This window comes from Rattus norvegicus, chromosome 2, assembly GCF_036323735.1.
Source record: "Rattus norvegicus strain BN/NHsdMcwi chromosome 2, GRCr8, whole genome shotgun sequence".
NCBI classification, from domain to species: Eukaryota; Metazoa; Chordata; class Mammalia; order Rodentia; family Muridae; genus Rattus; species Rattus norvegicus.
The window spans coordinates 159,774,108-159,918,286 of NC_086020.1; the positions used below are offsets into that span (position 1 = coordinate 159,774,108).

Sequence of the window (144,179 nt, forward strand, 5' to 3'; positions counted from 1 at the left end):
CAGAACAATTGGAACAGGGCCTATCCCAAAAGCTGTTGGCTATACTTGAGGTATGTTCTACTATTTGGTCTCAGTGAGAGAACAAATCTATCTTCTGCCTTTTCAGGGAGAGGAAGTGCCTAGCCTGTCAGAGATTTGAAGGTCCATGTGGGGTGGGAAATATCTAGGCGGTCCCCACCTGCTCAGAGGAGAAAAGGAGGAAGTATGAGGGAAGGACTGTGTGAAGGTGTGACCAGGAGAGGGGCAGTGAGCAGGATATACAGTGAACAAGTAAAAAATTAAATAAAATTAAAAAAATTGCAACCGTTGTTTCTGACATTTCTGTTGCCTAGAGTATTTATTAATACTTAAGTATAATGATGTCAATTGCTTTGCTCTTTCCACTAATTTTATTTATTTTCAGTCTAATTCCTTTCCTGTAAACACCTGACTTACAGTGCTCTATAAGTGTCACATAATTTGACATTTCAAAAGTACTACTTAATTATTTTACTTGTTAATTGAATGGACAAATATATTAAAGAGTTTTGCCTGTTATGAGTACTGGAAAATATAATTTGAATCTCAATATATAAAGTTTGCTAATATGTTAATAAAATATTTTTCTAGATGTTATTTACATATTTTAAGTAAAATTGATGCTATCATATTTAATTTTATGCTTATGTTCTATAAAGCATAAATAAGATGCCACAAGGATCAATCAATGCATAAAATAACTAGAAAATACACATATTTAATATACAAGTATTCAGAGATTTATGTCAATATTACACTTTATCTGTAAATAATTCACAGTGATAAACATATTTGCCAAATAACAGCAAAAACTCTAGATTTAAAATGCAGATAGATGAGTTTTATGCCTTGAATGTGATTCTTACAATGAATGCATAGCCCTGTGAGTATTTATGTCTTATCTTAAAAGTTATCTAGAACATATGAATTCAGTATCTCGCAAAGAAAGAACATTTTCTTGAATACATCTGAGTCATAACCATAAATACAGTGGGAAATCTACATTATACATTTATTTTTTTTGGAGTGGAATAAGAAGTATATAATTGTTTCTTAATTCTCAAATTGTTAAGGATTACATCAAATCCAAATTTAAAATAAACCTCACATTTTATTTTCGGAACTTTGTTTCACTTTAGTTATGGAATTTATAAACTCTTACAGGTTTAATTTATAGTTATTAATCCAGAATATAAATGAATTTATGTTACAAATAATTTTCACATGGAACAAGTCACACTCATGACACTTCAAACACAGCATTGAAGTCAAAATGCTTTTCTGTCATACTTTCCATTGTGAGAACTATAATCCAAATGCTTCCGAGAAATTACCCTGGCTAACTTCATGTAAGCTTAATTTCTTTTTTTCTCTTTTTCCCCCATTTTTTAATTGCGCTTTTTAATTTACATTTTAAATGTTATCCCATTTCCTGGTTTCCCCTCTGGAAACACACTATTAGCCCTAAACCCTGCTTCTATAAGGGTGCTCTCTTACCCACCCACATACTCCCTCCCAAATTCCTGCCCTGACATTCCCCTACACTGGGTCATTGAGCCCTGACAGAACCAAGGGCCTCTCCTCCCACTGATGCCCTACAAGGCCATCTTCTGCTACACATGCAGATGGCATTCCCCTACACTGGGTCATTGAGCCCTGACAGAACCAAGGGCCTCTCCTCCCACTGATGCCCTACAAGGCCATCTTCTGCTACACATGCAGATGGAGTCATAGATCCATTCATGTGTTATATGCTCTCTTGGAATGGTGGTTTAATCCCTGGGTGCTCTTGGGGGGGTCTGGTTGGTTGATAATGTCTTCTTCTTATGGGTTGCAAAGCCCTTCAAGCTACCTCAGTCCTTTCACTAACTCCTCCACTGGGGACCCTATTCTCAACAAGAAAACAATTAAAGATGCAAGCAAAGGGTTTCACAAGCACAACTAGAGGGTTGTTGAAAAATGTTATGTCTTAGCAGCAGTTGTCATTCAGTCAACTTTATTGTCATGACTGTCTATAATGAGACACCAGGGAAGTAATGATTCATTCAGTTAGTGCTAGCAGCATCCTCAACTGTTAACAGAGATGCCAGTCAAGGATCCACAAGGTTTGTATCCCTTGTCTCTTTTCATTATGCCAATTTCAAAATTTCACATGGAGCTTAATTTGGCTCATGAAAGCAAAATCTTCACTGACACACACACACACACACACACACACACACACACACACACACACACACACGCATAGGTTTGTTATGAAATTCAGCAGAAATTAGTGGGAGGATGAGAAACTCTGTTGGAAAGAAAGCCAGAGTTTAGAACTGCAGAAGTGTCTACTTGAAAATAAGTATTTTAAATGTCTGATCCTATATTATCACATCTAAAGTTTTTTTAAAAAATTTAATTATCTTTACAAGATAAAATGAGTATTAACTCCAATAATATTGTAAATGTTTACATGATATTTAGAACACACTGAATAATTATTGTCAATCAAAACACACTCATAAATTTCTTAAGCAGTTTTCTTATATTTTTTACCAGAATATATCTAAAAGCCAGTGTTAGTGCCAAATGAAAGAGGACATAACACAGCATTTGTTATCATAAAATATTCTACTGTATGCTTTGTGATTACACTGTGTCTTCTCTGACTCCTTCAAAAGAATATTGACATAAAAAATCATTGCCTCCTCAAACATGTATTTGAAGAATGAAGCAATAATTTAGAAATTTACTATCTTTACATGAATTGACTTTCATTAATTTTGTTTTACTCTTGAAATTAACCATCATTTCTTTAACATCAATAATAAAAACTACTCCTCTAGGGATCAAGTATTCTGCTTTGATACTTCATCTAGATGGCAGTGCCTAAAATCCTTTTCCCGCAGCAAGGTAAAATTCCATATACCCAGACTGATGTGTGTGTGTGTGTGTGTGTGTGTGTGTGTGTGTGTGTGTGTGTGTGTGTGTGAGAGAGAGAGAGAGAGAGAGAGAGAGAGAGAGAACTGTTCACAGAGTACATAATTTTGTACTGTGTGTTAGAAGTAAATATAAAGGAAGTGAATTCTTAAATCACTATAAGTTTTCAAAAGGAATCTTAGACATCTGAGTTTTCTGGGTTTCATGCCATCACAGTCCAAGAACCAATCAAGGACAGTATCTCAGAACAGGTCTCATTTATAGCTGGTAAATTCATTTCTTGATTTCATTACCTCCAAGCAAAATGAGCTATAAAACATTAAAGGGATCATTTTATCCATGTTCAGAAAACACCCCCTGCTTACATTTCATCTCTAAACTGGCTCTTTGTTGCAGGTTAACTGCAACCAAAACAATCTGTTTCAATTAATATTTGCTGTTAGTTGAGTATGTTTTAGAAAAAGGATCAAATAATTCTGAAATTATTGAAGAAAGAAAACTGTGTGTGCTGTTAACAGTTGACATGTTTTATAATGCTAACTGGTGCAGACTTTCAGTGAAATCATACAAGCCTGCACTTGTTTTAGATTCCATAATTAGAACAAGAGTAAAACTGCCCAGTGTTTTTTAAAATGTACTCCATGAGCCATCTGTATATGACATCTGGGAATTACTTTTTATAAACTTTGAGCTCAAACTGGCTTTAAATACTAAACTATAAACGTGTGAGAATAAAAACCAGAAAGTGAAATGTAAGCTTGTCTATATTGCTATGAAGCAAATACACTTAAATCCCCCGCCTGAATTTTCTTCTTGCTAATAGATCAGAAAGCTTTCAGAAAATGACAGACTATTGCCAGCTGCCTCACTTTTGGCAAAGTTTACCAACAGGGAAAAAACTTTACATATTTTTTCTAAAATTTATTTTTAAATTGTTTTCATTGTATTCAAAAGGGGCAGATATCGGTTCTACAGCTTTAAGTAACAACACTAACATAAAATTATAAATGAGATAAAGCCCTTGCCAATTAAACAAACTAACTAACAATTGTATATTAGTATCACTTTCAGAATGCAACCACAAATATTCTGAAAATTCAAGTTAGTAAAAATGTACAATGTTTTCAGGCATATATTTTTCCTAACATGCTTTATTAACATTTTAACAAGAAAAATAAAACTCACATTTACTAAAGTACACACAATTAAATTGTGAATTCGATTCTTGATTAGAATCAAGTGGAAGATAATGTCATTATCTGGAAACACAATAATTAGATTTCAAATAATAAGTTGTATAGTTCACATGCAGTATAGTAAACTCAATGACTGAAAGTCCTCCACAGCATTTGAGGGCTAACTACTTCTCTTTAAAAATTCATTCTCTGTTTAAGTACACACACACACACACACACACACACACACACACACACACACACACACACACGAGAGTGAGGAAGAAAGAGAAAGTGATAGAAGGAAGGAGGGAGGGTGGAAAGGAGGGAGGGAGGGAAAGAGATGAGGTAGAAATACACATAGTTAGGCTGGAGAGATGCTCAGTGGTTAGGAGCACTGACAGTTCCTCCAGAGGTCCTGAGTTCAATTCTCCACAACCACATGGTGACTCATAACCATCCATAATGGGATCTGATAACCTCTTCTAGTATGCCAGAAGACAGCTTCTGTGTTCTTATATATAATAAATCTTTCAAAAATAAGAAATACACATGGTGATAATTGAAAATTACTGGTAACTCTTCTATGTATTTATACCTGCCTCATTGCTACAACCTCAAAATATCTGCATGTGTAGAAGACACCCAGTTCCCAATTAATCATTAATGGACTTTATAAAAACTGTGACCTCAACATCTTTTCAATGTTGAATCATTACAGAATCTAAGTTATTAGGCATACTTCTTATACCAGGATAGTAAGAAATGTTAGAATTATTTGAAAATTGGTGAAACATCTCATCTTTACCAGGGATCTTCTATTTGACTCATAAATTTATTATCCTTTGGGTTAAATATATTTAATGGAATGAGGGTTTGGCCCAAAAGGTAAAATTGCTTACCTACTGCGTATGAAAAAGTATCTGCGTGAACCAAACAAAATAACAGCAACAGGAACAAAACATAACTTTTACCTCAAAGGAAATAAAGTTATTGTATAGCCAAATTTAGATGCCTGTTTCCTTGGAAGCATGGAGGTGGCTGAGGTTCCATGAACTTACAAGGATTGAGTTTCACTGAGATTTTACTGGAGCTGAACAAACAAGACAACAAATTAAGGCAATTTGTAAATAGATTGATGGGTAAATCAGAGAAGCAGGTCACAGCACACAGATAGGTACCAGCCTCCACCTCACCATATTCTTTCCTCTTTTATTGTTGAATAATCCGGGGATTTTAGGTATGACAGGTCAAGGACAAATGATGGCTCTTTTGAGGGCTACAAATTGTGTTGTGGAAATTCTGAGAAGGCCATCAGGAACAACCTCAACTCTCCAACTTTTGAAGGTTTAAGCAACCACCATTTTCATGTCAGGAATTCTTTATAACCACATGCTTGTTGGCCTGTTCAATTCTGAAACCCAAGGGTAGAAGGAGAGCACTGACTCTCTTATGGTTGTTCTGTTCTTCAAGCTACCCTCAACTCCACCTCTGTGCATATCTTAGTCTCGAATCATCCATATATACTTGCAACTCTGTGTGTGTGTGTGTGTGTGTGTGTGTGTATGTGTGTGTATGTGTGAGTATGTGTATGTGTGTGTTTTATGTGTGTGTTTTATGTGTGTTGTGCTTATATGTATGTGTGTGGTGTGTGCTGTGAGTGTGTACTGTGTTTCTATATGTACGTATAAAATGTAGTCAAAACTGTTCGGCCCCTCTTCCTTTCCTTAGGTTAATGCCTGGTATATTTTCATTTTATTTTATTTTTTGTGACCTGGAAAAGGATAACTTTGTTAAATGTCTCTGTTTTCACTGAGGTAAAAATATAACTGCTGGAAAAGTTACATATTTAGGAACAAAGACACTACTCCTGTGCCCCATAAAAATTAGACAATGAGAGGTAAAGAGGAAGACTCCTGCAGCTCTAGGAATAGAAACAGATATGTATGTAGCTCTTTTTCTCCATTATTGAGCTCCCTTTAGGCTACAAATATTCATCAAGGCAACTATGAGGAGAACTATTTTGAGGCAAGCATATACTTCCATTGAGGTCAGGAATGATGGAGGCAACATGGAAAAAAGAGAACCGATGTTCCAGAAACACATTCTGCTCAAGAGTCCAGTGAAGCGAATGGAGACTGTTCCCAGTTGCAGGTGCTTTGGGTGTTCTAGGGACAGAAAGAGGAACTAATGGGATGGAAGTTTTCATTTCCTTCACTTATGTCAGATGACCTTTATATATCTGTTATTCCTGTGTATCAACAGTACAGGGTTACAGAAGTTGTCTCTCTAGACCCTATATCCTCCTAGAGGACAAGATCACTGACGGTTGGAAACTATCACAACTGATATTACAAGTCAAATATGGTCTCTTCTAATGCACATGTAATGTTTTATTGACCAGCATTTTGGAATTATTGAGAACTCATAACTTAATAAATGGGTATTTCTGGAAGCTGACATTTGTGATCATTTGATTATACAGCCTAGAAAACTGATGCTCTAATTACATGTGTGAGTTTTATAATATAGAAAAATCATTTTTCTATTGTAACATTTCATCCCTCCTTTATTAGACTGATGATCTATAAAGTAGTTTTATCTGGAATGTTGAATGACTGTTCCATTGTTTTCAGCATGAATTGTGTAAGTTCTACTATACAATGTCAGCATGCTTTCTAAATTCTATTCTCTCTAATGACTCACTTATTTCCTCAAATTGATGTCTCTTTTCTGCTGCTTATTTTAAGTTCACATATTATAGTATATTTTACATTATAATAATACACTAAACTACTTTGTAAAACAAGGTGTTGTAGATCCCTCTTCCTTTCTTCTTTCTCTCTCCCTTCACACACACACTTCCTCTTATAAACATCTTCCTTTCTTATATAGAGAGACAAGAGATTGCTAAATAGTGAGTTGCATTTACATTATAATACCCTATAATACTGGTAGGCTTGAGTCTACTTGATGGCCATGACTAACCCTAATCAATTTCCTTTTGTTTTTCAAATACAATGAAGTGGCAGACCACTTTCAATAACAGAGCTCATGCCTGCTGACAGAAATCTATTAGCCATAGAGGCAGGTGTTGGCATGGCCTCAGGTGGTAAAGGACAAGCACATCATGCTGCTTTTTCAGTTACATCAGTATTAGAGTGCCATGGCCTAGTTTATGCCAGGCAAAATGAGTAAAGCTTTGGAGATACTGCAAAATTACTATTTAGACATATAAGCTATATTCAAAGAAGGCACACAATGGGCACAAACCTGCAGCACAATGAAATGTTCTATTTTTTATATAATGTCCAAAATTATTTGCTTTGTGAAAATATTTAATTGAAAGTAGTCCACTATAGCTACCATTTTATAAAGGATCTAATATAATAAGCCTTCCATCGGATAAATCATAAATAAAATCTATTTGAAACTTTTGCTTTTATAAAAAATTGTTTTCTGAACAAAGACACCTGAATGAGAATAAAATGTAGGGTCTAGGGTACTTTCACGATAAAATTATTTCTACAAATTACTTTTTTATATGTGACCTTGCCTTATTCTTTTACCCAGCTAACTTCCTACAGAGCTGTACTAAAAGGACCATATGAATTAAAAATAGTATTATCTACATAAAGAAATCGATGGAAAAAGTCATCATTTCAAGCCTGAAATATAATATTTAAAAATGAAAATACATAATACTAAAATTTAAAAACTGTGATAGCTGAATTTGTGCATCCAGGTACCTAGTCTATATTGTTTGGTTAAACCCTAGTCTAGATGTTGCTGTGAAGATATTTTGCAGGTACGATTAATGTTTGTTATTACTTCATATCAATATTTTCTGGATAATTAGTGATTCTATATGTTAATATATGTATATGTTCACGTATCAGTGTGCCAGCAGAGTTCATGGGAAAATTCAGTTCTTTCTTTTACTCTGTGGATCACAGTATGACTTAAATTTAAAATTTAGGTATACCTATGATTTTACCTCCTGAACAATCCACTAGCTCCTTCACATTAAATAAACATTAATGCTTTCAATGATCCAGTTAAAACTCATCCAATGCTATAAAGGTTTTAAATTCCAAAACTGAAGTCAACTGGGAAAGGCATTCTATCTTAGATTACCCATAGAAATTTTGCCTCACTTTCCAAATTCAATTATCTGCCACAGATTCTCAACTAGACCTCCAACTGAAAGGATTCTGGCTCTGTTTTGAATGAGACCTAGAGGAAACTCTCTTATTTTTTCCAGTGCTCTATCATAAAAGGAAAGAAACAAAATAACTCCTCAATCTTAGCACTCTCTAGAAGAGAATGAACAGAACTCAACAGACAGAGAGGCAAGTTACAGGCTCCTGGTGAGGTGCACCATTTCTACCCAAACTAGAGTGATGAGGATAGCAAAACCAGTGACCTAAGTGACAGATACTACATGTCACTATATGGATTTGCGGCTAGAAAATTTTATATTATAGAAGTTCAGTTACTTAGATACAGCATTTAAGGGCTGATTCTTAATCTGTTTGGAATATTTTAATAAGTTGATGGTCAAAACTACCATTGAAAACAGAAATTAAGCCGATTCAATGTTGTATTTATAAAGAATTTCCAGACTGGGCTTAAGAAAAAAAAATACGTGCTCCTTTCAATACTAAGTAATGATAAAAAATAGTCCACGAAAATAGTAAGATGTAGAAACAACTTAATCTAATAAAGTATAAGAATATAAAAAACTATTTTGGTGGAAATGAGATGCTTTCTAATTACATCAGAACATGAAAATGTCCTTTCTAATTCTTGATTAATTAATTTATTTTTACATTCCAGATTATACTCCACCCCACAAGGATGTCCCAACCCTATCCATCCCACCAGAACTCTAAACTTCCTGGGACCTCCAGTCTCTTGAGAATTAGGTGCATCTTCTCTTACTGAACCCCCTGTAGTCCTCTGCTCTATATGTGGTGAAAGCCTCATCCCAGCTCTTGTATACTACCTAGTTAGTGATCCAGATCTGAGAGATCGCAGAGGTCCAGGTTAATTCAGACTGCTGTCAGATGATCCTGGGCCAGAGGGGAGAAGACTGATGCTCCAAAGTTTTAAGGAATGAGAGACTGTTCAGGAAATCAGCTTTCTCATCTCTTTGTTAAGTTTTGGAAGCTATAATTTGTGCTTCCTATAGTTTCAGATAATATTTAAGTCATTCTTAGATTTTAATAGTGTTAAATACTACTTAGAGTATCATAGTCAAACTCAAGTTGTTTAGCACTGAGAGCAAAGATATAGATTTCAGAGAATGGTTTTCAGATAGTGATGCAAGCTAAAACCAGAACGTAATTCAGGTACAGAGTTGGAAGCTTTTTTTTTTTTTTTTTTTTTAAATGCTCCCTCATCACTCACAGTACCAGTTATCAACACCTGGGATAGCTAATTCTGCTCAGGGTCCACTCTTTTTTTTTCTTTTTTTTTTATTCATTTATTATATATGAGTACACTGTAGCTGTCTTCAGACACACATCAGATCTCTTTACAGATGGCCGTGAGCCACCATGTGGTTGCTGGGAATTGAACTCATGACCTCTGGAAGAGCAGTCGGGTGCTCCCAACCGCTGAGCCATCTCTCCAGCCCGAGTTGGAAGCTTTTTAAGTTAAGAGAGATGGCAGAGTGCTTTATTAAAATTGACAAATATGATGGATTCAGTTTTAAGTATAACTTATACTTTATGATTTACATAATTGTAATGGTTGTGCTCAATTTATATCTGAGAGAAAAGAGCATTTTAATTGGAAAAAAGGGGGAAATGCTGTGGATGATCTTGATACTGTTTGTATTCTGATGTTAATTCTGCTTCCTTAAGAGGTGCTACCCAGTAGAGGAGAAATGTGTAACATACTCAGGTGATTTTGTGTGAACGTTTCCCCTATTCTTATTGGTCAAATAAAGGCTAGAGCTTGTGATTCAGCAGTGAAAGGGAAAGTTGGAAGTGAGGTCTTGGAATGTGTGGAAAGGAAGAAGGTCAGAGGAAAAGGAGGTGGAAGCAAGATAGAGTGGAACCATATAACCTAGAGAAATTGCAAGTAGCAAAGGATCTCATAGCTAGGGAATAGATTAGTGCAGTGCTAGACAGGCCCAGTCTAGGTGTATTGCTTATAAATGTAATAATTGGGTTGTGTGTTTTTTACATGCGGTTATTGGGATTGGAGATTATTGCAACAAATGTAAACATATGTAGATCATTTTCTATCTGAATTTAGTGACAGAACATAATAAAAGAAACAAAAAAATAGTATTCTGGGTGATAGGTAGAGATCTATTTGCATTGTTTTATGTTGACATCCAAGTAGAGTAGCACAATTTGTTGAAGATGCTTTCTTTTTTCCATTTTCCATTTCTGGCTTTATCAAAAATCGGGTATCTATAGGTGCACAGATTTATTCTGGGTTTTCAGTTCCATTTCCTGATTAATTTGCATTTTTCATGTCAATACCATGCGAGTTTTAATACTACAGGTTGTAATGCAGCTTAAAATCAGAAATAGCGATGCCTCTAGAATTCTTTTATTGTTTGGGATCCTGTTAGCTATCCTAGACTTATGTTTTTTTCATATGAATTTGAATATCGTCCTCTTAAGGTTTGTAAAAATTGTCTTGGAATTATGATGGGTATCACATTGATTATCTAGATTGTGTTAGGTCACATGATCATTTTTCATTGATTCTACCAATCCATTTATAGAGGAGATTTTTCCATCTTCTGAAATCTTCTTCATTTTATTTCTTCAAAGACTTGATGTTTTTATCATACAAATATTTCACTTAACTTGGAGTAACTGAGAGTTAATTCAAGATATTTTACATTATTTATGGCTATTGTGAGGGAGGTTATTTCCTTTCTCAGTTCATCTGCCATTTGTGTATTGGAGGTCCAGTGATTTTATCCACTCACTTCACTGGATGTTTTTAACAGCTTTAGAATTTTTTTTGCTAGGGTTCTGGGGACTGTGTATTTATACTACCATATCATCTTCTAAGAGCATTGCTTTTACTTACTTCCAAATTTGTATCCAATGATGTCCTTCAGTTGTCTTATTGCTCTATCTAGATCTTCAGAGAGCTTTGTCTTGTTCTTGATTTTAATGGAATTTTTTGAGGATTTTTTTTCATTTAATTTGATGATGACTATGGGCTTACTGTAAATTTCCTTTCTTATGTTGACGTATTTTCCTTGTATCCTTATTCTGTTCAAAACTTTTATTATGAAAGCATATTGAACTTTGTCAAAGGCTTTTCTGCAACTATGAAATAATAACATTTTTTCAGTTTGCTTATATAATGGTTTATAGTGACTGGTTTAAATATGTGAAACTATGCCTGCATCTTTGCATTATGACATACTTGGTCATTTTTTAGAATTGTTTTTATGAGCTTTGGAATCAGTTTGTAGGTATTTTGATGAGTATCTGTGGATCTGTGTTTGTAACAGAAATTGTTGTTTGATTCTCCTTTTTTGAATCTGTGTGTAATTTCTGTGTCAAGGAGACCATGGCCTTATTAAATCAAGGTAATGGTGTTCTTTCTGTTTTTATTTTGTGGAATAGTTTGATGACTATTAGCATTAACTCTTCTTTCAAATTCTGGCACAATATTCAAATCCAGTTGGATCAAAAACCTCAACATAAAATCAGATACTTTGAACCTGATAGAAAAGAAAGTAAGGAAATAGCCTTGAAAGCATTGGAACAGAAGACAAATTCCTGAACAGAATACTGATAACATAGGTACTAAGATTAACAATTAATAAATGGAGCCTTATGAAATCGAAAATCTTCTATAAGGCAAAGGACACTGTTAATAGGACAAAATAGTTGCCTAAAGAATGGGAAAAGACTTTAACCAGCCCCATATTTAATACAGAGTCAATATCCAATATATATGAAGTACTCAAGAAACTACCCTTAAGCAAAACAAATAATCCAATAAAAATTAGATCTGAGGTCCAGCTCTAAACAGAATTCTCAATAAGAGTATCTCATATACCCAAGAAAATTTAAAGAAATGCTCAACATCTTTAGCCATCAGGGAAATGCAAGTCTGAACAATTCTGAGATTTCATCTTATACCAGTCAGAATGGCCAAGGTTAGTAACACAGTAAAAGTTGATGCTGGTAAGGATGTGAAGCAAGAGTGACACTCCTCCACTGCTGGTGGGATTGTAGATTCATACAGCCACCGTAGAAATAAATATGGCATTTCCTTAAGAAACTGAGTTAATCTATCTCAAGACCCAGCTATACTACTCTTTGGCATTTACCCAAAGGATGATTTATCCTTCCATAAAGATACTTGTTTAACTATTCCCATTGTGACTTTATTCATAATTCCCAGAAATTTCAAGCAACTTAAACATCTCTTAACAAAAGAATGGGTAAAAAAGGCAAAACAAAGCAAAACATGTGGTATGTTTACACAATGGAGTATTTATCAGCTGTTTTAAACTACTGAAATTTGAAGTGAAATGAATTTGAATGCATAGGTTTAGAAAAAGAAATCATCTTAACTGAGGTAACTCAGACCCAGAAAGACAAACATGGTAAACCCTGAGTAATAAGTAGATAATACCTGTTGAGTAAATTATAGTCATGCTTCAAGCCACAGACCAAGATAGACAATGTAGCAAGGAGAGCTCTAAGGGGAACAACTGGATCTGCCTGGGAAGGGGAAAAGTATAGATGTTGTGGGTGGGCTGGGAATGAGTGGGAATGGAAATAGGAGCAATAAGTTGAGAGGTGGTGGTGATTATGGAGGGACTGTGGAGAGATGACTGGAATTGGAGGACATTTGGTGGCAAAGTCAAAATCTAGTGCACTAGAAACTCATGGGACTCTAGTGAGGGCATTTAGTAATGAGGGATATGGAGCCTGAACTGGCCAACGTCTATAACCAAGCAACTTTCGAAACTGGCGTTGGAATACCAAGTCAGTCACAAACCCTTTGACCTAAAATTTATCCTGCCTGGAAGATGTGCTGGAGCAATTTAGGAGTGGCCAACCAATGACTGGTCTAAGTTGAGGCCCACATCATGTGAGGGATACCATCCCTGACACTGCATAGATGACTATAAGCCAGAGGCTAGATAGCACAGAGGCCCAGGATAGGAAAAAATCAAACTTTAAAAATGATCTCCAGTGAACGTGATTGTTGGGGAAAGGGCAGTAATTGGGGGAGGAAGGGGAGGAGAACACCCATACAGAAGGGGAGGGGGAGGGGTTAGGGGGATGTTGGCCTGGAAACCGGGAAAGGGAATAACAATCGAAATGTAAATAAGAAATACTCAAGTTAATAAAGAAAAAAAAATGAAATTAAAAAAAATGATTCCTAATGATATACTTATAGATTTGAGCCTGGCCCAATTGTCACCAGAAAGGCTCCTTCCAGCAGCTGACAGGAGAAGATGCAGAGTGCCACAGCCAAATATTAGGCAGAGAGCCTAAACTGGAGATCTTCATCAGGTCCCACCTTTTGGATCTCGGACAAACCTGTAAAGAAAGGGAAGAGAGAATTCTAAGAGCCAGAGAACAATCCGCAGAATGACTTAAGCAGGCTCATACGGGTCAGAGACTGAAGTAACAATCAGTAAGCCTGCATGAATCTTTGCTAGATTCTGTTCATATATGCTTGATGCTTTTGTAGGACTCCTAACAGTGGAAGTAGGTGTGTCTCTGACACTACTGCATGCTCTTGTGAAGATTTTCCTCCTACTGGGTTGCTTTGCCTAGCTCAGATATGAGGGTGTGTTCCTAGTCTTGTTACATAGTGTTTGGTCAATATCCCTGAGAGGCCTGTTTATTCTGAGGGAAGCAGAGAGGGAAAAAGTCTGGAAAAGAGGAGAGTTTGTGAGGAAATGTCTTGGAGGAGTAGAACATGGGGTAGGGTATAAAGCTGTGGTGAGGATGTGTTCTATGAGGGAAGAATATAAACTAACTTAAAATTGTGAGAAATTATTTAATAACTTAAAAATATAGAAACAATAGGTTAAACATATCAAAACTCTCATAACTTTATTTCTGGAGGATAAGGATAATACAATATCACTAATAAATATTGGAGGCAAATGAAAATTGTTGCAGCAATTGGATCCCTAAGATCCAAGAGGTGGGACCTGATAGAGATATCCAATTTGGGTTCTCTGACTAATTTTGGCTGTGGGACTCTACATATTTTCCCATCAGCTGCTGGAGGAAGCCTCTCTGGTGACAACTGGGTTAGGCTCAAATCTATAATCTCCAAGTGGATCAAGGACCTCCACATCATATCAGATACACTCAAACTAATAGAAGAAAAAGTGGGGAAGAATCTCAATCACTTGGGCACTAGGGAAATTTTTCTGAACAAAACACCAATGGCTTAGGCTCTAAGATTAAGAATCGATAAATGTGACCGCATAAAATTGTAAAGCTTCTGTAAGGCAAAGGATACTGTCAATAGAATAAACTGGCAACCAACAAATAGAGAAAAGGTCTTTACCAATCCTACATCCAACAGAGGGCTAATATCCAAAATATACAAAGAACTCAAGACGTTAGTCTCCAGAGAGCCAAATAACCCAATTAAGCAATGGAGCACAGAGCTAAACAAAAAATTATCAGCTGAGGAATATTGAATGGCTGAGAAACACCTAAAGAAATGTTCAACAGTCTTAGTCATCAGGGAAATGCAAATCAAAACAACCCTGAGATTCCTCCTCACACCAGTCAGAAAGCCTAACATAAAAACACAGGTGATAGAACATGCTGGCAAGGACATGGAGAAAGAGGAACACTTCTCCATTTTTGGTGGGATTACAAACTGGTACAACTACTCTTGAAATCACTCTAGAGCTTCCTCAGAAAATTGGACATCCCACTACCTGAGGACCCAGCTATACCTCTCCTAGACATATATTCCAAAATATATCTTGGGCATCCAAAAGATGCTCCAACATAGAACAAAGACATATGCTCCACTATGTTCATATCAGCCTTATTTATAATAGCCAGAAGCTGGAAAGAACCCAGATGCCCTTCAACAGTGGAATAGATACAAAAAAATGTGGTACATCTACACAATGGAGTACTACTCAGCTATCAAAAACAATGACTTCGTGAAATTCATAGGCAAATGGATGGAACTTGAAAATATCATTCTGAGTGAGGTAACTCAATCACAGAAAAACACACATGGTGTTCACTCACTGATAAGTGGATATTAGCCCAAATGCTTGAATTACCCAAGATGCAATCTATAGACCACATGAAGCTCAAGAAGAAGGATGACCAAAATTTGGATCCTTCCACTCCTTGTTAAAAACGGGAACAAAAATGTCCATAGGAGGGAATATGGAGGCAAAGTTTAGAGCAGAGAGTGAAGGAACAGCCATTCAAAGCCTGCCCCTCATGTGGTCCAGATATATACAACCACCAAAATTGGATAAGATTGATGAAACTAAGAAGTGCATACTGACAGGAACCGGATGTAGAGAACCTGAGAGACACAACCAGAGCATGGCAAAAACAGAGGCGAATGCTAGCAGCAAACCACTGAACTGATAACAAGACCCCCAGTTGGAGAAATTAGAAAAAGGATTGATAGAGCTGAAGGGACCTGCAACCCCAAAACAACAACAATGTCAACCAACCAGAGCTTCCAGGGGCTAAACCACTACCCAAAGACTATACATGAACTGCCAATGGATCCAACTGCATATGTACCAGAGGATGACTTTGTTCAGCACCAGTGGAAGGAGAAGTCCTTGGTCCTTCCAAGGTTGGACCCCCCAGTGCAGGGGAATATTGGGGTGGGGTATAAGGAGGGTAGATTGGGGGGAAACCCCCTTATAAAGGAGAGGGAGGGATAGGGGTCCTTATGGACAGTAAATCGGGAAAGGGAATAATATTTGAAATGTAAATAAGGAAATATATCCACTTAAAAAAAAAAGAAACAGGAAGAAAAACATAAGATTTTTCTCCCTTAATCCTTCCCATGTCCTTTACTCCCTCTTGGCCCATACAACATCATTTTCTTTCTGACTCTCAAAAGAGCAAAAAAAATGTAACCATAAATGTGTATGTACATGTGTGTGCATATCCCCCCAATGTAAATCAAGTAAAAAACCAAAAAGACAAATTTATGTTAATTGAAAATAATGCAAAGAACTATAGAAAAAGATTCATTATTATAGCAGCTGAAAAATGCATGAAAGAAGCCACTGTACAAATTTTACTGTAAAAAATTTTAAAAAAGGAAAACAGGGATAAAAGAAAAAAAAACAAATTTTACTGAAAATAGATTTGGAGAAAAATCAAGATTTACTTTTAATCTGATGTAAATCATACGCCCATAGGTTTTAAATCCAAAACTACATATTTGTTTGTTCTAAATAATTTTTAGGAACCAACAACAATCTGCTATTAACAGAATTTTCTTTTTTTATTTCAATATTTTATTTATTTATATTTCAAATATTATCCCCTTTCCTGGCTTCTTCTCCGCAAATCCCCTATCCTGTTTCCTTTTCCCCTGCTTCTGTTCCATGCCAGGAGATAAGATGGAAATGTAAAATGTATAATAACAAGTCAATACTTTGATGAAATTATATGTCTAGTTTTACATAGAGATAAGATGATTACTATGTGATGAACTATGTCTGTGAGTATTCACTCAGTACTCTGATTCCAGAAAGAGTATTGTACATTGCACTATTCATCTCAAATCTGGAGTAACTCCTGCATTTTGAACATATTATTAATACGCACACATTAATGTGATCTCTAAAATATTTTGTATAATATTGTCAACATATTAGACATTTTTATTTACTTACTGTATATTTATATTTTGTAATAAAGGATCTTAATATATCCCTGGCTGGCTTGAAACTGTGTATGCCAGAATAGCCTCAAAATGTGGATGAACTTATTGTCTGTTTCACACAAAGCTAGAATCCTAGATGTCTACTACTATGTACAACCTCATTCAGCTTTTGCCATTATGTTTATTATTTAAGAAAAATTCAATGCATTGCCACTAAAAGAAAAATGTGATAAGAAAACAATTTAAGATCACAGCTAAAACACTATACACTGAAATGTTCACCATTCTAGAGAATTCAATATTTATACATCCAGGGGACAAAAAATGTTATTCATATATTATTTAATTTCAGCCCCAGAATGGGACTATAAAATACCAATAACATTTATTTCAGTCTGTTCAGTTCCTTCGACAGCTACAACTAATAAAAAATACATTACTTTTGGTTTTTAAGTAACTGAACAGACTTGTAACAGTCAAGTCAAGTTTAATTTAAAATGGTCATTGAAAGTATTTATTTAGCTTGTTTCTTTTAGTTATGTTGTACAATATTATTAGGCCCTCATTGTTTCAGTAACAATACAAAATGAACCTCCACTCTAGTGTCAATCTGCCTTTGAAAATGAAAAAAAATAAATAAATAAAAGGAAAACATACCAAATCAAATGAAGACAACAACAATCCCCACCCCCATGTTTTTCCATCCCTGAACTCCACAAATTATGCTCAAAAGAGCTTATATAGCTTTTACCTTTAATAGTGAGTAAACTTCAGAAAAATCTATTTCAAGGGTTAGAATTTCATATATGCAAATTTGTATAAAAACATATTCTTCAAACTCACACTGAGATCACCAAGAGAGCAACTCTCATGGAGACACTTGTAGACTTGAAGTTGAGGTTGCTGTCCAAGTTAGCCTCTCTTCTGAAATAAATGTGCATTTTACTTCTCTAAAAGTACGTGTGGGATTGAAATTTATGCCACTGCAAAATGGAAAGTTATCATGAAAGAGATACTCCATGTCATTATTGAATTATCTAAACCAAGAATGCAGATGAAAGCTTTTATAACATTTCATTTTAGATATTTATATTTTCCCTTATGGTTTGAATTTCAAGGAGTTGCTCTGAATTATTTAAAGGCTATCATGCTATCATTTTAGATTCTGAAGAATTCAAGTCCCCTTTCTCACTTGGGAGAAAATATTCTGAAATTTTTGGTCAGTTTCCGGCATCATGTATTTAAAGAAGGTAGCAACTACTTGTAGGTAAATACTCAATTCTTTGATCTCTCTCTCTCTCTCTCTCTCTCTCTCTCTCTCTCTCCCCCCTCTCTCTCTCTTTCTCTCTCTCTCTCCTTTCTGTAGAGATACAAAAATCATTTATATTTAATGATAATAAGTACCAGATATAATATGAAATTATTAGCATTAGAGAAGGGAATTACTGTTTATCTTTTATCTTCAATAGTAAATGAACTTCAGAAAATCTATTCCTAGGATTCAAATACCAAATTTCATATATGCATTTTATTCTTCAAATCCATACTATGATTTCCAAAGGTGTAGATCATGTGGAGACACAGAAAACAGCCCCTGACAAAACATTCAGTCCTGAAATCATCCACATAAACATCAAATGATTCTTAAACAAATAAATGAAAGTGCAAACTTCTCTTTGTATATTATATATAATATTTAAAAAATTCTCTGAATCTCAATTTTTTTTAGTTGTCTGTAGTTCCTTGTCCACAGTTGGGGCCGTTTAGAGTTCTTCCTTTCATTTTAGTATGCCTGCTGAGGGCATGTTTATCAAGGCCTTGCTTAGGCATCTATGTTGTTGTAACTTCATGAGTGTATTCTGTTATGCACATGAGATGCACTCTTATGGGAGAGTCGCATTTATCTGTATGCTCAGTAGTCAATATTTGACTCCATGAGAGTTGATTTCTGTTCCTGACACTTAGAACATTATTTATATTAATAGACATAGGTTAAAAGCATGCAAGATAAAATTATGGTATGTTGCCATGCTGAAAATTGTGCACTGCCCTCGGTTGGGGGATGGGGCCACCTGCTCAGCACCAAATTTTTAGCCCACATTTGCTCCCATCTAAAGAAACTACAGGTACAAAATCTGGAGCAGAGAAAGGCCATACAGAGACTGCCACACATGGGTATACATATCATATATAGACACCAAACCTACACACTATTGTGGAGGCCATTAGCAGAGCCTGATATAGTCCTGAGAGCCTCTGCCAGAGCCTGACAAATACAGATGCAGATGTTCACAGCCAACCATTGAACTCCGCACAGGGTGCCTAGTAAAAGAGTTAGGGAAAGGACTGAAATAGCTGAAGGGGTTTGCAAACCCAAGGAAGAACAACAATATCAACCAACCAGAGCCCCCCCCCCGCACCCCAGAACTGCCAGGGACTAAACCACAAACCAAAGAATACACATGGAGGGACCCATGGCTCCAGTTGCATATGTAGCAGAGGATGGCCTTATCTGGCATCAATGGGAGGAGAGGCCCTTGGTCCTAAGAAAGCTCAATGGTCCCAGTGTACAGAAATGCCAGGGAGGAGAGTTAGGAATGTTTGGGTGATGAGAGGGGGAGCATCCTCATAGATACATGGGGAGGGAGATGGGAGAGGGTGTAACTGGGAAAGGGGATAATATTTGAAATGTAAATACTTAGAATATACAATAAAAGATGAATGGATAATGAAAACAGACCAATATAAATATTACAATTTCAATCAGCCAAAAAGAATAATAAAATGTGACATTTCAGGAAAATATATGGAACTGGAAAGTATCATACTAGGTGAACTACACGAATCTCAGAAAGAGCAGTAGTATATGAACCTTCTCATATGCAAGTCCTAGCTCCAATTTATACATGTATGTTGATGTAGAACTGAGAGTGGACAGAGATGGAAAGGGATCGATCATGATAGGGGGTAGGGTTTTCTGGAGACATAGGGTGCACAGTAGGTAATGGAGGCCAGCTATATTGAAAGAAGAACAAATTACTTGGAAAAAAGGATGAAATGGTTCAAAGAGGGAGCAGGGAGGAAGAAATAGGGAGAAACACAGGGATGAGAAATATCAACCTTGTAAAAATAACATGAGAAACTCTCTGACTCTGTATGCTAATATATTGTATACAATAATATATTGAAATCACACACACACATATATATGACTTTATGAAATTCATAAGCAAATGAATGGAACTGGAAAATATCATCCTGAGTGAGGTAACCCAATCACAGAAAAACACACATGGTAAGCATTCATTGATAAGTGGATATTAGCCCAAATGCTCGAATTACCCTAGATGCACAGAACACATGAAACTCAAGAAGGATGACCAAAATGTGAATGCTTCACTCCTTCTTTAAAAGGGGAACAAGAATACCCTTGGCAGGGAATAGGGAGGCAAAATTTAGAACAGAGGCTGAAGGAACGCCCACTCAGAGCCTGCCCCACGTGTGGCCCATACATATACAGCCACCAAACTAGATAAGATGGACGAAGCAAAGAAGTACAGGCCGACAGGAACTGGATGTAGATCTCTCCTGAGAGATACAGCCAGAATACAGCAAACACAGAGGCGAATGCCAGCAGCAAACCACTGAACTGAGAACAGGACCCCCGTTGAAGGAATCAGAGAAAGGACTGAAAGTGCTTGAAGGGGCTTGAGACCCCATATGAACAACAATGCCAACCAACCAGAGCTCCCAGGGATTAAGCCACTACCCAAAGACTATATACATGGACTGACCCTGGTCTCCAACCTCATAGGTAGCAATGAATAGCCTAGTAAGGGCACCACTGGAAGGGGAAGCCCTTGGCCCTGCCATGACTGAACCCCCAGTGAACGTGATTGTTGGGGGGAGGGCCGTAATGGGGTGAGGATGGGGAGGGGAACACCCATATAGAAGGGGAGGAGGAGGGGTTAGGGGGATGTTGGCCTGGAAACCAGGAAAGAGAATAACAATTGAAATGTAAATAAGAAATACCCAATTTAATAAAGATGGAGAAAAAGGCAAAAAAATATAAAAGTATATAAAATAAAGTGTCTTTTTAGTAAAGACACAAAGGACTTTTACAATGACAAGTACAAATAGTAAATGATAATTTATATCCATGAGGAAAAATTCTAAGACATTGCACAGTAGAATCAGAGTAGGGGTTCTGTACATCGCAATGAGGCACAGTTATGTTTCAAAATTTGAAAATATGTCCAAATATTTCCATAACAAATATATTAACAATTTATGTATATGTAGAGATTCTGCGACACAAACTTATCAAAATATGGTACTCTGTTAGCATGTTTAATGTTGTGTATTTGCAAATTTTGTAAATAAAAACACCATGCACAAAATATTAATTATACACATATGCAATCCAAACAGTAATGGTATGCATAAACAGCACATGCTTTGGCTTCAAATGAGAGAATTCTGAGATAAGTGTGAATAGTAAAACTCAAAGTGCAGAAGAACAGCATATTTTGGTACTGCAGCAGGAAATATATTTTTTGATATTTTCTGCTCCACGAAATATTTGGAGAGACAGAGAGAGGGAGAGAGAGAGAGAGAGAGAGAGAGAGAGAGAGAGAGAGAGAGAGAGAGAGAGAGATTGTGTTCTTTTTGATCTCCAAAGAACTACTTTTTATTTTTCTGCTCCTAAGGCCCTAAAATCCCTCTGATTATCTTCAAAAAATTCTCTCAATTTTTATCTCTCCATCTCGAGGTCTGTTTGATAGGAATTCTCCTCAACTTTGAGGATTTTTTTTACATGCTCATAAGTTGTAGGCTTTAGACATGTATATATTTACAGGGACATTTTTTCTGTTTATCACAACTATGCATTATAATGTAGCAAAAGGTAAGGCTTCAACACATAAAACTTCTAATTTTTGAGTCTTTTATTGATCTGTCTTGAATTTGTCTAAATTTACAAAGCTGTATTTCAAAGCATTAAAAATAAACAAATAAAAAACCAAACAAAACAATAAAAGTGTGCAGTGTTTGGATGTTTCAGGATATTGCATTCTTGAATAAAAAATTGGGCATGAGATGTGTAAGTTTTCAGTTTCAATTTTTCTTAGTAAATAAGAGCTTGCCATTTTAAGAAAAAGTCTACATTAATGATTAGCAATATTAAAGAAATGAAATTAAATTGTAAATCTAATTTTTTCTTTTTTCTTTTTCTTTTTTTTTATAAGGACAACATTTAATTAATGTTGGCTTACAGGTTCAGAGTTTTAGTCCATTATCATCAAGATGGGAACATGGCAGGACCCAGACAATCAAGATGCAGGAGGGTCTGAAAGTAAATCTTATTTTTCAAAACTTTACATGGATTAGCATATATTTAACCAATAGCAAGAAACATTATTTTCAATGTGTCAAATGTAAATGTTTTCTGTATTATAATAGTACAGGATTTAGAATACTCCCGTCAGCTAAAAATTATCACATAAACAATTGGGTGGAGAATTTCACCATTGGCAAGATAAACACTTTAAATTATTCAATATTTATCATTTTATTTTATTTTACTTTATTTTTAATTTAGAAACGTATGAAAGAATATGTTTTTTTTCTCCCTGTATGTATGTTTGGATACCAGGTGCATGGTGCATTCAGTGTCCACAGCAGCCAGAGAGAGGGCACTGGATTCCCAGGACCCGACATACAGATGGTGTGAGCCTCCAAATGAGTTCTGCGATTAGGACCTTGGTCTTTCTGGAAGAATATCAGTGCACTTTTACCAATGAAGTCATCTGTCCCAGTCAATATTTATCATTGAAAATGGAGGACAAGTGAGAAATAGAGTACCCCAGGAGTGTCTAAAAAAGTAGTTAAAGAAAATACTTTTGGTTTTGCGGTCCCCACATCAAAGAGATAGGAAACAATTTTGTCCTTTAGATTATTGTCTTTATTGAGAAACTTGGCTGTTTGAGTTTAATAACTTCTTCATGTGAATGGAGGCAATACAATATACTATTTAAAATTTAAAGTAAATTTTAAAAAATAGAGTAACATGCAATATCTCCAAATTTAATCTACATATCTCTAATCTTGTCATGGCATGTGTATTTCAAAGATAAACTTACTTTCAAGATTCAGAAGTTATATATCTATAAATATCATACATTGCAATATGGTTCTAGTTTGAACTAAAGAGTTCTTACAAGACTTTAAGGTAACTAAAAATGGACTCCTACTCATACATAAGTCTAAATATTTCTACAAATGATTATCAGATTCTGTGAATGTTATTTGCACTCATATGCTATAAAACTCATTATAGCATTGAATTTCAACTAAATTGGGTATTGCATTTCCTTTTTTTTATTGGATATTTTCTTTATTTACATTTCAAATATTATACCCTTCCTAGTTTCCTCCCAGAAACACCCTACCCCATCTTCTCACCCCATGCCTCCACGAGGGTGCTCCACCTACTATCCACTCCCTCCCTCCTACTTCCCGCCCTGGTATTCCCCTACACTGGGGCATCAAGCCTTCATAGGACCTAGGGCCTCTCCTCCCATGGATGCCTGACAAGGCCATCCTCTGCTACATATGCAGCTGGAGCCATGAGTCCCTCCATGTGTATTCTTTGGTTGGTGGTTTAGTCCCTGAGAGCTCTTGGGTGTCTGATTAGTTGATATTGTTGTTCTTCCTATGGGGTTGCAAATCCCCTCAGCTACCTCAGTCCTTTCTCCAACTTCTTCATTGGGGACCCTGTTCCCAGTTCAATGGTTGGCTGTGAGCATCTCCCTCTATATTTGTCAGGCTCTGGCAAATATTCTCAGGAGACAGCTATATCAGGCTCCTGTCAACATGCACCTCTTGACATCCCCAATAGTGACTGGGTTTGGTGACTGCACATGGAATGGATCCCCACATGTGGCAGCCTTTGGATGGACTTTCCTTTGATCTCTGAATGCTTCAGTACTTCTTAGAAGGGGAAACAAAATATGGAAATACAGAGACAAAGCGTGGAGTATTGTGTTCCTTAAACTACTAATAAGCAAGATAACAGTTGAAGGACAAAGTTCACAGTGATAATGTAATTAATGTAAAGCAGTATGTATCTATTCTCTAGTTATTTTATTAGTCTCTTCTTCAAAATAAAATAATTGTGATGGCTACATTGTATTCAACAAGCTGAGGAGGAGGGTGACCCCATAGGAAGACCAGCAGTCTCAACTAACCCAGACCCCTGAGATCTCTCAGACACTGAGCCACCAACCAGGCAGCATAAACTAGGCCCCCAACACATAAACAGCAGAGGACTGCCTGGTCTGGCCTCAGTGGAAAAAAAAAAGAAGCCTCAATCTTAAGAGACTTGTGGCCCCAGGGATTGGAGAGGCCTGGCTGTGCATGGAGATGGGAGGTGGGGACATCTTGGACATAGAGGGGTGGAGGAATAGTATGAGGAACTGTAGGCATGCAAACTTGGAGGTGGGTAAAGACTGTACTGTAAAAAAAAGGAGTAAAAAAATTAATGTGTGTCTTGATGTTGTATAAAACATTATGACAGAGTGTTAATATTTCTTGCAATGTCAGGAAAGAACATGAGGAATAAAGCATGTCTTGTAGACAGAATAAACTTTGTGTCAAAGCTTAAAAAAAATATCATCTTAACCAGGGCAATGACAGGATGAATTATAAAGAGTAAAAGATAATGTCCTGGTGAGTGGGGAGAAATTATGTGACAGAAAAGCTGGTGACAAATACTGGTTGGTATGTTATATCTCAATAAGATCCCTACAGTAATACCCAAATGTAATGGTTGGAATTAATTGTCAACTTGACGGGTTCCAGAAGAAATCAGAAGAAAATCCACTACACATGTGTATCCAAGGAGTTTGCAAGTTGCAGTAATTGAACCGTGAAGGCTAGAAACTCCATGTCACCTTCTTTTCCTCAGAAGACACTATCTAGAAGTGATTGGAACCAGAAATACTCCAGATTAACTGCATGTGACTTGTGACTGATTATAATGCTTAAATTGATGACCCCCATTAGAGATTGAGATTCTATTGGGACATGCAGTGGAGAAAATTATAGGCAGAACTACATTTAACTAATAGAGCCTGTGTGAAAAAGCTCGTCCTCTGCAAATGAGACATGGGTTTAGACAGGTTGGATAGAGACATTAATTTCCACAGGCTGTTTGGAAATGACAATACAGAAATCCCGTTTTCAACTATAACTCAAGTACTCCTTGTCTATCTTCATATCTTGAAATGAGTACCTGGAATCTTTCACATTTTTACTTGTGAAATGGAAAGTTGCAAATTGTCAAACAAATCTATGTTCATTGACTGTGAAGGGGAAGGAAACAAACTCTGGAATCACATGGTACCTCTGAAAGCAGTTTGGGGAGACTCTGAGAAGTGGAGTTGTGCTATGGAATTGGAGGTGATTAAGGAAGCAATACTTGCTCTGGGTGGCAGGGCTGTCTTAATAATTCAGTATAATTCTATTATTGGTTTTCCTAACTAAATTTTTTTTCAAGGAACAAAACAGGAAAAAAACTATAATTAGAAAAAAGGTCAGAGGTTTCCATTAGCAAAGAGAGAAGTTGATTAGCATTAGTGTAGCTTATCTTCTGGGTTAACTCATGAATAAGTAGGTGATGAACAGACGAAACAGCAGTTAGAAGTTCTTACTGCCTTAGCACAGGGCCTAATGCAGATGGTCTGTATGTGCTCCCAATCGTCTGAACTGCTGGCTTCAGACTATCCAATCTCTTCCGACCTTTCCAACAGCTGGACATACATACTATAAAATTATATATACATAAATAAAAATAATAAAAGGAATTTAAAAAACATGACACAGCCAGAATACAGCAAATACAGAGGCGTATGCCAGCAGCAAACCACTGAAATGAGAATAGGACCCCATTGAAGGAATCAGAGAAAGAACTGGAAGAGCTTGAAGGGGCTCAAGACCCCATATGTACAACAATGCCAAGCAACCAGAGCTTCCAGGGACTAAGCCACTACCTAAAGACTATACATGGACTGACCCTGGACTCTGACCTCATAGGTAGCAATGAATATCCTAGTAAGAGCACCAGTGGAAGGGGAAGCCCTGGGTCCTGCTAAGACTGAACCCCCAGTGAACTAGATTGTTGGGGGAAGGGCGGCAATGGGGGAGGATGGGAAGGGGAACACCCATAAAGAAGGGGATGGGGAGGGATTAGGGGGATGTTTGCCTGGAAACCAGGAAAGGGAATAACACTCGAAATGTATATAAGAAATACTCAAGTTAATAAAAAAAACAAAAAAACAAAAAAAAACAAAAAAATGACTTAGTAGTCTTGTTTATCTCTTAATTGTGGTTAAAATAATTTTATCTGATAGTTCATTTCTGATTTCTTCCTATATAGTTACTACTACTAACTAGTTAGTTGATACTACAAGTATCTTCTGATGCCCATGTGGGAGCATTTCAAAGATGGAAGTCAGGCTAAAGGGAATACAGGCATGGAGTATCACTTCCTGCATGTAAGTGCTCATTCTCTAAAAATAATGGTTTTGTAGCTCCACATGCAGTGTTTGTGAATTCTTTGCCTCGATTTTATGATCTACTATTTGTTAATTCTTTCCAATCAGAGTAAGGTATCTTAAAAATGAACTGAATATTATATTTATTCTCATTTTCTTCTGTGGTATTTGAATACTAAGTTACTGTCTTGAATATAATTTTGGAATTATATTTAATTATATCTAATATATTTTAATTAATATAATTTATTTAATTATAGAAAGTAAAAGAGAACAAGTCATACAGAATTAGTTGTGTCTTGACCATAACAATCCCTGAGTATGTGACATCATAACTGAATATGTATTTGACACAAGCACAGCCTATTTGCCTCTGACAGATTTCAGGAACAATTGGCTGATGGGTAATTGGCATAGCTTAAGAGAGAGGGGAAAGTTTTCCTCTAGAGTCAAATTATGAGTGTGTGAGAATAAATAATCAGTGTGTTTAAAGACTGACAACTAAAGCAAGGCCTGCTGCTCCTGGATCTTTATACATGGAAAATGCTGTTCTACATAGACTTTGTACCCTGATGTGTTAATCTTTCCCCACCCCTTCAGTGTTGCAGTTACAAAACTACTGAGGTGCCAGGTTGTAGTGTTTTGAGTTAGAGAAATTCACCCAATAGCAACTTAAAACAAATGTTGACCCAAGCATGGTTGTTTTGTTAGTTTCTGGAGTTGGGAGAAAAGAAAAGAAGGAAGGAAGGAAGGAAGGAAGGAAGGAAGGAAGGAAGGAAGGAAGGAAGGAAGAGAGGGAGGGAGGGAGGGAGGGAGGGAGGGGGAGGGGATATAAGAAGAAAGAATTTGATGTGATAATTTGGAAGATACAAAGGAAAACTGGGAAGATACATATCTACAAACATAATACATTCATTCATATGGAATTGTTTTCAATGGGGGACAGATGAGGTGGAAGGAGAGAGTAAAGGGGGAAATGGCTGGAATTGGGGGGCACTTGGGGGATGGTGTGGAAACCAGGTGCAAAGGAAACTTGCTATAACCTATGATGTTTCAATTTTCTGTTGTTTAGAAAACAAACCTGTACCTGAAATTATGACTTGCTTTACCTAACATTCTAATGAGGTCTCCTAGTAAAGAAAGGTAAGGAGTCTCAACCCGCTATATATACTAGCATGGTATGGCTTCCATTGGAGCTAATAGGGTGTATTCAAGTGAAAGGTTGGTCAAAGAGGCCCTATGCAAATTCCCAAAGAACCCAGGCTGTTGCTATAACAAACTGACAACAGACTCCATTGCTGAGGACAAAAAATACACAACTAATTGAACATGGAGAAGATGCACTATGCAGAACCTTCAGCTCTACATTTTAGTCTCTTTCATACAGAGAGGTATTCTGCAGGCTACTGACAGAGATATGTTGGCACAAACTCAGTCAAAAAACCTATAACCTATGATCTGTTCTGCCTGTAAGATATGCTAGAGGAATGGAGGCACAGAACGTGTGCGAATATCCAACCAATGTCTGATTTGACTTAGATCCATTCCATGAGATAGGAATTCATACTCAGCACTCCTTGGTTAACCAAGAACCAGAGACTAGATAAAATGGATAATGAGAGTAAAACCAACTAATCTTAAAGAAAAATCAATATAAAATGATTCTTACTAATATTTTGCTACATTCACAGATCAAACTTTTTTCCAATTATCATCAGAAAGCTTTCTTCTGGCAGTAAATGGTAGCATATGCAGAGACCCACAGCCAGACATTATGCAAAGAGAAAGTCTAAATTACAGGTCTTTATCAAATCCCTCTCTCAGAGCTCAGGGACTGTGGTAGAAGAGGAAGCAGATAGAGTGTAAGAGCAGTCAGGGATGAAGGTCAAAAGGAGAAAAAGGCCCTCTGAACAAACTAAGATACATGAATTTATAGAGATTGAAGCAACAAGCACAAGGGTCTACACCAGGTCCTCTATGTATATATCATAACTAATAGCATAACATTTTTATGTGATTCCTGACTTTGAGAACAAGTGAGTCTCTGATTTTTGAGGTTATTACTGGGATTCTGTTCCTTCTGTTGGGTTGACATGTCCAACTTTAACATGGTAGTTTTTGCTTTGTATTATTATATTTTATTTTGTCATTTATGGTTGTTATCTCTTACAGGATTGTTCTTTTGTAATGGGGGTTGGATTGGGAGATGAGGGATTGTGGTGAGGAACTGGAGGAGTAGAGAAGAGTGTGAAAAACTATGATCAGGATAAATTATATGAGAAAATTTAATTTAAATAAAAGAAAAATTCATCCTTAAATCATTTTAAAGTTATAAAGCAACTTCCATTCCTTGACTGTGTCCCTAAGAAATAATGATTATTTAAGTAACATGTTATGTAAAACAAGTCATAATTTCAGTTGCAGGTTTGTTTTTGTAAACAACAGAAAAATGAAACACTAACTTACCTTTCTTTCTTTCTTTCTTTCTTTCTTTCTTTCTTTCTTTCTTTCTTCCTTCCTTCCTTCCTTCCTTCTTTCTTTCTTTCTTTCTTTCTTTTTTTGGATTTTTTTATTTACATTTCAAATGCTATTCCCTTTCCCTGTTTCCCTGACATAAGGCCTCTATCCCACCCTCCTCCCCTTCTTCTATAAAGGTGTTCCCTTCCCCAACCATCCCCTTTCATGTCCCATCCCCCTGACATTTCCCTACACTGAAGGGTCCAGCCTTGGCAGTACCAAGGTGCCCACCAAGACGATCCTCTGCTACATATGCAGCTGGACTCACAGGTCAGTCCATGTATAGTCTTTGGGTAATGGTTTAGTCCCTGAGAGCTCTGGTTGGTTGGCATTGTTGTTCTTATGCAGTTGCAAGCCCCTTCAGTTCCTTCAGTCCTTTCTCTAATTCCTCCAACGGGGATCCCATTCTCAGTTCAATGGTTTGCTGCCTCCATTCGCCTCTGTGTTTGTCATGCTCTGACTGTGTCTCTCAGGAGAAAGCTATATCTGGCTTCTATCAGCATGCACTTCTTAGCTTCATCAATCTTATCTAGTTTGGTTGGTATATATTTGGGTTGTGTATCCATGTGGGGCAGGCTCTGAATGATGGTCATTCCTTCAGTCTCTGCTCCAAACTTTGCCTCCATATCCCCCTCCTATGAATATTTTTGTTCCCCCTTTTAAGGAGTAAGGTATCCACACTTTGGTCATCCTTCTTCTTGAGCTTCTGTGGTCTGTGGATTGTACCTTGGGTAATTTGAGCTTTTGGGTTAATATCCACTTATCAGTGAATGCATAGCATGTGTGTTTTTCTGTGATTGGATTACCAACTTGCCTTTCTACTGTTTTCATATATCTGTGAATTTTTGTACTCTTTTCACTTACTTAAGTGTCAGAACTCCATGTTGTTTTTGAGTTTAAATATTTTAATGTAGCTACAGTATTCGCAACCAAGACTTGAATTAAAAAGACAGACACTCATTTTAAGAATGAGTCTCTGGAGCCTGAATATTTAAGAATAGACAACACTATTTTCTTCCCTTGCATGTGAAGTAAAACCATAAAAAGAAAATTATTTATATTAAACATAGGAGTTATGACAAGTGTATCCAAAGCACCAATATAATGACATTTGAAAAATGATATTTGGAGAGTAATTAGGTCATGAAGGTGGAGTTCTCACATAAGTATGTATGCCGAGTAAAGAAGAGATGTGAAGAAGATGTTTCTGTTCTTTCCTTCTCTGACATCTGCTAATACAAAACTATATTGTACACTGCAGGATCTGCAGGCACCTTGTTCTTTGGATAATGACCTGGGAGTATTTGATGTTTTTGACTAAAACACCATGTTATATTAACTCATTTTAGCATTCCAACCTGAATGCCAGAGCTTCTTTGAAAAACAAAGGAAAAAAAAACCCCTCACATCTTAATGTATTTATACAACTTTTATTTTCTGTTTTAAAATGAAATATACATAGTACAAAATGATTAAATATTGTGATATGTTAAATAAGTTTAGCCTACACAATTGAATGTATTAGTATATATAATTTATAGATACAAAAATTTTAATTTAAAAATCACTTCCATTAATCATAACCTAGTTGTATGCATACAAGTTTACAGGTTTAGCTGTTTAGCTGTGACTTGCAAGGTATCATAATCATTCAAATCCTTTTCAACCTGCTGAGCAGTGGCATCCAGGATGCATTTGTAGCACAAGCTAGCATTTCTTTTGATGCAAACAATGGAGAAATATTTGGATAAGGAGCATGATAATTGTGTTTCAAAGAACGTATGTAGTCAGGAAAAATGGAAATAGAACCATGGACCTGATATCAATTCCTCCTCAGGAACTCAAACTGATGTTGATCTTCATGACCAGGTGATTTGTATTGGTTCATCAAGAGTAACATTCATATTTTTCAGGTCAAATATTAGTGTCTAAAAAGAGAAAAAGTTGAAATTAATCACTTAAAGATAACTATATTTTTCTTATCATTCTTTTTTAACAAAAACTGTTTTCATCTCAGTTATCTATATGTAAGCAGATGTAGCTTCTCCTTATTTTCATGTTGGTATTCATTCATGTTCTTTGCCTTTTGTGTGGTCAGGTGGGGTTGATTTGGCCTCCAATCCAGTTTATAGTTCATCAGATCCAGGCGTTCTGAATGGCAGGAACTTAAAAGCAGCTAGTCACATCACACCTCGTCATGTCATGTCATGCCACAGAACACATTACATTGAATCATCTCACATTCATGGTAAATGGCATCAATCAAAGTTACCTGCATTTTCTTCTATTGAGAAACTCGTGTAATCTTCATATACTCTAGTACATGGATTCATGGAATGGAATGGTGCTTTGCACAGTGAACTGGGTCTTCCCACATCAGTAAACATAATCAAGAAAAAGCCTTCTAGACATGCCCGCAGGCCAATCTAGTCTAGACATTGTCTCATACAGATACTTTTCCAGAGTATTCTAGAGTGTGTCAACTTGATTATATAATAGATATATAACATAATGTTATATAATATACATACACACACATATATATGTCTTACAATTTCTTAAAATTATAATTAACTGTTTGCTTATTTTTTCTTCCTCTTCCTCCTACTTTATTTATATACTCCTTTTTGCAATTTTTAAAATTCATGGCCTCTTTTCCCATTAGGTGTTTTTACTTATAAATATAGTGCAAATACAAAAATAAACCCTTTTTTATTCTGCACAATGTGATTTGTCTGTTTGATGTTGGATAACCAATAGCTGTGATTTTGAAGTATATGTTTATGCATGAGATTTAAGACAAAGACTTATAAGGAACTGTGTATAGTTGTTATTTTAAAGGAAAAACTTTATAAATCATCAAGTAATATTCTTAACATTTAAACTTATCTGTGCAAAGGTTTATAATTGTTCCAAATAAACTTAGAATAACACTTTGGAAAACCTCATTTGACCCTGACCAGCTATCATTATGTACTTCGATTTTTATACTGAAGTCATGAGGCTTATTTACTATTCATATATATATATATATATATATATATATATCATGTCATTTCTTCTCAATCTAACTAAACAAGGGGAAATACAATCCAATTTATTTTAAACTGTGATTGATGGTGAATAAAACCTGCAAACCAATTTGCCCTTAAGGGAAACAACTGCCTTATCTTCTACCTTTGACCAAAGGACTAAATCAGTATCATTTTTGCTAGGCATTTTGTAAGTCACAACACATGTTTCTAAACAACATATATTTGTGAGAGTAAATTTTAAACTTTTTCAAGAAAAGGCACCACCGAATATTCTAAACTGCTCCCCTTGCCAAAAATGCTGACATAATTGAAAAAAAAAGAATTAAAAAGAATAGATTGTCATTCCATTAGTAGAAGACTAGATTCTGAGTTGAAGAGTAAATCCAACAGGCAGATTAGACACTGTCAGCAAAGCTAATTTGAGATTCAACTGAAAGAGACTGGCATTGGTGATGTGGCACACTAAGAGTCCGGGGTCCATTAGAACATCAAGTTGATTAAAGCTGTCTTTCTTTCAAACTAAAGATGGACAGCCCTGTAACTCTGTGAATTATGTTCCCTTAAACTGACTGCTTGATGGCTTGCTCTTCCCATATAAATTTAAATTTTTCCTCACAGTTACAAACATGAACACATGGACTCACCCAAAAGAAACACAGGTAGTGATATCACAAATATACATTGTATTAAGCCTAATTTTATTGGTAATGAATTCACAGAGTTTGGATGAAAAGGATCTTAAAGGTTGAATATTTACCAAATTTGGAGGATGGCCTAATAGTATAGTGGAAACTAAAAGGCCATTACTAGTGGTAGGGCTGTTCTGACACAGGGATTCTGATGCCTGGCTCAGAGTCTGTATTCTTTTTCACGACAATATTCATCCTCCTAAACAGAGCTACATTAATTTTGAAACAATTTCAGAGGCTTTTTATCTGAGGTATATGCAATGCTCAAATGTAAATCTTATGATTAAAAATAGTATTTGAGCAATTGTTCAATTGCAATTTGGAATTATAATCTAAAATAATATTGTTTATTTTGTGTAAGAGAAATTGTAAAATAGCTGCTATTACATTATCTGTTTGAAAAGTTACTAAGGACATTCACACATAAATACATATGTGAGCATAACATAGTTGGATAACTGGCAAACACCACAGCTTATTTGTAATTCTGTTTCTTTAGTCCTGACCATGAGAAAATGTGTAGATGTTGTTCAGAGGCATGCTTGAGTAAAGCACATTTTTACACCACTTACCTCCTTAGCTTCCTCTTGAGTAAAAGGAGGCTGATGTTTACTTCCTCCATAAATCAAATTAGCATTGCTGATACGGAGTGTTCCTTTCCCCCATATGTGGATGCTTCCAAGTCTCATCTCCTGTTTGTTTTTATACCCATTTGCCAATACAGTGCTTGTTAAAGTTGTCTATAAAGGCATAAAAAGAAAACAAATAAATTCTCCATTGAAAATTCAAGTAAGTAGTCAGAAAATACATAGCTATGAACTAACGTGAATCTCATTGGATAGCACATAAATGATTCAATTACAGTATGTAGTGTGTGTTACATAGTGAACCACGAATAAAACTGTACATTATTTAGTAAAATTTATTACAGAAGATATTACATACCTGATTTAAATTGAATTGTATCGAGGTGTATTGACCTCTTTCATAAGTGTCTTGAAAGAAAAAACAATAAATTATTTTCTTTTCAAAGAACAATAATAAATTGTAGCATACTTATTTTTCTTCTCAGGTAAAAGTGATATAATATTCTTTTATTGAATTTCAAGATAAAGTCAAGCAAACATACAAAACAAATAAAAACATTACAGCCATTACTTTATCTAAAGTCCATGTTATTATAATAATAATATTGCTTACTAATATTAGTAAGTGTTTAATAGTGGTAAAGTATTTATTATAGTAAGTGTTTAAGTACAATAACAGAAATAATAAAGGAGATGTGCATGGCCATTATCATAATAATTATGGCTATCCTCATTGTACAGTGAGGAAGTTTGTCACAAGACAAAAAATGATGAAACTTTCAAAAATTATTTTTTGTACCTATGCAAAAACAGGATTTATATGATGACAATAAGTAGTCATATATATGATAAAACATAAACTGACGTAGTGTAGAAAACCTGATGTCTTCTAATTCCTCTCCTAGTCACACAAAGAACAATGTGCAAACTATGGTCTATTTATGTCATTACTTTTATGAAAATTAATTTGCTGATAATCTTGCTATTCTAAAACTGATATTATGCTATGAACATTTTCTTTCTATATATTCACATAGAACATGTAGATTTTCATTTATGTATGCATTCACATATATGTGTACACATGTATTTGTGTTCATGTATTTGTGAAAGACAGGTGATTCCAACTGTTTTCTTTTCTGAGATTCTCCATCTAAACCTGAGCTGGTTACATAGACCATATACTACATTATTTACAGCTCATGTAAAGGATAAGTTTTTCTCTAACTTGTTAGTCTAAGATTACAAAGGCACACTGCCAGTATTTGATAAAAAACAAAAACAAAACAAAACAAAACACCAAGGGGTACATGTTTATGTCACAGAAATCAGATTTTCCTGTTTTCAAGGCAAGTGTTGAATAACTAATTGAATTATTTTCCCAACTCTCAGGATATGTACTCTTAACAAAACCTGGAGGTGTACCTGATGCCAATGGAGAGAAAAACATACATAGTGAGAGGCTTAACTATTTATTGTAGATATTTCTGTTGTTATACCATCATGAATACAATGCAAATAAATTTCGCAATAAGATAGTTTTTCATGTTAAGATAAAAATAAAACCATAGCAATAAACACATTGAATGTTAAAAGGATAAGCAAAAGCAGCAGCAACCCAGTAAGGACACTGAGCTAATTTCTTGTTTTAGGGTATACTTCTGCGTTGATTATGACACATAAAATGTGGCATTCTTGGCTCATTGACCTATTGGGTCATGTAAACATCACTTTGCTAGCTTCCGCTAAAGGTAAGCTGTGTCTAAATACCTTTATAGTAAGGGACAAAAATTTTCTTTTATTTTTTAAACTTTTATGTGGACTGTTTCCAGCAATTATTATACTATTTGAACATTAAATGATATGTCTAGCTTTATGTTCCACTTTCAAAGTACAATAGCTGACACAGTGTAACTTTAAGAATATAAGCATACTGTCTTTCACTTGACTGTCTCAACCTGACATTCCAGCTTACCAATAATGAACTAGAGACTTACTATTATTTATTAACCATAAGCCTTAAATGGCTATCTCTCAGCTAACTTTTCACATTTAAATTAACCTAACTATTCTATTCCACATTCTGTCCTATGGCCCATTACCATTCTCTCACATAATCAGTCCCAGTATTGGTTCCTCCCACCTCATGACCAGCTGGAGAAACACACACACACACACACACACACACACACACACACACACACACACACACACACACACCTGATTCTTTCCTGGAGATTCTAATTGTGCCCAAAAAAAATCCTGCCTTTCTTCTCATGTCATGCTATAGGTAATCAGATCATTATTAAACCAACCAGAAGATGATGGTGAAGAATGTTTACAAAATATACAGGTAGATGATGATCCAAGAAAAATAACACCAAAGTCGAGCCTGTACTCAATTCTCTTGAAGGCATATCAACATTTGAATAATATAAAGACAACTTTACACAGTGCACAAATGAGATTATCTCAACCGCTGTCAGTTACATTTGTCTGAATGGAAGACTTACCTATAGACTCTCCATCATCCCAAAATAGAGTCCCTTGTGCCATTTGGTTGTCATCTGCAGCAACAATGAGCTTCATGTAATTCTGTCGACTACAAGAAAAAAAATGTAATTCTATATTTTCAGAGGATATTGTATAATATGATAGTCATGAAAGAATATGCATTGTAAGGAAATTAAGAAAACCAACATCTAAACAGAGAAAATGAAGACTTTACTTCTATAAAATGAGAAAATAAAATACGGAAAGAAAATTCACCATATACATAGTAAAGTATCTCAAATGTCATTTAGCTTTAAGAGTTCACCTAGCACCATTAATCAGAAGAGGACTCATTCATAGTAGCTGAAAACATTAGGTTTATGGATACTGTAACTTTTATGCATCTCTATTTTAATCAGTCTCTCCCCCCGTCCTCCTCTGCTCCCTCTTCCGTCGATTCCTCTCTCACATACCAAAATAAGACATGTGTATGTCCAATATTCCACAATTGAACTGTAGTCTCAGCCCCAGTATGCAATTTTTAATACTTTCAGTGTAAAACTTCTTCACATTTCAATATATAAAACATTAGATTATAATTGCTTACTAATAATAATTCAAAGAATAACTATATAGTTCTACGTCCATGCTTTTTAATTGATAACATCTCTCAGCATATGCCTATATAGGTCTACTTATTAATTAAACACAGCAGACTGTACAACATTGTGTAAGAAGTAACTTGGTTTGAAAGCATCAAATTGTTAAAAAAAAGGGTGGTTCTTTAACAAACTATTCTTTTCTACATTGATATGATAGTCACAGATATTAAAATGTATTCTATTCTCAAGTTTCTTAACATTTTCAGAATTTTACAGCTCAATTTTTAGTAACTTCATATTAAAATTATAAGCGAGCATGACAAAGCAAAAATCCTTAAATGTATATTAATATTTACTTAGATAAAATGAACTGTATCATATAAATATAAAAAATATGATTAATCTATATGCATAGTGGCATATTAATTCAATCCCATATTCCCAGAATTTGAGATACTGAGAGAGGAACATCATGGATACAAAGTTCACTTTGGCTACATAGCAAAATCCTGTCTTGAAAAACAAAACTAAAGTCTGGTTGAGCCTTCAATTTACAAATACTTATGAAAATTATATTAAGTGTCTTACAGCTTATACTCTACTCTGGAAACAATTATAACAATATTCCATATAACTTGCAACATTAGGAACAGAAACCAAAAAAAGATGTAGAAAAAGACCTCTCAGTGAAACTGAGAGTTCTTCAAGACCTAGTTTATATATACATATATATATGTATATATACATATACATATATATGCATACACAGATATATGCATACACACATATATATATGTATATATATATATATATATCTCCATATATGATTGAAGTAGTTCAGTACTGTTTGTTCATGACCTCTCGGATGTCATCCTATAGCTTTCCAGGAAGTAGGCATAGGTTAGATTAAGAAGCAAAAGGAAAGGGTCGGTCTTACATCGACCACGTCACAGAATCTATTCATGATACTTAGAGGTTGGACATATCAGTGAGTCCTTATAAATAAAAAAAATGGACCAGGGATTTTATAAAGTGATGAATGATAATAGGGAAATTCAAAGCGGTATGTCTCCACCAGTACCTGCTCAAGGTAAGACTAAAGGAAAATGGAAAGCAGGCAGGTCCTGAACCTCCATCCACTAGGAACTATTATGCACTCTATTGTTAATGGATATTGACAATAACCATTATTAATTGTTAATTGACTTTATTGTTAGTGGATATCTTTATTTCGACAAAGTATCAGTCAGAAAATATATCATAGAACGGAAATGAGCAGGTAGAGGCAACGAATCAAAATGTACAACAAGGGGAAGTCATCAAATAATAGGAACTCTGTAAGCTTCATAAACTCAACTATCATTCAGTGATAAACCAGTAAGATAAATATTGAGGGATGGAAGGACTATGTATGTGTAATAATAAATGAAGGATTGTACCACTGAAGAGGCTATTTGACCTGTAGTTCCAAAAACATGTCAATCTATGAGCTGCAAATGCTGAATGCTAAAGGCTTAGAGATGGCTGTTAGTTCCATGGGATTAGTCGGATAGAAAATAAAGAACCTTTGGAATAATGGATCTTTTGTATGGGATATTATTCACTTAAAACCACAGATCAAAAAACAACATCATAAGCTCTGTTTTAAGTATGGACACTGGGTGAGAGTTGGGTATCCCTGCAGGTTTATCAAATATGGTGGGGCTGTTTGTGATAGACTATGAAAATGGCAAAGACATTTTACCTTCCTCTCATTTATACCTTCCTCTCATTTTTCTACAATTCATATTTGTATTCTAGAGATTCTTTAAAAAATACTGTTTTCAGATCTGGGAATATAGCTCTGTTAGCTAGCTTGCCCAGCATGCTCTTACAGTGTGAGCTCTAGCCCTGCATATGCTAAGCAAGGTAGAAAACACCTGAAATCTCAGCAGCACCCAGAAGCAGAGACAAGGAGATCAAAATTCAAGGCCATGCTTTGCTGCATAGGAAGTTGAAAATTGGTTTATACTATTTGAGTCCCTACCTCAAAATGAAAAACAAATCACAAATGAATGTTTTTAAGGAGTGTCATTATTTCTATGTCACAGAGAAAAATAAAATTAAAAAAAAAGATGATGGCTTTTGTTAAGTTTCAAAAAAAATGATTCATTTGTAAATACTTACGCATATTATGTACAGAGGTCCTGAAGTTTTAGTTTGCAGTTAGTAGGGAAGCCTCACTTCTAATGGAATCTATTACTGGAATGTAACTTTCTATGAGTCTTCAACATTTATGCATATTGCATGTGGAAAGATAATAGCAGCTTTTCTCTTGAAATTACATTTTTTAAGAAAATTTTGGTAGGTGATGTTGAAAGACAGGATCAGTTACTAACATGATTATTATATTTACTGTTCATTATATTAAAGAGTAAAGTATGTCCTCTTTCAAGCAAAGGATGGACAGGACTGTTTGCATCTCACAAAATATGCAGCTCCCCTAGATATTCAACTGACTCAACCTTTAAGTGTGACGTCTACCAGGGTAGCTTTCTGGCATCCCAGTTGGACTAGGGAGCAGGGAAACCTGAGGTTCTTCAGTATTCTCATTTTCCTGCCATGTCTTTGGTTTATAAGTAAATACCCACTTTGCTACAGAAGGATTATGGGGAAGAGCTCAGACATTTCTACCTACTAACTTTAGAGCCAGATATTTCTTTCTTTTCTTTTATTAAATATTTTTATATTTACATTTCAAATGTTATCACCTATTTTGGTATCCCCTCCACAAACACCCTATCCCATCTCCCTTTGACTGCTTCTATGAGGGTGCTCTCACACCTACCCACTCACTCCCTCCTCCCCACCCTGACATTTTCCTACACTGGGGCATTGAGCCTGCACAGGACCAAGAGCCTCACCTCCCATTGATGCTCACAAAGGTTATATATGTGGCTGGAGCCATGTGACCCTCTATGTGATGTGTACTCTTTGGTTGGTGGTTTAGTCCCTGGGAGCCCTGGGGGAGTGGTTCTGGTTGGTTAATATAGTTTTTCTTCTATTGGAATTGCAAATCCCTTCAGCTCTTTTAGTCCTTTCTCTAACTCCTCCATTTGGGACCCTGTGCTCAGTCCAATGTTTGGCTGTGAGCATTTGCCTCTGTATTTGTCAGGCTCTGGCAGAACCTCTCAGGAGGTAGCCTTATTATGCTCCTGTCAGCTTGCACTTCTGGAATAGTGTCTGGGTTTGGTGACTATATAAGAGATAGATCACCAGGTGAGGCAGTCACTAAATGGCCTTTCTGTCAGTCTTCTGTCAGACTCTGTCTCCACATTTCTTCCTGTGAGTATGTTGTTCCCCCTTCTAAAAAGAACTGAAGCATCCACACTTTGGTCTTCCTTATTCTTGAGCTTCATGTGGTCTATGGATTGTATCTTGGGCATTGCGAACTTTTGGCCTAATATCAAGTTATCAGGGAGTGCATACTATGTGTGTTATTTTGTGACTGGATTATCACACTGTGAATGATATTTTCTAGTTCCATTCATTTGCCTATGAATTTAAGTTAGTCATTGTTTTTAATAGCTGAATAGTACATCGTGTAGATGTACAACATTTTCTGTATCCATTTCTGTTGCAGAACATCTGGTTTGTTTCCAGCTTCTGGCTATAAGGCTGCTATGAACATAGTGGAGCATGTGGCCTTGTCATACATTGGAGCATCTTTTGAGTATATGCCCAGGAGTGGTATAGTTGAGTCCTCAGGTAGCACTATATCCAAATTTCTGAGGAAGTTCCAGACTGATTTCCAAAATGGTTGTACCAGTTTGCAATCCCACCAACATTGAAGGAGTGCTCCTCTTTCTTCACATCCTCACCAGCATCTGCTGTCACCTGAGTTTCTGATCTTAGCCATTCTCACTGGTGTGAGGTGGTATCAGAAGGTTGTTTTGATTGGCATTTCCCTGATGACTATGGATTCTGGACATTTATTTAGGTGCTTCTCAACCATTCTATATTCCTTGGTTCAGAATTCTTTGTTTAGCTCTTTAACCCAATTTTTAATAGGGCTATTTGATTCTCTGGAGTCTAACTTCTTGACTTCTTTGTATATATTAGATATTACTCCTCTATCAGTAGCATTGGTAAAGACCCAATCTGTTGGTTACCATTTTTTCCTATTGACTGTGTTCTTTGCCTTACAGAAGTTTTGCAATTTTATTAGGTCCCATTTGTTGAGTCTTAATCTTAGAGCATAAACCATTAGTGTTCTTTTCAGGAATTTTCTCGTGTGCCTATGTGCTAGAGGCTCTTTCCCAATTTCTCTTCTATTAGTTTCAATGTATCTGTTTCTATGTGAAGATCTTTGATCCCTTTGGACTTGAGATTTGTATAAGGAGATAAGAATGGGTCAATTTAGAAAATGTGGATGTTTCATTCCTTCTTAGAAGGGAGAACAAAAATATTCATGGGAGGAAGTACAGGGACAAAGAGTGGAGCAGGAACTGAAGAAAAGGTCATCCAGAGACTTCCCCTCCTGGGGATCCAAATCAAATGCAGCCACCAAACCCAGTCCCTATTGCTAATGCCAAGAAGTGCTTGCTGACAGGAGCCAGTTATAGGTGTCTCCTGAAAGGCTCTGCCAGAGCCTTACTGATACAGATGAAGATGGTTTCAGTTAACTATTGCACTGAACAATGGAGGAGTTAGAGAAAAGACTGACGAAACTGAAAGAGTTTGTAACACCATAGGAAGAATAACAATATCAACCAATGAGAACCCACCAGAGCTCCCAGGGACCATACCAACAACCAATGAGTACACATGGAGTGACCCATTACTCCAGCCAGGTATATAGCATAGGATGACAATGCCAGTATCAATAGAAGGAAAAGCCCTTGGTCCTGTGAAGGCTCATTTCCACAATGTAGGATAATGCCAGAAAGTTGAGGTTGGAGTGGGTGGGAGCATCCTCATAGAAACAGGAGGAGGGAGGAGGTGGTATAGGAGAGTGGGGAAAGCAGCTAACATTTGAAATGTAAATACTTAAAATATCCAAGAAAAGTAAAATTAAAAGAAAAAAAAGAATGGGTTGATTTGCATTCTTCTACATGCTAACCTAAAGGTGTTGAACCAGCACCTTTTGTTGGAAATGCTGTCTTTTTTCCACTGGATGATTTTAGCTGCTTTGTCAAAATCAAGTGACCATATGTGGGTACATTTCTGGATCTTCTATTCTATTCCATTGGTCTACCTGCTTGTCTCTGTAGCAATACAATACAGGTTTTTTTGTGGTTTTTTTGTTTTTTTATTTTATTTTATTATTATTATTTTTTTTTGGTTTTTTTTATCACTATTGTTCTGTAATGCAGCTTAAGGTTAGGAATGATGATTTCCCCCAGAAGTTTTTTATTCTTGAGAAGAGTTTCACTGTCCTGTTTTTTTGTTTTTGATTTGTTATTCCAAATGAATTTGCAAATGCTGTTTCTTGATACCTTACAAAATGCAATTACAGTTCTAAAACAAGTCTATTTACCTTAGATGTGTGTTCCGTGCTGGCTCTTGACATGGTAGAATGTAACCTCCTCGGACGTGTAGATTTATTGTATCAAAGGGAGCTGAAAATGTGTGAAGTATTCCTTTGAGCTTTATATCTTCCCCCTGATAAGGAGAAGAAGGGGGCGGGTGAGAATTGACATAATCAGTAATGTAAGATTTAAGAAAGCACATCTATGAAATAAAACGTCACATTTTTTTAAAGAAAAATGAACAAAACCCATATTTTTTTTAAAATGCTCTCATTTAAAGGGTATCCTAAAGACATGGTTATTCTTTCATTCTCAGATTTCATTTGGTTTTAGATTTCCTATACACTGTAAGTGTGGATTTCACAAGGTCATAAAGAAGGAAGAAGTTCATTATTCTTAATGATCATTTTTGTGTAGCCAAAAGAGGCAACAGAACGTTGTCATACGGTACACATTTCTGTTCCTACTTGCTAAAACAAATCAATGACTGCATAATTCACTAGAGCTTATAAATTAATTGTACCAAGGTATTTATTTTAATTCAAATATAATTAACAGAACATAAACAATTCAGGTTTTTTAAGTGGAAAATAAACAGATACATAAATTATATGAATAAACCATCAAAATATTATATATGTATATGTAATATATATATATATATATATATATGTGTGTGTGTGTGTGTGTGTGTGTGTGTGTGTGTGTGTGTGTGTTTAGTTAACTTTCTAAAAATCTTCCTAAACTTACTGTATGGTAGTCAAACCATCGAGCCTTAGGAACATAGCCAGTCACACTGGTCCTGAACTGGAATTGAAAAAAAAGTCATTGAAATAATCTGAGATAAAATGGTATCATTTTGATAATATAATACATGACTAGACTTACAGGTTCAACGACAGGAGTCACCATAAAAGCTGGACCCCATAGGAACTGCTTGTATATTTCCCAGGTTTCTTTATCATCAAAGAACCTGATAAAAGTATCACAAAGTATTCAATTAAACCAAAAATTTTAATTTCTTCTGAACAACATAATGTGTTTATGAGATCTAAGTTTGCTGTACTTTTTTTGTTTTTTGTTTTCACTTTTTTATTTTTAGATTCAAATGAAAATCATGCTCAAAAATATTTAAAATAAAAGGCCATTCTATTAATTGGAACACAGGGTCAAGCAGTACAGACTTTATGAGTCAAACCAAACTATGTCTAAATATTCTAATGAAAAACCTGTTAAATATTTGCACAATTGAATGACAAGTCACTATGGAGGAGAGTTTATAGAAGAGAGTGAAAAGAGTTACTTAAAAGTTAACTTTGTCTAGTAAATAACAAGATTGAAAGCAGCAAGGAGAGACCACGTGCAGAAAGATTATAAATGTACACTGCATGGATTTTTTTTTAGATTCCAATAGAAGTGTTTTTTCGGAACAACACTATCAACCAAAAGAGCTCCCAGAGACTAAACCACCATCCAGAGACTCCACCTGGACAGACCCATGGCTCCAGCTGCATATGCAGCAGAGGATGACTTTGCTGGGCACCAAAGGGAGGAGAAGTCCTTGGTCCTGACAAGAATGGACCAGTGTAGGGGAATATCAGGGTTAGGAGGTAGGAAGGGGTTGGTGGATGGGTGGGGGAACACCCTCATAGAAGAAGGGGTAGGGGTGATGTGATTGGGGGGTTTTGGACGGGAAACCGAGAAAGGGGATAACATTGGAAATATAAATAAATAATATTCAATAAAAAGATAAAATGAATAGGTTTACAACTATAATCTGAGGCAAGATAATTGCCACAAAATGAAGAAATATCACAGAGGACAGGGTTGGAGATTGGGATAGGGGAGATTGCCTATCTTAAAGCTCTTCTTATTGGCTGACATGCCATTATGACATCGGAGATTCTTGGATATGGAAGTTGATTTTTAATAGTGAAATTAATGACCATAGTAAAAATGCTAAGTAATAGGAAATAGTCACTAGCCAATATTATGTTATTGAAATTAAGCATTGAATTTAGTTTAGTTTTTGTTTCATTAGCAACCAAGCATAGTGGTAAAATCTGTGCTGGGGTTTAGCCCACACTGAACTCGCTGTGATACAAAGGCTGAAGCACTCCAGTAGGACAAAAGAACTGTTCAGAATCCATAGTCAAAGTCTCAAACATTGGAAATGCAAACAGATTAGCCTGAAACCTAAGAAGAGGCTTGTCAGTGGGTAATGAGAGGAACAGTAGGGCAGTGGCAGGTGAGTTAAGGACAACTTCCATGTACCTTGAATCTCCAGAGGTATACATTTTTTACTACAAACTTTGTTTTTCTAAATATAATTTCCTTGAGCTTTTATTTGTGTTTTAATCATATCCATAACCACTAATTGCCTCTAATTATTACACCTTTTATTGTGACCCTTTCTCCACTTTTTTAAAAATTATAAAACCCTATTGGGTCATATAGTGCTGCCTATATACTCAGTCTATGACTGTCCTATGGTGCATGTTCAACCGACCAGGAGCTAGACACATAAAACTGACTCTGTTAAGAGTCATCTATTACTAATAGTTCCTCAGACAGGAGTAGGATTTCCTGTCTAATTTCCCATTCTATGCTTGGATTTTGTCTAGCTTGAGCTTGCAGAAACTTTTGAGAATACCGTTACAGCACTCTGAGTTCATATGTGCAGCTTCCCTTTTGTGTATTGAAAACACTGTTTTCCTGCGGTCATAGGTAGTCTTTCTGGCTCTTATGATCTTTCTATCTTTCACACAATGATTGCTCAACCTTAAGAGATGGAGGCATCCCATTTATGACTGGGTATACTGCACTTCCTTATTTGCTACATCTTTTAATCTTCAATCAAATATGAAGGTATACAAGTAAAATTTACTATTTTGATAATTTTATTGAGTATTAGTTCTTAAGTTCTAATAGACAGTTGTGACTTTTAATTAGTTTATCAGTAGTAAAATCTGGAGGCCACCTTGCTCAATTGCACAGTTAATATAAGAGATGTGAGAAGCAAAGTGTCTCATGAATAAGTTAAAGAGATGTTTTAAAGTATTAATTGTTTCATTATTAAGGTATTTTATATAACAACTTAATACCTATGAGGGCTTCTTAGAAATATTTATGTAAAACCTTTATTAGCTCAAAATGTATAATAAAATCTATGAAATATTATACTATAGATAATAGATTAAAGTAATCCAAAGCTATTCACTGAAGAAAAAGTAAAATTCGCACTTACTCATGCATGAGGGGTCTGATGACAGTTCCACCTTGAGCATGGGCTTCATGCATCTGTGTGTAGAAATAGGGCAGCAAAGTGTATCTGATTTCTAGAACTTTCTTTGACATTTGAGCAAAAGTTTCATTCCAGGAAACAGGATCTTGCCTCTGAAACAAAGTACAATGCAACAGTCATAGCTCATTATTAGAATCTCAACATTCAAATAAATTATTAGAGAATTAGCAAATTATTAATAATATTATATTCTATATACTATCTTTACAAAAATCTCCATGCTGTCATAATTATTTTTTATATGAAGAATGAAAGTATAAGAATAATAGTATTTTAATACGATAATCAAAGCCAAAAGCTTGATTTACTGTTCTTAAATATATGCAATGTATAGTTCATATTTTAAAAGATGATGAAAATATTGCCAGTTATAGTAATAGTCAATGTTGGAATGTAAAATCTAGAAAGGAAATGATATGGTTTGTTAGACAAATGTGGCCGAAATATCAAGAGGTAAGTAGAGCTCACCATATTAGCCTCACACACTACAATGCAGTCTCACGTGAAGTGAACAGACTAATATACCATAGCACAGGAGGCATGTGCACACTAATCTCGAATGCATTTCAGTCTCCTTTGGAATATGTATTCAAGTCAAAGGAATAATATTAGTGGTACAATATTGAGAATCTACAAAAAATGTTGTTCATATCAGGAAAATATGAGGGACAGCGATTCTTATATATTTTAGTAGGGATCATGGAAACAAACTACACTTACTTGTAATTACAAAACACACTTCTTTTAGGTTTACTAATAGCAACCCTCAAAGAGGCTTTTAGAGCTACATCATGTTTGTGAAGAGTCTGACTTTACTAGAATTTGGAAATAAGAAATTTGGTATGGAAACCTGTTGTTCTCCCTGGCAGATGCACTATTAGACTAAGTAAAGATTGAAATTACAGTAGCACAACACTTATTAAGTTATGCATGACCTATGTATACTATATGTTACCTATTTATTTATAGTTTATTTGAGTGGTTTTAGAAAGAAAGATAGTAGGATATTGCCACATTACTTAATGTCAACTTTTGTTCTGTTGATTCACTAATATATATATGTATATATATATATTTCTGAGCTTATTTATTTATAGTTGTTTCTTTCATCTATCCTTACTTCTCTATTCTATCTTACTGAGATCTTGCTCAAATATCTCCTCATCCAAGCCATCATAGAATCACCATTTAGGTAAAAAACTGCCATATATATCCTCAACTGTATTCCCCAAATTCATACTCATTTGATTTTGACATATATTAAAAGTAAATGTGATATAAATAAATCACATTATAATATTATGAAATAATATAATATAATCTAAATATTTAAGCATATATAACACTCTCCAAGAATATTTCTTAAATCACCCCCTATCCAGACTTTTCTTTTTTTCGGAGCTGGGGACCGAACCCAGGGCCTTGCGCCTTGCGCTTCCTAGGCAAGCGCTCTACCAACTGAGCTAAATCCCCAACCCCTATCCAGACTTTTCTTAATACCCTTTTTCTCCAGTGTGGCAATATCCTAAGTTATAAACATGTTTCTATTAAAATGTTCATATTCTTAAAAATATTTCCCCATAGTTGCTTGCCTTTAAAACTGCTTCAAAAACTGCTATCCTTGTAATTTGATTATTAAGAAAATAAAACACTCCCACTAGTTCAAGTAAAATTTGGATAGTACAAAGTTTTTTCAATACATCCTGCATCTGTTGATTCATAAATGTGCTAAGATTATGTCTTTCTGATGTTTTCTATTGTTTTTCAACCTTGGACTGACATGCTTTCTGATCAGTTCTTTTTCTCTACAAATTAACTAAAAGTTTAGCACAAGTTATTGCATAATAGTATATTGCCTCTTAGTCGTCACAGTTTTCCATTAAATTAATCACTGTCTTACATAATACTCAAAAATTATATGCAAATAAGTCAATAACTCTCAGTTATTGCCACTGCAAAGAAATCTGCCCTTAAAAATCATGCAATATTTTCTTGTTTCTCAGTTTCTAAACTTGATTGTTCTATATTTGCTTTTAGAGTTTCCAATTTCATTCATTATTGCAAATGTGTCATTCTTATAATCAATTTGGTTTCAAGTTGAAATTTTTGTTGTAATTCTGTCCCAGTTGAAATAAGTCCTACAATAAGACATTTTTACCTAACTCTTCCAAAATTTTATCAATCAACTATAGCACGTGTGCTCTGTAAGCAAGCCATGCTTTCTGGGTATACTATTATTTCATAAATATGATAAGGTTTAAAGTATTCATGTATGACATTGTCAAGTAAAATATAATTGAAGCAAAAGCAAAGAACATAAGGCTGTATAGGGAAAAATAAATAAAACAAAATTGACACAAATATAGTGATTACATACTCTAGTAAATTGAATGTTGTGATTCCTTGAATATGGATAAAAGGCTCCAACTTGCATCCAACGAGTACAGAGATGGTATTCTGAATCATTAAAAAAGCCGCAGATATCTGCTCCAATCTAAAAAATAGTTATATTTAATGTATATCAAGTACTGTTTCTTAATAGGTATAGACTACAAATATAAATTAAACAGATTTACTTACGTATGGTATCCCAAAAAGATTAAATTCCAGCATGCCTAAAAATTAGAATAAAATTTTACATTGATATTTTCATTCGTTTTAGTATTTTACATTTATTAACAAAGATATTCTCTTTGTATATCACTTCTTATTAAATGACATATTTCAGTATTAATAAATTATTCTTTTATAAAACTCGTAATAATTGTTATTATATATATTCTCAAGGATAAGAGATTATATTGTTAAGATAATAGCACTACAACATAATTTAAACACAAGTAAGCTATAAACATAACATAGTGGCATAACACTAAGTTATGGAGTTCTGTTTTAATTTAGCCATTTATTTCACCATGTAGAACAAATGTAAATACTTTTATTAAATACTACAATAAGTGAGAATTTCAACAAAATTGAACACATATAATTTTTAATCTCTTCGGTAAAGATATTCTAAGCATGGTTTGAAGGAATTTAGTCAATAATGATTATGTCGAGAATCAAAACAGTGGTTGTCTATTCATAGTTTGAAATGTATAGCCTTTTGCCATGTATCTAGTGTCAGAAAATACTTAGTTGGATGTTTCTTTCTTTACCATCTCTCAGTGATTCTTATTCTCTAGCATATAATATATGCTATTTTTTCTTTGCTTTTGAATGGTCTCTTCAAGCTTTTGCATTTCAACATGAAACAATCCAAAATGAGTAAAGATATTTCTATTCAAATAAACTAGCTGAATCATCAGTCATTTACTTCTCTAAAGTATCCTTGATTATATCTGCCTGACTAGTGACAATTCAGTGATGACCTGTTTCATAAAAATAATGTTAATGTTTTAATTCTTACAATTTAATGATGATAGCTAGCACAAGATGAAGTAAATATTTTCTCAAAAAGTATAAAAAGTATTGATAGAAGATAATTATCACATACCAATGAGTGATTTTTCCAAATTATCCCAGTTTGCATAATTGTCTCCAAGCCAGTGTCCACCCCATCGACCAGCTGTGGGATATGTGGACCGAGAGATGACTATCCCTCTCAGACCAGTGGTGTTCTGTAATGCACTGTGCAATGAAGACATATGTTGCATATTTGTATCATTCATTTCCCTTAAATGTTTCTTTATATTTGTTTGCTTTTTAAAATATTTCTATTGTATTTATTTCATTAAAGAATTAAATATGTTATTGGATATTTTATGTATTTACACTTCAAATGTTATCTATCCCCTTCCCAGTTCCCACAGTCCTCACTGCCCTGGAACTTGCTTTAGGTACCAGACTGGTCTCAAACTCAGGTATCTGCCTTCCAGGTGCTGGAATTAGAAGCTTGTGTTACAATGCCTGACTTAAATATTTCTATTGAGACAATTATGAAAAGAAACTACCTATGGTATGGTACAGGTTTCCTATCATGGTCAACACTTAACTCACTGTGTACTAAAACCCTTCCAGGCATGACAGACATTTTTTCTTATCTTCTAACATTTACTATAGTGACATGCATAGGAACATGATTTTTTTCTTTTTAAACCTTTCAAAGAATGCAAGTTAACTATAAATAACATTAACTAAGCTAATAATCAAATAGAGCATATAAGTCTAAATGTATAACTCAATCTAGCTCTTCTTCTCAGTTAAACATCCATATTTTTGCAATGTAACTCTGAATAATATATTCACTAAAGTAACCTTTGTATAACAGCATAGAAAGAATGGGAGACTTTAATGGATTATTTGTTTTTTGAAAAAGCAATCATTGTACTTTAGTTCTGCAATTTATCGCTAGTCAAATCTCATCAAGAAAATGTATTTTACAAATGTGTTTATAATTACTCTTCTCTTTCTCTTCTATCCTTAGAGAGTAGAGTTAATGACTTTGACTATTAAAATATATTTCAGTTTAAAATATAATGCAAAGATACATTAATTTACACTATTTGCATCTTTTTCACTTTTCAGTTTTCATCTTTCATTATGCAGGTACTTCCTTTCCTATGTCACTCTCTGATAAGCATATATTTGTATATATGACACATACATATACACACATAAATATATATAAGCATATATGCATCTTATACATATATGGGACATACATATATGTATACATATACAAGCACTCACATACAAATGAACACACACACATATATATATATAGATAAAATAAACTATCTACTATATTGTCCAGACACACATGTATGTAACACTAAAATGGCCTAAAACTCTTTGGAGTAACATGAATAAAAAAACAATAACCCAATAACATAATAATGATAATTAGACTGACTGATATTTTACTTGATTGAGAGAAATGAATTTTTTCTAAAACTTATATAAAGAAGAAATAATTTACAAGGAACAATTGAAATGGAAAGAAATTCAGCAAGACTCTTGAAGTATGGAAGTTTGAAGCTGATATCATCAACATATATTGAACCAGAAAAGCAGAGGAGAAAATTAGAAATATAACTTACTCCAGAGTGGGTTTTACTTGAGACCACCCATATAAATTGTGAACATCATAATGCAAAACTGATGAGCCATCGCTAAGTATATGTTCAGTCTCCATACACATGGTTCGGAAATGTAGCCCCTCACCTCTTTTCGTGAGTTCTGGGAAAATCAATGAAAATATAGTAACGCTTTGACGACTCTAACTTGAAATATGTAGCTCATAACTACATATGCATTAATTTTAAATATCTGATTTGTTTTATTAATGACATAAAAGAATCTTATAGGTACAAAATAATGTTTTAATTCATGAACTAACTGGATTCTATTGAACTCAGTGTCAGACCACAATGATCACTCAAAGCTTTCAACCATTTGTTATGGTGAATATGTGCAAAACCTGTTCTTAGAAACATTCTGAAATACTATACACCTCAGTTAGCTATATTTTCCTGATGTGCCATAGTAAACACATACACATTTTACCAAATGTTAAAATTCCATCTACTTGTATGTTCTTAAGGTAAACAAATTATGCAATTTAATTAATGATTTTAATCATTTGTACACTTTATGTATATCAAATTTAAATGTCTGTAGTGATCTGTGGACTAGTGGATGAAACTTTATAAATGTCTTAAATATGAATACACTGTCAGTTGCATATGATTTTTAAGATTTACTTCTTATTTCTTTTGTATGTGCACAGGTACATGAGTACAAGTACTCATGCAGGCCAGAAAGTAGTGTTGGATCCTCTGAATCTGGAGTTACACAGTTTTGAGCTACTGCAGGTGGGTGTTAAGAACCACTTTGCTTCTTTGAAAAAGCAGTAGACATACTACAATTAAGCCATCTCCCCGTTGCTAAAACTTCTATTACTTTTTATTCATTTAAATAGCAAATGCTGATTCAGTACATTTTCATTAAAATAATTCACTTAAAGCACAAATCTCAGAACCAAACTGCTCTGGTCTTCAACCAACTTTGTGTTTGCTATTTCTTTTCGGACATTAGCTGTCACCAGACCTCAAGTGGCAAGGAATGATAGCGTTCTTCAATTTTCTCCTTGCTAGTAATAATTGCTAAATATTTTTGATGCTTCAAGTAGTTTAATTCAGTAAATTCTTACAAAACCATAAAAAGTTAAATTAAGTTAGAATTATGAGTACAGAAAAAAACATTTACTTTTATTTTCAAAACGGTTTTGAGTTGTTTGACATTAGAAATGAGATTGGACATACTGGTCAGTGGGAATGACGATTAAAATTCTAAGATAAATTTATAGTTACTATCACATGAGGTCTGTATAAACAATAAGCAACAATAATGATACAATATTATAAAAAAGTATAGTCATCAAATTGTACCTGGGAAATACGGTGGATAATTTAGTGTATCATTTCTGCATTTATTAGTAACTGTTCCATTTACAAAACTAGAAGGCTCATTCATATCCTTAAAAAGAAAACAGCAAGTTAAAAAGAATAATTTGGTAGCACAAGTTTATAATTCTAGGACTCAGGGGACTGAGTTCATACTGTCATTATCTTTAGGCAGTGTGAGTTATCTGTGAGGTAGAGTACTATACTAATTAATTTGGAGTGTTAGAGTACAAATAAGTTAAAAGGTTTTTCATAAAAATTCCTCGCTTCACTCAGAATATTCAAAAGGATTTTTATAACTTATGCTTCATTAGAGAAACCGAAAATACTGCATTTCCCTTGTAGATTTATGCAAATAAGAGTGAATTGACTATCATGCTTCATGATATAATTTATGATGGTATATGTCTTAGAAACTGCACTCCCTCTAACCCTATGTCAAACTGACAACAAGAATTTTAGATTTGAAAATACAAGATAGAGTTTACAATAGAAAAAACGTCAAGGGGCATCTTTATACTTGATCTCAGGCATAGGGCCATGAAGCAACAAGGAGCACTGAGAACATGAATTACAGTTTCTGAAATCAAGCAAAATGGACAGATACTTGAATAACTTTCAGGAAATGACTTCTTCCACTTGAGAAAATTTATCTTTTCTTAGCCATGTTTAATTCTCAAGACATATTTGAAATATTTCTTATACTTCGGATGTATGAATGTCAAATAAATGTTGATTTTTGAATCATGTGTTATGAATCATGGAATTTCCTATCCTATAGGTATATAATGTATCCATACATTAAATTTTCCTTTGTTGAAGACTAAGTAAATGCAAGTGTCCATGTTCAAGGCATCACAGCAATCAATCCTAACCAAAAAGCCTGGACAAGCATAGTGTATATTCTTTTGCATTAAATATTTTCCTATAGAAACAGATTCTTTTTATACTTTCTCTCTCAAAACTATACAGATAATATTTGTAACAAAATTGTAGAATTAATTCTAAGATAAGGAAGGCATTTGAAAGGGACTACCTTTGTTAATATTTAAATGTGACATTTTTGCACTCGATAAGATAAAGTGAATCAGTTAATGTATTTTTCATATATAAAAGCAGAGGCTACTTTGGCTACTTTCTCAAGTGGAAAACCCCAGGAAATAACAATCACACACATATATCGAAAATTTAAATGTCTATTCTAACCGTTTTCTGTATAACAATGTTCAGCAACAAGAGAGTGAGCTGAGCTACACAAGGCTACATAGGCATTATTATATTTGCAAAACCACTACAAAATAAGTGTAAGCAAAAATTCTTAAAAGCTCACGTACAATCCACAAGCCATCAAACTTCATTTTTTCATTGTAGAAATCATAAATTTCTCTTGCCCACCACTCCAATGTGGAATTCCTAAAGAAGTCTGGAAATGCTACATGTGCTCTGGAAGCCTAAACAAAAGAAAATGGAGATGCATTTTCTTATTGAAAGAGTCCTCAGAGAATATGTGTATGTGACCAGAATTTTGTTTTCAGATTCTCTAGTTACACTTGAGTAATGATGAATGTAGTTTCTCTCCAACAACCCATGGCCATGAGGAGAGGGGAGAAAGGGCAATGAGGAAGAAAGTGTAGCTCTCAATCTTAAGTGGGTGATAAGAGAATAGCACAAGGATGTAAACAGGCTACACAATTCCATGAATCAGAGGAGGCATAGACTAAACGCATTTTTTGACGAAATAGAACAGTTTCATATATAAATCACAGGGGTTGTGCAAACTCAAGTCAGATAAAATCCAAACATGGAGAAAGGAAGTGTGCACAATCACCCAACCCACAAAGTGAGGAGGTTTTGGCAATCAATGTTTGCTGGGAGAAGGGGATCCAGGTTAAAAAAACCAAAACTCTTTTGTGATAGCTTGTGTCTTTCTACAAGATAACCATAAAAATACTTCTCTTTTTTATGACCATAGAATCTATGCTGAGTCATATACGGTAATCAAAGGAAAGAAAAGTAGAGTATCATTGCAGTAACATCTCATTTCAAGTGAATAAAAAAAGAAATAAAAAGGAAAGTACAGGGATTGATTCTAAGCATGGTAGAGGAGAAAGTTTATTGTAGATTATGAGAAAGCATAACCAGAGGCAGGGACATCTGGGAGAGACTGGAGTGGACATGACCATGAGCTATATGAGGAGAAGGGTGAGGAGATGGGAGATAGAAGACAGTCAGGGAGCAATTGTAGCAGGTTACATAAGGAAGGGAAGCTGTGGAAAAAGCAGTCCAGTCCCTTCACTGGAAAAGTTCAGCGTAGGGTGTGGGTTATGCCAGCCAGAGAGTTCTGTAACAAGTAGTAACTGAGGGATTCACGCTAGAGCCTGGAAAGCCAGGTGCACTTTGATATGTTAAATAGGCATCTCCAGATTTGGCACACTAACATTATTTTGTATATAGTAGATCATTTTGATGAATTTCTGTATTTTGAACTATTCCTGCATCCCTGGGATGAAGCCTACATAATCATGATGAATGATCATTTTGATGTGTACTTCGGTTCAGTTTTCAAAAATTTTATTGAATATTTTTGTATCAATATTCATAACGGAAATTGGTCAGAAGTTCTCTTTGTTCAGACTTTGTGTGGTTTACATATCAGAAAAACTGTGGCTTCAGAGAATTGGGTGTTGTCCCTTCTGTTTCTGTTTTGTAGAACAGTTTGAAGAGGATTGGTATTAGGCTTCTTTGAAGACCTGATAGAATTCTGCACTAAAACCATCTGATCCTTGGCTTATTTTGGGGTGGTGGTCTTATAATGACTACTTCTATTTATTTAGAGGTTATGGTATTATTTAGATGGTTTATCTGATTCTGATTTGACTTTGGTACCTGATATCTAGCTAGAAAATCAGCCATTTAAGCTAGACTTTGAGTTTTGTTGACTATAGGGTTTTGTAGTAGGATCTGATGATTCTTTTTTAATTTCCTCAGTTTCTCTTGTGATGACGCCCTTTTATTTATGATTTTGCTAATTTGCATACTCTCTCTGAGTCCTCTGCTTAGTCTGACTAAGGATTTACTTATCTTCTTATTTTCCCAGAGAACCAGCTCCTGCTTTTTTGATTCTTTGTATAGGTCTCTTTGTTTCTACCCGGTTGATTTTAGACTCAAGTTTGATTATTTTCTGCCATCTACTCCTCTTGAGTATATTTGACTCTTTTTTTATTCTAAGGTTTTCAGACATCCTGTTAAGCTGCTAATGTGTGTTCTCTCCAGTTTCTTTGTGCAGGCACTCCGAGCTATGAATTTTCTCTTAGCACTGATTTCATTATATCCTATAAGTTTAGTCATATTGTGCCCCTATTTCCATTAAATTCTAAAAACAGTTTATTATTGAATAGACAAGTTTTCAGCTTCCATGTATATGTGGGCTTTCTGGTTTTTGTTTTTGTTTTTGTTATTGAAGACCAGCTTTAGTCCCTAGTGATCTGATAGGATGCATGGGATTATTTTAATATTCTTGTATTGGTTGAGGAAATCCATCAATGTAATCCACTATATAAACAAACTCAAAGAAAAAATCATATGATCATCTCATAAGACGCTGAGATAGCATTTGACAAAATTCAACACCCCTTCATGATAAAAGTCTTGGAAAGATCAGGAATTTAAGGCACATACCTAAACATCATAAAAGCAATATACAGCCAACCAGTAGCCAACATCAAACTAAATGGAGAGAAAGTTAGAGCAATCCCACTAAAATGAGGGACTAGACAAGGCTGCCCATTCTCTCCCTACTTATTCAATATAGTACTCAAAATTCTAACCAGAACAATCAGACTACAAAAGGAGGTAAACAAGATATAAATTGGAAAGGAGGAAGTCAAAGTATCACTATTTGTAGATGATATGATAGTATACTTATGTGACCCCAAGAATTTCACCAGAGAACTCCTAGAGCTGATAAACAACTAGAGCTAAGTGGATGGATATAAATTTAACTCAAATAAATCAGTAGATTCCTCTACTCAAAGGATAAATGGGTTGAGAAAGAAATTAGGGAAACAACACCTTTCACAATAGTCACAAATAATATAAAATATCTTGGTATGACTCTAACCACACAAGTAAAAGATTCATAAGAGTGGAGCAAAGACTGAAGGAAACACCATCCAAGAGACTGCCCCATATAGGGATCCATCCCATCTGTAGACAGAGAATCCAGACACTGTTGCTGATGTCAAGAAAAGCTTTCTGACAGGAGCCTAGTATAGCTAGCTGTCTTCTGAGAGGCTCTGCCAAAGCCTGACAAATACAGATATTGATGTTCAAAGTCAACACTTGGAGTGAGCACGGCGACTCCAATGGAGGAGTTAGGGAAAGGACTGAAGGAGCTGAAGTGGTTTGCAACCCCATAAGAAGAACAAGAATATCAACCACCAGACCTCCTAGAGCCCACAAGGACTAAAACACCAATCAATGAGTACACATGGAGGGACCCCTGGCTCCAGCTGCACATGTAGCGGGGGATTGCCTTAACTGGCATCAATGGGAGGCAAGGGCCTTGGTCCTATGAAGGCTAGTTGCTGCAGACAAGGGGAATGCTAGGGTGGTGAGGCGGGACTGGTTAGTTGAGTAGGGGATCCCTTTCGTACAAACGGGATATGTGGATGGATGAGATAGGGGAACAACATTTGTTATTTCAATAAATAATATAATCAATAAAATAATGTTATATTGGACAAAACGAAATAAAATATTATTTTGATAAGATAAAAATCCTAAATGTGATTTAAAACTTAAAATTGCTTCATCTATAAACTAATAAAGCCTTATACATAGGAAAAGTTAGGTAAATACAATGAAAAATAACCCTATAGAAAATATTTAAAATTAATCTTCTTCTGTTTAAGGAAAATCTTCAAATTCAAGTATATGCTTATACACATGTAATTTTAAAATCTGATTTTTGGAATTTAGTAATACAAGGCTTACGTTAACAGCTTCATCTTCGGTTATAGTCTCATCTATTGTAACATTAGGTAAATCTGGCCAGACCTGTAAAAAAGTAGTAATAGAATAATAAATAGTTCAAAATGAATTGAGTATGATTGCTACATAAATTAGAAATATGATTTTAGAGGCAAAATTTAATTTTTCAATCTCTGTCCCTGTAATCCCTACACTTTTACCTTAACCATTCATTTTACAATGATTTTAAATCTAGAGAAAAAAAATGTCAAAAATATATCTATCTTCTTCCTCTACATTTCCTGAATTTTAGCATATAGTATAACCAAAATGAGTTGGATAGAATTGATTAACTAGTGTTCAGAATATTCTTGAACTCAATGCTTATTTCAAAAATATCATAACTTGTATCCAACAACAACTACAATGACCAAAAGATTAGGAAAAATTAAATATTTAATAAATTATGTCAACATAGGAATTTGTAAAATTTATTCTATTATAAATGTTATCAGATTTTTCCTTGAATATTAAAGAAAACTCTTCCTAATCAAGGGACTTAAAACAAGCCCAAGTTTCTAGGAAGTGTGTTATTCACAGAAGTCAGAGAAAACAACTAACCCTGACCCCAAGCCTTATCGCCCAGAAGTGGTAAAAATGGGCAGTTTGACTTATCTCTCTTTCAACCCCAAGTTTGTACAGAAAAACAGTTTCCATGTCTGGGAAACCATTACCTTCCTCTGTCCTACTGTAACTTCAGTCTCCTACTCCTGGCAGCACGTTATACTATGCGCCCAGGATTGTACTGTTCCTCCCACACCGGCAAAGGTCTGATCTCGCTCTAGAGGTCAATCTCAGATTTTATTCTTTTAATCCCCTCATTCTATTTATTCTTTAAAAATACTTTATGGAAATCAAATCCAGATATTTCCATAATTCACTTGGATTTCACTATCACAGTTTGTAAGTTTCAATGAATAACTTTCCTTATTCACATTAATCAGATAGGTTTAGTTCTCCAACAAAATAACCAAACCCAAATCATTACTCTTTTTATCAATAAGATGCTCTTTGCAAAAGTAAGAATACATAAGTATTTGTCACAGCATGATATCAGGAGCAGTCACTTTACTATGGCAAGTTTCATTATAAAACATAATATATATATATATATATATATATAAACACTTAATAAAATACAATTTAATGATAAAATATTTGGTCTTAGGATTTATGTGAATTGCTTATTTGTGTTTAATAATTGAGATTTAGATTAGACAGAACACATCATATTTTAATTATTAAATGCGTATTTTTATCTCTCATTCTGAATGTTTTGAAATACTTAAATATTTTTAAATACGGCATTTTCAAAATTATCGAACTTAACAGTATTGAGTACCTTTGCCCAACAAATGTCATTTGTGTTAGGCCATTTGACAAAAACATCTTTCTGTATTCCCCGTTCAAAGGCAGGGTAAGGCTGTGTTTCATTTCCTGAAATTGCTGGATCCTAAGGTTAAAATAAAAATACAAAAGAAAAACAAATTATTTACTGAGCAAATCTCCGGTGTGTAGGGTGGCCAATCAGAGACACTGTAGCTTTCTCCCTTTGTGTTATCCCAATCTTCTGTTCCCATTGGAAAAAAATGGCCAAACTCCAGTGCCACAACAATATTCTAAGAAATTCTCAAAGCTAGGGAAAAAAAAAGCTAGGAACTCAAGCAAGCTTATTAAATGCTTTTTGGTTTCGTTTTTACCTGATGAAATTATTTCAGTTATCTAGCTTGCTCCATAAAATATATTAATAAACTTGTCTTTGCAATGATTATTTTTATTCATCCCAGAGGAAACTAAATTTTTTTTTGTTCTTTTTTTCGGAGCTGGGGACCAAACCCAGGGCCTTGCGCTTCCTAGGCAAGCGCTCTACCACTGAGCTAAATCCCCAGCCCCGAGGAAACTAAATTTTAAGTGAGAAAAACAGCAGAAGCAGAAGAAATTTGAAAGAACACCTGGCAGCTATATGGGAACAAAAGTATCTACTCTCATTTGGCTAAGTTGAAGCCATTTATGGCTAAAGTGGTGAAGAAAAAGCACATTTCATCTTTAGTATCTATCATGTGACTTTGTATTTACACATAGACCTTATTCTCAGGTAGCTCAGAATAACCCAAGTAAATATGATAAAATATTAATGGGAAAAAAGTCAATAAATATGAGTAGATTTGGAAAATTGTTTAATTTTTTAAAAATTTGTGTGTGTGTGTGTGTGTGTGTGTGCCTTTGTACCATGGGTGCTGAAGACGCCAGAGGAGAACAAAACTGGAAGAGGAAGTAGCGATCACCAGGCTCCAAGTTTAAAGGTGTCTTTTTTTTCATAAAGTGTTTCATACCCTCATTTTAGAAAAGTAAATATAAACGAGTAATAGAATTCATTTAAAACTTGATACTGACCAGTATAACAATATATTTCATTCCATCTTTTCTTATTCGGTCAACAAATTCAGGAAGAGTCTTGAATCGTTCACCAATTGTGAAGTCTAGTTGCCTTTCCATATAATTGATGTCTGTATACTGAACATCCTAAAATAGAAAGTAATAGCAATTTGAAAGAGCTCTTTGGAGGTTGTGCCTTATATCACCTGTATAGTAGTCAGACCTGTATTAAAGAAGTTTTAAAAAGTTAATAAAGAATGAAAGATAACCTAAGGACAATTTTATATGAATGATTGTTTTGGCCAATAGTTCAACAATAATTTTATCTGAGAAGTAAACATTCTAAATAAAAAAATATTTCAATACTCGATTCCATGGAAAACAGAGACAAAGGGATTTTAATGCTATGAAATTATGGTAACATGGTCTCTTAAGCACTGAAATACATATATATATATATATATATATATATATATATATATATATGCTTTTGTACTCATGTTAACCATAATTCACATCAAGATAATTTAATTCTAACAATAACAAAAGAAACAAAATACTAAAAATTTTATCAATTATTATAAATGTTTTGGACCTAAATAATTTAAGTTGATTTTTGAAATAAGTTAAATGATTCATTGTTTACATTTAAATATTTAGAAATATATTCAAAGCACAAAATTTGAAATTTACCATTGGAAATTTCAAATGAGTCTTAAACAAATAACTTGGCAACCATTTTCTGTCAATTGACCCTCTCCTAAATTATTCAATTTTATGTAAATTTTAACTGTCATACTAGGATAATACTGGAAAATCTCATGTTCATTGATTCGCATATGTATGAGTTATTTCTGATAATTACACATTCAGTGATATTAGATTCTGATATAGAAACAATGCTTCACAATTAGTTACTTATGTAAATGCAAAATGAGCTCTTACATGGATAGCCTTATACACTGGTGTGTTTATGTGTTACAAGAATTCTTTACTATAAATTAATCTGATGTCCTGAGCATTGTGGAAGGAACATATTCTTTAAAGCCTGCCATTCAGCCTTATCTATTCCAATTATATACCTTAGGTCTCCATACACACAGCTCATGACAAACTCCTTCAAATTTGTCATATTAAGTCATTCTACAGATTCTTCAAGTATAGAGATTACAGAAAACATATGACTAAGCCATTCACATGTATGCAAGAAAAAATGAGTTATTGATATACATACATAGGGGATATTAGCAGCCACCATGTCGTTATATAGTTGTTCAATCTCTGAAGTATTTCTGTATCCATAACGACATAATTGGAATCCTAGAGCCCAGTAAGGTGGCATGACTGGAAAGCCAATTACCTTAAAAAATATTGTAAGTTAGATAAAAGAAATATTTTATAATATAAATAAATTTTATCATTCTTTATGTAAAAATGCATCATACTTCATGATATTGTCTTGTTGCAATTTCTGGTGTTGGTCCCAAAAACATGTAAAAATCCAAGATTCCACCAATTGTGCGGTATGTTAGAGCAGGAGTTGGCTGGAATGTAACATCTGAAAATCCAAAACAAGATTTAAGTTTTTATCTGCAAGAGATATTGGATTTATATGCGAAAGTTAACAAATAATAACCTTACCCATTCCATTGCTGTTCAGTAACAGAACTCCATGAGCATTGCCCTCATTCTCCAAAGCCATATAATAGGGATGAAATCCATAGGAATTAAGTTTATACTGAAACATTAGGAAAACATAAAGAATATTTAGGAGGAATAAAGTATGAGCTAAATCGATGTTGCTTCAATTCAGTAACATTAAGCTTCGAAATTAATGTACTCCTGATTAGCAAATTCAATAATACTTGAATAAAACAAATGCACTTTTTAAATATCCTTTTTATTTGAACTGATACTTTTATAGAGCATGCAATTAAATAAGAAAGTATGTAACATTCATAAACTATATGAAGGTAACTGACAAGCAACCCTGAGGTTAGAGTAATTGTTTCTTGGAGAAAGTTAGGTATCTCACCTTATTTGTAAGTAATCACTATTCCTAAAATAAAATGTCCCAAAAATAAACATAGTGATGTAAGCAATCAAACTGATAACAAAATAAAGTTTCTAAAAATAGACATCCATATTCAGAATGCAATTTCTATTTTCAAACTCAAATTTTAGTAATATATTAGCATGTGAAATGAAGGTCAAATTAATCAAATAGTAGCTATATTAATATTAAAGAGTTCTTTTGAAATAATTTTGATATACCATTTTTTGAATAGATGCTGATACATTTTCAGTATGATAAAGATAGCATTGATTGGGCATATTATCACAAAAAATAAATGCAATATCACTTTATGTTACTGAATATATATATATATATATACATATATATATATATATACTTCAAGTAGTAACTGCAAGTAAAACTGATGCTGAGCCTGTTTTTAAAACATCTTTATTCACAATATATTTGAAATGGTGACAATTAATAGTATTTATTTTCAATGTATTAGGTATTCAAGAAATGTGTTCTCATATCAAAACAGAACTCTGGGAAGTATCAGAATACATGCCGATATTGTTAAGGATATAAGTAGTAGTTTGAACACATAAAATGAACAGTTTTATCTGTGGAATATAGAGGCATGGCATCCAATCTCTAACAATGAAATATATATATATATATATATATGATATATATGTATATATATATATATCACAGCAGTTATCTCCAAGAATAATATAAATAGTTTTGTTCTATGTGGCTGCTAAATCTAAGAAGCTATTTAGAAATCAATTGTATATCAAGCTCATGTTAATCTAATAGTGGCTATATTAATAATGGAGAGTTCTTCGGACATAATTTTGATATAGCCTTTGCATATATTCTGCTATATAACGCATAAGTGCTAGGGAGCTGCTATGCAGGCTCCTGCGGGTAGAAAAGGCATCAAAGGTCTCACTTGACCAATGCTGTTACCTACGTGATATACTAATGAATACCTGAGAAGATGTAGACACTGAGCAATAGTGGTACATAGTTTATGGAAGTAGCCAACTGCTGTCCTGATTGGAATTGAGATGAGCCAACAGGAAGGTTTCAGACATAATGCTATAAACCTAACTGAAAAAAAAAAAAAAAAAAAAACATGGCCAGGGAAATAATAGGCTCTAGCAGAGAACCTGTTGATGTTGCTCTAGTAAATGGTCATGTTTTTATATTGCTTTTCAAATTTAAGTTTATCTACATAGATTTGAGCTGCTACCAACTTTGGTCATAGAAACTTATGACCAAAGTTTGGTAGAACGTGGCCATTTTTAATGCGCAAAAGTACCACTGTTCGAAGTGGTGATTATAATCACCTGTGACTACTCTATCAAAATTAGGACATGTCTACCTCTATATCAATTTTCTGTACCAGATTACATTTCAAAAGAGGGGACACAAAGGACTCAAGGGCTGGCCAAGAGTTCTGTAAAATGCTATCTTTTCTATGTACCATTATTGCTGTACACATAACCTCAGAGCAGCTGCATTAACCTGCAAATGATATGATTAGGAATTAGAAAGGAGAGCCAGAACGCCCCACCTTTAGCTGGGAGTAAAGACTGCTAGGAAGGAGAGAATCACCCTTTACAATGGCTACTGCTAGGTTTTCCAGGCTCTGCTGGGTAAACTCTGCCCATGTGTATGTGGGAAACATATTGGACTCGGTGGTTTCAAAAAACAAATAAATGAATTACAATTAAATATATTTCCCAAAATTAAAAATACAATCTTAGAACTAAAATTTAAAAAAAAAAAATTGTTCAACATGGTTTCAAAAATTCTCACAGAATGTTTATTTTCTACCTTTTTCTATAATTTCCGATAGTATTTTGTTTTTCAGAAAACCACTCCATCAGTACAGCAAGTCTCTATTCCTCTTTAGATCAAGTGTTTCAGGCTTGAGTTACCAGCCTGCTAGAAGTGAACTAGGTCAGCATCACTATCTTAGCTGCCTTATTTGGTAGCCACAAACTGTACGTACTCCAGGAGGTTGATCTCTTGTGAACATTCCCCAAGTGTGCCAATTCAAATCGCGCTTGAATGCCGTGTGTTCCACTTCCCCGAAACCATATAAATAATTTGATGGCAGACGTGTAGATATCTGGATAAACTGATCATTGAAGGCAAATCCAGGCAGACTAGAATCCCAGCTGAAAACAGAAGGAAACAAACAAGTCTATCTCTGTAATTATGTTTAAAATTAAAAAGTAATGACTATAGTTACTTTTATTGTCCTGAAAGCAAATAAATGCATTTTCTATACGCATACACACTGTAACATTGCTAACCAGAGGAATTAATTTTTCTTGTGATCCTAATTATAACTAGGTATCAAGTGAATATAGTTAATTATTGTCATACTTTTCTTTTGACTAATTTAATTACTTAATAATTAAAATATATTTTGTGTAGTATTTATTATTCAAGATATAAGAGGAGAATATAATTATAGTTTAGTCCAATGTATCATATAACTGATCAAAATTATATTAATTTCTTGATTCATATCTTAAAGATAAATTTCATCTATTTTTATCTATCCTGTGGGAAAAATCATTGTCTTTATTTCTGTAACTTTAAAAATAAAGCTTATCAGGAGCTCTAATCATAATGGTTATTTCAATGGTAAGTTTTCCCAGTTACTACATTCAGCCGTTTTCTTACTGTATTTTGTATTTGTAATACAAGGCATGTAGGAAAAGATGTTTAAAGAGAATGGACTGTCACTGTAACTATTTGTGAGAAAATTTTTAAAAAGGAGAAAAAGAAAGAAGAAATATTGATGTTATGAAAAGTCTGAGATACAGCCAAAGCTTCTATGTAATTTCTAAAAATATTGCAATATAGAAGTATTTATCAGCTCCCCAGTGTGTTTCATAGATGATTTTATTTGTCAACACTTCATACTAAAAGTGTTCTGCAATAATATCTTACTAAGCCAGGGTAGTTAGAATTCTCTTTATTTGCATCAAGACTGCCCATAACTGCCAGCAACATCCTGACATCATTTAAAAGAAGACATGGTGAGCTTAAATAAAAATGCATTCCAACTTGGTGCAATTGGTAAACATGAGGAGAGTGATATTTTAATAGATTCATACATCATAAACCTAACGTATATTTTTCTCAATTTATTTTCATCAACATCTATCAGGTTCCAGGTTTCACAAATATCTCAACAGTTTTTATTACCCAGTTCCAGAGCGCAGTCTAAATTACTTATTGTACCATCACATGCCATGTATATTAGGTGAATCTGCTATGATCTTTTATATTATTATACTATTAAAATTAATATTTATTAACAAAAGTTGTTATGTGTAGATCAGCTCGACCTTCCTTTGCTGTGGGATGGCGGCTATGCTGTCAGTACTCTCCTGGCTTCCCTTGACTCCTTGGATAAAAGACACACACACACACACACAGTGGTTCTTTTTGAATTGCCTTTGGACACTGTTGCTTATTGCTAGGCATTACTAACTCCCACCAAGGAAAGTGCACCCTTAATAATGGTCTTCTCTCTGCTTCTTCCACCTGCCCTAAATGTCAGTTGCTAAACTCACCTGACCGCCAGCCTATAGGAGTGGCCTGTGTGGCCACTCTATTTTGAGATCTCACATGGCTCTTAGTTCTCTCTCCAAAGCATGGTGAACTCTGTTTCCCTTGCTTGCATATTCCTGCCTGCCTCCAGGGACCCAGTAGTACTGCCTGTCCCTTCAGCCCAGTAATTAGCACATGGATTTCGTTACTGACAGATCAAGAACCAGTTGAGGAACAGGACGTTAACATCAAATCAGCCCCTACAAAAAGTAATCATACCTATGGAGTAAACTAAAATTTTGGATTTGTTCTTTGTATAGTCCTTATGAATATGTTGCTTGAAAAATTTTAAATTGTGAAAATAATTCATACAACGAAATGTTAGAATAAAACCCCTTTAAACTAAAAATGTTCCTCTCATATGAAATTAATCACTTACATAAGCTTTCCACTGCTTCTTCTTCGAACCTGGATGCCAAAAGGATTTTCCTTGATTTCTACATCATAGAGTCTTTCATTAGAACTGGTAGGGGTGTCTGGAATATTTAGTGGTACAGGAACTTCATATCTCTTATGCTGAGCATCATAAATCTGTTGCAAAGAAACAGTGCCAATACACAGTGTTTATACTTACTGCTAACAGAGCACATGTTTTATAATCTTTCCCAGAGGAGTACTTAAGATTATCCATTTCTATATAGCCACGTTTTATCTAGCATTCCATATGAATAAAACAACAACAATGCAAAAACTAAAAAAACAAGCAAAAATATGAACACAAGACTCCAATGCAATCAAGTCGAATATTAAATTCTTTAACTCTTTCTCCTAAGAAAGCCTATATTCAACTTACTTTAAACTGTAGCATGTCATTTTTGTGATATTTTACTTCCACACGGAGAGTGGAGATGGGATTAGATGGAAGCTTGATTCTAGCATTTGCAGGATTCAACTGGAGTTCTGCTGTTATGCCCGTGGGCAAAGGTTGAATTGAAGTTAACGTATAGGGATTGTGTTCTGGAGGAAAGTAGCATGGAGGCACATTGGAGAGTCCACTAACCTAAAAACGATACATGTTCAACATAAAAAGCATAAGCATCATAGGCATGAATTTAAATCAAACAGAGAGACCTTAATTAAGCTTAGTAACAGTTTTTGTGACACATAACAAAAAATATTATTTGTTTGATATATGTTCTACATTTTTATATCACATATTGGCATACTGAATCTAGTCTTAGAACAGTAGAGACAAAACGTCAAATATTATTCATCAATGCAAAATAATAAAAATTAATTGTGTTGCTTTGACAAAAATATGCAAATGAATTTTGCCTGTATTTTATTTTGTGTTATAAAATACCACTGTTTTCTCTGTCTGAAAATGACTTTAAAATATGTAGTTGTAGTTTATTTTCCTCTATTTGTAATAGTACTAATATAGTCTATTTTATGGCTCATGTTTAAAGCTGTAGATTGGATTCCTACCTGGATTTAAAGTAGGAAATCTTAACAAAGATATTTTTGTCTGCTCTTTGACAAAGTAGAAGATAGTACCCAAAGATAAGTTGGTAACTTTGGCATTAACCATGAGATAGCTTACCACAGCCTTTCCTATCAAATTTCCATAGTTATTAATTGATTATAGCTTTTGAAGAAGCAATACATATTTCAGTCTATTTTTCAGATATTGTATAAACTCTAAATCTCCTGAAAAGGAGATACAAACTAATTACACCAAGATGATGCTTTTCTACCCTCTTCCTTGTAGTACGTAACTTGCAAATACAACACCAATAATTGTGATGAACTGTGAAAGCACAACCATATGGTAAAGTTGGACACTGCTGACATTAAAATGCTGGAAATCAACCTCAAGTTTCTGTTTAAAAGAATAAAATCCTGTTTTGCTTAATCAACTCAGATTTTAGGCGCAGAGAGTCTCAGATTAAAGCAATCCATCTCTAATGTGAACACTATAATTGTCATTCATAATGCAGCTTATATAATTGTCACCTTTAGACACTTCTACTTTATGATGCTATCAGAGCTATTTTATTTTAATTTCACTTCATTTTTTTTGTTAATAGTTCCAATCAGAATTGACTTTTTCCTGAGTAACTCTATTCTAGTATTAGTAGTTTAGGTAGGCATGGAAGTTAGGTAGTTAAGACTACTAACTTCTCTTCTGGAACACTTAGGTTTGATTACCAGTACCAACAGGGCAGCTCATGGCCTTTTGAAATTCCAGTTCCTTAGCTGCCAACATTTATTTTTAGTCTTGACAAGACTGCATACATGTGGCTCTCAGATATACATACTGGCAAAAATTTTTAGAAAGTGAAAAAAATAATTCAGGAAAACAGCTTTAAAATCCATTATGTATTCAAAAGAAAAAATTAGTGTTTCCCAAGAAATTTCTAGCTATCTAAATATAAAATATGTTGTATAAAAGTTTTGTTTTAGCACAAGCTGCCTATGTCTCAATAAACTTGTATGTTTTACAAGTAAATAAGTTGCTGTAACTTTAAGAGTAGTAGTATGAGTGTTTTGCATAGTAAGTTTTCAAATGATTTTAGATGATGTAGGAAGTTTAGGATTCAAGAAAAATGATGTCAGCTTAAGTATAAATATGAAGACTGTTAACTACCTGGAAGAATTAGAAGAGTCATCAATGTATCCAAAGGTCTACGAAGGATCTACTTTTCCTAATAATATCAGTGATTTCTTCCTATATTTCCTCCCGAAGGTATTTTTTATGTTTGCTTTCTTATCAGAATCAACAATGTGATTTATATACAGTCTGAATACAGCTGGATTAACCACACCATTCAGTGCTATCTTGCTATTCTCTTTTTCTTTCCTTTCTTATCAAGCTAGCATTTTTCCGCATTGTCACTTGACATTAATGCTTGAACCCTTATTAGCATTGTTATTCTCAATATATAGTTCTCAGTGCTGTTAAAAATAATTTGCATTCTACCTCTGCAGTGCACGTGTTTGTGACTCGGGCAATAGAGCACCATGCTGATCACTCATTCTTCCTAAATTCACAACAAAACCAATGTTGCGACCATAGTGAATCTCCACTGTCCATCCTGTCTGAAAATCTGCAAAAAATTTGTTTTTTTTTTCACTGCTGTCCAACACAACTAAAGCATCCCTTAGTTGCACAGGTCCAAGTTTTATAATAATTGTACACTATAAGTAAAACAAAGTGCTATTTTGTAAGGAAAAAATATCCATTTTTGCTTGAACAGTGATGTATCTGGTCACCTTGTCTGTCTTCTCCTACACAATGTCTTTAAAGAAATAATTCATCTAAAGGTTGATTGTCTGTTAGACATGCAGGCATCAAATAACAAATGGTTCATAAATGGTTATAATTTCTATATTGTTGAACTTAAAATTGACATGTAAATGTCTCACTGATATGATTATATGAAAATCACATATGTATTCACAAGAAAAACTTGATTACCGGTTGCCATAAGCAGCCTCTCTGTTTGCATGTTTCCTCTGTCACTGTGCCTACATCTGGGTAACAGGTGAATTTCTCGTTGTCTGAGAAGGTTTGGGACCATCTAACTATGAAGCTTTTGCCAAGGTTGAAGTTGAGAGCTGTAATTGACAGAATCTACAAAATATAATAATAAAGATTACTTGTTTAAATTAGTGATATTTTAAACTTGATTTAAAACTATGTTAAAATCTAGCAAACAAAATTTTCAGAAGTATTTATTACTTTGGTATATTTTTTTGAGGAACAGAAAAGTAAAGAAAAAATGTGTATTTAGAACTCCAAAATAAACGTTAGAGAACATAAAGAAGCATATCGGACATTTTAACGTGGTCGGTTTACCTTATTGGTAGAATCAAAAGTGAAGTTAGTATGAGTAGCCATTTGCTGGTCATTTTCACCCACTGTAATGCTCCTGACATCCTCTCCCAGCCCAAGGACTTTGATTGTTTTAAATGCAAGGGAAGTTCCCTCTGCATATGATGAATGCGTGCAGTTTAGAACCAATTCATTCTGAGAAGAAACAGGATAAAATGTCAGATTTGAGTTTTGGTAGTAATCAGATCGATGAGAGGAATAAGGGAGAAGTCAATGAAGGAGCCATCCGGTTTCCCATCTCACTAGCTGTCACAGTGCAAATAATTTTGTTTGTATATGTCATAAAACCTTATTTTTAGAATTATTGATGAAATCACATATAACGTCAGTCAAACATAATATCTCTTATTCTTTTCCTTTTATTGATCAATGATAACTCAGTATTGTTAAAAACAATAAGGAATTCTAACTTCTCTGAAAAATTCTTATTCAATATTTTTAAAAATTAAAACACATTTAATACATAGAAATTATCTTCCTTAGGATGTTGTTACAGTAGACTTTAAAACAGAAAGATACCATGCACAAATTTCATCATAAATTTAATCTAATTTAGTTAATAAAATATTTTTGTTTGCTCATAATGAGATAATTTAAATTTCAAAACTAATTCAACAAGTTATCCCTTTTAATGTTATTGAAAACTAGAGGGAAATTTAATTCCTTCTAAGAAATAGTCTATAATAAATAATAAAGTAGATATTCACAAAAAAATTTTCCACAAAATGCTTACATTTGAGACTGAAAACGTGTATAATATATACATTTTCTTTTCTATGGAATCTGAAATTGAAAAATAAATAGTTATCAGATAAAAATTAATTGACTTTTTGTATTTTACAATATGAAAATACTTATTATTTTAAAATTATAATAAAGAATAGCTACAAACAAACAATTTATACTTTTATGTTTCTGATAAGTATTAAGAAAAAAAGAAGTTTTAGGTAGAAAAATTAGCTCCAAGGGGATTTGAAAGGACACAGTGTGTAAACGATGGTATAGAGGAATTTTAATCCAGCAACATGGCTGCTCTGTAAAGAGAGCACATCCAATGACCATTGGTCTATGTGATCCAGTCAGAATGCAGACACTCCTTGGATTACAATAGAATCTGACTGGAATACAGACAGGCCTTAGTACACACTTTGAAACCCTAGAAATGAATGTAAATTTAGTCTGTAGAAGGCAGTTGCCATGTTTGAAAGTGACACCTAATTGAAGAGCAGACAAAATGAAGAATCAGAGATTTAACAGAATGAGTCAGGAATAGAATATTTTCAACTCACACAAAAACAGCACAAGAAACAGAGGCTACTTAAGATCAGGATGCTATTTGTGTTGTGGAACTTTGGTGAAGGACAGTTTTACAAAGACAGGTTGCAAAGATAGCAAGTTAGGTGCAGGTAAAGACAGATGAGCCAGAAAAGGAGGAGCTGGAACATTAGAACATATATCCAAAGTTAGTATGAGGCCAAGCAGATCAATTCAGTCTGAAATCCAAAGAAGCTGGAGTGCATTAGTCAGCTTGGAAGATTAGAAGGAATGGAGCCTAGGCATTTACAGTCATGGACCTAGGGATGGTTAATACAGAGAAATGTTCAGAGCTGAGCCCAAGCTGAGTGAACACACAGCTTGGATAAGACTTTCGTCTCATCATTTCCTCTGAGGAAACAAAACCAACTATTAAAAGATATAATTAAAATATATTGTATGATATATAATGTATATGGGGAAATGTTCCTGAAGCCTCAACCTTACACAAACAACCACAGTCAGCTAAGGAATGCTGAGAGTGGGAGAAAGACTTCTCCAGGGAAGAGCACAGTAATTGGTATCCTGTATCAAATGGTCAACCCTGAAAATATATATGTACAAGTAAGATTATACATAAGGAGCAGAAGATATGCACATACAGAAATCTCTGTGTGTGTATATATATATATATATATATATATATATATATATACCAAAAATCAATGATAAACAACATCATGAATTAGAAAGAGAAAAAGATGGATACATGGGAGGAAGACAAAAGGAGAAGTAATATAATTGCATATTATAATTATATTTATAATATCAAAATTATACAGCGATGTATGTTTTAAATAATAAGATAGTAATTTTCATATTTTATTTCACTGTTAACAGAGATAGTAAATCTATTTTCTGGTTTAAGCTTTCCATAAATAGAAAAATAGTCTAGAAATTCAGTCGGGTGTATTTACCCAAGTATATAATCCTGTTTTGTAGAGGCAGAAACAGGAAAGTCAGAATTTTGCACAATCTGTGACATATGGAACCTTGTCTCCACTAAGAAAGCACTCACAAGAAAACAATATGTTATTTCTTGCAATACTAATGCATAGGTTCTACCTATGAAATTATGTATTTTTTCTATGAAGAAATGATAGAGTAAGTCCCATTTCATGTCTCTATCATTTTTTAGTTTTGGAAAGGGAAGGAATATAAAGGTATACTTAAACGAAATTTAACCTATAACGAAACTACTACTTAGTGACAGAAATGCAACAAAACAATGAGATTTGTGTCATATGTGCACTAAAACATTCCAAAGCCATCTTTATAGGGTAACTGAAGGGGAGCACCAAATTTTGAAGAAAAATAAACATAATAAAGTTTAAGGAAGTTTAAAAATACTGAGTTCAAATAGAAACTATATGATAACATTTGTAGACATATAAAAACTATTACTACCTAAGAGCACCATATTAAAATAAATAAATTAAACATGTTAAGAAAAATTTAAATGGTTCATTAATCTAAAATATAAAGTTAATATGCATGATTTACATAGCATAATAAAATATCTCATGGCTATTTTACTAATAAATTAGCTTGGTTTTGGTTGTCCTAAGTTCTCAAAGTATAGAGTAAAAGATTTTAAATAATGGAAAAAGAATTTCTTCTTTCTTTCTTTCTCTTTCTTTCTTTCTTTCTTTCTTTTTTTAAGATTTATTTATTCATAAGGTACACAGTGTTCTACCTGAGCACCAGAAGAGGTCACCAGAACTCATTATAAATGGTTGTTAGTGACCATGTGGTTGCTGGGAATTGAACTCAGGACCTCTGGAAGAACAGTCAGTGCTCTCAACCTATGAGCCATCTCAGAATTTCTTTTGTTCAAATAATTTGACACTGACATTAACTACAGCTGAGAGTATTGATTTGGTCCTTTTGCTTTCATTAATAAAATTTTATATTTAAATATTGCAATGAATTTTCCAAGACATTTGAAAACTTGATACAATCCAGACACTTGAAATTTTGACAGGGTATAACAAATTAAAATAATAATTTTCATTAAAATCACGTGCATTTGTCAAAGATATTTCAAAACACACCATTCATATGATATGTTAATCAAATAAGCAATCAAAATTATATATTAAGTAATATAAAAATCATTATGAATGTAACTTGTATGAATTAAGCTAAAATACTGTTATCATAATGGGCAATCAAGCATACACTACATTGAAACTTGCCTTTAGATTCGCCATCATCCCAGAATAATTCTCCTTTTGCTGCCTGATTATCATCTAATGCAACAATGAGGCCTAGAGGATTCTTTCGGCTGCAAAGTAAAAGGTTGGTTGTATAGAATTAAAAATTATTTTGTAATCAATGTATAACTTAAAATGAACACATTTAATCTAAGTTTTTAGTTCCGTATTAGCATAATTTTTATATTTACATTCTTCAGTATAAGTACACTTATACAAATAAAGTCAAATCTTATACACTTTAAAATATAATATCAGTCTATGATATTATTTTATTGTTGAAGGATATAGCATCTGCAAATTTTAAACTATATGATATTCTCATTAAAACTAAAGACTTAAATGTGTCTGAAGAATGTTCAGCTTGCAGTGTTGTATATATTGATTAGTGTTAAAAACACTCACTATCCATATTTGGTTACCATTAGTGAAATCTCATGAATCAAAACTTTCTATGATTCCATTGCCAGGAATACTACAAACTCTTCTGTTTTCTATGGGTACTGCAAGAATATTGTGCACACGCAGACAAGCAGGCACAGATACATACATTAAGATTTAAAACTCACCAGCTTACTAAATAAGAATGTTCATTTCAACCACTATAACCTTAAGTTGAGACATATTAGTCTTTAACTGATAAGAAAATACAGATGTGGTGGCTAAGTTTATGTCAACTCGGCAGAGGTTAGGATCAAGAGGAGGGGACCCCTTTGGAGAAAGTGCTTCCAAAAGACCGGGCTGTAGGCAAGCCTGTAGAACATTTTCTTAATTAGTGATTGATGGGGGATAGTCCAACCTATTGTTGGCCTTGCCATAACTGGGCTGGTTTTATAAGAAACTGGGTTCTATAAGAAACCAGGCTGAGGAAGCGATGAGGAGCAAGCAAGTAAGCAGTACCACTCCATGGTTTCTTGCATCAGCTCCTTCTTCCAGGTTTCACCCCTGCTTGTGATCTTGTTTTAAATACCTTCAAGGATGAGCTACAATGTGAAGGTTCCTCTCCAACTTGCTTTTGTCATGGTGTTTTGTAATAGAAATAGGAACCATCACCAAAACAATGGTATTTTTTAAATGTTAAGAGAAATGTAAAATAATTTTTAAAACTAGGAGTTATTATGAAAGTGATTCATGAGATCAGTTACACATTTTCATGCTGTATCAACATAACACTCTTCAGGGTGTAGGGTCCTATCAACTGTTCTAGGTAGAATACATTACTTGAAAACAATAATCAAAGTTTGATACCATGGTTCAGAGGGATCTGCATGATGAGTAATTTTTAAGAACATATTTACGAAATAGTTTTAAAAATAACTACACCGTACAGAAAGCAAGAATATAATTTCCTTGCAATGAAGCCAAAAGAGAGACAAACAGACATAATTTCACTTTTAACAATGAAAATAACAGGAAGCAACAGTCACTACTCCTTAATACCTCTCAACATCAATGGACTCAATTTCCCAAGAAAAAGACATAGACTAACAGACTGGATACCTAAAGAGGATCCAACATTTTGCTGCATGCAGGAAACACACTTCAGAGACAAAAACAGACACTACCTCAGAGTAAAGACTGGAAAACAACTTTCCAAGCAAATGGCCTGAATAAACAAGCTGGAGTTGCCATTCTAATATCAATTAAATTACTTTCAACCAAAAGTCATTAAAAAGATAAGGAAGGACACTTCACATTCATCAAAGGAAAAATCCACCAAGATGAACTCTCAATCCTAAATATCTATGCATCAAATACAAGGGCATCTACATTCTTAAAAGAAACCTTAGTAAAGATCAAAGCACACATTGCACCTCACATGAAATAGTAGGAGATTTCAACTCATCACTGGACAGATCATGGAAACAGAAATTAAACAGATACATAGAGAAACTAACAGAAGTTATGAACCAAAGGGATTTAAGAGATATTTATGGAACATTCCATGCTAAAAACAAAAGGATATAGCTTCTTCTCAGGACCTTATGGAACTTCTCCAAAATTGACCATATAATTGGTCACAAAACAGGCCTCAACAGATACAGGAAGATAGAAATAATCCTATGCATCCTGTCAGATCACCATGCACTAAGACTGGTCTACAATAACCACAATAATGGCAGACAGTCCACATATGCATGGAAGTTGAACAATGCTCTACTCAATGACAACTTTGTCAAGGAAGAAGTAAAGAAAGAAATTAAAGACTTCTTAGAGTTTAATGAAAATGAAGATACAACATTCCCAAACTTGTGGGACAAAAAGAAAGCAGTATTAAGAGGAAAACTCATAGCTCTGAGTGTCTGCAAAATGAAACAGGAGAGAGCATATGTCAGCAGCTTGACAGCACACCTAAAAGCTCTAGAATGAAAAGAAATAAATAAACCCAAGAGGAGTAGAAGGCAGGAAATAATAAAATTAAGAGCTGAAATCTAGCAAGTAGAAACAAAAAGGACTACATAGAGAGTCAACAAGGACTGAAAGAGCTTGAAGGGGCTTGAGACCCCATATGAAAAACAATGCCAAGCAATCATAACTTCCAGGGACTAAGCCACTACCCAAAGACTATACATAGACTGACCTTGGGCTCCAACTGCATAGGTAGCAATGAATAGCCTAGCAAGGGCACCAGTGGAAGGGGAAGCCCTTGATCCTGCCAAGACTGAACCCCCACTGAACGGGATTGTTGGGACGGCGGTAATGGGGGAAGAATGGGGAGGGGAACACCCATACAGAAGGGGAGGGGGAGTGGTTAGGGGGATGTTGGCCTAGAAACAGGGAAAGGGAATAAAAATTGAAATGTAAATAAGAAATGCCCAATTTAATAAAGGTGGAGGAAAAAAAGAATCAACAAAACCCAGAGCTGATTCCTTGAGAAAATCAACAAGATAGATAAACCCTTAGCTAGACTAACCAGAAGTCACAGAGAGTATATCCAAATTAACAAACCAGAAATGAAAATGGAGACATAACAACAGAATCAGAGGAAATTAAAAACATCATCAGATCCTACTACAAAAGCCTATATTCAAAAAATCTGGAAAATCTGGGGAAATGGACAATTTTCTATACAGATACCAGGTACCAAAGGTAAATCAGTAACAAATAAACAATCTAAACAACCCCCCGAACAACTAAAGAAATAGAAGCAGTTATTAAAAGTCTCCCAACCAAAAAGAGCCCAGGTCCAGATGGGTTCAGTGCAGAATTCTATCAGACCTTCCTAGAAGGCCTCATTCCAATACTGTCCAAACTATTCCACAAAATAGAAACAGACGGAGCACTACCAAATTCCTTCTATAAAGCCACAATTACTTTTATACCAAAACCACACAAAGACCCAACAAAGAAAGAGAACTTCAGACTCATTTCTCTTATGAATATTGACACAGAAATACTCAATAAAATTCTTGTAAACCAAGAACACATCAAGTCGATCCTCCATCACAATCAAGTAGGCTTCATCCCAGGGATGCAGGGATGGTTTTATATATGAAAATACATCAACGTAATCCACTATATAAATAAACTTAAAGAAAAGAACCACCTGGTCATTTCATTAGACAAAATTCAACACCGCTTCATGATAAAAGTCCTGGAAAGAACAGTAATTCAAGGCCCATACCTAAACATAGTAAAAGCAATATACAGCAAACCAGTAGCTAACATCAAACTGAATGGAGAGAAACTTGAATCAATCCCACTAAAATCAGGGACTAGACAAGGCTGCCCACTCTCTCTCTACTTATTCAATATAGTACTAGAAATCCTAGCCAGAGCAATCAGACAGTGAAAGGAGGTCAAAGGGATAAAAATTGGAAGTGAAGGAATCTAAATATCACTATTTGTAGGTAATATGATAGTGTACTTAAGTGACCCCAAAAGTTCCACCAGAGAACTACTTAACCTCATAAGCAACTTCAGCAAAGTGTTGCGGTATAAAATTAACTCAAACAAATCAGTAGCCTTCCTCTACTCAAAGGATAAACAGGCTGAGAAAGAAGTTAAGGAAATGATACCCTTCACAATACTTCCAAATAATATAAAATGCCTTGGCGTGACTTTAACAAAGCAAGAGAAAGATCTGTATGACAAGAACTTCAAGTCTCTGAATAAGGAAACGGAGCAAAATCTCAGAAGATGGAAGGATTGTCCATGCTCATGGATTGGCAGGATTAAAATAGTAAAGATGGCCATTTTGCCAAAAGCAATCTACAGATTCAATGCAATCTCCATCAAAATTTCTACTCAATTCTTCATAGAGATAGAAAGAGCAATTTGTAAATTCATTTGGAATAACAAAAAAAAACCCAGGATAGCAAAACCAATACTCAAAAATAAAAGAACTTCTGAGGGAATCACCATTCCTGACTTCAAGCAGTCTTACATAGCAATAGTCATAAAAACTGTATGGTATTGTTACAGAGACAGGAAGATAGATCAATAGAACAGAATTGAAGACCCAGAAATGAACCAACACACCTATGGTCACTTGATCTTGGACAAATGTACTAAAACCATCCAATGGGAGAAAGATAGCATTTTCACCAAATGGTGCTGATTCAACTGGAGGTCAACATGTAGAAGAAGGCAAATTGATCCATTCTCATCACCATGCATAAAGTTTAATTCCAAGTGGATCAAGGACCTCCACATCAAACCAGATACACTCAAACTAATAGAAGAAAAAGTGAGGAAGTGTCTGAAAAACACAGGGGCACTGGGAAAATTTCCTGAACAAAATGCCAATGGCTCATTCTCTAAGATCAAGAATCGACAAATGGGACCTCATAATACTGTGAAGCTTCTGTAAGGCAAAAGTCACAGTCATTAGGATAAAATGGCAACTAACAGATTGGGAAAAAAAGCACCTAAAGAAATATTCAACGTCCTTAGTCATCAGGGAAATGCAAATCAAAACAACCCTGAGATTCCACCTCACACCAGAAGAAGAAAAAAACTCAGGTGACAGCAGATACTGGAGAGGATGTGGAGAAAGAGGAATACTCCTCCATTGTTGTTGGGATTGCAAACTGGTCCAACCACTCTGGAAATCACTCTGGAGGTTCCTCAGAAAATTGGACATTTCCCTATCTGAGAACCCAGCTATACCTCTCTTGGGTATATACCCAAAAGTTGCTCCAATGTACAACAAAGACACGTGCTTCACTATGTTCATAGCAGCCTCGTTTATAATAGCCAGAAACTGGAAAGAACTCAGATGCTCTTCCACAGAGGAATGGATTAAAAGAAGTGGTACGTCTACACAATGGAGTACTACTCAGCTATCAAAAACAATGACTACATGAAATTCATAGGCAAATGGAATTAACTAGAAAATATCATCCTGAGTGAGGTTACTCAACTACAGAAAAACACACTTGGTATGCACTCATTGATAAGTTGAATATTAGCCAAAAACCTCGAATTACCCAAGATGCAATCCACAGACTACAGGAAACTCAAGAAGAAGTATGACTAAAATGCAGATGCTCCCACTCCTTAAAAGGGGAAAAAAATATCCATAGGAGGGGATATGGAATCAAAGTTTAGAGCAGTGACTCAAGGAATGGCCATTCAGAGCCTGCCCCACATGTGGCCCATACATATACAAGCCACCAAAACTAGATAAGATTGATGAAGCTAAAAAATGCATGCGGAAAGGAACAGGATATAGATCTCTCCTGAGAGACACATCTAGAGCAAGTCCAATACAGAGGTCAAGACTAGCAGCAAACTACAGAACTGAGAATAGGACCTCTTTGGGGGTAATTAGAGGAAGGATTGAAAGAGCTGAAGGGGCTTGCAACACCATAAAAACAACAATGCCAACCAACCTGAGCTTTCAGGGACTAAACCACTACCAAAAGACTATACATGGACTCACCCAGGGCTCCAACTGCATATGTAGCAGAGAATAGACTTGTTGGGGCATCAGGGGAAGGGGAAACCCTTGGTCCTGCAAAGGTTGGACCCTAGTGCAGGGGAATATGGGGTGGGGCTTTAAGGGGAATGTATGGGGGAATACCCATATGGGTAAGGAGCAGGGGAGGGAATGGTGTCTTATGGACAGGAAACCAGGAAAAGGAGTAACGTTTGAAAAGTAAGGAAATATATCTAATAAAAAATTTAAAAAAATCAATTCTGAAAGATCAAACTGTGAAACTGCTAACACAGACTGATGTACTCACTAGCATTTCCTCAATAAACATTTTCAGGAAATAGAACCACGCACTGTTATCCTTGCGTTTTAAATTTATAAAACAGTTAGTCCCTATAAGTCAAGATTTTACTCCAAGCCCCAGGAATAGTTTATAGAAGACAGAGTATTATGAACACATATGAATAGGCAATTGTCCTTCATTTTACCTTGCTGTTGTTGTTACATCAGGTTCCTGGGTAGGGATGATATAACCTCCTCTAAGATGTAATCCTATTTTATCTCCTGGCAGGTACATGTTAATCCTTTCTTTCCTCCATGGCCTTTTTATACCCTAAGAGTTGAAGATTAAATATTGTTTTTATTGTTCATGCATATTTCAATTTCATTTATAATGACTGTGATTTATTATCTTATTTACTTATTATTTAAATTTACTTTTTATGGGAAGAAAACAATTTTCTTTCAATTTTCTATACATAGGAAAATAAGTTCATTTCCCTCTAAAATATAAAATAGGATGTAGATAAGTATTTTATTCCTATAATAATTAGCAATTATACCCATATTTTATACTCTTTTATATTACTTCTCACAATCTTGTTTCTTTATTCATAATGATATACATTTTAGAAAGAACATATAGTATTCATCTACAATGTGATGCTTTATTCATTAGAATGTCCTCTACTTCTATCCATTGTACTGAAGAAGACAGGATTTCACTATTTTAATATGTAAATAATAATGCATTGTGTGTAAACCACATTTTCTTTATATATTCTTCAACTAGTGTACATTTATTTTGCTTTGATATATTACTTTATGGATAGTACAGTCATAAACATAAGAGTATATAATTTTAAAACATTTCCACCACTGTCATGTGTATAATCCAAATGTAACATAATTGAATCATAAACCAAGTCTATCAATAAATATTGGAGAAATTCCTGTATTATTTTACAAAAATTAAAATAAGGAATGCTTCTGTAGGAGATACCAAAACCCAATTTGATGGAAGAAGTAATAATTTGTCCTATTTTTTTTAATACCCGAGTAGTGTAACTATTGCTAAAAATGTAGGATCAGAATTATGAATTTCCCATTTCATATAGCAAGAATCATTATTAATAGAAAAATGTCAAAAGAATTTTTAAAAAGATAATGATAAGGGAATGAATATAGTCATTACATTCATTGGACCAGTATAAAATAGACACAAGCAATGAAGCATTACACTGAACTCATATATATGTTTTTGATGTGTCAATTAAAGCAACATATAAAGTCTTTGAAGTAAAGTCATCAACTTATTGTGTCTATGTATTTGTGAATGCTACCATTTTGGCTATTCTAGTTGGCCATGAAAAACATTCAAAATAATTTACATTTTTAATTTTAAAATGTGTACACCTTTCTGAAAAAAGAGAAATGTAAATTATAAACAAAGAATTAAATGTTTTCATTTCTTTCAAAAACACACCATTAATTTCATATAAATACGAAATTATATTTGTAGGTTAAAAATATGACATTATTTACTTGGCTCATGTGTAATGAAGACTAACTGTAAACCATTTTTAGGTAGATTTCCCAATGTGCAATATTTTTACAGTAATTTGAGAAGTTCTCTGCATTCATACACTGTGTGTACAGAAACATATAGATAAAGATATTCATATATGTTACTTACTGTTTCATAATCATACCAGGTAGCATTAGGAATATATGCACTCACGTTTTCTACTCCCTGAATTAAAGAAAATTAGTGTAAACATACAAAATACATATGATATTAAACACAGTTTTGAAATCTCAATTCTTAAGGAAGAACTTTGACAAGTATTGTTTTAGATTTTCCATTTTTCAGGAGGAAAAAAAATGCTTCTCTGTTATTTTACTCCAGTAGTTCTGAATTATAAACAACATTATAATGTGAAATCCATATCAAGTGGCAAATAAACTACTGTTTCTGTGGCAATTATAATTCAGATATGCACTTGTATTGCTATATACCACTTGCTTATTGTGATGCAAAATGTTCATTTCTACACATATAAATAGAGACTAGAATTTAGAATCCAGAGATACTTACGTCTCACTTCTATTTTTTGGCTTGGCTGTTTTTCATGGATGTTTTACTACCACCTTAGCAAATTTGTAATGTTTGTATCTTCCTAAGTGTGACCTAATTAACATTATTAAAAGCTTTGATTGAAGGCAAAAAACAAACTTTTCAATATAAAATTGATCATGCACAACCTCCTTTCTATGTTCTTACTTAAGTATTTAAAAAACTAGATGTATCAAAAAACTTTGTTAAAATTCTTTGGCATTTTAAGTTTCATTGAGAGATTGTGAAACCAAAGTTGTTCACTGAGCAATAAGTGTTCTCTGAGTTCTTCAAAACTATATACATAATTGGCTATGCCAAATTGTCTTTAAGCAATAAATTAAATGCATAGGTAAAGCCTACCGGTCTCAAAACAGGAGTGATAAGTAGTGCAGGGCCCCACAGAAACTGGGTGTCCTCAATCCAGCTGTTAGTGTCATCGTAAAACCTTTAAAATAATTAGAGTATTTAATACATAACATTATAAAATAAGTGGAGGTAAGTTGCTTATTTTCTTTATCTTATCAGTTCTTTCCTGAAAAATACTTATTTTAAATTTATTTTTTACATGTCATCCTGAAGCAACAGTTTTAATGTAGTTCATGTGGACATGTAATACATGTAGACAGACAGACATAGGGGAAGGAGGCAAGTAAAAGAGAGCAGGGAATGGCATGAGTTATTCCAATATGTAAAAAAGTAAAACCAAAAATATGACATATATATTATATGTTATATGTTTATGTTATAATAAGCAACTTGCTGTTTTCTTCTAAGGCAGGTTTATGAATTCCCAGAATTTATTTAATTCACCACTTTCAATGTTTCACTAAAAAATCCTAGTATGTATTTAAAAGAAACATTAGGTCAGTTCTTAAGAAAAATCCTGTAGGTTCATAACAAAAACCAAGTAGACAATGTATAATTTCATATCTACACCACATTATTGATGGGTTGTAACAGTATGTGATTGGTACATTTTCAATCTTTCTTACTAATATAATCTCCCTAACACAGTTTAACTTTAATTTCTGATAAATCTTCCCCATCATAGCTTAATCTGTCTACCAGAAAATTAATTTTATTTATTACAACCTTAGAACAATACTAAAACTTTTTTCAACTAGAAAAATAATAATTTTAGACTCACTTTGTATCTTGATTCCTCACTATAAGTGTTTAATTATATGTCTGAATATACTTTTATCATTATTTCTGTGTGTGTGGTATGATATGTATGTTTGTAATGAATATATTTATATATGATATAATATATGTATGTGATATGTTTGTACGTTTATGTATGATATGTTTTGGAATACTATGTGTATCTGGTGTATGTGTGTACGTATATTTGTATATGTGTGTGTGTGTGTGTGTGTGTGTGTGTGTACATACACATGTGTATATTGTTTTGTGTGGTGTATGCATTTCACAAAAGTGAGCACTTGGACATACCCATTATCACATATAAAGACCAGAAGAAGTATTTTCCTCTGTCTTCTCTTTGTTTCATTGTCATGATCAAGGTATCGGACTGAATTAGTAGCTCACCGTTTAGTCTAAGCTAGACTGATATATCCGCTAGTTCTTGGGACCCAACTCTCTCTAATAGCCTTAATATTGCAGTAGCATTCAAAAGTAACCATCTCTTGATATTAGAACTTAAGTCCTGTTGTTTGCTGAGAGAGAGAGAGACAGAGACAGAGACAGAGACAGAGACAGAGACACAGAGACAGAGAGACACACAGAGAGAGATTTCTAACCCTCTGAAACAGCTTTCTCATCCCTTACATTATAAGTTTTACTCATTATTATTAATACTTACTCATAAAGAAATGGCCTTGCGACTGTCTCACCAAACATGTGGGCTCTATAGAACAGAGTGTAGAGGAAAGGGAGTAAAGTATAGCGGATGGTTAGGTAGTGCCTTGATGTGTTTACCAAAAGAGAGTCTTGTCCGAAATAAGCAGGATCCTGTTCCTATACAATAGCAAAAGGGATAAAAATGAGTAAAGGATAAGTAAATAAACATTAAAATTAAACCACTTCAATCGTTGTTAAAAGCAAATTATTTGAATTTGAACTCTTCTATGAAAAACTTTAAAATTGTCCCTATTGTAACCTCTTTATGTCTGAATGTTTTAGGCTTTGTATCCTTGGTTATATTAAAGGATACACTTCTCACTTAAATATACAGTTTAAAAAGATGAAAAATAGTCAGAAAAGCTTTCAAACACTTAGTTCTCTTTAGAGTGGTTCCAAGTTTCATGTTCTTAAAATATTTGCCAAATAATCTGTGGTCCCTTCCTGTTAGAACAGCTTGCCTATACCTGAATGTACTCAGCTACATGGCATAATTTGACCACTGACCTAGATATAACCCATCCAAGCACAGACCTGAGTGTGCTCAAGAATTCTCTCTTATGCATAGCCATCGACCACAGAAGGAACAGAAACAATCTACGGTTCAGAAAAACAATGAACAAAGTTTCCTGTCCGATTAGTAAACCTCAGCTTTAAAGTTCAATATTCCCCTTGAGACCAGAAGATCTACCTATGAAACAACTTCCTCCTAGTGCCAAGTTTTTTACATAGTTTGCTAGAGGGCTAGAGAACTTTCTGAGCCTCCTCCTTAAATGTACAGTGAAATCATATTGTCTATTTAGTAAGCCCAGCCACTGAATATACAATGGGGCTATTGTGCCTGACTCTTCTAGAGATCCAAGGCTCTTCTAGTGGTTCTGTTCACCTCAACATCTTTGCCAATGGCCTGGCAGAGTCTCTTGGAACCAGGTATGGGATGGCTCTCCCTGCCAGGTCACCACCCTTCTGCCAGATTCAGGACGCCCATGCCTGTACAGTGGGTTGACCAGTCTCACCACTCTGTTGGCTCATAGTCACTCTGGTACCTGCCACATGCGTCCCACTAACTAAGCATTACTGTATTCATCCTGGAATACCATTTGCTATTTAGAAAACTCAAATGAGTGCAGAATATGTGTATAGATCTCTCCTATGAAATTGGATTCTTCAGAATCTCCTTTGTTCCCCATTTAGCTATGTTCTTGATGGTTCTCGCAGACTGAGCTCTGCAGCTGTCTTGTCTCAATGGAATTGAGGTTTTGTAAGAGAGCAACTTGTAAACACTGAAAATTGTCTTGATCATCATGTTCTTAACTGATTAGCAGGGTTAAAAGGATATTACTATACTCTTTTTAAAATATGTCTATTCTGAGCAGAACATCGATGGCTTATGCTCTAAGATCAAGAATTAACAAATGGAACCTCATAAAATTGCAAAGCACACGCAGCCTATAAGGCAAAGGAAACTGTAATTAGGACAAACAGATTGTGTAAAGATCTTTACCAATCCTACATCCATTAGAGGGCTAATATCCAATATATGCAATAACTGAAGAAGTTAGACTCCAGATAATCAAGTAACCCTATAAAAATGGGGTACAGAGCTAAACAAAGAATTCTTAGCTGAGGAATATCTAATGGCTGAGAAATACCTAAAGAAATGTTCAGCACCCTTAGTCATCAGAGAAATGCAAATCAAAACAACCCTGAGAGTCTACCTCACTCCAGACAGAATGACTAAGATAACTCAGGTGACAACAGATGCTGGAGAGGATGTGGAGAAAGATGAACACTCCACCATTGTTGGTGGGATTGCAAGCTGGTACAACCACTCTGGAAATCAATCTGGAGGTTCCTTAGAAAATTGCACATCTGAGGAACCAGCTCTATCACTCCTGGGCATATACTCAAAAGGTGCACCAACAGATCACAAGGCCACATGCTCCACTGTGTTCATAGCAGCCTTATTTAAAGTAACCAGAAGCTGGAAAGAACCCAGTTGTCCTTCAACAGAGGAATGGATACAGAATAGGTATCTACACAATGGAGTACTTCTCATCTCTCAAAAACAATGACTTCATGAAATTCATAGGCAAATGTATGGAAATAGAAAATATCGTCCCGAATGAGGTAACCCAATCACAAAAAACACACATGATATGCACTCACTGATAAGTGGATATTAGCCCAGAAGCTCAAATTATTCAAGATACAATCCACAGACCACATCAAGCTCAAGAAGAACGACAACCAAAGTGTGGATGCTTCAGTCCTTCTTAAAAGGGGGAACAAAAATATTTATAGGAGGAGATATGGAGACACAGTTTGGAGCAGAGTCTGAAGGAATGGCCGTTCTGAGTCTGCCTCACCTGGGGATCCAGCCCACTAAATCCAGACAATGTTGCTGATGTCAAGAAGTACATGCTGACAGGAGCCTGATATAGCTGTTTCCTGAGATGCTCTACCAAAGCATGACAAATAAAGAGGTGGATGCTCGCAGCCAACCATTGAACTGAGAATGGGGTCCCCAATGGAGGAGTTAAAGGATTGAAGGAGCTGAAAAAGTTTGCAACCCCATAAGAACAACCAACCAACCAGAGCTCCCCAGGACTAAACAATTACCCAAAGAGTACACATGGACAGACCCAGGGCTCCAGTTGCTTGTGTAGCAGTGGATGGCCTTGTTGGTCACCTATGGGAAGAGAAGCCCTTGGTCCTGCCAAGGCTGGATTCCCCAATGTAGGAGAATGTCAGGGTGGAAAGTAGGGAAGGCAGGAAGGGGTAGGTGATTGGGGGAGGAACACCCTCCTAGAAGAAGGGGGAGATGGATGGGATAGGGTGGTCATGGATGGGAAAACGCAAAAGAGGATAACATTTGACATGCAAATTTTAAAAAATCCAGTAAAAATAATAGAAAAAAAGAAAAAAGGCATGCATAAGAAAAGACATGTCTATTATAGCTCACAGTTTACATATTTTAAATGAGAAGAGCTGAATTTCCCAACACTTCTGTTCCTACCATTTCAAGCTAATGCTTTAAAAGTTAGTTTGAGTTTACTGGGATGTTCATTGAACTTTTACTAATCATAGCAAAGTGTCTTTGGACTCAAATCATATTATCTTGAATTATTTTGTTTTCCTTTTACAAAAACAGCTAGGAGTCTTGCATAGAAAGTTATATTTTGTTATAAAGTAAACTGAAGCTCATTTAGAATCCAAGATGAAAATGAAAATGAGGTATGGATGCATTATGGTTTGTGATTTCTTCAGGTGTCCATTTTATACATAAAACTTAGTTTCAAAAATGTATTAATAAAACATGTTATATTCCTAAGATCTAACCTTATGAATGTTGTTTAAAAATACAGTTGTGTTGGTTTCAAAACAAACCCAGGAGGGACGTTGTCACTTACCATGTAGCCTTCTGCATTGTGGTTTCTAGAAAATGGGTAAAAGGCTCCCAGTTGCATCCATCTTCTGCAGAGTTCTTCTGTGGTGTCAGCCAAAAATCCACAGATGTCGGCCCCTACCTACAGGACAGGGTTGTGCTTACTCACTGTCGACATTCTACTTTACATAGGACATCCCATTTCGTGCACCAGTCAATGAGCATTGCTCATATAGACTCCATGTTTTTTTTTTCCTTTCTAGACATCCCCTTAAATGTCTTACTCTCCAAGTTTGATCCTTCTTTTTATCTGTCCACATTATTATAATTCTCTGTTTCCAACTGCCTTCCTTCCCTCACCTCCCCACCCTGAATATTCGTATTGTGCATTTTCAGAATTTGTTTTGATGACCCGGCTTATTGTTTTTTATCAACAGTTTGCAGGAAGTGTTTATCACCAATAATTAGCTTTGAGTTCTCTTGTTTCTATTTAGATTGAGATCTTCTGACATTCTTGAATATACACCAGTTTCTCTGTAGTATTGCTTATCAGACACATTTCACACAATTTTCTATTGTCTTTTTTTTAAAGTAGATTTACACTAGGCATTATAAATTTAATATTAATCATTTAGGATTATAAACCGATACTATAATTACCAAAGGTGGCTTTCTACTATTAAACTTTAAGATTTCTTTCAGTGAACTAAATAACTAATTTCATTTTAATTTAATTTATATACCATGGCTCTGTAAATTTTGTTCATTATGTTCTGTTTGAGACATACTTGTCTAACATGCCATGAGTTATCCTCTTACATTTTCATCTAAAATTATTAAGCTGTACTTTAATCCAAAATGTTAATCTACCTGTTACTTTTTTAACAGAATATGTGAGAAATAGCAATATGTTATTTTGTTTGGTTAAATGCATAATCAATCTTCCTTCTAAATATTTGATAGTTTTTTAGATATCTGCAAAGATGTGGATCACTTAGAAGGTATGTGCATATGTGTGAGCCTGTATGCTTACAATAGTAAGCATAATTGAAAACCCACAGACCATATACAGTGTGTTATTTCCTATTTCTTTATGTGGTAGGGTGAAAGCCTGTACAGTGAATTTAAATTTCTATTGCAAATCTTAAAGGGAGAAAGCAACAAGAGACAGCAGAGAAGGTAGGTACTGGAATATTCACGACAAGTTCAGAAGAGGAAGGTGACCAGCGAGGTTGATCTTAAGAACCAAAGTTCTAGGTTCCACTCCTCGCTGAGGAGCTATTGATAGTGAATGGCTCTTGAGGAAGAGCTAATTCTCTTCCAGAATGTTACCCATGCTAGGCAAGTGCTCTACCACTGAGCTAAATCCTTAACCCCTCTCCATGCTTCTATAGATTGCCCTACACCAATGTACATACTGTGTGCACTAAGGGGACTCAGTATGCTTTAAAATTACCACATGACGGATTTGGATGCAAATTTGGGGGTAATAGAGGAGGAAATGGAGGAAGGGAATTAGATCAAAAGCCATTATAGGCAGATATGACGTATCCAAATGATAAAAGATGGGGTTAAGAATGATGAATGTTAGCAGGGGAGGATAAATAAGAAGAAAATATAGTGATGCATATGGAAATCAAATAACATATTTCAAAATAAATGTTAAAGATTATTAATATCAGTGTTTATTTTTTAAAGAATATTTTAATTGAAATCCTATGTTTTTACTGCATGCTTTAACTTAATGTGTTCGTGCAACTTTTCAAATAGTAAATTTGTGTATTTGGTTATATTTCACTTTGCTTCATTGAAATAACTTTTATTATTATAAGTATTACTTTAATAACTTTCTATTTTTGAATTCATACTCTAAAATTTCTACATCTATTTTAATTTGCCAATATTTATTCATTTCATTTTATTTTGCTTCATTTCTGTTTACTTTTCAGGATGAAGGTCTTGCTATGTAGTCCAGGTTGTCCTGATACATGGTACTCAGAAATCTATTCTAACCATGACTATCGCTTCTTTAATGCTGAGACACACCATGTCCATCTCCCCTTTTAATTTTTTTATTTATTTAGAGTTTATGGCTACAACCTTTCCAAATGGTTAAAACCATATAAACTTTGACTAAGAAATATCAAATTACTAACCTTCAGTCATAAATTGATTTTCTTTCTTTTTCTGAAAATTAACCTGGTTTTGCTGCATTTACACATACACACACACACACACACACACACACACACATACACACACACATATATACATATACACATACACACACATATATACATATACATATATATACATATATATATATACATATATATATCATGATAACATGTTTTTACCTTCCAAGTTCGCTATTGTATGTGCAAGTTATTTTGCTTCATTTGATTTTGGGGGTTTACTTTATTGATGAATGTGATGGAATACTTAATAACCATTGTAAATTCACTTCAAATATTTTGTGATGACTTTCTATAATTTTGACTCTGTGTTTTCTGCTAATTGTTTTTAGAATTATTAACAGGATTTTCACATTTTATATTTAAATTTTATTATATTTTTCTCCATCTTAAAATTTTTAAACATTGCTCTGCCCCTCTCTTTTGACTAATAGCAAACCATCTTACCAAAGGCATGCCAAATATGCCAAATTCCAGCATTCCTGTGATGGACCATTCCATCTGCTCCCACGAGGCTGTGTTGTCTCCGAGCCAATGATTAGCATGCCTTCCAGAGCCAGCAAAGGTTGACCGGGTGAGGATGAAGCTTCTCTTATTAGGAAAAACTCTTTCCACAGCTCTAGAAATATAACCAAGTTAAAAGATTAGTAATACCTAAAAGTAAAATTAAATACATTATTTTAAAACATACTAGTTTCAAATGTGTATTTGATCCTTTCTCTGATACAAGGTATTTAGAAAATTCTGTGAAATTTTATCATCTATATTGCATTTTGCTACTAATATAAGCCCACTTGAATGTATTCTGCTCAAAGACATAAGAAGAATGTCTTTGAAAAAGATTAAATTTTGAGTAGTTTCCCCTATTTATTACTAAAATGAAAGCATAACACGTGTACTGGCAATTAGCATAGCCTACAGACATTTGAAGATTTTCTAACAATTTCTAATAGTCTATCATTTTTCTATCTTCTATTAATAGTGCCTGCCCATTAATGCAATTTTCTATCAAAGGGAATTCAACAGAATAACAAACAGACATACAAAAGACCCAGGTGTACCTCAAAATATGAAGTCAACTAGGCTTCCTCTGTTAAAATATGGCATCCTCACATACCTTTTCCATAGCATAATCTGTTTTATATTGAGCCATAAAATAGTGAGCTTTTTATCTGATAATTTACCCAATTAATAATGTAATGTTCCACACTGCATTCATGTCTTAGCTATTTTATGTTTAAATGCTATTAATTAGTATAGAATTATAATATTTTCCCTCCTTCCTTTCTCCCTCTAGCCTATACCAAGAATGCTCCCTCCAAACCACTCCAAACCATCCTTTGTCCTTCACTTTCTAGTTTATAGTCTATTTAGCTACACAATCATAATCATAATCATCATCATCATTATCATATCATCATTACATGTATGTTTGTATAATTAGAAGTAACAACATTACAAAACTATATACTACAATTTTGGTGCATTGTGGTTTAGCACCAGCAAGTCATTAACACCTGAATATATACTTGAGAAGGTTATAAATCCTGAGAAGGTCTGTGTGTTATCCATTACTGCTCTGTAGACCCTTACAGAACACTAGCAAAAGAAAGGAAAATCAATGTGTACGGAATGCCTGTTCTTTTGTACCATGGTTCTTCTTCTATTATGCTCTCCTAATTAGAAACTAAATTTTAGTTGGAACACTTATTTTTGGAGGGTAAAAAGCAGTTAGAGTATCACCATTTTCTTAAGCCAGTTGAGAATTTTATGATTGATAAAAACAACTATAGTGGAATGTCAAGGCAGGGAGGTGGAGAGGGTGGGTGGTTGGTTGGGGGAACACCCTCATACAAGAAGGGGAAGGGGATGGGATAGGGTGTTTATGGATGGGAGAGAGGAAAAGGAGATAACATTCGAAATGTAAATTTAAAAAATCCAATAAAAATAAAGATAAAGCAAAAGTATTTTAAGAAATAATAACAAACTATATTTTTCTTTTCCATAGAAAGCAGAAAAGCATTTTAAAAGAATAACCTTTATGTAAGGAACAAACCTTTGCTAAATATGCATGTTATTTAAATCCTGATAACATATTAATTTTGATAACACCAATATTAATAAAAGAGAAAGATATTTTAATACCATGGGATTTTTAACTTGAAAATATTTTTCTTTCTGACTCTTGCAACATTCTTTCTAATTTGCTATAAACTTCCAGAAACACACATCTAAGGAAAACATAATGAGGTATTGAGTTTCTGTATGAAATTGTACTTACTGCTCTGTGGCTATAGCCATGCTGTACCCATACAGGCTATGTACATCATACTGCTTCCCCCAGTGCTGCACAGCATCCATGCAAAGAGTTTTGGAATACATGACTTTGTCAAGAATACCTTTAGAAAATAATATAGCATAGTCCTCTGAGATATTTTGATATTTGTACGTTTTTAGTGTATTTTGTGTAAATAATCAAAGAATCACAAAAGACTACATTTAGTTAAAAAATATTTGATAAGGTTCCTGCATTTCATTCCTATAGAGACTGACAATGATTTTAGGTACAGTAAGTATAAACACATTATGCATTAATTGCATTACATGTAATGTGTTGTATTTAATTAAATGATACTTCATTGTTTCAATAATAAATAAATCCATGGGAATCGTCTTTATGAATATTTATGACTTCATGAGTACATTGCAATTTATACATTGGTATGGTGCAGTATTTATCTAAGTACAAATTTTCATCATTCACAGCACACTAGTTGATTTAAATGTGATCATGATTAGGAGATGGGGAGATGGATCAGTAAGGAAAGTGCTCAACACACAAGTACAAGGGCCTGAGTTCACCCACATGAAAACCACACATGGTGGTGACTACCTGTCATCCTAGTCCTGGTAGGTATAGACAGGTGGATTCCCCAGAACTCTCTGGCAGTCTGTTTGTCTGTATCTCCTCTGCCCCTTCTCTCTCATTTAGTCAATCAACACACTCTAACTTTAAGGAATAAACCTTTTCTTAAAAAATGAGTTTTGAGTAAGATTGCTTATCTCAATAATTAGTAATACTTAATGTGAAAACACGACCACCAGAATTTACATATCAGCACCCTAATAACTTGATATATGTACAGTGCAGTTCTACAATTCTATTCATTAGAACGTGAATCTTTAAAGTTTTGTGAGAAAATATGAGTTTCAATTTCAGGGAGGATGCCTACCTTGGTAGACTAAACCCAGGGTGATAGAGAGATAAAGCAAAAAGCTTTTTTGAGGGTTCTGTGAATTTGCGCAGGTATATGAGTCCATAAATATTAACATATACTCATTTAGACATAGATAAGACATAAAGAAATAAAATTTACAAAATAATATGAAGAGGGAAACATAACATCTACTCTTGAACATGAGTTCATGTATGCATATGCAATTATATACATGCCCACACAACACACAGAAAAAGTGAATAAAAATATTGCAAAGATTAAGAGAGAAAACCTTCAGCATCTCATACATGACCATGAATACATGCATAGAACATACATACATAAATAAGTGTTGCATTAATGTAGGGGTGTTACATTTGGCAAAGAAGAAAGAAAAATCATTAAATTTAGCATTAAAATTTATAACAAAATTTGTGATTTAGAGAATATGCATTAGAATGCATTACTTAACAAAAATTTTGGCTCAGCATTGTGTATTTAGTAAGCAAATGAAGTTTACCAGGAGTAAAAGGAGGGTAGTTCAGCAGATTAGAAGTACACCCTTTCAGAGACCCTTGAATAAAGCTGGAAACTTCATTCATGTCCTAAATAGAAAAGGATACAAAGCAGCAGCTTAAAATAGTGAATAACAGATTCCCTATGCTATTTAAAAATATGTCAGTCTTGAATTCTTGAAATTGGTTTATTCTTGATGTGATCTATCTGATATATGATATAGATATATGATATTTCTCATATCTCATATGTATGATGTAGTCACAGGTATATGTGTCCATGAACATAAGTAGTCTCATATAGATGTAAATAAGAAAAAATTAACTTTACAAAATATTAAGAGGAAAAGTTAACATCTAATATATATGTACATTATATATATACATATATATGTATGTATGCTTAAAAACAGAAAACACAAACTAAGACAAGTACTTTAGACTGGAGTGATGGATTTTAAGTGGTGCAAACACCTCTCATTTTACAGAATTATAAGTGTATTTAAAACACATTTATACTTTTAACATTTTTTAGAGAGTTGTGTCTGTCTTCTCACTGTAATCATACTCATTTCTAGTGTAGCCATTAACTTACATCTTTGATGATGACAAGCAGTTGTCTACTTTCTACCATGCTCTCAGCCAGTGCCTTATGCCAATATTCACTTAATCTACATCACTGTTTGTTCCTTTCTTCCACATGTATGGTGCTTACATGTGTTAGTAAGTTACATAAAATATGTAAATTTCATTTAGAATACATTGTAGTCTGTGTGTTTGTGTTTGTGTGTGTGTGTATGTGTTTGTGTGTGTGTGTGTGTGTGTGTGTGTGTGTGTGTGTGTGTGTGTGTCTTTGTCTTTATGGGCATAACATTTTCTGTTCACCAAATAAAACCATAAAACAATAGTTACTTACAATCCATAGTCCATCATATTCGACCTGCTGATGGAAAAGATTGCATTCATTTGCCCACCACTCGATGGTTTGGGGATTAGTAAAATCTGGGTACACTGTTAATCCTGGCCATACCTAGATCGATAAATAATTCACATTTAAAAATAAATAAAGAGAATTTTAAATACAGTAGTATTTAAAGCAAATGTAGTTAATAATATTTAACAGTATTATATCTCCAATTATGTGTGACTGATGTGCATCATACATTTAAAATTATCTCAATATTTTTAAACATACAAAAACAGTTAAAGTAAATATGAGGAAATATCACTGAGTATTTAGTAAAGAAAACATGATGGAAAAAAAGTTGCCATATAAAGTAAAAGTAAATGTTTTTCTGAATATCCTTGTAGACTAGATTGTCTCAAGTAATATATCTCAGTATCATTAATTGAACAACAATTGTTAAATTTACAAATACATCTACATTCAAAACTTCAAAAGAAGAGAGCTTCATTGCTATGGCAATCCGTGCTAAATATTGTCTAAGTGTTCTAAACCTTTTTATAATTGATAACATGATTTACTCAAACTTTGGGAGAGAAATGTTTTTTTTATTTTAAACATAAGGTAGATTAATGAAATTCATCTTACAAAGTGATACAAATGGCACACCGAGAGGTTAAATTGGATGTTTAAGGTCATACTTCCCACAGCTAGTTAGCAGAAATTTAAACTCAAGGTGTCAAGGACCTGACTCTATTATATCAAAGATAAGGTATTTTATATTACCTTTTTATTATGCAAGTGATTTCAAGCTATGATTTCTCAAATAGCAGTATTCACAAGAAGAATTGATTTCTAAATAGTTTTAAAACTAGATAAACAATGTATTATCTTTTGATCTGGCCAGTATCACAGTGACAAGTGTCCACAAACAGCCTGTGGGATATCAAGGACTTGTGTGGGTCTGGTTAAGTTTATCACAGGAGAAAATGTTGCCTTGGAAAATTTAAGTTTGCAAATTGTAGTAAGGATAGATATAATATTTTTCATTGTCATAAATAATGGTTCAACAAATACATATTTACATTTTTTTATTTCCTCACAGTTTTATTTAGATTTTTTTTAACCACAGCATTGAATTACCAACTCTATGTGTTCAGTCATTATTTGTGTTGTTACAAGGAATGCCCATGCTTCTACTAGTATTTACTCTGTACAACATACATATCAAGGGCTGGGAATGTGCCTCCATCAGTTAAATCTTTGTCACATAAGATTAGCATTCAGATTCCCATTCTGAAATCCCAGCACTCCTAAGGCATGAGGGGAGGAGGAGACAGGAGCATTCTATGAAGCTCCTGGAACAGCCTCTCTGACAAATGCACCAGGAAATATGGGACCCTGTGTCAAGCAAGGTAAAAGGCAAGAACTGCAACCCAAGTTATTCTCTGTCCTACATACCTGCCATGGTGCACAGCTGCCTGCACTCATAGGCATACACATATAGATCGACTGACAGGCATATGTAAATATAAATATTAAAAAACTAGGCATCTTTTGACTTCTGCTCATAAATGACTCTGTGATCTTTGAAATTTTAATCCAATTTTGAATATTTCAGTCTTCTTCCTTGCAATAGTTTCAATAACTACATAGTATTTTGTGTTTTAAATGTAAGTTAAAAAAGTAGTGCGTAGTTCATAGTTACTCGATTTGCAAATATTTTATGTTAACTTTTTATATTAATATTGAAGAATTTTCAAAGGAATTTGAACAGTGTATCACATTTATTGGATTCCATTTTGATAATTGAATTTAAATAATCTGATAGAGGGTATTTCATCTGTTTCCTTGCAAAATTACAATTCAAATCCAAAGAGAATAATAGCACATACACACACACACACACACATACACACACACACACACATGTTTGACATTTACACAAGCAGTATTTACAAATTAGAAAGTCAGAGTCACGTGAATTTAATGGATGTGAGAACTTACCTCTCCAATAAGTGGTGTAGTCCCATCTGACTCATTCACCCAAACATTTTTCTCATTCCCTCTCACATATGTTTGATATTCTGCACCGTTGGCTCGCTTATTTATGGAGATGGCAGGGTCCTGATAAAGAAATAATATTCTGTAGGCAATATGTTAATGGAAATGCATAATAATAAAAATGTCTTATTACATAAATTATCTTTACCAGGATGATAATATATTTTTGTCCATGGTTATGTAAATCCTGGGCAAATTCAGGAAGTCCATTAAATTTGACTTCATCATAAGTAAAGTCCTTTTTGTCTTCCATATAGTCAATATCAGTGACTTGTGCATCCTGAAAATGAGCAAAGTCGATTTCAGTGTGAGTAGAAAGAGTTTTCTAGTAACCTCGGTCTTTAAGCACAGGCATTTGTTTTATGCAGAGAGTGATGAAGTTAACCTAAACTCCATCTACTCCTGGGAAAGCATGCTAGTGTAATTTAATCTTACTATTTAGAGAGTAAGTAGGGTGGCTCCAAAATACAATTCAGCCTGAACTACACAGAGAAATAAATCATTTCAAGTAAAAGAGATAAGTCAACTTACAGTTTATGAAATAAAAAGTAGAATTGCTGATCAAATTGTTTACTTTCATTCATTTGTACTGTTTGCTTATTTCAATTTCAGTGCTGGTTGTGAAAGCTAGAGTATAAAGAATGCTCTACTACAGAACTACTCTCCTAGCACTAGATTGTCCCATTTTTAAGTGTAAAATTCTTAAAGGGCTATTCAATGAGATGTCTCATTGGTAACATGTATTTAGTTGTGTGTGTGTATATGTGTATTTAATTATCTAACAATAATTACATAAGTGGTTATGAATTTGAGAAGTTGTGTGTGAACACAGAAGTTGGAGGACAAAGAGGGAGAGCACAAATTATTAAATATAGCATTCTCCAAATTTATATTGAATTATAGAATTCTCCAAATTTAAATTGAAATATAAGAAAGAACATTTGAATTAATACAGCTTCTGAAAAGTTCTTTGAATGTATATTTTTGACCAATTAATAAAAAAGAAGTCATTAATTTTTTAAAATGTAAGGGAGTATATATGTGAGGGGGTGGAGAATGGAAAGTGAAAAGTGATGTAAGCATAAACACAAAAAGGAAAAAAAGTATATAAAAGGTCATCTTAGACACATCAGATGTGGATACAGACTAAATTTACCATTGAATCAGTTTCATAAGTATAAATATTCAAGACTGTCGATTTAACATACTTTATGTTTCTATGTATTGTGACACTTTGAGTCATTTCCTAAAATGTGACCATGTTTGTCCTCAGATCCTCCAATAGCTAGCACCCTCCACTCTACTTACATATGGGATGCCAGCTTCCCGGTTTCTTCTTACTACTTCTTTCACAGTGTCTAATGACCCGTAATTCCAGCGACTCAGTTGAAAGCCAAGGTTCCAATATGCTGGCATTGCCGGTCGTCCAATGAACTTGAGATGAATGGACAGTTAGTTAGTTTCAACAGCAAGAAATGTCTTTAGAATAACTAATATTGATGTGCTGTTTATTCTCCTGCACAGCCAGCACTCATTCATCTACATACTAAAGAACAGAATCATATCTAAATTCTATTCATTTCTGAAAAATATCTGTCATATTTTCTTATAAATAATTACCAAAAGTAAAACTTTGTAAGTTCATGTTCTATACCATATTTTTGTTTTTTGGAATAAAGAAACATTTAGGAAATTAAGATTTGCAAAGATATACTTGTCTATCATAAAAAAATTAAAGAAAAGAAGAGAAGTATAGTAGGGGGAATTATAACACAAAAGGAACACTTTTTGTCGTACCACATTTTGACTAAATTTGTTGATGATCCACATGTTCATTGGTTATTTCTACTTTCTCAAATTATATACTTCCTCTTGCAACATTCTATCAAAAATTGTCATAACCAAGTCAAACTTTAATATGTAACATCTCAAATGAGTGGATTCTGAGCTCAGGGATTTAGTTATAAAATTAATCTAAATAAAAATAAACATTTACATATATAAAAGCTTCGTTAAATAGAGGAGTAATAAAAGTTATCAACTTATGTTGTTAAATTTTTATAAGTAAAATACATGTAGATAGGAAGTCCCATGTGTCTAACATACTTAAAAATCTAATTATTCTTTTGTGAGAAATAATTTACAAATTCAGCCTGAAACAAACCTCTTGGTATTGTTGAACTACTTGTTCTGGTGTGTCTCCAAGAAATATATAAAAGTCTAGTATGCCACCAGTAACTCTGTAAGTAATTATTGGAGTTGGCTGGATGAAAACCTCTACAAAACAAAAATAGGAAACAAGTATACATAATTTGTTAAACATTCTCAATGATAAAAACAATTATGACACATGTTTAAAGAGCATCCTGTTCACCATATCAGTGCATGTAATATTAAGAAGTAAACTACTGACAAAAAGGAATAATTCGGTAGAAAAACAGAAGGCTGCTGCATGTAATATCTGTAAGGATTGGCAAGACATCCATTTCCAATATCGGCATTACTCCTCTGAAAATCTTATAGCAAAGCATAAAGTTCAGACTTCTAATAAGGACAAATATCTTACTAAAACCATGTCTTGATTAGGTCAATTAGTTATTGTAACTTAAGATTTATCATGTGTCACTAAACTATGTATACTTTCCCAAATAAAAACACTCACAAGTAGAATGTAATTTTAACCAGTGGAAGGGGAAGCCCTTGGTCCTGACAAGGTTGAACCCCCAGTGCAGGGGAATGTCAGGAGGGGGCATCAAGGGGGGTAGGGGACACCCCTATGAGGGAGGGGGAGGGGTTAGGGGGCTTATGGACAGGGAACCGGGAAAGGGAATAACACTTGAAATGTAAATAAAGAAATATATCTAATAAAAAGTGATGTATAAAAAAATCTTCCAATAATAATTTCACACTATGCCATTGCTTACAAAATAGAGGGCTTTTTTTGTTTTTGTTTTTGTTTTTGTTTTTGTTTTTGTGAAGCCAAATATCTATGATTGGGATCAAAAGAGTATTTATATGCCAGTTTTATACAACCTACATGTAAATTTTAAACAAGCATATTATCATATATGTAAGTACATATTATCAAATAAATTGTACTTGCCCATTGCATTGCTGTTCATAAGGAAAACACCATATGACTTCCCAGAGGTATCTTCAATGCCCATGAAGAATGTCTGATGCCCATAGAGATTATGATTATTCTGAAATGTGAAGTTTGAAATTCTAAATATTTAACTGAATCTACAGTAAAGATATTTTGCATCAAAATGACAATATTTGCTAAAACGGATTTTATTTACCCTTCTATACCTCTATAGTATTTGACCTTATTGTGTGTCACATAAAAGATAGAAAAAATGGAATGTACTTCAGTTAATAACTTTATATTTTCAAAAAGGGACATTGATATATGTTAATATGTTGCTTTCTTTTCCCTTTTCATTAGAAGTAAATATACTTGCATAAGGTATATCTATTATAACACACACACACACACACACACACACACACACACACACACACATACACAAACATTTTTCCCATAGGGCACAGAACAATGTCTATCCTAGTTTCTAAAGTGAGTTTTTCAGGGACAGATGAGGACATGAGATAATCCAGGCAAATACTAAACAACTCTGACAAGTAGAAAGGTAAGACTTTCTAATTGGCTTTAGACAGAAGCTTAAAAAATGCCTGCATAGACAGACAGAATGAAGAAGCTGTGAGCCTCATGTTTATTTCAGATGGCAATTCTGTTAACACTGAAAACTAAGAGTGCTAGAATTTATCAGTCATTGTGTACCAAGTTACTACAAACTCATTTGTAGAAATAATAGTATTTGCATTGGTGTTAAAGAATAATAAAGTTAACTAAGTAATAAGTAAAAATGACTTCATAGTTGATGATTTATACTTACGAATTTCACATTAATACAAGAAACAAATCTACAAAAGGTAAAGCACTGTGACTATGATCTTTTTATGAGGTATTGTGAAAGGTAAGTTTTTGTAACATTTAACATGTAATTTTATATAATTTACTGTGTGATGTACAAAATATGAAGTTATAGTATGTACAAAAAAACCCCGCAAACCCCCAAAACAAAAATCCTCCTTTTCAAAAACTGCATGTCTTAGGTGGACATCAAAAGGCTGTGGATCATCCAAAAGTGGGCAAAAGTGGCAAGGGATTATGACTGACAGAAGACAGATACTTAATCTTATGGATAGCAGGCTGTATGGAATTATTTCACTAAGTTTTAACCACAAGAAAGCAAACCAAAAACGAATAATAAAATACAAAAAATAACATTTGAATGTAAATAAAGGAAATATCCAATTAAAAAACTAAAAATAATAAAATAAAAAGAAAATAGTAACTGTCTTCGGATACATATTCAAAAACCAGTCAGAGACGATTTTTCTATCAGTTCTCATTAAGATAAATTAGATACACGTAGCTCTTCTGCATAAAATTCATGTAAGTTGAGTCAATCGGGTTAAAGGTTTTAACCTTAAATTTTTGGAATGCTAAAATTGGTACAGAAAGCTGTCAGAAAAGTATTTCAAGAGTTGGGCACAGAGAATAACATCCTGAAAAAGTTCTTAATAGAACAGAGGTGGCAAATTAAAGTGAAATTAATATGTTCATTGCTAAAAAATACTATCAACAAATAAGGCTATCTTCTTAAGAACTGTAGAAAATACTTTCCAGCTATATTTCAGAGAGAGTAGTTAATAACTAGAATAAGTTAAGAATCAGAAGACAACCAGAGAATAAATCCGATAGTAACTGAGATAACGAAGTGAATAGGAGGCTCTGGCAAGAGGAAACACAAAAGTTCGATAAATATCTTAAATATCCTCATTCAGTTGGAGAATGCAAATTAAATCAACTGTTAGATTCCATTTCTTCCAAATCAGATTGGTCATCATCAGGAAAATAAACGAGAGCCATAAGGTTGGCTCAGTGGTTAAGGGTACTTAGGTCTCTTGCAGAGGACCTGAACTCTATCCCCCACACCCATGCGAAAGCTCAGAAGTATTAGTAACTTCTGAGTTACCAGTTATAGATATCCATGAATTTTTCTGACCTCTGCAGCTACCAGGCATGCACATGGTACACATCCATGGGTTCATGCAAAAAAATACACATAAAAATAAAATAAGCATGTTTAAAAAAATTAGAAAGAAAAAAATGGCTGAAACCTCAGATGAGGATGTGTGGAACTAGGACATTGACCTTACTCATTGAACTTGGCAGTGTAAGCTTGCACACTTATCATGGAATTTAGTAAGGGAATTCCTCAAAAAAGATGAAAGAGAATTTATTTTATTAGTGATGTATTCCACCTCTGGGTACATGCACAAAGGGCTCCATACCCATCCAGAAATAACTTCCTATCCAGGCTTGCTGCTGCTCTATTCACAATAGCAAGGAAATGGATCTGACCTGACTCTCGACAACTAACGAATGAATGACAAAAATGTAATAAACATGCACAGTGCAATTCAGTTTTAAAGAAAAGTGAATTTTTCAGGATAATAATTGGGGCTGGATAATACTGTAATAAGTTAGATGATCTAGACTCAGAAAGACAAATGCCTTACGTCTTTATGCTTCCTCACAGTTCTGAGTCCTGGCTTTAAATCTACACCCACTCTTTTCTTTCCTTCTAACATATTACAGGTCATGTGATCTGAAAAATGAGCATGACAGGAAGAGGGATAATGCTGAAATATGGAAGCTACAACAGAACGTATGAGACTAAAAAGCAGAGTCTAGAGAGCGTCAGAAGGTACAACTTGGGGTACAGGAAAATAAGAGGGTGTTGAGAAGGTGTAGGAGGGTCAGTCCAAGCAATTTATATTTAAAAAATGCTATAATAAACTTGATACTTTTCTAGACAATTTTAATTTCAAACCAAATTGGGGCGAATTCTAGGGTAGGCATTTCTGCCGTGTAAGTAATGGAATCAACATTGCCACAAAAATGATCATGTCATATAGAACTGAATGTACCAGCTTCTTCCACGTAATCATTTACTCTAATAAGCGAAAATAACATCTTACATCACCAGGGATTTCATCTCGAGTAAAGATTGGCCATGTCTTCCAGTATAAGTCATGACGAAATCTCTTATGAATATGTTCCCCAAAGCCATAAATATATTCACTTGGAAGTCTTGTCGAAATCTGCAAATATTGGTTTGAGTACACCAGTGGACCAACACTGGTATCAAACCTGAACGAAAGAAGAAAAACAAAAACTATGCTTATAAATGAAACACACCCTTGTTTCAGTTTAATGTTGATATTATCCAGAATATCTGACTTCTAAGGTGCTGCAGACATGACTGGGAGAAGTACAAGTTATCACACGAACTGAACTTGTTTACGGTATCAGTAGAACTCTGTTTTCATCAATAAAGATTTTCATAGACATCTGACCCTCTAGTCCTTTCAGTCTCAGAATACGACTATCTTATCATTTGTGTTACACCGATGCAACAAAATAAATAAAAACATAAATAAATAAAGTTGTGTTTTCAAAGATTATACGTCATATTCTGCAGACTCAAGTTTAAACAATGCTCATTGTACTGGGTACTATGTTTGTATAACATATCACCAAACTGGTTTCCATTCACGGTAAAATTAATTTTAAAAAATCAGTGTTTCCTAAAACAATAAAAATATCATGCAAAACTCTTGAAAACAATACTATTCATTATTTTAACCCATTAGCTAATTAACCCATTAGCAAAAGTCTCTTATCCTCCTCCTCCCAGAGCTAAAACAAACATCCTGTTTTACTAATTCTATGCTTAGATTGTCGAAATTTTACACATAAGTGATTCACTGAAGTATTTTCTTTCCTGTGCTGGACTATTCTGCTTAGAATTAGTACATTTTATGGCACAGCACAAAGAAAATTAGAAAAACATCCAAATATATTCAGTGAAAGTAAATTTATGAGATTTGATTTTCAACATGCTTTAATTAATATTACCTGATAATAAACCTGTATCTTGACTTTCTTCTTTTTAAAGAAATTAGTTTTTTATTTTTAAAACAATTTTCTTTTATTTTTGAGATTATATTACACAATTTTCTTTCCACTTCTACACCCAATCTTTCCATATAGCCCTGCTCACCCTTTTTAAAATTCATAGCTTTATTAATTTTAGTATATACATACATATGAATATGTGTGTGTGTGTGTGTGTGTGTGTGTGTGTGTGTGTGCAGTGCCACCTGTATGGATGCTGATTTTACAGGAAATTTTTAAATTTTATTAAATTCTTTGCAGCAATTACTCCTTGCCCCAGATAGTACAACCCAAATGAAAATGTTTAACTTGTATTTAAATTGTTATGTGGGGGAAAAAAAAGATTTTGACACTGTCATGGAAATTCACACCACAGTAAACAGAAACCATGTACTTCTGAAAATTGTTTCAGGGAAGGTAAAATGGTGAAGCATACATATATGGAAACCATTTCCAATATGAATGGCTATATATGAATGCATTGTTCCAACCTAATCATTTATCAGTCATTTCTGCTATGCGTTTGGTTGACATCAACTGATGTTTTCAAATTTGTATTTTAGCTTCTTTCTTCTATGTGAATCCAAATAATTACTCTATCATCATATTATTCATAGATCTATACTTTCATTTGGGGGTATTTTATGTTCTTTATGAACTGGCACTGTGATTAAGATGTACTTATTCTCTGGCAAGAGGATAATATTGACTAGTTATTTGGACTGATACAAATGCAAGATACAAGCAACACTTACAAGACTTTGTTGTTGCTTTTCCTGATCACTTTGATGCTGAACGGATTTTCTGAGACCTGGACATCATAGAGTGTGTCAGCTGCTGGGATTCCAGTTTCCTCTTTTACAAACTGGTGCGGCACTTCATATCTCTTGTTATTTGGATCTGTGATCTGCCCAGATTTTAATACACAAACAGTAAGTGATTGTCATATGCCCAGCTCTGAATTACTGCATACAAGCTGTGAAATTATCTGTGTCTATAGTATTATAGTATATTACATACACCATATAGATAAGCCATACAAATTGTTAAAAAATAATTCTATTTAATTAGTTAAGAGTTTCGGTGTGATTGAGTAAATATATTTATTAAGAGAAGAGAAAGTGTCACTAAATAGCATTGAAAACTGGGCTTTTACATTTAATATTGTAAGTGCTTAATATATAATTGTTTACATATTCCCATAAGGAAGGTGATCATTTAATTTTAATTTAAAAAGTACTTTATTAAAAAATTCACAAATGAATTGAATCACAAACCGAAATTGAACAAACCCCCATCTCAATGAAACTTTAAACTATAAGTTACCACACATAAAAGGATAACTAGTATTTTAGTTATTTCTAAGTTTGGACACTATATGGGAAGGATAAAAAATCTTTTCTTCAAGTACACTTAAGACAAAATCTTTCTTAGAAGTATCACAAGACAAGGGCTGGAAATTTGGCTTATAATAAATTAATATCTCTTCCTGTTCTTGCAGAGGACCTGGATTCAGTCCTCAACATAGTTCATGGTTCCTTAGAACCATCTATAACTGACGTTCCATGAGATCTATCGCCCTCTTCTGGACTCCATGGGTACTGCTCCCGTGTGGCACTCCTTCCCCCTCCCCCGACATCCAACCCTTCCCCAGACAAAATTTGCACCTATAAAATAAATAGAAGCAACGTTTTAGAAATCATAAAAGTCAAACCTTGAACCGGAAACGATTGCCTGTTTGAGTCTGAGTTGTGAGGATGACGCTTTTAATGTCTTCTCCAAATAGAGTGGGAGAAGGGATCCTGTTCAGTGTGGCTTTAAGTCCTTAGACAAAGGAAAAGTAAAGCGTATACCCTTAAAATAACTTATATGTTATCAATTATTAAATTGTTTCCATATTAATAACTGACACAAATGACTGTTTCTTTTTATTTTACATGAGACAATGCTGAAAAAATCTTGAATACCTTATTTAAAATTTTGATATGTGCTTATTGGATTTTATTAAAGAGACTATTTTCAAAGAACAACTTAAAATGGACTCCTTCAACTTGGAACATGTGCTAGACAATCATGGTGGGGACGCTCCTTACCCGCGTTTTCATTTGTGATGGACTCAGCATTATAGCCATGGTTGTCTGCAAAGAAGCACCAAGGAATGACAGTGTTGTTCCACGGACGCCAGCAACAGCCACGCTCTTCACATATTGCCTGTAAAAATATTTGTAATGAAAAAAAACATAAATGGTAATGCATTCAGATGTACTAGATCTGTTTTCTTATTGTTAAGGCCCTAAACACATTCATTTAAAGACCTTTCCCCTCTCAATAATTATGTTTTTTTTTTCTTTCATCATGGTAACAGCAAAGAAGATTTTGAATACTTATGTTGTATTAAGAATCAAATTCGGATGAAGTTACACAACTCCAAATCTACTTTAATTCAGTCAGATATAACATTCGTAGCAATGACTAGGGCTTATTAAAAGTAAGAGCTTGTCAATGCTAGATTATTGCTTGACCAATTAACCACAGTATCAGCCAAAAGTTTTATAACAGGTTTGCAAAAAAAAATTATAAGCTAAACATTTTATCAAATGAGCTATTTTAAACAGTCACAAAATTAGCATACTTTAATAAGTATTACAAAATATTGACTACACAGGAATTTTACTAGCTACATAAAAAAATCTCATAAATTAGAAGAAGTCATAAACACATAGTTAATATGTTGAATAGCATGGTGATCTGCATTATCAACGGTGTAACTAAATATACAATAAAAGTTTCAATTACGACGCATATTTATAATTTGAATACCGGTGCAATGTTTTGTGAAAACAATTTTTAAACTGCACATGTTGATCAACCAAATGTATACATCAAACTATCTTCACATCATATTAAACTGGCTTTATAAACACAAGCATACAAATACATATATTACAAGCAAGAGTGCAAAGAATCAGTTGACATCTTTCGTAGTACCAGGTATGTGCAGCATCCATTTGGACAGTTTTATCTCTAGCTATATAACCCATGAAAAGGTACCCAACAACACAAACTGATACTGTAAAATAATTTGCATTATTACAGTCTTTCTGAGATGTTTGGTTTTAACTAGTTCAAACACTAAAGTACAACCAGACATAGGTGTACTAATCCAAATAGTTTTATGGGTTTGTGTTAAAAACAAAGCTAGAAGACAATATAAGCATATTTTGACAAACTGAAAAGTTAGATAAGTAGCGTTATACTAAATTTCTCAAAATATACAAATTAGTACTTTCCTGGGGCTGCCAAAAAAACATAAACTAGAAGATGCTTTAAAGCAACAGAAATGAATTCTCTCAGAGCACTGCTGGTTAAACATCCTAACTCAAATTGTCCATGGAGTCATGATGCTTCTGTGGCTCTATGGAGGAATCCTCATTAGTTTCCATGACTTCTAGTGATCTTGTCAGAATTGGCATCTCTTGGTTCTAACAGTCATTTAATTTTATTCTTTATGTCATTCCATATGGTGTCTGCATATAATGACACTCGTTGAAGCAGATCTGCAAAAGCCCTTTACCAAATAAGAGTCTATTTCAAGACTTCAAGTTAGCATATGTTTGGCAGGAATACTGTTACTCCCTAAATACATACATTGTAGGATTAGCCTAAAAATATTACCTGTAAGGTAGTCAAACTTAATTTTAGTTTGTCTTTTGGAATTTAATGTTTCCTTTGTTTGTTTAGCTGTTCTTCCTATTATTTAAAATTTTAAGAGGTTTTCAATATTTCTATTTACTTCTCTAATTTCATGTTTATTTCTGATTTGCTTAAATGACAGAATATTAAGGAATAGTCAGTCCATTAATGGAGATAATTTCAGTTAACTCCAATAAATAAAATGCAAAAATATCTTCAATACTTTTTTATTATGTGGTATGAGCACATGTCTATTAGAATTCTAATGTATACTTATATACATATTAAGTTGAATCAGCGGTGTAAATTATTCTTTTCCATCTCAAATAATGAAGGAAGGCCTATAGTCCTCTCCCCATATTACTTTATTTGATAAGAGGGACCTTAAGAAAGATAGGGGATACAATAGAGTCATAGCATAGACTCTCATTCAACTTATTCAAGACTACTGACGTCATTATAAAAACAACTTCTTCCTTCTGGTCTACATAGTCAAAATGTAGAGAGCAAGTAAAGGTGTGGTGCCTAGCTTCATTTGTATATCTACATCCTAAACCTAAGACTCATGATGAACAGGATCTCTCTACTGTGGCACAGTGACTCCTAAATATGACAGGGAATGTGGTTACCCATACAAAAGCTAAAGCATAATGCCAGCACTCGATAGACCAGTGTGAATGGAGAGATCTCATAAAATCCCCTTTCTAGATGAGGAGTTTCAGCAAGTCGATGACTACTGAGAGATGGGCAATGAGTCTTCATTAAGAATAAGCCACCTGCGTTGGTTATCCAATACCAAGTGGTCAGCTGTGACAACATACACAGACAAGCAACAACCTATGGACTTAGGGAGTTGTATTTATTCATTTATATATGTATATGTAACAATAATTAAAGGAAAAGAGGCAATGGCTGTGAAGAGGGTGGGGGAATGAGAGTTGTTGGAAAAAAGAAAAGGAGGGGTGGGAATGATGTCAACAAGCATATATACTTAAAAAAATATTCAAAGTCCTCACTAAAAATCGGTGAAAATGGCTGTTTCTATCTTGGACAGCTAGCCTCCATCGCTATGGGAAATAAATGTAGAAGCTACCAAATCTAAGCTATTTGTTATGGCAGCCTTAGCTGAGTACAATACTTTGTATACAAATATAGCTATTTATTACATTGCTATTTTGACTCTTCCACACATTGTTATTATTGAATTTTTATGTATGCATGCCTTCTATCTACAATATGTAGCATATTTCAAATTTAAGTGTTTTGTCAATCATGATGAATCTGAATTTATAAGATGCAAGAGAAATTTCATAATTAAGAAAATATATGGAAATTAACAGAAAATAATCATTTTGACTAACTTAATCTTAAATGCCTTGATTGGGGGAAATGATATTTATTCAAACCTAATTTCATCTTTAGAGTTTTATATACTTTGTTAATATTATTGCTTTAGGTTATCACTGAAGATAAAGAAAGCTAGTAGTTTAAGTATCTTAAAGATTTTACAAGTTATTAGTGAGAAAATATTATGAGAATTATATAATTAAAAAACATTATATAAGTCCATGTAACAAAATTTGAATAAATATTCCATTATATATATATATATATATATATATATATATATTTAGGTAATTTTCCTGATTTCTGGGACACTTTAGTTTTCATTCATTCAGCATTTATCTCATCAGTTTTCTGTAATAAAAATTACCTTTGAATATTATCTAATTAGAAAATTTGAAGACACTGGTTAATGACTGAAACCTGAGTTTATGGAACATGAGGTAAGATTGAACTTTGTACCCACCTGCAGAAATCTCCTTAACTATTGATTTTGCTTTGATAAACTCTTTGAATTTCCAGTTATGTCTAAAGTTCAATGAGTGAGAGTTCATTTAATAACAGAATCTCAATTAAATCATCTTGACTAATTTTTCATTTGAATGTCCAGAATGTCCTTTTCTGTCCCTGTCTTCTTCCAAATTGACTATCATTCTCGCCCTTTGAGCCAAAGGCAGACTGTACATTGCTCTATATGCACTCTACCACAAAGATGCCTTGCCTTGTATACATACTCTTGGATCATTTAACAAGGCTACCCTCATACTCATCTTGTCTCAGCCTTTCTAGTAGTAAGAATTACAGGCAGGTAGCACAGTGTTGGGCTCACCTGTATCCTTCTGAATAACACATGTAAATTCATTTGCTGAATTAGAAATTGTCTACTTTGTGAGCTTGGCATATTACTGTGCTCATGGATATTGAAAAAGAAAATACTTTTCATCAACTTAATGGATTGAATTAGCAATAAAGACCTCAAGATGACAAATCCAAATCACTGCCTGTTTGTATATCAATTTCACAGAAGAGTCATGGTTTTCTCTCAAAAGATTTAGTATTAATCTTGTTTCCATTCTTGAGAAGAACAAGAATCAGAATATCTACTTTCCTCAGTGTGTAACAGTAAGCTCCTTCATCAACAGATAAAATAAGTTATTACTATAAGTTTACTGATGAATACTTCATTGAGTTGCACAGTGTCTGATAAATTAATAAGAATGCTCTGTGTAATTTTAAAATGACTGGCAAGTAGTTCATTATGTCATGTAATAGGAAGGGTGGAATTGAGATTTAAACACAAATATTATACAACTTGTCAAATGTGAACATAAAACACATATACTCATTGACTTTTGTTTTCACCAAATTTATGAATTAAAAAGTCTGAGTCAATGTATGGTTACATGAATCCAACAGGCTTCTCCACTTATTTTCATATAATAAAATACACATATGTTTAGAAAAGTGAGTCATAGATAATTGTCTAGAAATTCTTCCTAGACTCCCCCCCCCCCCACTACAAAGAGTGCAATGTAAAACATGTAAGTGTGACTTAAGGTTCTGAACACTGAGGAGTAGAAGACAGCAATAACATTTTCAGGAAAGCATTTTCAGGAAAGCTTGTTATATAGCCTGTTGAGTATGCATGGACAGTGAACTTTTAATTTGAAATAACCAAAGGAATTGAAAGGAGGCTCATTAAAATCAATTCAATCACAAATTTATACACAAAAGTATTGGGAACATAAGTGAAGTTTATGTTCAGATCTTTAATAATATGGAATTATTCTATATTGAGCAAATATCTTCATAAAATGCTGTTTATATTTCTAAAATCATCCCGAGCATTTTTGGCAGACCTTTGTTGGATGTTGTTCTGGAATGCAGTTAATTCTCTCATTGATAGGTTCACCTTGTTCAGGAGGACACTTCCCAGGACTAGGGGTTGAAGTTGAAGTTGGGATTGAAGTTGAAGTTGGAGTTGAAGTTGGAGTTGAATTTGAAGTTGGAGTTGGACTTTTTATTTCTGGAAGAAGAAAATATAAAAAGAATTTTCATTAAGTAATGGATAATTTGTTCAGCAAATGGATTCATTTCTTTTATAATTACGGCAAAATCAATGTGTGCTTCTAGATGAACCTTCCAAATGCAAGCCTTGATTAGTATAGTGATAAGGTTAAATAGCATTTTGAAATGCTATGTGTATAATCTGACTTCTAGAGGAGAGGAATGCTGACATTACAAAGGTGTCAACAATTGGGAGAAGGTATGATAATTACACCAATAGGATCTGCAAATGGTGCTTGACATGCATGCAACAGATAACTTCCTTTTCAGTTCTTATTTGGTCAAGAGAGAATGATAGAGGAAGACACAGTTCAGAGGTCCACAATAATATGCAGAGACTCTGATTAGGAGAGGGAAAGGTCACTAGGAACCTGAGGCCTTAACTCACCTTCTCTGCACTTTTTCATGTACTCTGTATTTCATCATTCATAACAAGGACAAAAAGAAAATTGTCTACACTGTCCATGGACTGTTCATATTTCTGAAAACTAAACCTTGGCATCCTTAAGGGTGTTGGAGAGAGAGAGAGAGAGAGAGAGAGAGAGAGAGAGAGAGAGAGAGAGAGAGAGAGAAAGAGAGAGAGAACTATCTATTTAAACTATTTTAATACTTAACCCATTTCCCTTATATTCCTTTATTTAAAATAACATACAGTGGGAAGTTCACCAATGTCAAAGTGCACAGAATTTTTAATGCAGAACTTGAGACTCCAGTGGACAGAGAAATATCATAATTTTGGAACTTACACCGAATTCTCCATATTTCACATAATTTCCCGTGTTCTCTCACAAGTATTTTTAATCTCATTTATTTATTCATTAGTCGGTTTGGGGAAGGGTTTGCTTTGGTGCTGTAGCACGGTTATGGAAGTAAAAGACCAGCTTACAACTTGTGAGAGTTAGTTCATCACTTCCCCCTCACAGACACCAATGCACTTTTAAACCCACAGCTACTGCGGAATGACTTTTCCCTGACTTCACTCCACTGCTTAAAGCAGACAGTGCTACTTGCCTTCCACAGCTGGCACCTTGGTTGCTAAAACAGCGACAAGAGCAATAGCTATTGCTGTTACTATGATGAAGAGGACAATCAGAGAGATCTCTAGTGCACTGAACTTCTTCTTTGCCATCTGAGGAAAGAGAGGAAAATGTATTTAAGTGGAGATGTTTTTGTAAGTAAGGCACAATTAATTATGAATTTCTATGTATGAATCTCTAAGCTAACAAAGCTCTTGGCATTTACATATGCAAAAACAGTTAAAGACAAGGAAGTCAAGGATTTGAAAGGAAACATGGAGATATCGTTAGATGGAGGAAAAGTGAAGGGGAATTTAAATGTAATCTCAAAAATATTAAAGAACATAGTTTTAAAAATCAAAATAATATAACAGAAAGACTTAAAAATTCATACTATATCAACACTCCTTTATTATGAAAGTAAGAAAAAGTTATATACAAAAATCAAATTCGATATGCATATTCACAGACAATAAGGGCTAAAATTATCCATTTTCTGTGGGTGAAAATTGCAGCAATTATTTTACAGACCATACTAATTTTAAGCAAAGCTTCAGGGGAACTTACAATTTATAAACAATTTTGCATGAATAATATTTTATTAGATGGTATGTTTGATGTTATTTTTGTTCTGCTAGCAACAATTAAATATTTAATAAATTTAGAATCTATTCTGCCTATGTAAATATTCTTAAATAAATACTTCCCTAATACAGGGAGTATCCCTGTATTTTTCAACAAAAATTCAATTATATACTCTGCTACTAAAATTGTTTAAAACAAACCAAGTTTAGACTTACATTTTTAACAAAAAATAGTTAGAGCAAGCTAGAACAATATGCTTATATTCTTATAAAACTTGAATTTGTTCCTCTGCCATTAGAAAAAGTATACTTGAAATGAGAAATGTACTATTTGACTAATTGTAATATATATAATTAACATAATTAAACACAACATAATTAAAGTTAAATACATTTTGCTTAGAAACATGGCCTATGCTGGGACCTGGAGACTTACCTTAGCTCATAGCCTGTCCTATTTGCAGTTCTTTGCTGGAGTTGAGCAAGGCTATTAAAGTAATGATCAGAGAAAATTGCTCAGGTATATATTGACTACTCATAAAGTTTTATTGCACTTTCACAAGCCTATCAATGTTTAATATTCTTCTGTTCAACATTCAATTGCTGAAGCCTTAGTCCTGAAAGCAGTTTATATAAATATACCTCTCGGACATGCCAAGTTAATTAATAACTGTGTTTTTAGATAGTCTTTCACTTCTACATGGCAGGAAATATTGAAACAACATATAATCAGTTTCTGAATTAGGTTTCTTTTTTGAAAAATTTGTAATTCAATATCTTTTTGAAAAAATTCTCATTTCATACCATTTGAGTTTATCTGGGAAAGGAAAAATGTTTGAACAATATAAATTATAAAATATTTGAACTGCCTGAGGATCCAGCTATACCTCTCTTGGGCATATACCCAAAAGATGCCTCAACATATAAAAGAGACACGTGCTCCACTATGTTCATCGCAGCCTTATTTATAATAGCCAGAAAATGGAAAGAACCCAGATGCCCTTCAACAGAGGAATGGATACAGAAAATGTGGTACATCTACACAATGGAATATTACTCAGCTATCAAAAACAACGAGTCTATGAAATTCGTAGGCAAATGGTTGGAACTGGAAAATATCATCCTGAGTGAGCTAACCCAATCACAGAAAGACATACATGGTATGCACTCATTGATAAGTGGCTATTAGCCCAAATGCTTGAATTACCCTAGATCCCTAGAACAAACGAAACTCAAGACGGATGATCAAAATGTGAATGCTTCACTCCTTCTTTAAATGAGGAAAAAGAATACCCTTGGCTGGGAAGGGAGAGGCAAAGATTAAAACAGAGACTGAAGGAACACCCATTCAGAGCCTGCCCCACAGGTGGCCCATACATATACAGCCACCCAATTGGACAAGATGGATGAAGCAAAGAAGTGCAGACCGACAGGAGCCGGATGTAGATCGCTCCTGAGAGACACAGCCAGAATACAGCAAATACAGAGGCGAATGCCAGCAGCAAACCACTGAGCTGAGAATAGGTCCCCCGTTGAAGGAATCAGAGAAAGAACTGGAAGAGCTTGAAGGGGCTCGAGACCCCAAAAGTACAACAATGCCAAGCAACCAGAGCTTCCAGGGACTAAGCCACTACCTAAAGACTATATATGGACTGACCCTGGACTCTGACCCCATAGGTAGCAATGAATATCCTAGTAAGAGCACCAGTGGAAGGGGAAGCCCTGGGTCCTGCTAAGACTGAACCCCCAGTGAACTAGACTATGGGGGGAGGGCGGCAATGGGGGGAGGGTTGGGAGGGGAACACCCATAAGGAAGGGGAGGGGGGAGGGGGATTTGCCCGGAAACCGGGAAAGGGAATAACACTTGAAATGTATATAAGAAATACTCAAGTTAATAAAAAAAAATATTTGAAAGGATAAACACATTTCTGGAAATTTTTCACTGTTATAAATCAAAGGCTGGAGCTTATATTTTACACCACAAGTCTTGAAATGGTCCAAGAGGATGTATAGAACCACAGGATATGGCAAAAGAAAACTCTCAGAATCACTTCTATAGTTCCTACATTTTCCACCATATATGATATTGGAGCTATTTCCTGACTACCGTATAGAGAAATAATTAACATCAAATTCATCTAAATCAAAACAATAGAAATAATATTGCATGAAAAATAATAATTGCATAAGAATTAATGAAGTAGATAATGAAGTAGCTGCAGAATTGAGAAAATTCTTTGAGAAAAATAAACATAGGGCCCAAATAACATATTTATTTACATGACAGTAATTTGTTTTAAAAAAACAAGGTAAATATTTTTCAGTTCACACTTCAAAATTTAGAGAATTGATTATGCTGTTAGTTGAAGATGTTATGAACATTTTTTTCCAGCAAATGTCTCTCAACAAAGAAATTAGAGAAGATCACAAAAAATGGAGAGATCTCCCATGCTCATGGATTGGCAGAATTTACATAGTAAAAATGGCCATCCTACCAAAAGCAATCTACAGATGCAATGCAATCGCCATCGAAATCCCAACACAATTCTTCAAAGATATGGAAAGAGCAAGTCCCAAATTCAGCTGGAAAGGCAAAAAATGCAGAATAACAACAATCTTAGTAAGGGATTGGCTGGAGGAATCACCATCCCTGACCTCAAGCTCTACTAAAGCAATGGTGATAAAACTGCATGGTATTGGTACAGAGACAGACAGGTTGATTGAGGGAATAGAATTGAAGACTCAGAAATATAGACACACACACACACACACACACACACACACACACACTTACACACTTGATCTTTGACAAAGAATCCAAATATATACAATGAGGAAAAAGTTTCTTCAATAAATGGGGCTGGTCTAACCAGATATCAATATGTAGAAAAATGAAAATAGACCCATAATTATCACCTTGAACAAAGCTCAAGTCCAAATAGATCAAGGACTTCAACATAAAACCAGATAAAATCAAGCGAAGTAAAAAAAGTGGGAAACTGGGAAAAAGACTTGAACTCATTCACACAGGAGGAAATTTCCTAAACAGAACTCCAATGGCTCTCACTCTAAGATCAAGAATTGATAAATGAACCTTCTGAAACTGGAAAGCCTCTGTAAGGCAAAGGGCAATAAGACAAATTGGCAACCTACAGATTGAGAAAATAAATCTTCACTAACCCTACATCCAATAGAGGGCTAATATCCAAAATACATAAGGAACTCAAGAAGCTAACCACCAAAAAAGCAAAACCCAATAAAAAAAAATGGGGTATAGAACTAAACCAAGAATTCCTAACAGAGGAATCTCGAAAGGTTAAGAAGCACCTAAAGAAATGTTCAAAGTCCTTAGTGATCTGAGAAATACAAATCAAAACAACCCTGAGATTCCACCTTATAACAGTCAGAATGGCTAAGATGAAAATCTCAGGTGACAACACATGTTGGGAAGATGTGGAGAAAGGAACACTCCTCCATTGCTGGTGGGATTGCAAACTCGTAAAAACACCCTGGAAATCAATTTGGAGGTTTCTTAGAAAACTGGAAATCGATGTATCTAAAGACCCAGAAATACCACTCATGGGAATGTACCCAAAAGATGCCCTCCCATGCCACAGGGGCATGTGTTCCACTATGTTCATAGCGGCTTTATTTGTGATAGCCAGAAACTGGAAACCGCCCACATGTCCCACGACAGAAGAATGGATAGAGAAAATGTGGTTCATTTACTCAACTATTAAGAATGAGGACATCCTAAGTTTTGCAGGAAAATGAACAGAATTAGAAAAATACCGTGCTGAGTGAGGTAACTCAGACCCAAAAGAACATGCAAGGTATGTTCTCACAAATAAGTGGATATTAGGAAAAGAAAAGGAAAGAAAGCAAAAAGAAAAAAGTACAGAATACCCAAGATGCACAATATACAGTTCACAGAACTCTAAAAGCTCAAGAAGGTGAAGGGCTCAAATAAGGACGCCTAAGTCCCAATTGGGAGGGAGAAGAAAGTAACCACAAATGGAGAGGGAGGGAGGCACAGGGGTGGGAAATGTGATGGAGGAGGGGTGAGAGGGGAACATGATCTGTTATTGGGGGGGGGGGACTGAATCCCTGAGGGCCAGCAGAAAGAATTCAAACAGGCAACCTAGGGAAGAAAGAGGTTGGGAGGACACTCTAGAATATACTAGAGACCTGGGAAGTGGGAGACTCTCAGGACTCAGAGCGGTGATCCTAGATGAAAGGCCCCACAGTTGGAAGAGGAAATTTATTGAATCCACCTCCAGTAGAAAGATAAGACATCTTGTGAGGGATGGGTTTGTTCTCCCACAGTCAAAGCTCTGACTCAGAATTCTTCCTGTCTGAAAGCAATGCAGGGATGGAAACGGAGAAGAGCCTGAGGAAAAGAAGGTCCAGTGACAGGCCCAAAGTGAGATCCAGCTCAAGGGGAGGCCCCAAGAACTGATACCATTTCTGAGGCTGTGGTACGTTCACAAAAAGGGACCTATCATGACTGCCATCCTAAAGACCCAAAAAGCAGCTGAAAGAGTCAGATGCAGATATTTGTACCCAACAATGCACAGAAGCTGTTGACCCCTCTGGTTGAATTGGGAAAAAACTGGAGGAAGTTGAGGAGGAGGGCAACCCTGTAGGAGGACCAGTAATCTCAATGAATCTCGACTCCCGAGATCTCTCAGACACTGGATCACCAACCAGGCAGCATATACCAGCTGAGATGAGGCCCCCAAGGCATACACCTTAGAGGACTGCCAGTGTGGGTTCAGTCAGAGAAGATGTACCTAACCCTCAGGAGACTGGAGGCCCCAGGAAGTTTAGAGGTCTGGTGTGTTGGGTGTTGTGGGGACATTCTTGTGGAGATGTGGTCAGGGGAGGGGTTGGGGAGGAGGTATGGGATGTGGAAGAGTCAGAGGGTGGACTGTAAGGAGAATAAAATCTGGAATGTATAAATAAATTAAAATAAAAAAGATATGTATTGTCTACAAACTCTATGGGTAAGTTTATTGAAAAATATATGTATTTATCCCAAAAGATCTAACTTAAGTGCCTAATAGTCTGCTCAATGAGAGAATACATTTGTTTCCCATGGGCTCTTACAACTGCTTCACCTACACTGTCACAAGGAGAATCTATCCTGACTCTTACCTAGTAGTTGGATTCGACACACAGTCTCTCACTTTGTTTCCAATAGAGTAATACTAAAATAATGTGATCACAAAGGATAGAGCAACTCCCTTTCAAGGCAATCTGAGTATAAATGTGAACATAAACAATAAAACGCCAGCATGACTGAATCATTACAAGACTCTAGGGAGAGATGAAAAGTTTCTAGTTAGAGGGAAATAAGATGAGAATTGCCTTAGACTGGCTTCCATGAGCAGAAAAATAAGTTGGATATAGCAGAAAATTTGAGATTACATTCCTTACATCTAGACCTTGTGAATTTATGTGGAAAATTTCATCAACTCTCCGTAAATCCTCTAGAAATAATGTTTGAATGTAACCAAAATATAAAAGGCTGATACATGATAGTACATGAAGTTCCAAGGTAACAATGACTATTTTGTAGCTGAAACTAAAACAAATATGAATATAAATAAAAAGACATTCAATCACTTTACATAGAGAGTCACATACATGGGTAGAAATATTTTCTAACTCTAGGATAATCTATTCTGAAGACTTCAAACTGTCTGACTTTAAACTTTCTAGACTTTATTTGAAAGAAGAGTCAAATAAAGGATAGGTAGTCTTCTCATTTTTTATCAAGCTGCTGCTTCTATAAAATAAGATATAAAATTTCAAAATACTAAAATAAACTTTCAGTTCTACTATTTATCTTGTACATGTTGTATTATAGTTGTACTAATTGGGACTGTGCACTACATAGTCACCTTTTTTTCTGTATTTTGACCACTTGGCGATCTCTGAACTTATTCCTATCTCCTCTTGAAGGAAACAGGAAGAAAAAGTGAAATGTTCACTAATCTGTTTATATAAACAAATATTTTAGGATATGGTTAGAAACTATATTGCTTTAGAAGAAGGAAAATAGTAGATTATTTTCTGGGCCTATGAGTTCTTCACCTATGAGTAGGTAGCTGCATTTTTAGTGCAAGGCATAAATTTCCCACTATTGAACAGATCTTAAGTCCAAGTAGACAGTTATTGACCACTCCTTACATAAAACTCCCACTATTTAACCATTGCGTGTATACTGCTGGGACAGACATTGTCATGGTTCCTAGAATTTTCTGCTATTTTTCAGAAAATCGGCAATGTGCACAGTACCTTTCAATAATATTACAGCTTGCACTCATAAAGAAGTCTAACAAGTCATCTCCACATAATTCCTTCAAATACTGTTTACAAAGTGTATTGTTGCTCTAATGGTGTCTTAAACTCAAATTCTGGTAGTCAACCAAAGATAAAAAAAATAACCTCAATTATTTTAGAAGTTGCCTGGACTATTCTAAGAATTTAAAAGTAAGTTCCCATGATAGGCAATCTTTAATGATTTGTTATAAAGAATATAATTCTTAAAAAAAAGAATATGGGGGGCTGGGGATTTAGCTCAGTGGTAGAGCGCTTACCTAGGAAGCGCAAGGCCCTGGGTTCGGTCCCCAGCTCCGAAAAAAAGAACCAAAAAAAAAAAAAAAGAATATGGTTCTTGTGAGGAGAATTATTACCTCTGAATATTTTAAGCTCACTTGAAAACAAGTGTGTGTGTGTGTGTGTGTGTGTGTGTGTGTGTGTAAAATCAGTATCCTTCCTATTACTACCCACATGCCTACAGATTTACTAATTTAATTTTGTTAGAGTTAAATAGACTTCTATTTTAAATATGACCAGGTTTTCATTATCCATTCTTTAGTTAAAAGACAGTTAGGTTATTCATAGTTTCTATTATAAATAGTGTATCAGTGAATGAGAGTGAACAATTATCTTTGTAGTAGAAAGAATCTTCTGGGTACCTGACTGTCAGAATGACTGGGTCATACAGCAAAAAGATTGATGGAATAAGAGGAAAAGGATGTCAGCAGTGATATGGTGTCTCCTATGCATGATAGAAAATTTGCATTCGTGGATTCTCAACAATGTAGTTTCCAAAATAAGGTCTGGGTAAGGACAATTCCAGGTGACATCCCAACAAGATTGTGAGGATTTTCACAAAGTTCCACCCCTAGATGAAGAGCTACAGGAAATCAATTGCTGTTGAGATAGTCACTTTTCTCTTTGTACTTTTCATAACCTCCCTGGTAGGTTAGCCAACCCCATGTGGTCAAATAGCCAGCTATAACCAGAAACGAGCACAGTAGTAACTCCAATAAAACTATGGGATGTGTGTGTGTGTGTGTGTGTGTGTGTGTGTGTGTGCGTGTGTGTTACATATATGTATGTGTATATATTTACAAAATTATATAATTATTCACATATAACTAAACAAGCATTCATAAAGACGAGAAGAGGTTTTTGGATGCAGATAAGAAGATGGAAGGAGAAATGGCAGAATTGAAGAAAATATAGGATTCATGTATAAATTTAAAAAATCAATTAAAAATTCTAGAAAATAGATGGATGAAACATACATGAATTTTATCTCATAATGTTAATAATGACTTGATTCACATTTTCCTTTGAATGGAGTGAATTAAGTTGTCACTCCTATATATCCATAAACTGGAAAGTTATAAAAAAAATTATAAATTACTGATTTATGAAATTACATAAATGGCTTTTAAAGTTCAGTTTAATTCATTAGCATCAATTTTTATTCTCTTAGAATATCAAGAAAACAAGTTCATATTTGGCCCATTATTGCATTTCTTATTATCCCTATATTAAGATCAATATTCTTTTATAAGTATTCAGTAAATGTGCCATTTTTTGTTTATTTTTCTTTCATGTTTTCTTTCGTGAATTTAATACAACTTAACTAATAGTTTTTGGCTTTTTCTAGTTTTATTGGGTTGTCCCATATTTACAAACATAAAATTCATGTCTTCTTTGCCACATGTGAATCCTAATTTGTATGTTTATGTGAAAGTAAATAAAGGCCTACAAGACTGAGTATATGCTCTGATACTAAATAAGATATCAATAAGTGGAACAGACACCAGATACTGAGGAAGAGGGAGACCAAAAAGACACAAGTGAAGTGTTGGAAACTATTAGGCATGGGGTGATAGAAGATAGGAAAGACTATAAGGGGAGATGAAGAGAAACCACAGAAGATTTCTTTCACAAGTTTATGATATCTAATATTTACATGCTAATAAAATCTTCATAGAGTTTATATGACATTATGGGGTGGCTTCAGCACAGTTTTGTTGTTTGTTAGTTTGTTTGTTCCTTTGTCTTGGTTTGCTTTTTCCACTTTTTCTTTGTGTTTGTTCTGTTTTCTCACTCTCCTTCTACAAATGGCCTTAAATAATCTGTATAGAGATTTCTGAAATATGTTCAGATAAAAACATAATAAATATTCAATTATAAACAAAGGCAAATTACATGAAGCAGTGAATAAAACATCTATTATGAAATATGTTTTTATTTAAAGCAAATGTGAATTTTTTTACTTTAAATTTAGATTTTGAATTGTAAGGAGCTTAGGTATGTGTAGGTTGTCCCCAGAGACTCAAGTCAATGGATCACCATGGAGCTTGAGGCAATTTGCACTGTCCAATTTTCGTGCTAGGAGCTGAACTCACTTTTTCTGGAAGAGCAGCGTCCTAGTTTGCTTTGTGTTTCTATGGTAAAATCACTGGTCAAAAACAAACTTAGAAAGAATAGGGTTGCCATGCTTGAACTTCATAGTCCATTATTGAGGAAAGCCAAGGCAAGTGCAAGGCAGGTACCTGGAAGCAGAAATGCAAATGGGATCATGAGTGAATAGTCCTTAATCATTTGTTCTCTTGACTTGTTAAGTTACTTTTCTTATACAGAGAGGCATCTTTACCAAGGTATAATTGCCCACAGTGTTCTGGACACTACTCAGGCAATTGTCAGACATGAAAATGCCCCACAGACATACCCATAGATTCACAGGATATAGATAAATCCTCACTTGAGGTTTCAGCTTCCCAAATGACTATTTTGTGTCCTATTAACAAAAACTAAGTAATAGTTGATGAAATACAATTGTACAAAAATGTTCAAAAATGAAACAAAAAGCCCCTAAATTTGGTGGGATAGGCAATAGGACAAAAACGCAAACATTAGAGTGAAATTGACACCTTCTATGATGAAAACTGATTTATGTTAAACTGTCCTCTTTATAGACTAATGTACTTAGACATATTAATTAGCATTTCAGGATTTTTAATTTATGGTAGCTAAAAGTATATATCACATATGCACAGTACATTAAGAGTTATAAAATCTTTAATCTAAAATGTTGATTTTGGTATTGAATGAAGAATAAAAGACCAAACTTTAATATTCATTGTAATAATGGAGGGGTAAACACCAAACTATCAAAAAGATACTACTTATTTCAAAGATTTATACAATGAAAATAACCAGCTTGGGAGTTGGTTAACAGTGTTGACAGAAAATCATAGAATTTGAAGAACTTGGGCTTTATCTAAAAATTCCTAAAGAGCAGGTTTATACATCAAAGTAAATAGCGAGAGACACTGATCTTATATGAGGACATGTCAAAAACACGTGGAATGTAAATTTAAAAATCCAATAAAAAAGAAAAAGGGGTAGAAGCAAAAGGAAGAGGAGCAATGTAGAAAGAAGAGGAGAAGAGGAAGGAAGGTGAAAGCGAGTGGTGGGAGAAGAGGGGCAGAATGATAATAAGGGACTCAGGGGTCATTAGACAAGAAAGATGCTAAATAAAACGTCAGACAAAGAACCTTGAGACAATGGGAAATTTAAAGGATCTGGAATGTTTCAAAGATTAACATGCAGTAGTACATAGAATAGATGTCTGTAGAGATGGTGGGAGAATACCCTCATAGAAGAAGGGGGAGATCCGAGGCTATACATGAATTGACCCTGGGCTCATAGGTAGCAATGAATAGTCTAGTAAGAGCACCAGTGGAAGGGGAAGCCCTTGGTCCTGCCAAGACTGATCCCCCAGTGAATGTGATTGTTGGAGGGGAGGGCGGCAATAGGGGGAGGATGGGGACGGGAAACCCATATAGAAGGGGAGGGAGGGTTAGGGGGATGTTGGCCCGGAAACAGGGAAGGGGAATAACAATCGAAATGTAAATAAGAAATACTCAAGTTAATAAAGATAGAAAAAAATAAAAAAGAAGAAGGGGGAGAAGGATGGGATAGGACAGGAAACTGGGAAAGGGGATAACATTTGAAATGTAAATAAATAAAAATATCAAATAAAAAAGATGTTTGTAGGGTTTAATCTCTGTATATTCTTCTAAGCCTCATACCCATGTTTCTAGATAACTTATCTTCATCTGATATAAAATAGAACTGTGCCAACTCTAGGTCTCTATCTCAATATCTCTTTTCTTCTCAAGACCATGCAGATTCAAATTTCCCAGTTTATATATTGAACATTGTATGTTTATACTTTCTACACAAGTTCTCTCTAACTGTCTAATTTGTAACCCTTTCTGTTTATTTTAATAGTGCTGCTATACTTGTAAGTTCAAACCTAAAAGGTAATGATTAGCCAAGAGTTTGAATTACTTCCCTTCCCCCAAAGTAATTACAATTGGTTCTTCCCCAAGAAAATATTTCTACTAGTTATAACATTATAATTGTACTTCACTTTTATATTCCTCCATCAGATTGTTTGTAGGCAAGGATGTATAGCAGTATGTTTTTTACTAATAGTTAATAGGGGAGAGCCCTTCCATCAGAGCCATCTAGAAAAGGCATCCAAGTAGATTTTCTGGAAATAGCTCACTATTTTGCCTGGCCTGTTATGGGTAAGTTCTGAATGAAGGTCACCAAGACTTCTTCCTAGAATTGTTTTTCTCTTGATATTCCTATCCTGTCACTATTACACAGCCAAATGACTTCTGCACATCAGCCCACCCTATTGAATCATTTCCTGCAGATTAGCATGAAGAGGAAATTTTATGAATTAATGCTGTTTACATGAATTAATGACTTTATAGAATTCATAGCTTGATTCACACAATTTTAGGAAGAAAGTTTTAGAAGAAAGTTTAGGTTGTTTTTACACAAAGATGTAATAAGGTTAGAATTGAAAACAGAATGTGTCTATTCCTCAAAGAATAGTAAGCCAAGCATTCATAATTAAAAGAATAGATAGAGATTTACTGTTAACCAAGAAGAAAAATAGGCCTGGGACAAATTTTTGATCAAGAATAAAACAGTCAGTCTGTGTCAGGTCTGAAGATGAAGCCATAGGTATGCACTATGATAAAGGGAGTCCATGTGAAACTGTTGCTTTGAACTTATAATGAGCTTTAGAATGAAACACTGCATTGAACTCACCGTGGAAATCCTTTTGTAACTCTCTTTTTGTGTAACATTTTATCTATGAGGTATTTTTCAAAGACAGTGTGTCTAAGAAAGTATAAGAAGGCCAGAGGGAAGAAATAGTATGTAGCATTTGGGGATCAGTCCACTTATCAAATGTATATGTTTACTATATATTCATGTGTAGATACATGTGTATGTTTGTAACTAAGCAGGAACACTTGTGAATTTGATGAGACAGGTAGTCTGGCCGAACCAGAGTTTGTGTGTGTGTGTTTGTGTGTGTGTGTGTGTGTGTGTGTGTTTGTGTGTGTGTGTGCATGCATGCATGTATATGTTTCTTTGATCATTATTTGTGTAAATGATTTTTTCCTTTCTTTTCTTTTATTTCTGATTCATAAAGATAACTACTTCTCAGCATCTTGCCTGGCAATTAGAGTTTCTTAAGCTGGAGAAAAAACAAAATCAGCATTTATTAACATTATAGAGTAAGAGAGAGTTAAGTGTCCAGAGGCCATCAACTTCTGATCCACAGAAAAGTAAGAAATCTACAAGGCCATAGATAATAAGTTTTTGGCCTTCCTCCAATACTGTGTCTCACCTACAAACACCCATTCTAAAGACTGGTAGACCCCTGGTATCTTCTCACTGAAGAAATATTACCTATGGGTGGGTAGTTCTGAGGTTCTGGGTTGTATAATATTTGAGTTTAGCAAGCCCTTTGGATCAATTTGGTAAGCAACATCCTTCACATGTTTTGTGCTTCTGTTCCTGCTAAATGCTCATTCCTTTATGAGTGCCTGCATTGATTCACCTTCATGAAGATCTATAAATGGCAAAACAAAATAAACCCTTTCCTCCTCTAAATTACTTTTGGTCATGTTTTATCCCAGCAATAGAAAACAAAGTAAGTCTAAACCTAAGTTATAAAATGTTTATGTATTAGTTCTCAGTGACCACAAGAATTTTTAAATCATTGTCAAAATTAAACATCAAAAGCCATAAGAAAATCTTCATAAATGAACACATCTATAAAAAATTTATAATGTTACATCTAACCCCTCCCAAGAATAGGCTTTTGTATACCCAAATAAGTCATTTCAAGAATAAGATTCCAGAAAGAAAAGGCAGATATAAAAGGTCATTTAACCCATATACATATATTTTAGACAAGCGAACAACTACTGGACCTAGAAACCTACCCAAATCAGATATTAATAAGTGCCACATTTTGAGATTTTTGTGACCATGGTTACATGTTAATGTGTTAAGAAAAGCCAGTTCTGTGTGAGGGCAGAGAAAGGAGAATAATTCTCTCATTGTGGGCTTTTTAACTAGGGAGATTTTATTTGGAACAAAAATCTCAAGTTACAGAATTTTTTAGAAAATAATAAAAATTACTAATAAAAATGAAAACAAAGACTGTAGAAGACATTTCATGATGCGAATGTTTCCCTAGAGTTCTCATCAGGAATATAAAAAGTAAACCTTCTAATATTAACTTCGTAACCATTCTTTACAGAATGTTTGAGAGACTTAGTTACAATACAAATTCAGAATGATATCTGAGATTAAATTTAGGTTGAAAGTACATTATGTGTAATAAATTTATCTTACAAATATTCAAATAGATAATTTTGTTGAGTAAGTTTGTATATGATTTTCCAAATAGATTGTTTTATCTAAGATTTCAAAATCTAGCTTCGATTTAAAATACAGAAATGGGAAAGATCAAAATGTTATCTCTCTTCAACAAAACTTGTTGAAAATAGATATTTCTCTCATAAAATACATTGTAGCCACATGCCACTTTTTCAATTCTTCCTAGAGACATCCTACCTCCAATTTTTCCAGATGCATTCTCTTCATTGGCTCTTCAGAAAATAACAGGCCTCTAAAAGAGAACTGCCAAACAAGACAAAGCAAGATGCTACTACTAGGCAAAATCTCTTTATATCAAAGTTGAACAAGGTAATCCAATAAAAGGAGACAGGTTGAAAGAGTAGACAGAAGAATCAGAGATACACTCACTCTTACTGTGAGGAGTTCCAAGAAACTACAAAAATGATAGACATAATATATGCAGAGGAACTGGTGCATAACCATAGGTCTAAGGTTTTGTGGCTTTAACCTTACAGTAACTTCTTGCATGCCAAAAAGAGTAGAACACAGAGATGGAGGCTCTATGCAGGCTCCAGCTTGAGTTTGCAACATTAATGAGCTATGTAGAAGTTGTTCTTGGCAATATGACCTCACTGTCAGTATTCAGAAAGTGACCATATGTCTTAGCGTCAATTTGAGTTGTTTGTGGATCTCTATGGAATCCCCACATACAACTCAACAGAAGGCAACCCAGTCTCACCATTTGAAGCTTTGCCAGTTCAGACTTAATATCACTAGGAGACCTCATTAGGGTGACCCTGAAAGACTCCAGCAAGTGTCTGCTCTACTAGGCTATCACACTACATCTAAATGTGCCACAATTCCACCTATCTCTTCTTTACTCTTTTCCTGTATCCCTCCCTGACCTGATCGCTCTCACTAACCCACTTGAGCTACTCTACCTACAAAATCTTTTCTATTTCTCCTTTTCAGGGAAATTCACACATCCTACCTAGAACCCTCGTCTTTTCATATCCTCTCTAGGACTGTGGATTGAAGTTTGATTATCACTTACTTAACAACTAATATCTACTTATAACTAAGCACACATCATACTATCTTTCTGAGTCTGGCTTTCCTCACTCAGTGTGTTTTTTTGTTTTGTTTTGTTTTGTTTTCTAGTTCCATTTGTTTGCCTACAAATTGTATGATGTTATTGTTTTTACAGATGAGAAACACTCTGTGTAAATGTACCACATTTTCTTTATCTTCATAGATAAGTAGGTCATTTCCAGGTTTTGGATATTATGAATAAAGTTCTACAATGAACATAGTTGAGCAAGTATTACCTCTTAAAAAGACAATTTGGATACTCTACCAGATTATAGCATTATGGGTAATTCCTTTAGCCTTTTCCATGCTAATGACATTCTCCTACACTTTATTCTTCATTCTTCTAAATTAGAGTAGATGTTCATTTATATAAGTGAATATTTATTACAAGCGAATGTTAAATCAACAAAATTAATTTGTCAATTTTTAAATATTTTCCATATTAATCACATTTTTATTATAGATGTGTGATGTTAATGCATATTCTAAATTCTCAGTCTATTTCTAAGGGGTATAATATGTAAAATGTTATTTTATAGAATATGTGTGTGTTTAAAGTTTTACTTCGTATTCAATAATGACCTTATTTCCAAACAACAGGCTCTATTCTAGGTACAGAGAATAAAATGTTTACAATAAATGATAATAATTTGTCTAACACAGTCCATCAGGAGAGAAAAACAATTAGTTATTAAATCATAGTAATTAGCATGAATCAATCTGAAGACTTTGTGATTATTAATCTTAAATGACATTCTTTCCATCTCTTTGTCTTTGTATTTAATACATAAGTGATATTTTTGCAATAGATTTGGTTATTATAAACAATATATAATATGATATTTATGGATTGTCACTCTTACTTCTATCACTAGATAAATTGTTTGATCAAATCAATATGTCATTACTGTGTTTACATTTATAATTCATCTGCATATCAATAATTAAAGCTAGCAACAAGTGTAGTTTACCATATTTCATTGTCTTTTTATTCATCATAATTAGGTAAAGTTTTGTTTATGTTTGTATAAATAATAATCTTTAACACATTACTATACTAATGAACAAGACTGACAGGAACAAACATGAGTGATCTATTTTGTCTAACAACATACTGAGTAAAATTATTCTACTCATTAACTCAGGCAAGAATGTTAATATTTGTAATATGACTATGTTGTGTGATAAAATGGCCATGAATAGATTTTCGATGAAATTCTTCACTGAAAAATTTTTAATAAGTAAAATCATTTATGCTTTAAATAACTTCAAGTAAAGTGTTAATCGTTTCTGTGTGAGTATGAATGAGTAATGTGGCCATGTGTTCATGAGGGTGCATACACACATGTGTGAAAGAATGTGGAGTCTTAAAATTGCCATTGTCATTGACATTATCTGCTCTCTGATATCATGAACCAGTGACTCTCACTTGAATGTACACCTCTCAGATTCATCTAGCCTAGCTAGCCAATTTGTTTAAAATATATTAACCTGTCTCATTCTCCCATGTGTGAGATTGCAGATAGGCTGTCAGTTATTCCTGGCATTCATCTGCATTCTATGTATCCGAACTCTGATCTCATGCTTGTACATGAAGAGATTTACACATTGCCCTGTTTTACCAGCTATATCCACTAATTATTTGATTCTAGGAAAAAATAAAATGGTAATTATGTAATTATCTAATATTTCTTTTCATCATTTATGTTATGAAAGTCAGAAAACGAAAAGCAGTCTAAAAGTAATAACCACAAACAGCTTTTAGTACACCTGTCTTCATGTCCAGATACAACTTACCCTAAAATTTAAGAAATTAATGTAAATATGATTCTTTCTTACCATGATAGAATGAAGATTAAGGGCCTTGAAAAATGGACCAGAGAGATAGCTCAATTATTAAGAGTGCATACTGCTCTTGCAAAGGTCCTGAACTTGATTTAAAGCATCCTTTCCTTGTGATTCCCCACTGGCTATAAGTCCATCTTCAGGGGCACACCAGTTCTTGTGAGAACCTCCACTGATTTGCACATAGATAACCATATATGCTCAATATAATAAAATAAATTAAAATAATTTTAAAAGAACCAATGAAAAGACATAATTACCTGAAAATATACCTTTTATCAAGAATTAGTAACAAAGAATGAGAGATTCATGTTCATATCAAATTTGAATCTTGAATAAAAATGTTCTCTGTATGTAATTTACCTATCCACCCCTGAAAAAATAAATATACATTTCCTTTTTCTATGCCAAAGGAATAAAGCATTTGGGTGAAGTAAATTCTTCCATAAGAAAAGATGTGGTTTTTTATATATATATATATGTGGCTTTTGCTATATATAGATGCCTTACTGATTTGTTAAGAGTGGATGGTTTAAATGGAATTTGATATAAGCCTTTGTTTTTGAGAAAGGTGATTGAGGAAGCAGCTTCTGCTTTCTGAACATGGACTCTTCATATTTTTCATGATTGTCAAGAGAGTATTGAGCTAGATATCAAAAGTTAGATCAACAAAAATTTTTATTGGCTTTTAAAATTACTTTAGACCCGTGTTTTTTCTTACACTCCTATTCCTCAGAGAAAGGAATTCTTCAACTGTCATCTCTTTGTTGAAAACAACTAAACTTGTTTTTCAACTTTTTTCTTCTCATCTAAACTACAGGATGCTGAATTCTCTCCTCTATATTATGTCTACTTTCATCCTCTCACCACAAGCACCATTATATAACATTTCACCGCACATTTTCTCTTGAATGTGTTTCCTTCCCTCAAAGTCAAAAGTTCTGGAATCAAATTCTCCATTTTTTTCTTGGCTTTTTCCTAAAATATTCTAAGAAAGTTTTGTGCTACCGGTTTTAGAGAAAGCATTAACGATCTGCAACTTTCAAGTTTTCATTATTTCATTATGATTTAATCATCCAGGCTAGTAGAATGAAAAGTATGTCCGTTGCCAAGTCTGCATTTGTTCCTTGAAGACAAGTATTAGAAAGAAAGAAATAACTCACACATGCAAGTTTGCCTCTGACTGCCAAAATTTACTTTATGACACATATACACTATCATACAAACACATATAAAAATTCAACTTGCTAGGAATTTTCTCTTCTCAGAATTTTCATTGTACCACTGTGTGCACATGTGTGTGTGTGGGATGATTTTCTGGGTTGTTGCATTACATAAAATAAATTAACTTTAAAAAACATTTGGAAATGTGCTTAACATTAGATATATCATATTTTGTTGCCTAGTGATATAAGCATGTGGGATATAGCTATAAATATCTCACCTTGTCCTCCTTATACAGCCATTAGTTCATATCAAAACCTCCAGCTTCTGGCTATTATAAATAAGACTGCCATGAACATAGTGGAGCATGTGTCTTTGTTGTATGTTGGAGGGTCTTTTAGGTGTATGCCTAGGAGTGGTATAGTTGGTTCTTACATGCTATGTCCAATTTTCTGAGGAACTGACAGACTGATTTCCACAGTGGTTTTACTAGCTTGCAATCCCATCAACAATGAAGGAGTGTTCCTCTTTCCATGTCCTCAACAGTATTTCCTGTCACACGAGTTTTAAAAACAATAACTTCATGGATTTCTTAGGTAAACGGATGAAAGTAGCAAATATCATCCTGAGTGAGGTAACCCAGTCACAAATGAACACACTCACTTATAAGTGGATAATAGCCCAAAAAGCTCAAAATACTCAAGATACAATTTACATACCTCATGAAACTCAAGAAGAAGGAAGATCAAAGTGTGGATACTTCAGTCCTTCTTAGAAGGGGAATAAAATACTCACAGGAGGAAATACACAGACAAAGTGTGGAGCATAGACTGAAGGAAAGTCCATCCAGAGACTGCTACACCTGGGGATCCATTTCATATACAATCACCAAACCCAGACACTATTCCAGAAGAGCATGCTGACAGGAGTCAGATATAGTTGTCTCCTGAGAGGCTCTGTCAGTGCCTGACAAATACAGAGGCAGATGCCTGCAGCCAACCTTTGGAGCCAGCATGGGGTCCCCAAATGGAGGAGTTAGAGAAAGAATTGAAAGAGCTGAAAGCATTTGCAACCCCATAGAAAAAACAATGATATCAACCAACCATATCCCTCCAGAGCTCCCAGGACCTAAACCACAAACCAAAGAGTACACATGGTTACTACTGCATATGTAGCAGAAGTTGGGCTTATCTGACATCAGTGGGAGGGGAGATTCCTTGTCCTGTGAAGGTTCAATGCCCCAGTATAGGGGAATACCAAGGCGGGGAGACTGGAGGGAGTGGGTGGGTGGGTGGAGGAGCACCCTCATAGGAGCAGGGTGGGGTTGGATAGGGGGTTTGTGGAGGGGAAACAAGGAAAGGGGATAACTTTGAAATGTAAATAAAATATCCAATTAAAAATCTAAATATAAGACAAAAGAAAATAATCTAGACAAAAAATAAAGTCATTTACCACATATGATGATTACCAAGCTGTGCAAAGTTCTCAATGTGACTTCAGTGTTAATATAAAAGTGACACAGGATGTTCAATCTTTATCAAAATATATTTTTATTTTAATGTATTAATCCATACTGAAAATTAGTCTTTTATCTAATATTTCATTGAACATGCTTGTCTTTTTGAAATTCATATCAGTGTCTAGTTTAGATACTTCAACAATCATAGTTTCAATAATTCCATAAAGACCAATAGCCACAAAGGAGATAAGAGACTCCTTGGTTATTAGAATCACAGAACATAATCAGTCAATATTTAGTAAATCAAGGAATTTAGAAGCCCATATTAGACATACAGAAGTTAGAAGAAACAACTTGTTTAATAATAGTTATCATGTGCCTTCTGGTTTCTGATTCAGACACCAGGTGGACCAGATGGGCATATTGGATAGGATGGCAGATAGAAAAGCAGGTGACTAGGGAGGGAACTGGCTTTGGGTGTCTGTAACTATAGTTCTGAGTCCAAGTACATATGATACTAGAGCCAAGTTGTGCTGGAAGTGGCTGGGAACTCCAACTTCTTGTTCAAATCCTAATCAGACTCCAATCAGTCCCACATCAGCATATTTTAAAGTAAATGAACAAGTGAAGGAAGGAAGGAAGGAAGGAAGAAAGGAAGGAAGGAAGGGAGGGAGGGAGGGAGGGAGGGAGGGAGGGAGGGAGGGAGGAAGGAAGGAAGGAAGGAAGGAAGGAAGGAAGGAAGGAAGGAAGGAAGGAAGAAAGGAAAACCTATTTCAGCCACTTCAGGATAACCCTCACATTCAGGAGTAGTTGCCCAAAATATAATGGAATCCATAGTTTGTGTGTCTGTGCTTTTATTTGGATAATGGTGGATTGTTTGTTTCTTTGTTTCATATGTTGTTTTTTGATCATGATAAAAATCTTCCTTTGTTTGCAAATTTTTAATAATTTTCAACATAAGCCAGGTGTGGGCACAAGCTTCTTGGTCCAGGTCTTAATACTTGGATGAAAAGTCAAAAGATTAAAATATTCTTTGTGCTATGCAAGCCACAACAGACTTAACCAATAACCCATTGGAAACCAGAAAATAAAAAGACAGTATTAGGGTATATTTTCTCTCCTTTAGTCCCTGGCTATTTAAGAAAATATATAACGAAAGTATGTGTCTGTAGCACTGTTAGGGCAAAAGCATAAGAAATGTCATATTGTTTGACAATACTGTTACAAGGTAGCAAAGATACATTAGTGTTAGAGAATTACAGCAGATGAAACTTTACCTTGAATTCATAGGAATAGTTAAAAAGCACAAGAATTGGTTTAACACCTAATACAATGAAATTTGTAAATAAGTCAAGTTCTTATTTTAATCTTCAGAAAATATAATATACATAAATTCATACAAACTGATGATTATTTAGGAGAGAGAGAACTACTTATTGATTTCTAGTTTCCATGAGTATGTGTATTCATATGTATAAACACTCATACACCGGACATATGAGAAATAGAGTGGACTCAAATGAATTTTAATAGTGATTCCTAAAGATTATGTGGTATTTAGATAGTAGACACTCAACAAATATCAGTCCAATGAGAATTAATGATTAATTTAGCAGTAGGTTTTTTAATAATGCTATATTTGTGTTATAGCATTTAAGGAAGAGTGTATTCATTACTGTGTTAGGATTTCTGTATTTCTCCTTTTTAGTAAATGATTTTATTCATTTACATTTCAAATGATATCCCCTTCCTAGTTTCCCCTCCACAAACCACCCATCCCATCCCTCCTCCCCATTGTCTATGTGAGGGTGCTCCTCCACCCACTTAATCCTCCCTCATGCCCCATCACCCTAATATCCCTCTACACTGGGGCATCAAGACTCCACAGGACCAAGGGCCTCCCCTCCCTTTTCTGATGACAGAAAAGGCCATCATCTGCTACATATGCAGCTGGAGCCATGGGGCCCTCCATGTGTTCTCTTTGACTGGTGGTTTGGTCCTTGGGAGCTCTTGGATGTTCTGGTTGGTTGATATTGATTTTTTTTTCCAATGGGGTTGCAATCCCCTTCAGCTCCTTACATCCTTCCTTTAGCTCTTCCATTGTGGTCCCCATGCTCAGGCCAAAGGGTGGCTGTGAGTATTTGCATCTGTATTGGTCAGGTGCTGACAGAACCTCTCAGGGGACAGCCATTCCAGGCTCCTGTTAGCAAGTGCTTCTTGACATCAGCAATAGTGTCTAGGTTTGGTGTATTTATTTCTAAAGCAAGAGAGAACTTGGGATAGATATATCCATTTTTAAGTTTATGGGAATTGACTATTCTAATCAGTTAACTGACCTGGAGACAGGTGATGTTATTCCACAAGCGAGTGCTTACATTTGTGACTGAGAAAATCAGTTCACATAAATCTCTGTTTTTGAATTGATATACGGTCTAGTTTAAATAAAGGTCTTCCAGCTTTATGCACGACAGAGAAAAACATAACAAAACTGCTATATTATTCTTTTTTTAACGCTATACCCAAGGAGGGGGATGGACAGAGATATAGGATGTGAAAGGGAGAGAAAGAAAAGAAATCCATAACTAAAACGTGTATTCATGGAGCACTCACTCAGCACCTCTACAGTTCAATGTCCATAGTCAGTGAAAATGTCTTAGACATATCTCTAAAGGCAATGTTCTCTCCTTCAATTATGAGCAATGTTGGAGTTTAACCTGTCATATATTTTAAATAATTGTAGATTTATGTACACTATTGATATTAGAAAGATTCTTGGCACTATTTGAATAACCTGGGTGAAGTTCCAAAGTTCCCTAAGTCACATTTACTTAGAAGAATTTTCTATCTCGATGAGATAACTCACATGCAGGAAGCACGTGCTATGATGGAGTGGTTTCCAACCAAGCTGTCTTCCAAGATAAGTAAGTTTCGTTTCTCCTTTGTCATAGCGATTAAAATACAGGAAAGGGTGATAGTTTAGATTTAAGCAAAGATGATTTAAAAGGCACTAAAATCACAAATATGTTGGACCAGTGATGTTTTAGTTGGTAGAGTACCTGTCTAGTATGCATGATGTGTCCTGGGTTTAATGCCTAGCACCATAAAAACAAGGCATGGTGCTGCAATGCAATCATATTGGAACTCAGGGGATGGTAGCAGGTATAGAAGAACCTCAAGGTCATAGTCAGCTACTTAGGTAATTGGTGGTCAGTCCGGGAATTAAAGATGCTACCTAATACAAAAATAAAATTATATAATTTAGCTTACTACATACTCAGGAGTGTCATATAGCCTAAGTTCATCAAGGACTATCAGCAGATACTTGCCATATTTGAGAAGCCTAGCATATTTCTATACATCAAGAATGCATAACTTACTATTTTATTTCTTCATTTTCTTTCAATTGAGGTTTGAGACTATGGCTCAGCTTTGTTTTGTTTCTGTTTTTGTTTACAATGGTAGCCTGCCACTTTCTGTATAATCCAGACTGGCTTCAAATTCAAAAATTCCTTTTTTACTTAGTTCAACAAGTATGGGATACAGGTATGCACCACCTCATTGACTAACTTAAATGTTTGTGTTTTGAAAGGAGGTGATAACCGTGGAGCTTCTTCTCTGTTTTATGTTAAGGTTCTTAATTATTTTGTGTTCAGAATGAAATAATTTGCCTTATTAATCTCTAATAATATGCAAAATGTTTCTGATGGAGTTTAGATTTAAATAAACTCATATCTAGCAAATTAAATATGAGTTCAATCCATGAATAACTTACAAAAATAATTTCCAAGGAATAATGAAATGTTTCAGTACATAAACGTGTTTATTGCCACGTCAGAAGAGCTGAGTTTCATTCACAGGACTCAAAAGACAAAAGAATTGACTCCTGAAAGTTGTCCTCTGACCTCCGTGGAGGAACAGTAGTGTGTATGTACAAACAACATTAAAATTAAAAATAATAACAAATCAATATTATTAAACTATAAATGGAATATAAAAATATCAAGACACAGTCTTATTTAAATTTCCTTATTAAAACAAATATTCGATCAGGAATGTATCTAAATATGCTTCAGAACTAGTATCCTAAAAAGAAAAACATTCATAAATAGATTAAAACCAGAACTATCTTAATTATTCAAATACTCTAAGTCAATAAACAATTAAACATAAAGTTGAAAAATTCTGACATCACAGTTCTTCCATGAATTTTTCTGGTTTGTTACTTAAGCTATATCTCCTTAGGTTTTCAAATCTCTTATAATATTAAGATACAACAGTGTATTTCAAAGTACTTCTAAGAAAAACACAAAGAATCAGAAGGTCTAAATACTTTTTCCTGAAGGAGATTGTAACAGGCAGCAAAATCTTAGTATAATTTTAATAATGTGTCTGTAACATCATAGAATACACACTCAAACACAGTATATATTCTGGCACTACACAGAGATTATGTGCATATAAGTAATTGGTTATATTGCTTTTGACATAATCCTTATAGCTATTATGTAATTTAAAATGTTTCTAAAGACTATAATATCAGTTTATTGACTTTAGAGTTTCTTATTAACTATTAACTAAGTTAAACAGGATAAGCTGAAACATCTTGTCCTTCTTTTTATTACACATTTTTCCTTTAGATTATTTTGAGCAAAATTTGGTTTTGTCTTAGGTGCTTGGAAAGTGGAAGTGATGGAATTTGAAGCTCAATTATAGGACAATTGCAGTAAATCATGAGTTTAAAATTAATAGCTTGAACATTTGTATTAACGTTTGTTGAGTTATGCTCCTCCTATAACTTATTTAGTTCTATCTTGGATATATACAGTTTGAAATACTTTCATGTTAATTTTCTTCAAATTAATCTGAATTACACGAGTGAGATCAACTTAGCAAGACTAATCAAATATGTATGATAGACTAACAAGCATAGTCTTTCAGAATAACCTACCTGGGCATCATGAGGGACTGGGTTTGTGGTGTTTTCATTTAATGTACATATAACATGGTTTTTATTTATTTTTTATTAATTTTTTAGAGTCTAGTAGTTACCCCTCCCAGTCTGCCTCCCTCCTCCCCACAGTTCTACATTCTATTCCTTCTCTCCCTGTCTTCAAGAGGAGGCTCCACTGCACCACACCCCTACTCCTGCCAGGCCATGCCTTCCCATTCCCTGGGGCCTCACTTCTCTCATGGGTTAGGCACACCTTCTCCTCACTGAAGCCAGACCAGGCAGTCTTCTGTTGTGTATTGTCAGAGGCCCTCAGACCAGTTCACCACCTTCTAACTTCCAAGGTTCCCTGTTTTTATTCTTTCTGCTGGCCGTCAGGACTTCACTACCATTCCTACACCCAATACCTGATCATGCTTCCCTCTTCACTTCCTTCTCTCCTTTCCCATGCAGATCCCCTCCACACTCCACTTCGTATGATTGCTTTCTTTTCCCTCCTAAGTGGGATTGAAGCATCCTCATTTGGGCCCTTCTGATTTTCAACCTTCTTGAATACTGTGGATTGTATCCCGGGTACTCTGCACTATTTTTGGCTAATGTCCACTTCTTAGGGAGCACATAACATCAATGGCCTTTTAGGCCTGAGTTATGTCCCTCAGGGTGATATTTTCTAGTTCCATCCATTTGCCTGCAAAACTCATGATGCCCTTGTTCTTAATAGCTGAAATAGTATTCCTTTGTACAAGGGTACCACAGCTACACCACCTTACATCTGGTTTTCGTTACCTGGAATAACTTTTCTCATCCTTTTACCGTAAGGTGATGTTTCTTTTTGATGGTAGTATAAGTTTCTTGGAGACCACAAGAAGATGGATTTTGTTTTCTAACCCAATTTATTACTCTATTTTTAGGGAATTAAGACCATTAATTTTGAGTTATTAATGAGTTGTTTTTATTAGTTCCTATTATCTTGTTGTGGTTGTGTGGGTTTTCTCTTCTAGTTACCTTTTCTTTGATTATTTGTTCTTTGTATTCTCTCAAGTGTGTTATAACAACCATATTTTGCATTATCATCAATTAGTATATCTTTTAGTCAAAGTCACCTTATGCCTAATTCTTTTATTTTTTAAAAGATTATCTACATTTCTGTGTATATAAATGTTAATCAAACGTCAAAGATAGGTTATAAAATGTTATCCAATTAGAAATAAGTAAAGGAAATGTATATTAATAACTGAAGCTTATTTTTAAAAAATATTTCCCAGGTTCTCTGATAATCAATTAAGTACAGTTTAATAATGTTTCCTAAGATTAGAATGGAGTTAATGCATGTTCAAAAGAACACGCCATGAAGTAAAAGTAGTATTCTTTCCATCCTGTAAAAGTTGGAAACTGATAATGGAGGTTCACATCATTCAGTATTCTGAAGGCAGAGGCAAATATATTTTGCTAGTGCAAAGAAAAATCAAGTTTATATACATAGTGAACTCAAATCCAACGAGGGCTATATAGAGAAAAATTGGCTGCAGAAGAAGACCTACCACTATTATTCTCTTCAAAGAACAAGACAATACAATATCTCCAGTGATATATTTCTGTACCCATGTATTGGAATACCCTCATCAGGAAGTCAACTTCTCGAGCAGATGGCAATTAACACAGAGAACCACAACTGGACAATATGCGGTGATTAAGGAACTGTGGAACACTCTGCCCTAAATGGGATGTTATTTTTATCAAATCCCTTCCTTTAAGTCTTTGAGATCCAGGTAGAAGAAGAGACAGAAAGATTGTAAGATGAAGAGGTGGGGGCTGACTCTAGAGAAAAAGTGTCTTTCAGACAAAAGAACTTGTGCACATATGAACTCCCAAAGAATGTGACAACATGTGCAAAACTTGCACTGGTTCAAATTGGAAATAAAAGGAACTGGAAGATGGAAAAGAATATAATAGAAAAACTGTATGAAAAATATAATAAAAATTGATTATAGCAAAATTGATGTTGGATAAAAGAGGGGAAAGACAGCAGTGTAACCAGGAAGGATATGGCGTGGGAGCCCTCTTAATTATCAATTATTTAGCAGTTTTCTAAAAGAGACAAATCGTCTTGCTCAAATTTCTATTACCTTTCATTGTAATAGAATTACATCATTACATGGACCTGTTTTCTGAATTCTGCATATATCTTTATACATAGATCCATTGTAATGAGGACTTCAATAAATAAATAAATAAATAAATAAATAAATAAATAAATAGAGAATAAATATGAGGAAAGACTGAAGATCTGCTTTTTTGGTTCATTACATCAGGTAATGAAGTGAAAGAAGAGAAAAATATGACACTGGCACTTCCAATGTCACCTTCCTAAGCTCAACAGAGCAGTCATAGTGGCCTTCCTACCTCTCAACTTATGATATATCCCCCCCAAAAAAAAAGTTAGGAAAGGACATAAAACACTTTGAAGGTGAATTACTATCTGTACAGGATATTGAAAATAATACGCAAAGTGAGATGATGCTTCAGTATTACACTGGTTATTAGGAAATGGATATTTTACAGGGATGTGGATCTGTTTCAGTGATAGCATAGACAAGGCACTGTGTTGGAACTCTAGCACTACAAGTAAAAAGTGAGTACTTATAAATTTGAAAATGTAATTTAATGATGCCAAATTGCTAACTTGTGTCTCAATTTATGGTGATGTGGTTATAAACAATCACTGCAATTATATATGCAAGAATATGATTATCATAAATAATGCAGCTATAAAACTTTTGTTAATATCATTTTGGCACATTACAAATAGTTGGAAAATTTTGATTATAGTTAAGAAAATTGACTGATCTGATTACAAAGGGTAAGAAATACCTGAAGTTTTGGTACCTGAATCATTCGTAGACAAGTAAACTTCATGTTTATAAGCAGCAAGTTTGTTAAGATTTTCTTAAAATAGAACAAACATACTATACTCAGAACTGCCTATAATTTTATCAAAACCAGTCTATCATGTTCCAAATATAATGCCTCAAAAGCATTAAATCAGCATGTCCAAAATCTGCATATTCCTCAGACTTTAGGCAACCTATGTTGCAAAATGCCTGAGGAACTTTCTCTACTTAGAAAATTCTGTTGCTTCTTCAGGTTAGAGTCTGTTACTGCCACTTAGATCACAGTGACAATACCACAGAGAAAACTGCATGACAGAGTAATGCATATTGTCTTTAAAGGTATATTCTCAGATAATAACCAAATTATTATGAAAATTTACCTAAGAATCATTCAGCATTGATTTTTTTGGTATGAATTTTTTCAGGATTTACTAAAGAAATTGATAGAAGACATTATTCTTCCTTAAATCTCCAATAACTATATGTTTGTTTTCCATTTGACACCTATCAAACCTCTTTCCTCCTTACTTTCTGACTCTGAAGTTTTTACTGTATGCTATACAAGTTTCTCATTTGTGTATTTCCTACATTGTTGCAAAATGATCAGTCCAATTTCAAGTGATAACCTTATCAAAATTTATGACATACCTTTCATACCTGTTTTGTAGAATAAGATTGGAGCTAAGCTTGTTGTCTTTTTATAACAATCTACACTGTAATATTTTCCTGAGCAGGTTATAAATTGATCTTTGACCAGCTGGCAAATTTTATGATAATCACCACCATAAAACTCTCTAGATAACACAGACAACTATGGGGCAGCTATTCTCCACGTGAGGCAAAACGTGCTTTCAGGTAACATAAGTGCTAATTCAAACAAAAGAATCAGAACAAAATACATAACAAGAATTGTATTTACTCACTAGTTCTACTAAGAGAAAATCAGTTTAATTCCTTATTCTATTTGTTCTTTCTGGCCTTTAGTAGCAAAGAAAAGTCCTAAACACTTTTATGCAGAGTAAAATTGATGCCACAGGATGATACCATTTACTGAAAAGCACATTAATGACCCAAGACAGCCAGAGATGAAGAGTGTTCCAGGAAGTAGCAAAGGGTCAGTAGGAGATTTATGTAGTGCCATTTTAAAATGGACTAAATTATTGATATGGCCTAATTTCTTTCAAAACATTTTGAAAAAAATACTTTCAAAATTGTAGAATTGTTTCAGGAAGGTAAGTTCTTTAGTGATAATGCAAATAATTGAATATCTACAACTAAAATTATGACAAAGCTAATAATTAAACCTGATATATATATATATATATATATATTTGAGTGTAACTTAAAAAGTAAACACATAATTCACACAACATCATTACTAAAAAATTTATTTTATTTTTACTACAATTTTATTTTTACTTTACAGTTATGTTATTAATGTTATAAAAGTATTTTCCAATCCAAAAAGCAGTTTTAATTTATTTTTTATTTTGGAGATTTTTATGTAATTACTTTATTTCCCACATGTATTTCCTTCTTACAATCCTACCCATAGAGCTCTCTTGAGTCTTGTTTAAATGCATGATCTGTTTTCCTGAATTTTTGTTATGTATACATGCATGATTATCTATTTTAAATGTATATATGTATATTCTTAAATAAATAAATCCAAAGTGTTCAGTTGTGTGTTACTTGAATTTTCTACATTCTCATGTTTGAAAATGTGATATTGTGTAACCAATCAGTATACTCTTCCTTCAGGAAAACTGCTACTCTCCTCTCAGCATTCTATATTTGTCCTGTATGTAGTTATTTTTTTTGGTAGAGGAATGATAACATCTGGGCCTTTCCCCTTACACTTTAACATATCTATTTTTGCTGTCTTTTTAATTCATATTTGGGCAGTGTGTTGAGATTTCATGGGTGTAGCTTTTGACATTACTAAATGACATAATCTAATAGCAAACACAATCCTCTTTTAGAATTTTTCTACTCCATCCTCCAAAATTAAGGTTCTACATGAACCTTACATGTAGAAGTTAAGTTTGGATGTATTAGTTGGACCTGAGCTCTATAACTTTGGATTTTGATTGTTTGTGCTTTTCTTTCCTGGTATCTTTTGTAAAGAGAAAGCTCCATGGTTAAGAATGAGGACTACGTTTATCTGTGTGTAGAAGGACAAATGTTTAGTTAGAGATTATGTCCATTTAGTAATGTAGCAGATGTTTTTGTTTGCTTAGTACAGCTAAGTTTGGTTTTAAGACATTATCTCATGCAGCCCAATATGACCTCCAGTTCACTCTGTAGATAAGACTAGCTCTGAGTTCCTATCCTTCAATCAAGTGCTTGGAATCTAGGATGTCCCTAACACATCTGGCTACAAATCACAAAGGCATGTTTCCTATGCTTAGTCACTATGATTGAGTGTTCCTTTTAAATCTCCCACTATTCATATGTAAAGTAACTGCGTATGCAACTGGTGTGGAGCTGGTATGGGTAGCTACAGTCTCCTTTGGGAAAACTGACTTGGTCATATCAGGCAAAGGCAGGCACAGGTTTATCAAATTCTGGGCTCAGTTTTCCCTTCTTCATCACCCACGGTCATGTGTTAAAGTTCTCGTGGAATGGAAATAATCACTTGTTCTTCCTTGTATACTAAACTGACTATATCTTTTAATTCACGGGTGAATGAATTCTTTAGTCAACTTAGCTTCCTGCAGTGAAATTTAGTTTCCTCTGCTTCTGCTGTAATAGCCAAAGGTATCTGAGAAGGGTATAGTCACTCCTCAGTCTGAAAGAAAATAAAACTTCACTTTCTTTTGACTTTATTATCTACAACAACAGGAATGCTCAGTCATAGTTTCAAGCCCTCAGAAAACCAGGAGACCTAAATGGTGGAAGGTACAAGATAACCGGAACTGACTGGCTCAATTTAAGTGCTTGTTCCTTTTTTACTGATGTGGCATTGGCTACAATGGTATCAATCTAGAAAGAAAGTGCACAGTTGAAACATGCACACGACTTTATACTCATTGATTTTGAACATTGGGTCATACTGAATAATTGTGTGATAATAACTGTAATCAAAACTAATACAGTGTATTGCCATTACCCTGAGTTGTCTCTCAGAAATCAAAGTTAAGTACCTCTTATTGAAGACATCATATACTTCAGAAACAGGATTTCTAAGAATCAAACTAATCAGATCTGGAAGCATCTGCCCTAAGAGACACCAATCACAGAATCTGAAGATGTTATGCAAGCTGACAGAGAAGAAAAGTCATCAATATATCTTGCCCAGATACAATGTTCCCAAACCACAAATTTGACCATCACAGCAAGATATCCTCAAAGATGGAGAAGAATCACTTACAGCATTGGAGTAACCAATAGACAATGACACCTACAAAACCTATACCTATACCAATTACACCTATAGTCTGGTATACTCAACATAAGGCAAATCTTGCCCAGTAGTTTAAACCTAACCACATCCCTTTGACCTGTGAACCCACTCTTCCATTCCTTTTATACCATTATCATTACTAACTCTATTCTAAGTTCTAAACATAAATGGCCTTTCACCCTCAGAGAAATGTACCTCTCACCCTTATTAAAAACACTTATTACAGCAGCAAAACTGTTAAAAATGTGGGACTGATCATGAGTGCCAAGCTTCAAATGATATATCCAAATAAAATCTTTACAACTAAGGTTCAAGGAATGTCTTAGAAGAGGTTGCAGAAAGACTGTAAAAGCCAGAGGAACAGAAAGATTGCTGAAAGTTTGTGTCTTCTAGATAACACTGGAAAGCTACACCCATGGCCTCCACTATACACTTGCCTAAATCAGAACTGGACAACCACCACCCAATAAACCAACACGAAGTGGGAAGATCGCACAAGGAACTATTACCAGATTAAGACTTTCAGGGATTAGTGGCTTATCAGAAATAGAGAAATATTTCTTTCTGAAAGAAGAGCTCTAAATTGATCATCAACACCCCAAATCCCAAGTAATTATTCCTATGAACATATATGTATAATACTAAATGGACTCAGCAGCAGCTAATATTTAACACACACACACAGACACACACACACACACACACACAAAACCACATACATGCAAGTAAAGTCATCAAAATCAGAAGGAACTGCTTAGAACATGGGAGAAGTTCAGAAGGGAAAATTATATAAATGCAGTATTTATTTAATTTGAAAATAATATATAACAATTGTAAAAATAAATGAACAAATTTTTAAAAGTGGTTGTGCTCTTCAAGACCAATAAACACTGTCAGAAGTACATTCCTATTCGTTTTAGTTTCCTATTTTTACTGTTCTATTTCGTATAAAGTATAACTGAAGTGATAAATCATGTATTATTTTGAAAAAGCAATTAGCATATACTTACTATTGAATTTATGAATGTATTACCCACAAGTAAGGAATGCTAACTACAATGTTAGCTGTGGGTATTTGCTTATTCCTGTCCCACCATCTTTGCCAGATGAAATTTACCACTAGATTTATAGAATGTATTTATCCTTATTTTGTCTGTTTTATCATGTGTTTCAATAGTTGTTCTTCAAATATTGTCATCCTTGAGTCTTTGAAAAATACTACTTTATATCATGGCAAGGAATTTTTATTAATTCTGCATGTTAAAGTATATTTGTGTATTAACTCAGAGAATATGTAATTATATAGATTTTAAACTGTGTGTATTGGGCTAGGGAGTTGGCTCAACCATTAAGATTGTTTATGCCTCTTCCAGAGGACCCAGGTTTCATTCCCAGCAACAACTAGTAGCTTACAACACTCTAATTATCCAAATTCCAGGGATCCAATGCCTTTTTTCTGAATTCAGTGGGAACAAAGTATGTATTGATACACATTTGTGCCTGCAGTCAAAACACTCATGAATGTAAAACAATAAAAGAAATCCATCAAAATTTCCAAAAAATGTTTTATTGTCCTTACTTTGATATCTAGGTATTACCATTTCAATAAAATTATTAAGAACTATTTTGAGGGGTTATGGGAGTAGGTAGAAAAACACTATTAATTACCTCCCAAAATTTAGTAAAATTCACAAGTTTAAATATCTAAGACTGGATATTTGGAAGTTTTGAAGCAATATCTCTCTCTCTCTCTCTCTCTCTCTCTCTCTCTCTCTCTCTCTCTCTCTCACACACACACACACACACACACACACACACACACACTTGTTCTTCATTACCTATCTTCTTTCCTTTCCTTTCCCTTTTTTGAGAAAATGTCTTGCTATGTATTTCAGATCTTCTTGAACTCTCTAGCTTACCTTCCATCTGCCTCGGGAAAGTGTTAGGATTATGATTTTGGGCCACCAAGCCCATGAAATCTATTTGTATATATTATGCTCTTCTAGTCTACTCATAAATCCACACAGTTGTCCACATGTGAATTGTCATGTCCCCATTTCCCTCCTCAAAACATTATCCTATGCTTTTTGTAGTCCAAATTGTTTGTCTTATCTTTTAGGTTGAGTTACTAAGAATTGTTTCTCAGTTCTCTCATCTGCTTGTGCTAATTAGCTGAACCTATGTTGTAACCAAAATGACAGAAGTGTAGCTGTATGAACTAGGGATAAATGATAGGTATCTGAAATGAAGGTGAGACAATTTTCTATCAGGATTCCATGTATGTATAGTCAGTGTCAGAATACAATTCGAAGAGAGGACCCATCCTGCTGTTAATACTGCAGAAAACTATTGGTTTCTTGCTGATGGAGAGAAATCTAGACATTCTAAGATTACAAAAGTTTACTGAGTTGATGGTTATTACATAACAACACTTTTTTCACAACACTTAGAATGTTGTCTTCTTGATAGAATGACACTTCATTATGCAATGTCTTTTCTTTCTTTCCTTTCTTTGTTTCTTCATTTCTTTGTTTCTTTCCTTCCTTCTTTCCTTCCTTCTTTCCTTTCTTTCTTTCTTTCCTTTCTTAATTTTCTTTCTTTCTTCTAAGTTGTGTTGTTCATAGGACTTAATCTGTAATTCATACAGCCATTCCTGCATTTTTTAAATGAGAAACCTCCCATAGACACTTCTCATTTTAGTACTTCCAACTTAAGCGAAAGCGTTAACTTTTACATAGGGTTGTATAAGACTCATGGATTTTAATCTAATCTGACAATTTCTTTGAGTTACTGTGTGTCTATAATTAATGTAATATCTGGAATTTAGTAATTGTGTTTTTTTAAGTCTTTTTGTTTCCTATTTTCTGTGGATTACTTGGAGTTTTCCTAGAAATCCTTCTCAGTGCTTGTATTAACATTTTTCCTGCTTGGCCTCTATGGATGTTACATCAGACATTATATTTAATATAAAGGATACACGATTCATTCCATCAGTTCAAATGACTGATAGAAATCTAGCCTTCTTGATTCTTTTGGTCTCCCTCATTTACAGTACCAGTTCTTTAAGAATTCTGTATCATATATTTTGAACCTATTCACTGCCAATTCCTTCGAGATCTGCCCAGTTTCTCTTCTCAAACAACTTTGTTTTTATGTACTCCCCTGCTCTCTATAAATTAATCCTAAAGTTCAATTTGTGTTTTCCATACACTCTCGATTGTATGGCATTCCACTGAAATGTAGTTGACTTACAAGTAGCTATATTTTTGTGGAAATTGACTCTCCTCCTAGCATCTATCAATTGTCAAAATGACCTTGGATGGAAGTGGTATTTTCTGCCTACCACTTCTGCTGTCATTTCTTCTGGCTTGAGTTCTAGACTGGTCTTGAGCATGCTACCACAACTGCTTTTATTTTATTTCTACAGCTTCTTTGTCTTATTGTTCTTTCTAGAGATTTAATCTTCACTATTGTTCTTATTGTGTATTTAGACCATCTTTAAACTTTTTTATCTTCAATCTCTGAACCTCAAGCCACTGAAACTTTTATTTCTTTGATTTCTCTTGATATTATACATTTTCTATTTTCTGGCTTTGTTTTATGGGTAGAATTTTTGATTTCCTGGTAAAGAGGAGTTTTCCTATCTGCTTATTTCTTTCCAGGTTTGAGAGTGCTTTGGTCAGCTTTTTTCCTTTTTATGTCAATTTTGTAATAAAATTAAACCATTCTATATCTCTTGTTTCAGTGCCTATCAGCTTCTTACATTCAGTCTCAAAATTTTTCTGGCCTTTTGATGTCGAATGGTTTACATTTGTCACCTAGTCATTTTATATCATATCACGTCTTACATAATATCAACATGTCACTATGTTATAAAGAAAATTTTCATTTTAAGTTTTTTTACTGGTCCTGCTTGATTCCTTGGAGAAGAATGGAAAATCTTCACAGTCCAACAAGGTAGAGGAAAATGTTCAATTTCTCCATTGGTTCTCCATTGTAACCTAGATTGACTTTAAACTC

General features: G+C 34.3%; 1 protein-coding gene across 1 annotated transcript; it reads right to left on the bottom strand.

The window, feature by feature from the left end:
• Positions 1-30,460: 30,460 nt before the first annotated feature.
• On the bottom strand, positions 30,461-110,795 carry Si (sucrase-isomaltase). Its single transcript, NM_001389226.1, has 48 exons — positions 110,735-110,795; positions 109,710-109,827; positions 108,491-108,657; positions 103,688-103,805; positions 103,309-103,418; positions 102,350-102,501; positions 100,616-100,787; positions 97,644-97,743; positions 96,705-96,817; positions 95,849-95,974; positions 94,689-94,820; positions 94,484-94,603; positions 92,489-92,602; positions 91,578-91,662; positions 90,121-90,238; positions 88,287-88,458; positions 85,670-85,786; positions 82,219-82,373; positions 80,754-80,838; positions 79,971-80,027; positions 78,484-78,608; positions 72,097-72,185; positions 69,318-69,367; positions 68,549-68,719; positions 68,168-68,323; positions 65,540-65,746; positions 65,126-65,277; positions 63,128-63,296; positions 60,726-60,822; positions 60,530-60,642; positions 60,319-60,444; positions 59,103-59,231; positions 58,051-58,161; positions 56,673-56,735; positions 53,012-53,128; positions 51,663-51,750; positions 50,313-50,451; positions 48,767-48,900; positions 47,851-47,885; positions 47,648-47,764; positions 45,214-45,362; positions 42,855-42,939; positions 42,717-42,773; positions 41,975-42,099; positions 35,875-35,963; positions 33,720-33,769; positions 33,347-33,514; positions 30,461-30,978 (listed from the first exon to the last, which is right to left on the bottom strand). The coding sequence occupies exons 2-48, from the start codon at positions 109,825-109,827 to the stop codon at positions 30,910-30,912; spliced, it is 5,511 nt and encodes a 1,836-aa protein (NP_001376155.1). The 5' UTR covers positions 110,735-110,795; the 3' UTR covers positions 30,461-30,909.
• Positions 110,796-144,179: the final 33,384 nt, after the last annotated feature.

Excerpts from the sequence above, each read along its gene's own strand:
- Si (NM_001389226.1), bottom strand. The coding sequence starts at position 109,827 with ATGGCAAAGAAGAAGTTCAGTGCACTAGAGATCTCTCTGATTGTCCTC. Across the intron at positions 82,374-85,669 it reads ACAATGCAGAAGGCTACATG|GAACAGGATCCTGCTTATTT; the intron begins GTAAGTGACAAC and ends GCTATTGTATAG. Across the intron at positions 58,162-59,102 it reads TGAAATATATTGTTATACTG|GATCCAGCAATTTCAGGAAA; the intron begins GTCAGTATCAAG and ends TTTTAACCTTAG.